Source organism: Oryza sativa, chromosome 1, assembly GCF_034140825.1.
Source record: "Oryza sativa Japonica Group chromosome 1, ASM3414082v1".
In the NCBI taxonomy this organism is placed as follows: Eukaryota; Viridiplantae; Streptophyta; class Magnoliopsida; order Poales; family Poaceae; genus Oryza; species Oryza sativa.
The window spans coordinates 17,919,071-18,049,173 of NC_089035.1; the positions used below are offsets into that span (position 1 = coordinate 17,919,071).

Consider the following 130,103-nt stretch of genomic DNA (forward strand, 5'->3'; position numbering starts at 1 on the left):
GTGATTAGTTGAAAAACTAAACATATAGTCAAGAACCGAGTAGTTTTATAGCGAAGCATGCATGGTACTTAGTACGATACCCAGCTGACTGCTGCTCAACTTGAACATATCAAGGACAAAAAATACAAGAAGGGCCGAGCGATAAACACTCAAAGGTCCAAAAATAGACATGTTTGATAGGAATCCGAGTAAAAATCTCATAGAATGACCCACCAAACATGATAGAAAATCATGGTAATTAATGAGTCTAATAGCCTAGGCTGTGACCCTTACCATAACCAAAATAAGCATATAACATGCTAAAAGAATGACTATTAATAAACCAGTCATCTCAAATCAACCCAATCAGCTTTTCCAGCCTAATAAAGCTTACAAAAAATGGTATAACACCTTTCTGTCGGGCACCTTTTTATGTGCATCATAATAATTCCAAAGAATTATTAAATCGCGTTAAAAAGGATTTTAACAGCATTAGGCCACACCATTGTGAACATAAATTACCAAAGCAAAAAGTGCCTAAGTCCCTAGGGATCACAACAGGCCACGCTGATTATAGTATTGGGCTGAAATACTATACAGGCCCAGGCCCATTAGTACTCCCGATACCCTAATAATACCGAAGTGAAAAACGTCTCTTCGTCTTCCCCGCCGAGACTCTCGCCATTTTCCCCATTTCCTGCTACAGTGCAAAACTGCGCCGGGCAAACTAGGGTTCATCAATCCGCTCAAATCCACCCTCAAAAACTTCACGAAATTTCTCCCCGCATCCATCGCTCCGATTCCCCATCCCTTTCCAGCCGTATCTCAAACTAAATCAAACCATCCAGTTCACATTCATGGCGGAAGAAAGAGAAAGCTTCGAGAGTCAGTGGGCGCCCTCCGATGTGACGGAAGACAATCTGAAGGAGATGGTGGCGCACGGCGTTCTTCCAGCAAAAGAGATCATCGGGTGGCGACCGGCATTTGGTGAGGCATTCCTGACCCCCGATACACACGAAATCATGGTATTTGCTCATTTCTTCTATGGCGGATTTTCTCTTCCAACCTCAAGATTTTTCCGGGGCATTCTGAATTTCTACGGGATTAGCTTGCATCATCTGAATCCAAACTCCATAGTGCATATTGCCAATTTTATTCATGCCTGCGAAGCTTTTCTGGGCATTAGGCCTCATTTCGCCTTGTTCCGCCGCATCTTCTTCCTCAAGCCCTAGCCAAATAAGATCAAACCATGCATCATTGGGGGTGCTGGTTTCCAACTCAGGGGAACACTAAGCCAAAAATACTTCTCCATGCCCTTCAAGACCTCAAATAAAGGCTAGCACGCAAACTGGTTTTATGTTCAAAACCCCAAGCCTGTTCTTCCCGAGTACTCCTGTCTTCCTCCAGTTTATCGGGATACTTGGAACTCACTGCCAATGGGAGACGAAGCTGCACAAGCAGTAGAACTGATGGAGAGGATGATAAAGCTGAAAGAACAGGGCCTTCAAGGAGAACAGATCACCCGGCACTTTATCCAATGTCGGTTAGCTCCAATCAAAGAAAGATCTCGCACAGCCTTCGAATTTGACGGCAAGCATGACCCAAACCGTGAAGATCCAGATTCTCTTGACTTCAAGGTCATGAAGGAAAGGATGTATAAGATCTTCTCAAACGCCATCGTTGTCAGCTACTCACACTTGCTGCCAGTCGTACCATTCAATGCATTCAATCCTCCTCCACCGGTACATATTCATACACTTCAACCTTTCTCAAAATATGATCTTGTTTTCTTGTTGAATCAGTTAACAATGAAGGATATTACACCCAGGAATTTGCTTTGATGAAGTCGGATCCCCCAATCGCTCAACGCCGATCTCCCCGTCACCAAACTGGGCAAGGGAGCGGAGGACCAAGAATTCGGTCTGAAACTCAACCAAGTGCTTCTGATCTAGTCGGCCAGTCCGATTATCGAAAGAGGAAGCTGGTTTTAAGTGACGACGAAGCCGATGATACCACCAGGAGGCCTGAAGACCGAGAGACAACCAAGAAACTACCAAAACAGGCTACTCCAAGGAAGAAAACATCCAATCGCCCTGTGCCAAAGATCAGGAAGTCTTCTAGGTGCAACTCATATAACGATCTCTCTTGTATTGATGCGCACCCATTGCGGCAATAATACTGATAATTAAATTTGCAGGAAACCATTTGATATGGATCCGTCTGGGAAAGACTCTGACCCGACTAACATGAACACAAGTTCGTCCAAAGAAACCGGGCCAACTGCTGGGGATCATCTGAGTGACAATCAGCCGGCAACCGATAATGTAGAATCCGGTGATCAACCCCCAACTGGAAACCAGTCGGCCGAAGCCGAAGCCGGAGTTAATCAGGAGCCCCCGACTGGAAACCAGTCGGACGCAAGGCCAAGCCAAGAGATTCCAGAAGTCGAAACCCAAGCAGACAGCCCGCGCGGACAAAACGCCAGCAATAACTAGAGATCTAGATCTCCTTTAAAGGCATCCAAATCCACTCGTCCTCGTCCAGAAATCATTACGGGTAAACACTTTATCTGAAACCATGTTGACCCAAATAACTCTGATCAATTGTCTAACCTTTGTCAGTGAATACATTAGGACCAATGATTGGTGATGAAGAAGAAATCCCCCGTATACGAGCAGCCGAAGATTCGTGCCCTCCCATTCTGGTCAAGTGGTGGGATGACAACTTGCAACCTCAAGGAATTGTAATAAACCGGCAAAAAGAAGACGAAGAGGTCTGCCTACTGAAAAAGGCACTCAACCAAGCGACTCGCATTGTAAATGTAAGTTCCTTGACGCCTGACCTCAGCCATCTTGTTTGCCATCTGGCGCGAGCGCTGATTAAACTGCTCCGCAGAGGATTCATCTTAGGAACGAGGCGAAAACTGCAACCCTAGAGAGACTAGTTCCTCATCTTGGAACCCTCGAAGCCACCAGGAGTCAACTGCACGAGGCCAGAGAACTTGCCAAGAAGAATGAACACGATCTGAGGGATCGGATTGCTGAGCTCCAGGAGTCCAATTTCGAACTGAGTGGCTAGGTTCGCGCAAACTCTGCCCAACTGATTTGTGCTATTATCTCTGTAATCTTGATTAACCGAAGTTAATGCAGTGCAAGCTGCCAAGATATCTCAACTAGAGAAGCAGATCCAAACTCTGGAAAATGACAAGGCTGAGCTGGCAAGACAGAGGGATTCGGTTTTAAAAGAGGTTGAAGGTACCAATAATCAATACTTCAAAAGCCATTATCTTCTATATGCTGATTCATTAATGTGAATCTGTTGATGGAGACCGCAAGATCAAGTCTCAAGCACAGTTTGATGTCTTAGTTGACAAGATCAACAAGCTTGAAGGAGCCAGGGATAAAGTCGCTAATGCCGCTACTCCACTCATCCAGGCCATGTTCTTCAATAACGCCGGTTCGAGTACACTTGATGCTACCGAAATCTTTGACAAGCTGAGAGTCGCTCCAGATACTTATTTCAAGAACATCAAAGAAGCTGGAAGTATGGGAGCAAGTCTGGCGTTGGCGATGACCAAATCCCTTTATCCAAGGGTTGATATGGATGCCATTGATGGCTTTGCAAACGGGACGAGCGAAGAAGCTGCTCTTGACCTCATCAGTGATGCGCAGAAAGCCGCTGACAAGATTGCTGCTGATGTAGTTGAGAGATTCCAAGATATCGACCTTCGGCTGACTGGGTCTGATAAGTCTGATGATGAAAAAACTGATACTTATTGATATAACAATGATTTTGATGATCAATGACGGTGGAGGCTCAATTTGTACAATACTGATGAATTTATGCTATGCTTGGTGTTCCATACTTAGCTTCTGATTTCTTAAAAGCCTTTGTCAAGTCTTATTGAGCCTAAAACCCGCAAAAGCTATTAAAAACCTTTAGTCCTCATTGGCTAAGTCGAAAGACCAAACATGGCAATGATAAATCAAGTAAGCAAATTGAATTGATAAAAATCACACTCCATTATTATCATAGTAGCCCCCTGACTGAAAACTTCAAGGAAAAACTTGAAGTTAGTAGTCAAAGAGGAAAGATACAAACGAAATGCCTAAGCATAAAATCGACGAAGGTGTTCAATATTCCAAGAATTGTTGATGAGAGTACCGTCTCCGCCCTTGAGTCGATAAGAACCCGGCCGAGTGACTTCAGCAATTATGAACGGTCCTTCCCATAAGGGAGATAATTTATGCCGATCCTGTGTTGTTTGAATTTTCCTCAGAACCAGGTCGCCGACTAAAAAGGCTCGCGATCGAACATTCCGATTATGATAACGGCGCAACCCTTGCAAATATCGAGTCGACTGAATTAAAGCTGCTTCTCGGGCTTTTTCTAGTCGATTGATGTCGTCTACTCGGCCCTCTTCATAGCCCTCCTCGTTGAAGTTCCAAAATCGTAGTGATTCAAATTCCACTTCACTCGGCAACATTGCTTCTGCGCCATAAACCAAAAAGAACGACGACTGGCCGGTAGCCCAACTAGGAGTAGTGCGTAAAGACCAAAGTACGGACGGCAGCTGATCTACCCACTTGCCAGCATAGGGACGTAGTCGGTCAAAAACTCATGCTTTGATCCCTTGGAGTATCATGCCGTTAGCGCGCTCGACTTGTCCGTTACTCATAGGGTGTGCCACGGAGGCGTAACAAATTTTAATGCCGAAGTCTTCACAAAAGTCTTTAAATGCTCCGCCAGTGAATTGAGTGCCATTATCAGTGATGATCCGATGAGGTACCCCAAACCGATGCACAATGTTGATGAAGAAATCTCTAGCTTTATCTGCTGTGATCGTGATGACCGGTTTAGCCTCAATCCACTTGGAGAATTTGTCGATAGCCACAAAGAGATGCGTGTAACCGCCGACTGCCCTTTTAAACGGGCCGACCATGTCAAGCCCCCAGACCGCAAACGGCCAGGACAACGGGATGGTTTGCAACTCTTGGGCTGGCAAATGAGTTTGTCTGGCAAAAAATTGACAACCTTCGCATGTCCGCACAATCTTGTCCGCATCGGACACAGCTATAGGCCAGAAAAAACCTTGCCGGTAAGCTTTGCCGACAATGGTCCGTGTAGCAGCATGATTACCACAAATACCAGAATGTATATCCTTCAACAACTGTCTCCCTTCTTCCAAAGACACACAGCGCTGCAGTATTCCTGATGGACTTTTCTTGTACAGCTCAGTCTCATGGATAATGTAAAGTCTGCTGCGCCTGGAAATCCGCTCGGCCTCATTTTTGTCTTGAGGGAGTTCTTGTTTGCTCAAAAATTTTATAAACGGTTCTCTCCAGTCAGCTTCGATCATGCTTACGCCTTGGGTATCCATGGCTTCGACTGTCTCTTTTCTGGGCATGGTCGGTTCGTAAAGATGTTCGACGAACACATCTGAAGGAGCTGCTTCCCGTTTTGAACCAAAATTGGCCAGTCTGTCGGCTGCCTCATTGTTATATCGGAGGACATGGGTGAGCTCGAGTCCATCGAATTTATTTTCCAACCTGCATACCTCTTGTCGATAAGCGGTCATATTATCATCTAGACATGACCACTCTTTCATGACTTGATTAACAACCAACTGAGAGTCTCCACGGACGATTAATCGGCGAATGCCTAAAGAGATTGCAATCCTTAATCCATGGAGTAGCGCCTCGTATTCCGCCACGTTATGGGACGCAGAAAAATGTATCCACAATACGTAGCTCAATCTTTCTCCAGTCGGGGAAATCAAGACGACCCCAGCCCCAGTGCCTGTAAGCCTCTTCGACCCATCAAAATGCATAGTCCAATATTCCATCTTTTCCTCTGGCATGTCTTCTTGGCACTCGGTCCACTCGGCAAGGAAATCAGCTAAAGCTTGTGACTTGATCGAAGTTCGTGGCTTGAACGATATGTCCAAAGACATCAACTCTAAGGCCCACTTCGCAATCCGTCCATTTGCTTCGCGATTGTGAAGTATATCTCCGAGTGGAAACGATGTGACCACCGTGACCGAGTTACTTTGAAAGTAGTGAGATAATTTCCTAACGGTAATTAAGACACCATATAATAACTTTTGAACCTGAGGATATCTTGTCTTGGAGTCGGCTAAAACTTCGCTAACAAAATAAATTGGACGTTGGACTTTTTGAATATGGCCTTCCTCTTCACGCTCGACAACCAGGACCGTACTCACAACCTGGGAGGTCGCCGACACATATAACAGTAGCGGCTCTTGTGGATGTGGCGAGGCCAAAACTGGTGGAGTGGTGAGAAGTTTCTTGAAGTCTTCAAAGGCTTTCTGTGCTTTGAGTCCCCACTGGAAATTGCCAGTCTTCTTCAGCAGCTTGAAGAAGGGCATCCCCCGCTCGCCGAGTCGTGAGACGAACCGGCTGAGCGCCGCCATGCAACCAATCAGCTTTTGGACGTCTTTTTGGGAGCTTGGCGGTTTCATGTTGAGGATGGCGTTGATTTTTTTCCGGGTTGGCCTGTATGCCTCTTTGAGATACCATAAATCTAAGCAACTTCCCTGACGGTACTCCGAAGATGCACTTTTCCGGGTTTAGTTTCATCTTGAAAGCACGAATGCTTGTAAAAGTTTCTTCTAAATCTGCAATCAGGTCATCCTTTTGCTTGGTCTTGACGACTACATCATCAACATAAGCTTCAACATTGCGACCGATCTGAGTTGAAAAACATCTTTGAATCATGCGTTGATAGGTTGCTCCTGCGTTCTTTAATCCAAAGGGCATGGTGATGTAGCAGTAGGCCCCAAAGGGCGTAATAAACGAGGTCTTCAAGCAGTCGGATTCTTTTAGTCGGATCTGATGATATCCCGAGTAATAGTCCAAGAAGCTGAGTAACTCGCAGCCGGCCGTTGAGTCAACCACCTGGTCAATGCGAGGTAACCCAAAAGGGTCTTTGGGACAAGATTTGTTGAGGTCGGTATAATCGACACACATGTGCCATTGCCCCGTCTTTTTTCGAACCAGGACTGGGTTAGCCAGCCAGTCGAGATGAAGGACTTCCTTAATGAAGCCTGTTGCTAACAGCTTGGTTAATTCCTCCTTGATCGCATCCTTCCTGTCCTGTGCAAAATGGCGGAGTCGTTGCTTGATGGGTTTGGCGTCTTCCTAACATGTAAAGAGTGCTCAATCACCTCTCTGGGGATACCAGGCATATCGGATGGTTTCCATGCAAAAATATCTTTATTATTCTGAAGAAAGGTGATGAGCGCGCTTTCCTATTTACAATTTAACTCAGCGCCTATTACAGTAGTCTTATCAGGATCGGAGGGATCTAAGGGAATCTTTTTCGTCTTAGCATCACGTTCTTCGGTCTTCGTCAGCTTGGTTGCAGGCACTTCTCCCTCGCTTGCCGTGGTCGCAGCCAGTCGGATCTCTTCGCGGGTGAGAGTAGTCTCGTGGGTTTGGGCCATCTCGCAACTTTCTTTGTCACATGTGACGGCCTGCTTGATGTCGCTCCGTAGTGATATGACTCCTCGAGGACCAGGCATCTTCATCATCATGTAGGTGTAGTGTGGGACGACCATAAATTTAGCTAAAGCCGGTCGTCCAAGTATAGCATGATATGCTGTCTCGAAATCAACAACTTCGAAACAAACATTTTCTGTGAGAAAATTCTCCCGAGTGCCGAAGGTAACTGGAAGAGTGATTTGGCTGAGTGGTGTAGCTGACAATCCTGGGATAACACCGTGGAAGGGTGCATTACTCGGCTTCAATTCCGTGCGAGGAATCTGCATATAGTCCAGGGTCTTAGCAAAAAGGATGTTGAGTGCGCTGCCACCATCGATGAGAGTCTGTCGGAGCTTGACATTGCGAACCACTGGGTCTAGTACTAGGGGGTACCGCCCCGGGTGGATCACTCGGTCGGGATGATCCGAGCGGTCAAACTTAATTGCTATTTCTAACTACCGAAGATATTGGGGCGTGTTAGGCTAAACCGCATTGATCTCCCATTATGTTAGCTTCTGTTTTCTCTTAGACTCATAAGCCAGGGGTCCACCGAAGATGTGATTAAGTTATTTGCGATGATCTTGAAAACCAGTCGGGGCATCGTCTTCATCATCTTTCTTCTTTGATGTGCCTTGATCTCCGTCTGAAGGTTTACGTGCGTTCTTGACGTATTGCTCCAAAGTGGTTGTAGACGAAGCAATCTTTGGCCATGTGGTTGGAGTTGGGATGATGCGGACATTGGGAGTTCATTATCTTGTCGAAGGTGTTGATGCGGGAACGTTGTCAGGAAGATGGAGAGGTGGTCGCCACAAGTTCTTCGGGCTTACGCTTGCGATCCTTGTGGTTGTTACTTCCACTCTCTCCTGCGGTCGGCGTATCCTTCTTTGGCTTTCAAGTGGTGCCCGACTGTTTGGACGCGGTAATAGCATCTTCGGCTTTGACATACTCGTTGGCTTTTTCGAACATCTGCTTAACCGACCTGGGAGGTTTACGTCCGAACTTGCCGACTAGGTCCTCGTGGCGAATGCCTTTAGTGAAGGCGGCGATGATGACGTCGTCGGTGATGTCGGAGATCTTGTTGCGTTGTTCGGAGAAGCGTTAGATGTAATCTCGAAGGGATTCTCCAGACTTCTAAACAACGTTGTAGAGATCAAACTGTGTGCCGGGGCGTTCAAAGGTGCCCTGGAAGTTGGCGATGAAGTGATCACGAAGTTCCGCCCATGATCCGATCATGCCAAGGGGTAGTCCGTGGAGCCAGGATCGGGCGGAATCCGCTAGGGCCACAGGTAGATAGTTTGCCATGGCCTTGCTGTCTCCTCCTGCTGCGTGGATTGCGAGTCCGTAGACGGTGAGCCAAGACTCCGGATTAGTGGTGCCGTCATACTTCTCGATTCCAGTCGGCTTAAAGCCGGCTGGCCAATCCACTCGACGCAGGTCATTAGTGAAGGCAGCTACTCCATCCACGTCGTCGTCGTAGAGATTTGGTGAATGGCGGTGACCTCGTGCTGCACGGCGCTGGTTGATCATGTCGCGAAGGTCGACAGGACGCTGGTGAAGTGGAGAGCGAGGCCGTTCGACTCGGCGCTCCCTGTGACGTTCGGGAGGCGAGTGAACAGATCGTTCGTCGTGACCCCTGCTCCTGCGGCTAGATCCTGTGCCGATGATGCTGAGGCTTGGCTGATGATAATCATGAGATCGGAGATGAGGGACTCGGCTACCAGTCGGAGTGCGGGTGCTTGCGGAGTTGGCTGGAACCGAGGCAGCGATCATGGTCTTCATCTGGTTCAAGATGTTGACAACATGATCAGCTTGGTTGAGTGCGTCTTCCTTGAGGAGGGTGTCGAGGAGAGTGATTGCTGCAACCGCGTTCTGCTGGGGGGTGTGAAAGACCGCTGTTCCATCGACGTCTTGTTGCCCAATGAGCTCTCTCGCTCGCCGCCCAGATTCCAAGGCGCGTTGTCGTCGATCTTCAGCCTCCTTTGCAATCTGTTCGTGATCTTGTTGCTCACGCTGTAGTCGTTCTCGCTCCTGTCGCTGTCGCTCTTCCTCCAGTCGGCGACGTTCAGCTTCTTGCCGTGCGCGATCTTGGTCCGCTTCTCGGGCTTGGCGCTGTTCCTCCGTTTCGTTGTCAGCCATGAATACGCCGAAGAAGAGGGGCGTGTAGTTATCCTCATAGCTGTCGTCGAAGTTGTCGAGGTCGCCGTGGTCGTAGTGGTAGCCGAAATCGTCGTAGTCGAGGATCTCGGTTGGTCGAGAACTGACGCCGGGGGAGCTGAGGTAGCCATCCAACTCTTCCGTCGAGACTGTCCCGAGAGGTTGGAGTATAACGCCAACCTCCCTGGATCTAGATTGGATCGGGGCCGAAGCCGGAGCTCGCCTAGATCTTCGAGTGGGAGATGTCTTGGCAGTGAAGACGGCGGCCAAATCATCAGGAAGTTTCATCAAGATTGAGGGATAGGACCCGTCGTCTTGATCTGGACGAGGCCGAGCGGATTGGATCTCGTCCAAGTGGTTTGAAGCCGACTCGGGAGAGATGATCTTAGAGTAGGCCGAGTTCGGAATACCGAATGGCACGGGGACCTGGTCTCTCCCCGACTGGTTTGAATCCGAGTCAAGGAGAGAGATCTTGCCGAAGTCGTTGGTGATGAAGTTGAGGCTGCCGAACCGGAACGCCTGCCCGAGAGGGAAGGCGAAGTCGTCGATGCCAGAAACAAAGCCCATCGCACTTAGTCGGCGAGAACTTGACGCTACCCCTACCTGGCACGCCAACTGTTGAAACAAGATTTCGGCAATAATAAAAGGGGTGGCTATCAAGCTAGGAAAGTGGATGGGTTTGGAGACAAGGGATTTTATACAGGTTCAGGCCTTCTTATTCAAGAAGTAATACCCTACTCCTGTCCGGGGATGATTCCGCCGAGTGTGTTATTGATTGTATAAACTGGAAAAAGAATCGCGCCCCAAGAGGCACACGGACCCTCCTTATATAGGGGAAGGAGTCCGCTTTACAAAATACAGTCCATATCCTAACAGAATATGGGATTATAGATAAAATACAATCGTAACCGACTAGGATCCCGGATATTTTCTTGACATACAAGTTAAAAACCAACCCGAGTTCTCATAAAGATATTCCATCTATATTTGGTGCCGTATATCCGACTAAAGTATAACTGTCATGCAGATATGGGGTATCCATAATCTCCACAATGAACATAAGTGCAAGAGACGAACTACATGCGAGCGCGAGAGTAATGTTCGGGATCATCAACCGTGGTGTTAAATTCTGTAACCGATGCGCTCGCTCATACGAAATCAATTCCCGTATTTATTATTGTCCGTTACAAAACGAGAGAGTATGTGCGAGCGCGAGAGTAATGTTCGGGATCATCAACCACGGTGTTTAATTCTGTAACCGACGCGCTCGCTCATACTAAATCAATTCCCATATTTATTATTGTTCGTTACAAAATGTCACGACCAGAAATAACCCAACGGGCGTTCCTTACGTGCGTGCATTATTCCTTGTCCCAGGAGGCAAGGTACACCAAAAGTTGATACAATTCAGAGTTTAACAAGCGGAAGCGTAATTAATTAATTTATTACATGGGCGGCGAAGACCCAGCACACAAAAAGACAAACGAAAAACAGCGGAAGACTAGGGCGACGACCACAGGCGCTTGACGGCAGGCACGAGCTAGACACCAAAGCCTTCATTATCCAGGGGCTCCTCTTCTGGGTTTGGGAAAAAATTGAGCAAGACTGAGTACAACCACCGTACTCAACAAGACACACTCACAAGTGCAGGATAAATCCAAGGGAGTACAAGGGGGTTATAATATAAAGGGTTAGGGTTTGCAGCAAACAGCATTAAAAGACACTTAGTTGCTCAAAGCTATTTTGTAAATACGATCCTAGAGCTATACAATATTATTAATCAAGGCCGTGAACCCACACGAACCTGCCTTAACCCAAGGCCTACGATGATTCAGACTGAACTGGCAACCCGACCCTGGGTCCCAGCTCGTCCCAAGCCAACCCAGGCCAACCATTCCACATTTTAGTTGTTAAGCAGGTTTTAAGAATTAAAAACACTAACTTGGGTACATTGCTCGGCTTGCCCATAACCGAGGGCGCGGCTATTCGAATAGATTATACTCTGATCAGATGTGTACATCTTTACCCACAAGACACATCTTCCTCACATGTAACCACGTTGATGTGACCATGGCTACCACGGATGCAACCATTGCTCACATCATGGATGAACAAGAAGATATCGAGATCAAGTACTCCAAGTGCTGGAATCCGATTCGGCCACCTACTACACTGCTGACTTCAAACGGCCACCGAATCTGCATACGACCTCCGTTTTCGGCCCGTGAGTACTTGATGGAAAGCTCTCGGAGCCCTCTTTTTAACGGATCCAGCCTCTTCTCTGAATTCTATCTCGTGTGGCCAGAATCACAGGAACAAGGTGTTGCATCACCTATAATGGGCCTATGGGCTTGTAACTTCATTTGGGACCCCGGCCCAGGTGGGGTCCATGTGGGGTGCGCCCCAAGCTGGTGGAGCACGACCCTAGGCACCCCTAGGTCGTCCTCCCACCCCTATATATAGCTAGTTACCCCTTCAGGGTTTCTCGGGTTTTGTTAGATTAAAGTTTAGCCATTGCTACTTGCTTGCAGCGCGCGTGTCGGCTAGACCGTCCGTCTGCTTGTTCTTTGGAACCCCAACTTATCATTTGTATTAAATTCCTATTTGCAATATCAGATTGCTTTTATCTTGTTCTTGCTTGTTTCTTCGATTTGCTTGCAGGAATAGGGTTGATCTGCACCGGCAAGATCAGCAACCCACGGAGAGGTGTATCGATCGCTAAGGCGCAACACAACGTCTCGTACGGTTGTAGTCGGATCGTCAACGTTTCTCCCAAATCGTAGATATCACAACTCACCGAAAGATCGGGCCAACAACAGCCTTGAGTGTCGAGAGGAACTCAGGGTTCATCACACGTGCCACATACCACCACGGTATACGGACGGAAGACGTGACATAGTTTCCAACCCATCCTAGCCATAGACAAGAGTACAGACCCAACCCCACCTACGGCCGGAACCTCCGGGACAGGTAGGCAGGACTGAGCCCCTAGCAGCAGGACACCGGCCCTGTGCCATGACATCTCGACTACCGAGCCGCAGCTCGTGTAGCCTTCATTTGCCCTAGAGATGTCCATCGACCCCCGACTTCGTCCATCTCCATCCGTGTACTTTTGTTTATAACCAGACTGAGCCACAAACTAAGCCTTACCCACTAAACATGTGGAAGTACGGTAGTGCTTTGCAACAGAGGCCCGAAGACCGGTCCTTATATGGCCGAGGTGCTACTATCAAAACCATGCACCCCGAGCCCAACCTAAATCCATTTTGAGGATTTTGAATAGAGGGGGAGGTGTGAATCCAATTCCACACTGATCCAACAATTCCATAGTGTCCAGGTGATGAGAATATCCCAAAGTCTAGAGTTGTAAAACCACCTAATGTTGCCTAATTAACCAGCGAAGCATCTACCTAAAATCATACTAGTGGTACCATGAGTAGAGTGTCCACTAGTTGGTGTTTTGTTTATTCTAGGGTGGACAAGGTAATAATAACAATAACAATAATAAGGTCATAACAAAGGTACATAGGCATGGCTAGATAAAACAGTGATAACGCGGGAATTTAAATAAAGCGATAATGCAATAATTTAAATCAAAATAATTTTATAAACTGGGATTCAATATGTTCAAGGATGATGTGACTTGCCTTGCTCTCTTTGCCAAACGTCGGCTTCAACTTCCACGAAGAGCGGATCTTCCGAAGCTGCAGCGTCTACACGACCAACGGAAAAGAAAAGGCTTTTACTCTAATAAACTCCATATAACAAGCAGGAACAAAGCGCAAAAATGGGTTCTTGACTTCTTAAGGAAAAATTAGAGACTTGAATGGTCCAATTCCGAGTTCAAATGGCCAAGTTATGGCCATTTGAAGTTTATATGCTCTTTAAATGAATATTTGCGAATTTCTCCATTTAAATTTTAATTTAAAAAGGGTTTATTTGCGTCAGCCGAGGGGGAGGGGCGCGCGGACTGGGTCCACGGGAGTGGGGCCCACGCGGCAGCCTCACGGTCCACGGTGGACCGGGTGCACCCGGGCTCGCACCGGCCGGCGCCGTGGGCCCCACACGTCAGCCGCACCCGAGGGCGCGGGCGGCTGACGGCCGGGCCCCACGCGGCGGCCACTCGGCGCGCCCGGAGGGCGGCCATGCCGGCGCAGTCGGCGGGAGGCGGCGCGCCCACGCCCCGATGGTCGCCGCCGGCGACCACCGGCGCGGCGGAGCGGCGGCCGAGAGAGGGGAGGGAAGGGGGAAAGGAGGCGACGGTCCACGGCTCACCCCGGGGCGACGGCGGCGACGGAGGAGGCGGCCGGAGCGGAGGGAGGCGGCAGCGCGGCTCGGGTCGACGGGGTCGACGGCGTTCCGGCGGTCGGCGACCGAAACGGGGAGGTGGACGAGGTTGGCGAGGATGCGGCGAACCCGAAGGAGGTGTCACCGAGGTGGGAGGCGGTCCGGGGCGACGACGGCGGCGGACCGGAGCTTGGCGGCGACGGCGGAGAGAGAGAGCGACGTCGCAAGCTCGAATCCGGCGAGGAGAAAGGGTGGCGAGAGGCGGAAACGGACGGAGGAGGTGCGGGGAGGGTTTAAATAGGGTTGGAAGGGGGAGAGGGCGGCCGGAGGGGAAGGAAACCGGCGCGGCGTTCTCGGGCTCCATCAATGGCGCCGGCGGGATTAGGGGAGGGTTTCCAAACGAATCCAAGGGAGAGAGGGAGGGAAATTTGGGGGGAAAGGGAGAGGGGATCACGGGAAGTGATTCTTCCCACTTTATTGCACGCGGGGACGGCGGGATGCGGCGGAATCCGCGGCGGCGGCAGCGCTAGGGCGCGGGGGAGGCGGCGGGAGCGGCGGGAGGAAGGGGATGACGGGTGGGCCCCACCCGTCAGCGAGGGTGGCGGGCGGGCCCGCCCGTTAGCGGCGCGCGCGGGGAGAGGCCGGATGGGCCGCGGGGAAGAGGAGAGAGGGGGAGGGAGATGGGCCGAGCCGGCCCAAGAGGGAGAGGGAGGGAAATGGGACTTTTTAGAGTTTTTCCTTTTACAAAATCATTTTAACTTTGTTTATTTCTTAATAATTATTATTTGTGCTCTGAAAATTCCACTAAAATTTATTTACGCATTTTAGGAAATATACAAAAATCCCCCAAGCCTTATTTGACTTTTAACTTTGCACCTTTTAATTGTTGGAGGCTTTCACACGGATTTTAATTATTCTAGGCATAATTTAGAGGATGTATTTTAGAGTCGTTTTGGGACGTGACACAAAACGAGAGAGAAAGCAGCCTTGTCTCACCCACGCCCACGCCACGGCCCGGCGCGCGCGTGTTGCTGTTCGCCCACCATCTCAACCGGTCAACAGAGACTCTCCACTAGCTCCATATTTAAGTTGAGACCTCTTCACTTAGATTTCCAAGGTGGTATTATTACCCATAGCACTTAATGTGGACCAATGGAATTTATTAGGATTTAATTGGGTCTAGCCCATTAATCTAACATACGCAACCCTAATGGGCTCCAACACGATACACGGCCCAAAGGCCAAAATACGGTGACACAGCACCGGAACAAAATTTGGAAGTCAACTTGTTCGGTCGATTCCCGATGACTCGGAAAGAATTTGGATATGGGATTGGAACCATTGGAAATGTTATCTTCTTAGCTTTCCATCCATATAAAGAACACCCCAATCCGAGCACGTATGTGACCTGGGCGCCCGTTTTAGTACAGATTGGTCATGGACTTTGAAACGTACTCGAAGTCAACTAGATTTGGACCTCCATCTTGACTTGGACGCCCTTGCTGGTCCTCCACGCCTCTAAGTCCCTCTCTAAATATCTCTTTGTCCTCTCCATTGTTCCTAATTGTAATATAATCATAATCATTAGATAGCAATCTATTCTCAAAATTATATAAAGAAGGACATAGGAGCGAGCTCTTGTGATTGCTCCTTGAATGACCGGTAGAGGATTGTTGTGTATATTCGAAGGAGTGATGTCCTGATCAGTTACCAACTAGGACTAAAGATCCTCCATCTTTAGTCCGTGTTAGTGTTACCAACCGGGACTAAAGATTATTTTTTTTAGTCCCGGTTGATAACACCAACCTAGACTAAAAATATTTCGAGGGACTTGGAGCATCTTTAGTACCAGTTCTTAATCTAACTGGGACAATTATGATTTTGGGTAGCACGGGAGTAGATCAGTTCTCCACTAGGGATATACGAGTCCATGCCGGAAGAAAAAATAAACAAGATCAGCACAATCTATACTAATATAAAAAAGGAGGAGTTGTGCCTAGAAATCCTACAGGTGAAATCATCCCCTCTTATCTCATCCGTCCATCTACCGTCTCATCTAATCTCATCCGTCCACTGTCCTTCTCGCAGTACGCATTCATCAGTGATTCTGCCGATTCCGCCCCAAGCGATGACTCCGCCGCAATGAATCCGCCCTGCGAATCCCCACCACCTCCTCGCTCCTCCTCGCTTCCTCGTGTGCGCCCATTAGAGAGCCGGGGTCGCTGTCGGCCGGGGCACAGCCTCCTCGCGTGCGCCCACCGGAGAGCTTGGGTCACGTCGGCCGACACCTTCTCTACCGCTCGCCATACCCTGCCACAGCTCCCTCCTCGCGCGCGCATGTGTCGTAGAGCCGAGGTCGTTTGAGCTGAGCCGTACGTAGAGCCGAGCTCCCTCCTCCCTGCCATGCACCAAAATGTAGATTTAGCTTTATTACAGGCTGTTTGGGAAACAACGACTTATTCTAAGTCCCTGTCACATAGGATGTTTGGACACTAATTTAGAGTATTAAACATAGACTAATTACAAAAACCCATTCCATAACCTTAGACTAATTCGTGAGACGAATCTTTTGAGCCTAATTACGTCATGATTTGACAATGTGATGCTACAGTAAACTTTTGATAATTATGGATTAATTAGGCTTAAAAAATTCGTCTCGCGGATTAGCTCTTATTTATGAAATTAGTTTTTTTATTAATTATTAGTCTATATTTAATACTCCAAATTAGTGTCCAAACAACCGATGCGATAGGGACTAAACAATTTTACCCCATCTAAACCGCCCCTAATTGGCTGTTCTGATGACCTTTCATCACGTTTTAGTTCTCCCATGGCTTTGTAGCATTAACAGTTTGAAACTAACTATATTTTAGTCCATTTCACTATATTGTTAACCAAAAATGCTATACATACAACCAAAGCATCCGACCCTTGTACGACTAAGACGTCCGCCGTCCGTGTCTACACATCCGCATAGATCACTAATTCAGTTGGGCCTTACAAAAGCCCAATTCAATAATCTGGCCGCACTTCCGCTCATCGTTTCATCTAGCCGATAATATTGCCTCAACGTGACTTTCCATCTCCTTCTATCCTAAACCCCACGATCTAATTCCTTTGTGTTCCATCTCTAATCAATTTCTTGAGTTCAATAAGATGTAATTTGGCCACACGGCCACGTTGTTTTATCTAGCCAATAGTATTCACTGATCACATCACACAAGGTATGTGAAAGCTGCTTCCCCGAAAAAAAAAGTATGTGAAAGCTGCTGATTTATTTATGCCTACTCCAAATTTTTATCTAAAAAATCATAGACATGAGACAAAATATCGTTGTGCGGCTAAAAGGACATGTTGTGTCCTTATAAGTTCAGGCTTGAAATAATATATGGGCTTTGATGTGGATTATGTTACGTGGGACAGTTGGAGCAGCAGCCCATCTGACCAAGTCAGTACTGCCTCACGCCGTGTAATTCGCCGTTGAGTCGTACGCCAGTCGAACGCGCTAGTCGGACGTATAGCAGCTGATGTGTCATGATAACTAAATTGCAGGTGCTAATTTTTGTTTGCATACATGGAGTCAGGTTTATATATATTTTAGAGAAAATCCCTTGTGTGCCCATGAAAACACACCTAATCCCTTCTATACCCCGTAATTTACCCAATCCCCTGTGTACCCCTGAAATTTCGTTGTGATCCCTCCCATGCCCCTCCCGTCAGGTTTCCGTTAGAGATGTTAATCAAACCATGTGTTGTATTGTCAGTATTTTTAGGAAATACCAAAATGCCCCTGCCAACCCTAACTAGTTTCGATCCCCTTTCCTTCTCTCGCATCTCTCCACGCGAGCGGCCTCTGTGCGCCGCCGGCCTGCAGTCCTGCACCGCCGTCCCACCACCCTCCGGCCGCTGAGCCGTCGTCCCGCCGCCCTCCCGCCACGCGAGCCGTCGTCCCGGCGTCCTCCGACCGTGTGCGCCGTCGACGCATCCTCCCGCCGCCCTCCGGCCACGCGCCGTCGTCCAGCCGCCGTCACGCCGCGCGGGGCGCCGGCCACCGCCCTCCCGCCGCACGGGCAGCCAGCCACGGCCCCTCCCGCTGCGCGGGCGTCGCTGGCCACAGCCCCTCCCGCCCCGCGTGCGTCGCCAGCCACCGCCCTCCCGCCGCGCGGGCTGCCGGCCACCGCCCTCCCACCGCGCAGGCGTCGCCCTACCGCCTGGGCTGCCGGCCACGGCCCCTCCCTCCGCGCGGGCAGTCGGCCACGGCCGCTTCCGCCCCGCGGGTGTCACCGGCCGCCGCCCTCCCGCCGCGCGGGCCGCCGGCCACCGCCCCTCCAGCCGCGCGGGCGTCGCCGGCCACCTCCCTCCCGTCGCGTGCGCCAAAGTCAGCCGCCCTCCCAGCTCCCATTCTCCCATCCCCAATATAGGTTAACACCGATTTCTTCTTGTTTTTGCATATAACCTAGGTCTACTTTCTTGCCATTGGAAATGCCCTTGGAAGGATAAGGGGTTTGATTAGAAAAAACTGATCTATAAGTTCCAAGATCTCACCATGCACATAAATGCATTACATCATTCTTTCTGCCTTATTAGTATGAGAACTCTACTAATATTTGTCCAGTGTACTAGTATTTGTCTAGTGGAGACTTTACAAAATTTTCCATATGCTTGATTGACTCAACAAAGCTTAATCATTATGCCCACACTTTGGTTGTATTTAATCATTATGCCCACACTTTGGTTTCATTATTACTTATGTTTTGACTAGCAAAGGTGATCAAAAAGTAAGGAAGTGAAAGCGGAGCAGTGGAGGCCACCATCCCTTCTCTGCACCACATCAACTTGGCATGGCAGATTCAATGCTTAGCACGGTTCCTTCATGGCTCCCCGTAGGGTAAGTGACTTAACTTTCCGTCGTTCATAATTTTGACGTAGTTGTATGCGTGGGGATCATTTTGGTTGATAGATACATACATTGATAGATACATACTATTGTGTTCATCCACAGGATGGACCCCTTAACTACATATTTGTTGGAAATCAAACTAGCCAGGGATCGAAAAAATGCTAGGGTGGAATATGATTGGTTTATTTTCAGTAAAGTGATAGACTCAAATGCGATGTGCTACAAAGACTTTATTGATGATATTGCGAAGTCATATCCATGGGGGCCAAATGAAACTGTCACAATTGGCTACGTGGATATGGTTCATAAAATTACTCATCATGTCACAACTGACCAGGATATGCTTACAATGTTTGAAAAGTTTGTTGATATCAAGGTGATTCCAATGATTATTCGCATACATGGTATTAATGAAAGTATTGATGAGTTAGACCACACTCTTGTTAAAGCAAGCGCATGTGTTCCCGATACTCCTTCTTTGGCAACCCCATCTCAAGTGGATTTCAGCCAACCTAGCAGCAGCACTCTTCCTTCTCATGTCATTGTGCCATCAGACACATACTTAGTAAACTCATTTCCTATGGCTGAGCATGTTGGTGTTGATGAGGAAGGCATATACTTAGATGAGGAGGAGGCTGTTGTTGGTCATGCTGATGAAACTAGAGATGAAGGGGCTGTCAATGAAGTATCCGAGGATGAATCTTGGGCTACATCTGAGGATGAATCTGAGGATGCATCTGAGGATGATGGTGTCAATGAATCCGAGGATGAGTCAATGGCATCAGATGGGATGCCTGAACATATTCCTATTGCAACTTATGACAAAAATGACCCACCAATGATCGTAGGCAGCGTATATCCAAACATTAATGAATTTAGATTGGCAATAGCACAACATGCAATAAAAAAGGAGTTTGAATATAACATCATCCGAAGTGAACCAGGGCAATTTACTGCAAGTTGTGCTGCTAAAGGCTGCAAATGGAGGATTCATGCATCCGTGGTTGCTGATGGTGTCACTATGATGGTATGTTTTTAATTTAAATCAGCATGCATTCTTTAAGTATATTGTCATATGCATGGAGCCCATACTTCTATGAGAAACATATGGCAGCCATACAAGAAGTTAAACCAGAAGCAGTAGCATACCTTAAGAAGTATCACAAAAGGCTATGGAGTAGGAGTCAGTTCTGTACAATTTGCAAGGTTGATTATGTGACAAATAACCTTGCAGAAAGCTTCAACAACTTGGTGAAAGATTGGAAAGCACTACATTTATATGACTTCTTGGAGAGGATTCGGCGGTGGTTGTTGGTGAAATGGGATAAGAGGCAAAGAATAGGAAAGAAATTCGAAGGCTGCATTCTACCTCATATTGTCAAGGAATTGAATGAAAAAAGTAGAGATTTAGACATGGTGGTCACAAGGAATGGAGACTTTGAGGCAGAAATTGAGGTCAAGGGAGGTAGTGGGTTTAGACATGTTGTGAATTTGGAGCACAAAACATGTACATGTAGGGAATTCCAGATCTCAGGGAAGCCTTGTATCCATGCTATAGCATTCATCACATCAATTAGAGGAAGGCTTGCAGATTATGTGGATGATTGCTTTAGTGTGCATCGATTCAGGGCAGCATATGAGAAATTGATCCCTTCATTACCTGACAAGGCACAATGGCCAAAAGCTGATCATGGGTTTTTCTTGGCACCACCCATTCTGAAGAAATCAGCTGGGAGACCAAGAACTATGAGGTACAAAGGATGGACTGAGAAAGGAAGCAAAAGGAGTAGGAGGCACAAATGCCCAATTTGCAAGAGTTATGGCCATCATTGGCACAATTGCAAAGAGGGTGATCCAGAGGAAGTAGCAGCAATGCTTGCTGAAAGGTACATATCATTGCAAGTCTTTTATTCATTTTAGTTGGTGGTTGCAATTTAGGCAGCTGTGTAAGTTGATAAATATATTTCATGACATTCCATCCTTGTAGTACTAAACATTATAATTAATGGATAAGATTAGAAAGTAATGCGGTGGTTCGATTTAATAACCTAAACACTTGTGTATATTTGTCTCACAAATTTCCATTCTATTTCTAACAAGCCTTATGACATATATTTTCTCTTGTTCATAGAGGGCCACCAAAGAAGAGAACGAAGAAAACTAATGAAGCAACCTCAGAGACTAGTATCATGGCTGCTCCAATAGTTACACCAATAATGGCATACCCTCCTAGGTTAGCCTATCTTCTTTATTTCATTCTACATTGGATTTAGATCAATTAGTTACATAACAATTTATTTTTCACAGTCAAAACTTTAATTTCACCGAGGACAATAGGACATTGAACAATAGCTCAGGTTCAAGTATATCAATTAGGTAAGTAATTAGATCAATTATGTCAATTTGCTGGTATTATGTTGTTCTATGCAATATATTCACAATTCTCTTTTTCAGATCAAGATCACTTACTGGCTCCAACCAACCTGAGCCATCTAACATGATTGTAGCCTTGCCATGTCTGGGGGAGGAAACACCTACAGTTGCACCAAAAATGACCAAGAGCAAGACAAAGGGAAAGTCATCATGTTCTAGTACTCCTGGTAGCCCAGCTATGAGCACAAGGAGCAAAAATAAGAGTCCTGCAATGGGCACTAGGAGCAAAAGAAAACTTATGGACTGAATCATATGGCTTGCTAATTAGGTTTTATTTTGGTACTGTCCATTTCTCTTGTGGAGGCTGATGGATTTTGTTGTTGTGATGCCCTGCAAAGTGGTCTAGTCATAGTTGACATATTTTGCTATTGTAAGGATTGCTTCCTCATGATGTAATGATGCACTGTTATGGACCTTATGCCATTATGCTCATGATATATTGCGTAGCTAATTTGGTTTGTTGGTTGCACCATTTTGTTTGAAATGGAAAGTTGGTTTGGTTCCTGCACTATTGGGTATGGAAATGAAATTGTGGGTGCGCATGATATGAACTGTTATGTATGGATGATGGAAAGATTATGTTCTGTGCATGATATTGTGTGTTCTGTATGAATATCTCTATTATTATATATGATGCTATTGATGCTCTTATTTTACCATAATCAATTTCTTGTACAGAGGAACCAATTTCTTCTATAGAGAAAACTGATGACTGTACAGACAGTCAGCTTTTCCTGATCTATTATTTTTCCAAACAAAAAGTTCATTATATTGCATTTTTTTCAGTGCCACAATAAATTTGTTATACGCTCATTATTTAGTCTCATAAAATACACATATTGTTCAGTTAACATTTTTTCAATTTTTTCAATCTAGCTGCCACTCCTACATCTACAAGGGGATTTTAGACATTTGGAACCACACATAACGTGAAAATGAAGGAAACCTAACGGGAGGGGCATGGAAGGGATCACAGCGAAATTTCAGGGGTACACAGGGGATTGGATAAAATTCGGGGGTATAGAAGGGATTAGGTGAGTTTTGGATAAAATTCGGGGGTATAGAAGGGATTAGGTGAGTTTTCATGGGCACACAGGGGATTTTCTCTATATTTTAGCATTGCATTTACATGGAATTAGAATGAGGAGTATTGGAAGAAGGAAGACGGCGGCGGAGCATGGGGCAGCGTCGAGGAAGACAACAGCAGGTACATTGATTTCTGCCCATGCTCCCCTACTGCTTGATAAAATGATTCAATTTACTGCTACTTACTCATTGGTACTTGTAATACTACCATGAAAGACCAAGAATTCTGATCGTTTTTATTTTCTGATACAGTTAATGATTTATACTAAATTTCATGTGTTCCTTTTGACACTGGATTGACACTATTTCTATGATCCTTGTGTGGCCTATGAGCACCTTTCCGTGGCTTTTTTAATAATTAGAATTGTATAAACCAAAATGAATGTTCTTTTTATCTATACTAATTCGAGTGTACCATTTAGTCAAAATGTTATCACTATAGTAATCTCTGGTTGCCGTTGTATTCACCATATTGTAGTATCGAAATTCTTAGTGGTCTCGAGGGGCATCATATTTGTGTAATGTGAACTCTTCCCAAGACAATGGAAACGGTATTTGTTGATTCCAGTTCGCACTCTGGTAGGTGTTCACACTAACTCGATCAAATGAAATGTACGCATTAGTACTACAACAAACTATTATTAGCTTTTCAATCTCTGGATGTTGCTAGGGCTGTATCCTAGACAGGTTCTGACTAAACCATTCAGGTTTTAGCCCTTGGCATCTTCCAAGCCATTTGCTTTCACATATTCAGAATTGACTGACATTCATTTATTGTTACAACTAATTTCGGTGATCAGCTTTCCTGGAAAATATTTGCTGAAAATATATGTATCAGTACCAAAATGTCACATCTTAATTGCTGAAAACATATGTACAATAACCAAATATATGTAACAGAATTGCATATTTTCAGATATTCACATATCTACTTTATTCTGTCAATAGCTGAAAATATGGGAAACATCGCCAAAATCTAATTGAGTTGTCACCAGCACATACATTATCCGTGTCAATTAGCAATACCATTCAATTTAAAGATTTGTACAGTACTTGATTAATGAAATCTTGAAGTTACTTGCTCATATGAGTCACTAAAGTTCTGCTATTTTGATCTCTTTGAGGTCTACCTCCATGAGATTTATGCTAACCATGGGCTATTGTATTCCTCTCTGAGTCTCTATAATGCAGTTCTACAAATAAGAATATGAGAAACTGATGACATATTTATGTGTAGTGTCCTGTTGTCCTATAGGGCATTCATATAGAGCTTTTGAATTTCTGTTAATGGAGGCAGAAACCAAAATGAGAAGATTGTAATATGAATTTCTTCCTTGCAATTTGTTTCTATGTAGTAGAATATGGAAGTAAGATTCACTTCAAACTTTTAAATAATTTAGTAAACTTTCTTGCAGGTAAACAAGCATTTTGATAGATTCTATAGCTGGTGAGGCATTTATTTTCGTAGTCTACATGATAATTTGATCATGCACATGAGTTGTGCCCTTGATATGAACACCTGATAGAGCCCGAGATAACCTGTGATGGCCATTGATCTGTGCCCCTTGGCCTATTGCAGTGGACAATATCGTTGGAAGCTCTACACCAAATCCATTTGCATGAACAGGTGATACACACCAAATCCCCTTGGCCTACCCAGTGACATGCACTGGAATCTTAGCAACTGTCTGATCGTTATTAATTCAATTCATCACTCGCATTCTATAACTCTGTAACATCATGACAACTTGGGCTTTGATGATTGGGGAGACCAATAGTTGTCTTAATAGAAGAAAAATCACCATCACCACTAAATCCATTTTCATTGCACTCAGGCGTGCACAAATGTATAGAGATATGGCTGCAAGTGAAGGGAGAGATCAATTTGTTGTAGTTTAGGCTTCAAGTACAACAAAGCACTGCCTTATAATCTATTTTGGTGTTCACATTTCAGGAATCATATAAAAGTATTTTAAATTATGTATAAAAAGATCAGATTGTATGACGGTAGCCACTGTGCTATTATTAAAGATGTCAATTCAAATATAATTTCTCTGGAATTTTTCCTATGCTAAATGAATTATCTGGAATTAGATCCAAAGTCTTGGAGCAAGAAACACAAGGTTTGCTTCTCCAGCAGTGCACTGCATCTTATATTGGCACTCTAGAAATACACTGTGCTGTTTTTTTTATAGACCTATACAAATTGTCATCCTACCATGGTCTATGAAACTCTATTTTTATCTGTATAATTTGTATGGAGTGCAGTGCATAGAAAATACCTTATTTATTGTTCTATTTTCATATGTATATATATTGCGAAAACGTGTCTTGCACGTGCACGATAACTAGTTCCGTATAAACAACTCAGCGCAGTTACCTTTATTTTTTGGCCCAAAACTACCTAGTTTGAATAGTGGAAGGCATAAGAATGCTTAAGCTCCATATGCAGCATGTCATGTAGTTTCTGTTTTGTTATTAATGTTACCGTTTACCGACGACTATAGTCACAAATGGATATTCATCTTGCCTGTACCAGCATATAGAGAATGTTCGATTGGTAGAAGTAATGAATTGTCTGCTTTGTTTACTCCAATAAAAGTGTCTTCCAATTCCAAAGAATCTATGCTGTCAGTGCTCGTCATGACAAGAACAAGGCACAAAGTCGATGCATGACTGCGGCATCAGAATGTAACATTATTACTATTATTATTTATTACTAAGAGGAGCCCACCTCTCTTGTCCAGATTTTGGCTTCCAATTTCGCTCTCCGTAAGGTCCAAGTTAGGCTATTTTCGTTTGCATTGTTTGTAGCGATGGCAAGCGATTGAGTCCAAGGATGTTTGCTTTCTTTGTTCCTTGTCCGTTGGAACGAGTGACAAACGAGGCTCTGTTGGCGGATCCGCCCTCGTGCTCGTGCGCGCAATCGTGTTAGTCCTATAAGAACGTACGGCGCGCCATTGAGCATATAATTAATCTAAACTGCTACTAATTCTTCTCCGTTAATCGCCGAAAGCAAGCAAAAGTTTTGAACGATATATCACTGCATCTGCATGGCGAACACTACATTATTGTACTACTCGAAATTGCTCGTGAGGTGCTCGGCCTACGAGAAAGATGGTAGCGGCGGCGGCCGGGTGAGGGTGAACGGCGCGGCTCACCGCGTGCCGCTCCAGGTCGGGGCTGCGCTGGAGACGAAAATCAACAGGTCGCTGGCCGGGCTGATGAGGCCGCCGGTGCTGTCACAGCCGCCGACGGAGGAGGAGGCCGAGGGCAGGAGGAGCCAGCGGCAGAACATCCCGAGTGAGAAGCAGACGGTGGACCCGTTCCGGCAGGCGGTGATCGTGGAGGGGGGCGTGCGGTACCGGCAGACGGTGGTGGTGCGGTCGTACGAGGTCGGGCCGGACAGGACGGCGACGCTCGAGACGGTGCTCAACCTCCTCCAGGAGACGGCGCTCAACCACGTGTGGATGTCGGGCCTCCTCGGCGACGGCTTCGGCGCCACGCACGCCATGATCACGAACAACCTCATCTGGGTCGTCTCCAGGATGCACGTCCAAGTCGACCACTACCCCATCTGGTATATTATATTAGTATTTGTGTTCGTCCATGGCGTCCTGTTCGTTCAGAGAGGCCGGGGCAAGAAAATTTATGCTCATCAGACAGAGGTTGGTTGCAGGGGAGAGGTGCTGGAGATCGACACGTGGGTAGGCTCGTCGGGGAAGAACGGCATGCGGCGCGACTGGCTCGTCCGCGGCCGCAGCTCCGGCGCCATCTTCGTCCGAGCAACCAGGTATGTCTTCTAGAGATCATCCGCCAGTCTTAATAATTAGTTATACTAGAAAATATGGGTGCCAGTTGGCGCGCCATTTCTAATAGTAGTCTGTTTAGGGTAATGTGAATATTTTAATGTGTTTTCATTTTTTCAGTTAGCCAATAACATTGTTTCGACTTAAAATATTCCTCAACTTTTTCATTGATTTTTATACCATTCAATTAGATTGACTTACGAATACTTGTTGATTTGACCGGTTGATCGTGAGTAGATAAACTTTTAGCGTTATTTTTTACATAACATCATAACAGATACATTTAAATATATTAAAAATGTAATAATACAACTTGGATGCTACAAAATTTGATTGTTTAAATTAGTGTTGATCAAAGCTCAGCACTTCAAAGTAAAAACCAACAAGTATTAAAGTCCAAAGTGTTTTGTGTTTTTACCCTTTTCTGATTTTTCTATTGGTGATCATTAGTTTGTGCACTGTTTCCTGGAATTTTTTTTGCTCTTTATTGAGTGGATTTTATAATAATTGGCTATAGCTTACTGGACGTAAAAGATAGGATTTATTCCATTATAAAAAACCCTTTCCTGATTTTTTTAGATGCCCTTGATTTTAGGTGAGCCACGCTTTCGCTAGATGCATGGCTTGAGAGTGTAATCATTTTATACTGAGTTTACTTTATTATTTAACCTAGGGATTGAAGATTTATTTGATAAGTTATAGCTGCCATGTAGTAAAGTTAGCTGGTGGTAAAAACCATCAGCTTAAGAAGGATATTATTACACGTGACTTTACTAAAATAATATGCTTTGTATTTACATACAAGCTCTTAGAATTATAATTTGTAGGATTAAAATATAAACTTTTTATCTCAACTTTTGCTTTGAATTTTGTTTTACTTTCAACTACTTATAATTTGACATATGGTTATTCAATTACATGGTAGATATGCGCTCGTAGAGCATTATGCGCACACACACCGCAATCATATATCCGTTCTGGTAAAAAAGATGGAGACCACATCAAATACCTAAACCCAATGATTCTTATTAAAAATGTACTCCCTCCGTTCCAAAAAAAGACAAACCCTGGGTTTCCGTGTCCAACGTTTGACCGTCCGTCTTATATGAAATTTTTTTATAATTAGTGTTTTCATTGTTGTTAGATGATAAAACATGATTAATACTTTATGCATGATTTGTCTTTTTAATTTTTTTCATAATTTTTTTTAAATAAGATGGATTGTCAAACGTTGGACACGGAAACCAGGGTTGTCTTTTTTTTGGGAGGGAGTACTCAAGTACCAGGGTTTGAACCTGTGAAGTGAATTCTTGCACTCATGGTCTCTCCAACGTCATACCACCTGTTCTTCTCCATTTTAACATTTGATTTTGCTATTTATTTATTTTTCAATTTCTAGAAACATAGGGCATTAACAGGGTTAAATTACTTTGCCTAAAAACATATTTTCGGTAAGCTCATGCAAAGTAATTTTCAGTAATTTTCCCCGCCTGTATAGCAACAACCACGAAGCATCGAACATAGGGCATTAACAGCATTAACAGGGTTACCGAGCAAAATTTACCGAAAATTTAAATATTTATTGGTATTTTCTTTGAACTTGGTTGATATACAGGCGGTTTTCGCACCTCGGTGGTAAGCGGTAACCCCGCAGTAAGGGAAACCATGCCCTGGGTATTAATTAACTCATTTTGTTTTGTTATACTTTACTAGTAGTAACTCAGTTAGTCAACTGCTTTTCTTATCCCTAGCGTCGTTTGTGCAGTACATGGGTGATGATGAATAAGGTCACCAGGAGGCTGTCGAAGATGCCGAAGGAGGTCAGGGACGAAATCTCGCCGTGGTTCATCGACAGGCACGCGATTGACGAGGTGGCCACCGACAAGATCATCAAGCTCGACACCAATGCCACATATGTCGATTCCGACTTGAAGGTTAATTATATTGGTTCTACTGCACAAACTAAGTTCCTTTATTAATTTTCTCGATAAAAAATATTTCTTTATTAATTTAATTGATTTGCCTTTCTATATTCCTAGGCTCCAGAGGCTCTGCAATTTTCTTCAGTTTGTCACAATCTCATATGAAGCAATTAATTTAACGCAGGATAGGATCACAATATCTTATTCTTATATATGCACATTATATTTGTAGCCGAAGCGCAGCGATTTGGATATGAACCATCATGTCAACAACGTCAAATATGTAAGGTGGATGCTTGAGGTAATATTCATCATTTTATAGCGGTTAAGTTTGTTGAGATAACTTAGTTGTATAATAACGTGTCAGTGTCACAGAGTGTACATTTTTTTAAGAACTGTCACAGTGTTTACAAGGTGGTTAAGTTATCTAGAAAATGCTGCATGGGTTATCTGTTCCTATGTACATATGCATATATGTTTGACCGGCCGTTTTATTTAAACTTTTCATAGGACATGAATAGTAGACTTACTTTTAAAAAAAGTTCATAATTTTTTTCAAATATAACGGACGGTCAAACATTGGACATGGAAACTCACAGTTGCGCTTAAAATGTGTTAGAGTGAGTATTTGCTAGGCTACTTCCTCATTTATTGTGAGCATGTTTCCTAAGCTTCTTGATCTCTTTTAACAGTGCTTATAAGAACTTTATACATAAGTCAAATAAATCCATTTTTTTAACTTTATTAAAGTTAATACTAAATTAATCACTGCTTTGGTTTCCGTGCCACTAACCAGCTTAGCTATTCTATACTATCGAATCTTAAAGTTCGCTCAGTTTTCTCCTTCAAAATATTTCTTTATTTGTTTCTCCTTTTATAAAAACATGTTTCAAATTTGTAAAACCATGTATGATACCATAACATTACCTTTTTAAAAGAATGTTGAAAATTTTATTATAGTTTGGATGACGTGTCAAACTTATTATTTAAATTAGTCGTATGTGTTTCAAATTAGATGCAAACAGTCATAAAAACATTTCAAGAAAAATGTTGAGGCAAAAGGAATAATCCTATGATCATCCCACAAAACTTTACTTAAAATATTACTGGTATAAAGAGATAAAATAGTAAAAAAAAAACTCCTCAGCCCCATCCCAAAATAAGTGCAATTACATGATTTAAATTTATCCCAAAATAAATGCATTCCTATGTACTAGTAATCACATCAACTAACTCTTATTTAAATATTTTTCCAGCTTACCCTCATCCGTCCTTTCACTTTCATTCACCTATCATTTAATAAGGGTCATAGATCATTTTATATTTCTCTTAAGTTGTATTTGACCTCTAGAATTGTTGTTATTTTGGAATGGAGGTAGTAGAAATATGTTAGGGAGTAAAATGAGCTACTCTCTATGTTTTATATTATAAAACTCTTTAACTTTTTTAAGTCAAACTTCTATAAGTTTAACCAAGTTTATAGAGAAATATAGCAACTCTTGTAACACTAAATTAGTTTCATTAAACCTAATATTGAATATATTTTGATGGTATGTTTATTTGGTATTGAAAAAGCTGCTATGTTTTTTATAAACTTGATCAAAGTTAGAAAGTTAGAGAAGTTTGAATAAGACAAAAAAATCAAAGTGTCTTATAATATGAAACAGATGGAGTAGTTTAGAAATGATAAAATTTTATAAAAGCAAAATTTAGTTGGTTTCAAACATGCCATCGGTAAAATAATATTACAAGGTACGGTACATATTTTATGGTGTAAGTAAGAAACGAATGGAGGTAGTACGTTGGTTTCTCTCCCATTTGGTCCGGTTGATCTTCATTCTCTTTAAAAAAATATTTATCTTTACTTGTTTCTCCTTTTATAAAACACGGTTTAAGTTCAAAATTTGTAGAACCATGTATGACAACATAATATATTTTTTATTATAGTTTGGATGCCGTTTCAATCTTGTTATTTAAATTAGACGTAGGTGCTTCAAATCTATGCAAATAGTGATAAATATTTTTTTTCAAGAATAGGTTGCGGCAAAAGGAATACTCCTATCATCATACTTCAAAACTTTACTTGAAATATCACTTCTATAAAGAGACAAATAGTAAAAAAATAGAAAGATCTTTAGGGAGTAAAGTGAGCTAGTTTAATAGAGATGATATAAATTTATAAAAGCAAAATTTAGATGGTTTCAAACATGCCATTGGTGAAAAAGAACGGTGTAGTACATGCCATTGATCCATTCCCAATTTCTATCGATTCCCACTTGTTTTATTAGGCATAACATAAAGATCGACATATTCTAAATGTCTTTTTATGGCGTGCAGACTCTGCCTGACCAATTCCTGCAGCAGCACCAGCTTAGTAGCATCATTCTGGAATACAGGAAGGAATGTGGGAGCTCAGATGTTGTGCAATCAATTTGCCAACCTGATGAAGACACGATTATGCCGGGAGAAAATGTTAGCATTGTGATGGGACCTTCACTTTCGCAAGAGATCATCAATGGCCACCATAGCTTAGCTGGTGCGCTCCAGCAGTGGCCAACGAAGTACACTCATCTTCTGCAACTAAAGGCAAATGACAAGTATGAGGAGATTGTGAGAGGTAGAACTACATGGAAGAAAAAGTCATATAGTATATCAAACGTCTTGAAGTTTTAAAGGAAAAAAAATCAAGCTTATTGATTATGTCTATTACAGATGGGTATATATGTATATGGTGTACTGCTCTAGCAGTTTCTCTGTGTTGGAGATATTGTGCTCGCCATACACATGTACATGTTGGGGGTCTCAAGACAAACATTATTCACAAATTTAGCCTTACATATCTCCAGAGTACCTTTATACAAAATTATCTTTCTTCTTCCAATATATGTGATTTCACTTTTCTAAAGCATTCCATAAGTGTCTCTCAGTAGCTGTACCAAACAGTAAGTATTTCATAAACATTTTCTTACTCCTTATGTTTTTCTCGGGGGAAAGAAATATATTAATTAAACGACGACTGGATTACAATCTCAGGACAGGCGTTCAGAAACACACTTGGGAGCCTGAGAGCCAAACAACACTTTGTTTCAGGCATAGGCTGAGTAGAGCAAGACCATGCGTTACAAAATTACTATGCCTTCCGATCTTCTGGATTTGGGCAACTGGAGCTTGCTGCAAGGCCGCCTTTGCCTCCTGGATGAAATGCCAAAATAAAAGACTCATCGGGTTTCACTGAGTGAGTTCCATTTTGCTTTTACATTTTTCTTTTGTCTTTTTGTCTTTTGAAGCACCCTAGGTACGAAAACAAGTGTGGGGTGATCTTGTGCTCACATGACGCATTCACATACAAGATTACCCATGTCTGTGCTACACCGTGACGCTTGCACATTCACAAGATGAGACGAAGCAACCATTGCACAAGGCTGCACGTCTTCACACTCACATATGAGCGTTGGTTTGCACGTTTATCCTTCATATCCTTAATTCCTTGAGTTGGATTAATTTTGCCTTATCTAAAATTAACTCAACAATTAAAATGAGTATTGACATGATCAACTAGAGTCTCCGAATTGCTTGTAAAAATGACTTGCATACCTTCTATTCCCTGCACACACCTTCTATGACTTACATACTCATGGGACCACGTGTTATCTAAGTTATTGATTAATGAGAGATGGCCTAATGATATGAAACTTGCACTTGATGTTGAACCCTTGGAATTTATAAAGGAAAATAAAATAACTTTGCATACTCCTCAATGTTGTTCCTTTCCTACCAAAGCCATATGTCAATCTTAATGACGAAACCTTATACATATGCTGCTTGCTATCATTTTGAGTTTTGCTAAATGGTTGTGACCCTTGTTAGATTATTTTCATATTCTCATGACCAAAGTCTTGTGCACTTAGCCACCAAAAATTTTGCTTTTTCTCCGCACTGTAGGATTAGCAACACATTCCATTCACTTTCATATGCTAAACTTCTACACCAGAAGTCGGCATCCACCAAATAAAGACTAAAAACATTGTATGGTCTCTCCTCTAATGATCCATGCCAAATGAGACATGAGCTAAAAAAAACTCTGCTCAAAAGAGAATGAAGCAAATTTTCTCAAGCATGATGAAAAAAAAAGTATAGTGATGTTCTCTGGAATAAAAGTGCAAGCAGGAGGATCATAAAAAAAATGAGTCACCATCCCATTTTCATTTTTTCCACTCTCCCATTTCCACCCATAAATATAGGTGACCAAGCTTGGTCATGGTTTTATGATTAGTTATCTTCTTACATCCTCTATTTGACTTTACAATATATCTGATGTAAGTATGTCTTTTCTTATTCCCTATCCTGATCTCCACATAAGCCTTATTAGAAATATAGGATGAGAAAATGCAACATCAATGCCTTGATGAGTGATTTGAGAGAAATTAATTGAGAAGTATAGTAAAAGTTATATTGTAACGAGCATCAAAGAAAACCCAAAGGTAATTCACCAGAAGGAGTAAATGTGACTTGATTCGAGGACCATTCCATTCTTCAATCACTCAAGATGACATGATAGACGCATCAAGGTTCACAGACAAAAGTTTGTCTTGGAATATTTAGTATGTTATATCATTAAGCAGAAAGTCATTACTATAATATATTCATGAGCTTTACTCAGGGACGAGTAAAGGATAAGTGTGGGGGTGTTGTTGACGGTCGTTAAGTGCAAACTTTAACCGTCAACTTATGCATAAAAGAGATCAAATATACTATCGAGACTTAGTGGTAGGAGTTTACTACTAACCACTTCCACTAGTGTATGATTGAGATGTCAACTAGAGGGGGGGTGAATATGCGATATTAAAAATAAATAGCACCTAATTAAAACTAACCTAAGTTGCTAGGCTTGGTGAAGGATAAGTCTAACAAAGCAACTAGGTTATGTTTTGCAATCCTGGGGTGATAAGGGCTCAAGTATGTCTCTATGAATGTAAATTGCACAAAAGTAAATGCAATAAGTGAATGAGACAAGAGACAAAGGAAATTTTACTTGAGGTTCGGAAACTCGCTGGTTTCTAATCCCCGTTGAGGCAAACCCAACTTCACCGCTCAAAACCACGAAGCCACCACAAGCCCCCTTCGCCAAGGGGTGGGCAAGGTTGGAGCCGGCCCACGAGAAGTGGACTATCAAGCCTCAATCACTAGGGTAGTTCTTCCTTCACTCCGAAGGTGGTGAACTCCAAATCACGCACAAACCGGCACTAGGCCTTCTGTACAATCTCCTTGGAGAGGTCACCAGGCAATACCTCCACAAGTCGTCTATGAGAGGGCAACCTCTAAGAGTAACAAGTAACAACCTAGCTTGAAGATGATCAAGTGCCACGCTAGCTCTACAATGAAGCAATGCACTTGTCTTGGCTCAATCAACTCTCAAACACACCAAATGGATGAACACAAGCTCAAGAGAGTGTATGCAAATTAAGCAAGTGCCATGAGAGTCCCCTTGCTACTGATGGGGGAGTATTTATACCCACATCCACAAAAACTGGCCATTGGGGTCGAAATCCCCAACCCCTGTTGCCTGCCGGTCAGACCACCATAGGGTGGTCGGTCAGACCGCCAATTGGTGTAACGGCTAGAAGCCGTTACGGTTCATTTATTGCATAGGCACAACTAGCACGGTTTGACCACCATAGGTCGGCCGGTCAGATTGGCCTCGGCTCTGGCAGCTCTAGATCGCCAAGCTAGGGGCATCCAACCGACTCAAAGGAGGCCCGGTCAAACCGAGCCTGGCCCGGTCTGACCAGCATGGGGCCTGCGGTCAGACTAGCCATGGTCAGGGGATGTATGAGTAAAAGTAGTTGAACCAAGTGACAATGCAAGAAATGTTAGTTCTCTTTCTTTGTCGAGATAATTGACGATCGAAATCGGTACTTAATGACGGTCAACATTAATACTCATCATTTTATTCATATTCTTTATATGCGGTTGGTTGGTCAAGTATTAGAGATCATTAACAGGATCATTGTAACTAACAATTTCATTGAGTTAAATAAAAGATATAGGTCCTTAGAAATGGAAAAGGTGCTAATGCTCAAGTCACATCATGACACCTAATGATCAAGATGAATAGTTTGCTTGGTCAAAGGATGAAAAAAGTTGAAATATGCAAGCAAAGATCAATTGATGAGAATTACTGTGAAGATATTGAAGAGGTGGGGTATGAAGTAGCTATCCATGGAAAGATATTGAAGGGCAAGAAATGATTGGTCGTCATAGGCCATGTGGTGGTGAAGGGCAAGCAATGGCTTGGCACCAAGGACCGAATCTGGAGGTAAAGGACAAGTGAAGGCTTTGTCGTGATGTATTGTGCGAGGCCATTTAAAGCTACAGGTAAACATCATCAATCTTTTAAAGAATACAAGGTGAAATGGTTTTGGTGTTAACATCCCTCAAGACAAAGAAAGAAAGAAATCATGAAGGTATTCCTGTTGGTATAGTTTTCTTTCTATTTGCGTTTGAGTATAGGATTGGCGTATTATTAAGTGGGATGCAATGTCGATGTGTTTGTTTATGTCTCAGTGCTCAAAGTTTCATATCCAAGTGCTACATTGAGAGAAAACCCAAACTTAACCAATCCTTTGAGTGGTTTTAGACATTGGTTTTAACTGGGTTGGGTACCCCTCTAGGTAAGCTTTTTATAGAGTCCAAGATCATAAACAATGAACTTCCGGGTGCAAGAAGCTATGGTTATTTCAAAGATTATAGAGGATTTGGATTTTTCCCTTTAATTACTAACAAATTATGGATTTCGAGCCCTGCTCTACACCCTCTACATAATCTTGTAGATAAAATATTATTTTAATATCCATAGAAACAATGATAATCCATGTTTTACACTGTTAGAGATATAATTGATTAGAGTTACTTTCAATCTTTTCCGTGTTTGGATAAGGATTGGTTTAGTTCCCAATTTTATTTTCTTAAAAATGTCACATCAAATCTTTAGACACATGCATAGAGCATTAAATATAGATAAAACAAAAACTAATTACATAGTTTGCATGAAAATCGCGAGACAAATCTTTTGAGCCTAATTAGTCCCTGATTAACCATAAGTGCTACAGTAACCCATATGTGCTAATGAAGCTTAATTAGGCTCAAAAGATTGTCTCGCGGTTTCCAGGTGAGTTATGAAATTAGTTTTTTCATTCATGTCCAAAACCCTCTTCCGATATCCAATTAAATATCCGATAAGATATCTAAAAATTTTCTTTTCTCCAACTAAACTGGGCACAAGTAGTCAGATAATAGCATAGCCGTCACAAAATTATGTAAACCCTAGCTGGCTGTCCGTCCTTCCCCCTCCACAGCGTCAGTGGCGGCTCACCGCAATTCTGTCCCCAATCCAGTGTCATTTGACTCATTTCCTCTTCCTGCCCTCGGGGAGTACGTGAGGACCTAAAAGTACCTCGCCCCCAAACCCTAGAACCCCACACCACACCCAATTCGCCCACCCAAACCCTAGTCCTCCCGATGCTGTGATCCGCCGCGCGTGCCCCATGGCTCTAGACGGCCCCGCGGAGCGACGGGACGAGGCCCAGGCCGCGATGGGTAATGGCAACGGCGTGGCCCCGCCGCCGTTGCGGCCGGCCGGCCGGCCCTCCGGGGCGCCGGCGTGCGCAGATCGGCGGCTGCGGTTGAACCCCAACATGGAGCACAAGCCGCAGGACTACAGCGACGTCCGCGGCGAGTACGCACCAGCTGTATACAGTGCACTTGAGAGGCACCTCCCACCCAGTGTCCTTGATGCCAACCGGGAAATCAAGCTGCAGCTCATGCGAGAGGTCCTCGGGCACTATTGGCCCCATGGTGAGCGCAACAAGGTGAGGTTGTGGATCTTGTTAGATAGAAATATATATGGGCCTTGCGTGTTTTTTTAAGTGTTTGCTGTGGCCCTTTTGTCGATAGAATTTTGTTTTGTTTTTTTTTTTTTACTACGGACTCTGAAATTAGAGATTCAGAATGGGCGATGGTGAAGAAAGTAACTGCTGAGTTGTATGCCCATTAGGTGGAATAATGTGGTTCTTGTGCCAGCAACTTCTGGCAGGCAGGTGTTGTGGCTGGAGAAGGGTACGAGGTGCAGCCACAAATGCTGGACTAAATCCAATAACCAAAAGATTTGTCTGTTCATTTTGCATAAGACAAGCTGTAGCCAGCCCAGACAATACCAGACAATTGCTGTGAAAAATTTGATCTGGATTTGGCATACCTGCTGTTAATATGTGCCAATGCCCCAATCTAGTACACCCTTTCTAGGTATAACTGGATGCATGTGATGATGGAAGATCCTATTTAAGAATGCATGCAATTTTGTAACTTATATTAGATGAACATAAGGGACTAATTAACCATGGGCAAGTTTGGTTTGATGCGAAATATTGCCCTACCCTTTATTTGGTAGCTTCAAACTCTTGCTAGCTATTTGGATTGGATCCCCCCCTCCCCCGAAAAAAAAAATCTTGCCAAATCAATATAATTGATACAACTTTACCCTACCAAAAATTTGGTAGTGCCAAAGCTTGCCCAAAGGTTTGGCATTACCAATGGTTTGGTAGAGTAGAGAACCAAACTCACCCTAAATACATACACAATTTGGGTTAGAGACAAAATATTGTGATAATCACTTCCTTTCTAAATAATTGTCTCTATGGGTTAATCACTAGGCTTTTCCTTACCTAATCGTCACTTGGTCCACCTTAAAGGTGTCATAATATCCTTCTGTTTGCCTTTATCTGCTAGTTATGCCATGGCACTTTCCTTGATCAACCTGTGCTTATGAAAAATGTTTGGTGGAAGCCTATCTCTTGCTTGATCTGCTTGATTGATACAACATTATGGATTGGCTGTTTCTAGGACATCCTAAAATTAGTCTTGTTCAATACTTATATTATGACGCCATCGATCCGAACTAATCTATCTTGAACTGCAATTTGGATCTATGCAGTACTGTACTAATTGAACTTCATTCTATAAAGGATTCTAAAAAATCATATTGTTTATCTGTAGCTTAAGAGTTCTTTTTCCTTGTAGCATGGCAAATTGCATGATATATCTTGGTTGTCTTGGAATTCGAAATTTGATTTTAGTTTTGGTGATTGAGAAAAAAAAAGAGTAAATTCGACTGGCAGTATATAAACTTTTAAGATTTGGTGCAAAACAAGGCCAAAATGACCACATGGGCAAATCTGGCTGACTTGACAAGGATTCCATCTAGCTGAGCAGTGGACCCTGGAGTTTTCAGGAGCCAAATCAAAGTCTTCATGCACATAAATACAATTAGGGTCCTTATTCATGAAAAGTGAAGTACAAATAGGTCAAATAGTCTTACATAACACAAACAAACGTTTAGTCATTTCGGGCTTTTTTTCATGGCATATAAATGCTTGATTACATCCCGAGAAAGATGATCATATATTCAGAGGAAGTGAAAAGGTGAAAGACCACCTGGTCATCTGGTGTTGCCTGTTGCCACCTTCAGTTGCTGGTTGCGTGCTACCCAGGGATGCTACGCTTGCAGGCCATGAGTTGCAGCCCTGTCAGGCATCGTCGCCAGTACTCCATGCTCAGGGGGTTGGGGCTCAGCTGTTCAGGGGCCATTCTGCAAGGGAGTGCTATTGGCTTTGCTAGACTCTAACTCACTGGCAGTTCCACTTCACACGCGCCTCCAACGGAAACCCTCAAGATGTTGAAAGGCTTTGTTGCATGTGCACTCCCGCATTGACGCAAGCACACGCATGGTCTTCCGGTGGGTGACTGCACCTAGGCTTCTTGGGCTTTGGTTTACTACATCCTTTTTCCTTTTTGCAAATTTGTTGGGTATGCCAGTGTCCACGTAGCATCCCATGGGTCCGCCCCTGTAGATGAGGTGTACTTCATTGGTTAGTTGTTCCTTGATATTGCTGTAGAAACGAAAGCATGCTATGTTATGGAGCTTCTTGTGTTGTTCCGGCTAACTTGTAATCGAAGAATGGGATTGAAGATAAGGATGTGAATCTTATCCCGTGTAAATAGATGGTACGTACCCGGATAAGGTGGGATCCGGATACCTCTCAATAGCCAGTTCCCTGTGTCTATATAAAGGGAACCGGGAACCCTAAAGCAGGTGATCACTACACGCTACTCCTAATGTCGTATTGCGAACCCCTACACAGATCTAATCCACATAAGTGGACTAAGGTATTACCTCTCCCTAAGGGCCTGAACCAGTATCCCTGTGTCACCATCCCTCCATGATCTTTTGCACCCCATAAATATTATTGCTAATCCGTAGAATTGACAAGGTGAGTCAACGTGGCTGAACCCATACCAGGATAGCTCACAACACAAACCATCACTTGGTTGTCATCCTTGTTAACACCAAGGCAACCAGATTTGCCTTCTTGGATTGTGTTTGTCTTGGTTCGCACCTATGAGTCTATCATATTTTGCTAGTTATTGCACTAATGTGTATCCTCCATTCAAGTTTGTTTACCACAAGTGCAATCATATTTGTTAAAATATAAAGTGTATTTGGTATGAAGCATATAATTTATGCAAATTTTGAGGTAATAGGAGCAAAGTTGCAGAAAGAAAAGATAGCCATTTAAATTCTGCTGATATTACTTGCATTTGCAAGACTAGAATGGATTGGTATCACGGGAAACGGATGCAAAAATTAAGCAATGCTTAACATCAATATATATTTTATTGTTTACAATAAACTTTGATGTTATGCCTAGTGGTAGGACTTTTTAGTATAAGTTTATGATGTTCAAAGAAGCTGTTACTGCATACCACAGAGATCAGGTCAAAATATTTGTGGCTGCTTCAGATATTTGTAATTGCATATTAATTTCATGTATTAAATTTAATTCGTCATGAGATGCTATACCTTAGTTTTGCAACGACGAGGGAGTTTGAGCTGGAACATGTCAAAAGAAAACACATGTAGTGGTTTAATTTTTCCTTAAGTAGTATGAGTGAACAAAGAAGGGTCACCTCGAATTATTTTTTGCATTTCCAGAGTTTCAACCTTCCCATTTTCTGCAGCTGTAAGATTAGTTCTGTTGAGATTGTCATATGAAGTGTTCTTTTATTGCAGGTTCAAAGGCACAGAGAATACAGACAGAGAATACTCAACCATTATAAGGTTAGCGTTTCAGCATAGCTGACATTATTCGAATTATCTCTAAATATTTTGAAATGGGGGAATATGCATGTTTTTTCTTGTGCATAACTATATTTGCACATAGAAATATGCAGTCCAGGAATTCAGGAATTATATCATATATTGTATGATTTGTTATTTCTTTTGAGCGTTAAGCAGGGTGTGATATGAGATGTTTATGGAACAATTGTATTGGTCCTGTACGACCAGCCATATGTGATTTCCCAGGTGATTGCATGAGCAAAATCTTTGTTCTTGAAGAGTGCAGCTGGTTCCTGGTACAAAAGGGCACAATTGGTTGGACAAGAGGTCCGTGAAGAGTGTAGGGTGGTAGGATACTGGAAGATCATAGATAAAAGAATTACAATCCAGGCATCCAGTATGCGCTAGTAATTCAATATTTACAACTGTTTGAATCAAGTATGCATGACTGTGACAGAGCACTACAGGTACCATGAATAATTTAGTTATGGAGAGCCTTCCGAGATTTGGTTATCCAATCAGCATTTCCTGTGTTGGTTGCCTTGTGTGCATGATCTTAGAAAGCTGCTTATGGAATATTTATCTTATTATGTCAAACGAATTTGGAATTAAATTTCTATGTTTACATGGCAAAATATAAAAAAATATACTTCTTTTATTAAATGAAGTATACTTCTTTTTTATTAAAAAATATACTTCTTTCTATGTCGATATGGCAAAATAAATTTCTATGGCATGAGCGGTAATGAATCCCCAGACAGGAGAATTAAATGAATTGTGAGCTGACGTGGGTTTCAGTCAACAATATGTGGGTTCCTTGATTTCACTAACAGCTAGAGCTCAAGCAAGTGGAAATATCAATGAAACTAAATGGCACCATGTGTTTGTTACAGTTCATTCATGTGTACACTACAGTTGTAGTGTATGGACTGGAAGTCATCAATCTTATTGAGAAATTGAAACTAAATCTATTTGTTTTTTGTGCTAGTAATAATAACTTATATTTTTTTTATTTTCCTGACAGCCACTTCATAAAGAGCTATACAAAATGCGCCCTTCATCGTTCTTTTTACCAACATTCCTTGAAGCTATTAGGACCAATACAGAAGAAAGCTTTAGAAGCATTATGACTGAGCCAGTTCCTGGTGTTTATTCATTTGCTATGTTACAGCCTAATTTTTGTGAGATGCTATTACAGGAGGTATGGTAGCATATAACATACAATTTTGATATTGCTATATCATGTTTTGTTACAAACTTACAATGATAAAACAATGTTTTACACCTTGTAGGTAGAGAACTTCGAAAAATGGGTCCACACAATGAAATTTAAGATAATGAGGCCAAATACAATGAACAAGTATGGTGCTGTCCTTGATGATTTTGGCCTGGAAGTTATGCTGAACCAATTCATGGAACAGTTCATAGCTCCAATGTCTACAGGTTATCTTATCGACTGCTATCCTTGTTAAATAGAGGCAGAATCACTAGCATTTTCAAAATATATTTCCTATATTGATTTTATGCTGTGTTAATCTTCAGTATTATATCCTGAGGTTGGTGGAGGAACATTAGATACACACCATGCTTTTGTTGTTGAGTATGGGAAAGACAGGGATGTTGAACTCGGTAAGTTACCATTATAAATTTATAATATTGTTTTATACTTAATAGCCTGTAAAATCATATGAAGTAAAAGAATTGTTCTTGATTGATCATGTCTGCATTCAGCTATTCCATGTAACTATGGATACTATTTGTATTGTTGTTCCTCCCTGTTGAGAAATCAATCACATATCAGTTTTTGAGCCAATGGTTTGGCCTTTCCTACTTAAAATGGCAATATGTTGAAACTAGTTTCAATGACTAGATGATAAATCAATATGACCAACTTTCACTGTCAGGAACTTGTGGAACTGCTATCAAAGGTAGAGGTCACATCTTCTCTATCTAGTCTGGAGTCTGGAATTTCTCTTCTCTCTCTGTCTACTATATTTTGGACAGAGGGAGTATCTTATTGTGCACTATGCGCTTAGATATATTTGTACTACTATCACCTAGGGGTGTTCATCGACAGGAAAGATTAGCTATCATGATGAAAAATGAATGCTATGCTGTCTCTTAATGAAGTAGAACAAAGACCGGGGCTGATAGAATGGCATGATAAAACCGTTTTCTTTCTCAGTTTTTTTTTTTGAGGAGGGGGGGGGGGCAGTAAGGATTCAAGGGACTAAGAAAGTTCTTAAGTTCAACTAACTTAGTGCCCGAAATTTCAGTGGATAACTTACATCTTTCCAAACCTTGCTTTAAACTACCTTACGAACAGCAGTTGAGAACTTGAAATCTGGGCAGCAGATGAGATTTAGTAATTCTGCTTTTTGGTGCCTACATGTTGTACCGTTTATTTTACAACTAATTGACATTGTAGTCATGTTAGGCCACTGAAATGATCATCAGTTAATTGTTTGGGGTGTTCTCGACTTCTTGTTATAAATGAGGCCAGAGGCATAATTTGCTTCAGAAAGGAGTGGCTAGTATCATGTTACCAGAAACTTTAAGGTCCTTGCCTATTAGTCTTAAATTCTTTTCAGAGCCAATCCACCTTCCCAGGTTGTTCCTGCATCGCACATCGCACACATTACTAGAATTTCTGGATGTTAAGATGGTTTCACGCTTTTATTTACTTCTTTTATCCAGGTAGTTAAATATGAAACATTAAAAGCATGTCAGAAAACTTCATTCTATTCGCGTGAAATTTTGATATGGTATATTTGTCACTGTTCTAAAACAATACCTACAAGGCCACACACAAGGAATGGGTGCGCAACCTTGTAATGCTTAAGCCGCATTAGAGTTCCATAAAGAAATGTTCTTTTGTAATTAACAGAGTTCCATAATTTCATTAATTTTCTTAGTTGCACTTTTTTTTAAGTATATCGATTTGCCTTAGTTCCTAATGATACTTTTGCCATTTTTCATTCTCAGTTTTTGTTCAAACATTTCTTTTCTGTTCTAAACCGTTTCTCAACATTATAGGTTTCCACGTTGACGATTCTGAGGTTACATTGAATGTTTGCCTTGGCAAGCAATTCTCTGGTGGTGAGTTATACTTTCGTGGCATCCGTTGTGAGAATCATGTGAATTCAGAGACACAGCATGAGGTAGATGAACTTTTATGTTTTAGTTGCATTTAATATCTATTTTTAAATTTCAAACCCACCTCTTTTCTTCTCTTCTGTGAGTGCATTTATGTGGTGTTGAAACTTATTTTGTTCAGATTTTTTTTTTGCATGAAACTTGTCATTTACTTGCAACATATTCTGGTTAATTTGTTCACGGAAGTTACACAATACATAATTGAAGATATATATTTTTTTACCCTTTTCAATTTCATTACTCATGTTGCAGGAAATGTTCGATTACTCTCATGTTCCTGGACGAGCTGTGCTCCATCGTGGTCGTCATAGGCATGGTGCCCGACCGACATCATCTGGGCTCAGAATCAATCTTCTTTTGTGGTGCAGAAGGTATACAAGTCTTACAGATCTTCCCATACAATTTTGATTGTCAAAGATTTCAGTGACCTTTTGTCTTGCTTGTTTAAAGCACATACTGGGCATGTATTATAGCTACCGTTTATGCGGACATTTGAGGTTTAGTTCAGTGAAATATTATGACCATATATATGTATGCATTTTTTTCCTTAACTTATCATGTTTTATTGGTGCTTGTTTCACGGAAAGTTGTGTTGGTATTGCGTAGTTCATGTCAAGGGTAAGAAACCTGAAACTACAAAATACACCTGATCAAAGGCCTCTCATGAGTGCTGTGGAATCAAGGTAGTTAGTGGAATCTTTACTGATTTAAGATTTTGCTGTTACAGCTTGCAAAAGTTACGGAGTCCTATTGTTTTGAAGGGATTAGCTATTTCCAACATGGTTGTAGTCTCAACGAAGACATTCCTCATAGTCAAATGTTGACAATAGTTCCTGGAAATCAATTTGTAGATTGATTACTGATAAGACAGCTCAAGCGAGTCTAGCCTGAGATATAAAACCACACTAGCCAATAAAAAAGGTAGCCAAACAAAACTAGGGAGTTTTCATCCAGGCGAACAAGTAGAAAGAGCTTACTTGGTAGTGGGGAGCTCTTTCTGCATTATCTGTTTTAGCAGCTCTTATTTCTATTGAGTGCTCAACTAGCTCTTAAACATTAAAAAGGATACTTATCCAGAAAGGTCAGTTGCCCCTTACTTTTACTGACAGAACATAACAACCACTGATGATTTTATTTTATTTTAGTATTTTTCACCAAATAATACTAAAGATAATGTTCTTCACCTAGCATAACTTCCTCATGAAACTTTTAACTTAATACTCCATCTGGTTGCAAAAACATGTTTCGGACATCTCTCAATTCAAACTTTGAAAATTTTAAACATCAATATCATTTTAATTATTTAAAAAGGATGCAGGCAAACCATATGTATATATTTTGTTGGGCTTTACAGATGTCTTAGTTGTAGAAGTTGTATTATGAAGATCATGTTGGTGTCCAACATGACATTTTTTTTATGGTAGAGGTAATTATTAGATTTGTAGTGTACGTAACTCTATAATAGATAGTGTAATGTTGATTTCTTTAGATTGTATCACCTGTGCACTATCATATAATGATGATGCTAAAAAGGTTCAGATTCGCACGCAAATCTGTTTTGTGGTTAATGATGAAGTGATGGAAATTTGGTAAACCATAATAGACATACGAGCATACGACTATATGAGCTGTTGTATTGTATCATTAGATCAAAATTCCAACTTATGGTATGCTTTGGTGAAGTATCAATATTTTATTTCTGTTCCTTTTTGTTTTATTAGAACCGTACTTGTTCTTTAGCAGTGATTTGAATAAAATTGCACACGGATGTTTTTTATTAGGACTAAGATTAGATAAGACATATGGGGTAGTTTGAATGGAGAAAGGTGGAGCAATGTTATGTTGTTTGAATAAGATGCAGCCAGGCGCAATAGTAAAATTTCAGGAACAAAACAAGATGCAAACATAGGAAAGGTTTAAGAGGTCAACATAAGTTGTTCCATGAAAAACTTCTCTTTAACAATGTATCATCTCCCTAGCTATGTATCTGTACGTATGCTACTTTCTGTGCAATTTAGGGAGGGATTTTAGAAAGATTTTGCTTCCATTGACAAATCCAAAAACTGAACATATATATGGAACTCCATAAGGTTGAGTTCAAATTTGATTTTTCTGTAAACAAGATAGACATACATTTTCTTCTGATGTATGAGATTCCACTGTCTGTCCATCATACTGAAAGAGCCTAGTGCTTACCACTCGGATAGCTTAAGGTTAGTAAATCAACGAAACATTAATGGAACTAGAAGTTTGAGACAACAAAGCATTAGTGCAAAATTACAAATATTTTGAGATAATGGTCATGATTACAGATTTAAGATGCTCTATTGCATATCTTAATTTGTAACAAGTTTGGTGCTAAATATGTAGATCTGTGATACTTCGTGTTGAATCTGTAGTTATGTCAAAATATATGTGGTTTTGCTAAATTTATCTTTATATTTATGTCATTCAAATGCAATCCCAAAGGTTATTCTTTCTCTTGACATCCGCAAAGAGAACTTGTTACTGGTTACTGGCTACTGGCTACTGGCTACTGAAAAGATTATCTTTCTTGTGGCTACTGGCTACTAGCAAGCTAACTTGCAGCTAAAATTAATAGTTCCTGTGCACAGCTCTGTGTTCAGGGAGATGAAGAAATATCAGAAGGACTTTTCGGGCTGGTGTGGTGAATGTAAACGTGAGAAGAAGGAGAGGCAGATTCATGCTGTTAAAGCAACTAAGCTGGTAAATTATCATTTCTCCAAAACCTGTACAGTACATGTCGCTGTTAACTCCATGTTCAATTCTTAGATGTCTTTTGTTTTGTTTTCTGGTTTTTTGTTTGATCAGGCGTTTCTTAGGGGTGCTGGAGGGGCAACGATTTAAATTATATTTGCTTTATGTATTTATACAATCTTGTATTATATTATACTTTACTGTCATTTGGGAAGCAGCTAGTGTGATCTTCAGTTTTTCTGGTCACAATCATTAGTGGTCACAGGTGTATGTAAATTGAACTTGTGATCAAATCAAGCTGAAACTTAGTGGAGGATCGCATGTTAGTGTGAAAGGAGTGCTAGCAGAATAGCAACTCCCCCCTTCAATATCGTCTAAGCCTGATATTGTACAGATAAGTGCATCTGCATAGAATGTTCTAATCTGTCATCAAATTTGGGTGATGCAACCTTTTATGCACCTGTTGCCTTGTTGCTTCATTTAGAGCAAGTCTAACTATAAGCTTATATGTGAATAAGAGAGAACAAGAAAAATGAAGTGTTAGGTCTCGAGATATGCTACAAGCTAAATGCATTAGTTACATAAGTGAGAGAAAGAGGAAAATTAGAGACAACTTTATTAGAGACAACTTTATAGCTATCTAGATTCATTAATATCAATATGAATGTGGAAAATGCTAAAATGACTTACATTGTGAAACTCAATATGAATGTAGGAAATGTTAGAATGACTTACATTGTGAAACGGAGAAAGTATATGTTAGCTTTAATACTACTTAGTTAGCTCTAATATTAAACAAACTTGCTCTTAGTGATGTTCTCACAGAAACGAGAGATTCGCTTAATTGTATTTTTTCCGAGGAGGCATTTGTGGTAAATTGTGTTTGCCTCTTTACGCTCCCTTCTGTACCAATGCTTTTCTAGAAATTTTCTATTCTTGCTTTTGTATTTTAACATAATAGAAAAAATGTATTCATTCCTATTTTCTAACATTTTCATATTTGTTCTGACTATTTGCTTGCTCGAGAATTGTATACAGATACTCTTGAATCAAACGACATGCCTAATTGAGCTCCAGATTGTTTAAATAGAGTAATTAGAGGTTATCGTTTGCACAAGATAGTGTCTGTTGGGTGAAACGCACGAGCAACTATGGATTTTTGCAACAAATACGGAGATAGAGAAAAAAGAGATGTCCATTCACGTGGGCCTCACTACTTTTAGTTTTTTTTTACTAGTGCGCCCCACTGTTCCCAAACCGTTGCCAAAATTGCTGGTGGGGGTCGTGTGCTCGATACCTGATTTTAAAGTCTAAGGGTGTATTTTATATAGAGTGAAAAGTTGAGGGGGTTAAATGAACTTATCACTACTAGAAATGTCTTCTTTTATGCCAGTTTAACTTGGGAACATATCCTATGCGCATAAGCTTCCCGTGCACACTAAGGGCCTGTTTGGCACAACTCTAGCTTTAGCTCCACCCCTCCTGGAGCTGGAGTTTAGCCAAACAGTTTCAGCTCCACCAAAACTGATAGTAGAGCTGGGTGGAGCTCTCTCACAAAATGAACTAGAGTTATGGAGCTGGATATAGGTAGCTCCACAACTCCACTCCAGACCCAACTTCTGAAGCTAAATTTAGGAGTTGAAACTATAACAAACAGACCCTAACTAGCAAATGCCATAAAAAATTCTACACAAAATTGAACATTTACTCCTATTAGTATTACACATATCTAAAAGTCTTATATTTAAATTCATTATATTTTAGCCGTAACAAAAAAGTAAAAAATCTGACAGTTTTAAGGGTAAAAGTCTGTCAGAATTTTGTCTTTTTTATTATGGCTAAAATATAATGAATTTGAAGATAAAATTTCACATGTAATTGTAATACTATTCGAAATATGTATACAATTTTTTGTAGAATTTTTCGTGACATTTGCTAGTTGGTGTGTACGGAGTGTGCATGGGAAGTTTGTGTGTAAAGGATATGTTCCTGTATAATTTAAACAAACACTTGGTGAGCTAATTTGGGTGATTACCGGATTTGATTGACAAAACATAACTAACTGGAGAGGGCTTAACATCAACTGTCATGGTTAGTAACGTCAAAAGGACACAAACAGCTAGTTTCTTTCAAACATGCCTATTTTGAACAAAGAATTTGTGGAAGAATTCTATAGGGATTTTGAACAAGAACAGGTTGCCACGGATTCGATATGTTTTGTGAAACACGATAAGCGCACGGGTCAAGCCTGAAATAGATTTAACTCGTGATGGTTTGAATGAGTGAAATAAAAGCAGGTTTTAGTAAAATAAGTTTAATTCAATTTTTCCAAAAAACAAAACCAGTTCTAGCTTATTACTCTCTCTGTCCTAAATTATAAAGCCTGTATTTTTTAATACACGGTATTCAATGACATATTTTGATTATTAATTTATTTCATATTATATTATTAATAACTGTAAAAATAATATCACATAAAAATATTTTAAAATACGAATCTACTAATATAACATACGTAATATTGATATTATTGTAATTAAGCGTTAAAAGTTGTACGGAAGGAGTATCGTGTTATTTTAGATCTCACTTTTTGGCTGGGTGGTTTAAGTGCGCGCATAGCATAATGAAACCAGCTTTTGTAGAAACTCTGGTGTCTTTGTGATAAAAACGCGATTTCCAGTTTAGAGCAAATTTGCTTTCCTATCCAGAAGATTGGTACAATAATCAAATAATAATTTATCTAAAACAAGATTAAGTGAACTATAATTAACAGCACGTGAGATCTAAACAACCCCGTCGAGAATCATAAAACTATAAAAGCATTTACAATTTTTTGCAGCCTCATAATGTTTTTCGACTATATCATTCATAAGACAGCATGGGTTTAAATTAATTTGATCTTTTATTAATTCATTCATAAGATAGCAAAGCAAGTTTGAATTACCATATGGTTACCATGTACTGGCAACATGAAATTATACTTACTACCTACGTCCGTTTTAAGCATAGCCATGAGTTTATGTGTCTAACTTTGATCATTCGTTTTATTTAATTTTTTTTATGATTAGTATTTTTATTGTTATTAGAAGAGAAAATATGAATAGTATTTTATGCGTGACTTATGTTTTTTAATGTTTTCAAAAAAAAATAAATATGACGAACAATCAAAGTTGAACATAGAAACTCATGGTTGTGTTTAAAATGGGACGAATGGAGTATTTAGTTACTGCCCTTCATATGGTTGTGTTTAAAATGGGACGAATGGAGTATTTAGTTACTGCCCTTCATGTGCAACTGAATTTACCAGTAAAGGTTATTTTACTAGTACTGTTTAGAACATGATGACAATTAGTTCATTTGAAGACTTATTTACCTTAATTTGAGGATCATTTGTTGGAACTACGCGTGGCTCTGTTTATTACTCTATTTCGCATTATAAAACGCGTTGGGCTCTCATCTCGTTTAGATTTATTAACATCCAATATAAATTAGATAGATATATGAAATATGAATCTATTCAAAACCTAAAATGTCTTATACTGTGAAACACAACAACGAAACAAAGGAAGTAGATTTTCTTCATGTTTTATCTTTAGGCGTGTAATGCTAACATTTTACCTTTTCTTTTTAATTTAAACAATGCAGATAAATGGGGCGTACCCAGTGAACTCTCTCTTTCCTAGTCAGTGAGCTTATGTGTTCTCCCCTTCTTTCATTCATGTCATGATTCTGTGTAAATGGATTTCAGCTTGTAGCAGAATTTTACAGGTATTTCACTCAAACAAGTTTACACGCAACGCTAGTACTTGGAATTTGTTTTTCTTTAATGGTAGCTAGGATAGTAATCCGTTTGTAATACTCCCTCTGTACCATATTTCTAGCTATGAATATGGATTCATAGCTAAAAGTTGTTGTATTTTAGGACAGAATAGTAATATTCAGAAATTGCAAAAACCGCACAAGGTATGAATGTTTCTTATATTGTTTAATCTTTAGTAGGTATGCAGGCTCTCTGTGGAGTGAATATGTTGGATATATTTGAATTCCCTTCCATGTTCTAATTGCACTTTGGTTTTTCTTTGTTTGGCAGGTGTTCAATCTCACTACTGCTCACTAAACTGCATGGAAAATGATTAAGCCACCAACTAAATTACATTCTCTATAGTCTAACAATGGGAAGAACTATTAGCTTTTGTTCGTGGGTTTACCATGGATATATATATTTGGATGAGTTTTGGCTGCACAAATGGCAACATTCTACCTGATTGTTATTGTTTATTGTGAAATAAAAGATAAATAAGCAATAAAGATAGTGATTTATTGTTTTTCAATGGGCCTTGAAAACTGTGAGGGTCTCACAGTGGGGCAGCCATTTCAGCCTTGACCATTCTGTCTACTTTGGGCCTTTTTGGCAAATGGGTTAGACAAATGATTTTCCTAGCCATCCATTATCCATCCTCATTTCATTGTAAACCTTTACCCATTTTCCTATCCCGATCTTACTCTTCTTATCCCATATCTAAACAAACCCTTCAAGTCAAGGGTTCCTTAAGCATGACACATAGGGCATGAACGCTTTCCCCTTAGCTTGTCGGCCCATGTGCTTTCTCCCCCCACACGCATAGCAATTTTATTAAAAGATTTCTTAATTTTCATTAAATCTTATAGAAAGAGATATAATTTCTTCTTTTTTTAGGGATTTTAGGGAAAATGAGGCTCTTGTCATTTTTTATTCTATTACTGAACATAATGGGAAGACAGGGTTGGTTATTCTTCGTCTACGAATATCCAAATTTTAACTCCTAATACTCCATAGATAGTTCGAATTGAATAGCAGCAATAATCAATTTTAGCACGAATTGTTTGGAGGGGAAGTCTACCTTTTTTGATGCATTCGGCACGCGCAATTTCTTTTCCCGCGAGACGGCCTGCAATTTTTACTTTTACTCCCTTTATATCCATTTTTTTAGTTAATTCAATGCCTTTTTTCATTGCCTTTCGGAATGAAACTCTATTTTTTTAATTGGAAAGCTATATATTCTACAAGAATGATAGGTTGTCTATAAGATTCTTTCACTTTTTCGATCCCAATATTAAGTCTCTGGTTTACAGAATTAACTTCAAATTTTAGAACAATTTATTGGCACACAACAGATTTCTTGAATAGTAATGGTATTTTTTTTAAATCAACATATTTGTAATGGCATAGATCCAATTAACCCTTGATTCTAACAGGGTCTACCCCTAGTCGGTAGGGGTGGTCATTCGGTCTAAATGAAAATTTCGGTCTCGGTCTTCGGTCTTTCAGTCTTTTCGGTCTTTGAAAAGTAAAGACCGAATTTCAGCACAAAAAATGTTAGGACCGACAAATTCGGTCAAGGTCTTTTCGGTCTCGGTCTCGGTCTTGATCGAAATTCAACAACATTTTCATATATGCAAAGAAATAATAGAAATTTTCAACAAAAAAATCACAAAAAAATTCGTAAGCACTTATGAGTAAAAACTCTTATTAGGTTGCATGCATAGAAGAAGTAGGGATGTGAAAATAAGAGTTTAATCCTATTAAACATAGTGGATTGTAGATTGCATTTAGACTTTTTTTTTTGGATAATTCGGTCTTTTTGATTCGGTTAACCGAGGAGACTAACCGAATTGATCGAACAAAATTCGGTCTATCACTACCGAGGACCGAATTGATGACCGAATTTCTCGGTCTCGGTCTCGGTCTTTTCGGTTCGGTCTTTTTCTGCCCACCTCTACTAGTCGGTTTGGTTTTGTGTAACATCCCGGGTTTTATCTATAGTCTTAGTTGTCCTAATGACTTGGTCACACTAGCTGATAGCGGTGTTGATCGAACCATGATGCTAACTAGGACTTATTAATGTATTGAATTGTAGTTTCTGTTTTGGATTTCTTGGCTTATTTATGTTGGTATTTCTTATGTTCACAGATAAATCCGCAAATTCACGGATACCACTATAGTACTTCCCCTTAGAGTATTCCAATGGTATCGAACAAAATTCAATCCAAGGACAACAACTGATGATAGATTGGGTAGAGATAATTCCTCTATCTTTTAATTAGCTACTTAAATTAAAGGTAAAACTCTATCGAATGCTTCGGGCACCGGTCCTCCCCTGGTCTGCCAGGCTGAGTCCGGTCTTGAGCTCTATGATGTACCCAAACATTGAGGGATACAAGGGATGGACAAGGCTGTCACCACTTGCATTCTACCTCACTTTCCGTGGAGCACACAACAAACAAAGAAAATTTCTAACCTAGACACCACACCTATGTTATTAATTACTACTCTAACCTTGCGCAATAACTTCCTTCTTTATCTAAAGTCCTAGTACTAGAACATAGTTTCACACTAAGCGATGAACCAACATCGATGAGAATATATCTCACTTAAATAAACTAACTAAAGAACATAAAGAAACTCGAATACTTACCTTATAGAAGGAAGCATCCGCTGAAATACAATTGAGAGAAGAAGGCCAACAGTACCGGCTTTCTCCAGAACTCCATTTGAAGAATGCCGACTTTCTCCGGAATTCAATTTGAAGAATGCCGACAGTCCGGCACTCCTCCATAAAATTCTCGGAGGTACTCCAACAGCCAACATACTAAAGTAATGTCTAAAAGTGAGTTGCACTCTATTTTGTTGTGCAAGTTGAAGTGTGTATGAACTCCTTTTATAGTGTGCCAATGACAATCGGAACTATTGGAAGGGCGGTTATTGTGAACAACGGAATTTTGCATCAAGATCGAAGAATAATAAAACCTAGATTTATCAAATATATAATTTCCAGATGTAGGTCAATTTACTTAAATATTTAATTGAAACTTATTATTACTCGCAAAGTAGATAAACTAATATTGGCTATGATAGTTTAAATCGTAATCATTAGCAATCTAAATTTATTAATCACAATCTAGATAGATCGGACCTAACTAAGACATTGTAGGGAAAGTAATGAAGGCAGCAGCTTGACCTATTCTGACAAAATCTATGTATTAGCCGATACAGTAGATTAAATTATGATAAGCAAATAACTTATCAGCTAAAACTCCGATAAAACTATATTGAATACCTATCAGTTTGAGTAAATATAGTTAATATGTTATAACCTAGAAGATTGGACTCAACCAAGATGGTTCTAGATTAATAACAAGTTTAGTATATTTAAACGGGTCGATCGATACTTTTGATAGTGTTTGATATAAAAACCCTGACTATGATTGCAAAAACGATCAAACAAAGAGTCGAACCTTAACTAGTATGCCGGACTTAACTGAGAAAGTACTAATTCCGCTGTTACAAGCAAAGTTGACAAAAACTTACTTTCTTGCCAGAGATTGAAACCGATGCAGCCTAAACTCGAAACAAGAACTCGTCGAAAGTAAAACTAGGGTTGGTGATGCATCGAAATTTGTATATTGAACTGTTGTTTTACAAAGACCCTGGGTGTACATATTTATACCAATAGGCTATAGAAAGTCCGACTCCACTACAATCGGATCGACTCAGGACTGTACCTCTAAGCAAGGAAAATACTATTACAACTCCGACTCAAACACGACTCTGATCGGTTAACCTAAAAGATAAATCTTCTAAGTCTGATTCTAACACGACTCCATCAGCCCAGAAATCTATCTATAAAAATAGAAACTTAAAAACCTTCCTTATCACGGAAGTAATTTACAAAAACCCAGATAAACTTGCCAACCAAATCAACTAAAATCATGGCGTGAATTCCATCTTTGACTCGGCCTTAACTAACAATAATTGCCAAATTTTGCCGTTTACATCTGCGAATTGTTAGTATAAAGAGTGAATTGCACTTTATGGCAGGTTTTATTACCCAAGTTGCAAATTGGAGCAGCAATCAGCAGATCTTTTCACCTTTGACTAGGTTTTATTACCAAACTTGGCATTTTTAATCAGTGGCCCATACGTCAGCATCAAATAGTGTTCTTCCTCTCCTCTCCTCCCTAATCACGGCCAGCTACTTGTGGTTGATGAGGAAGCCGAGATGAGAGCGGACTCAACGGATGAAGGAGATGAGAAGGATATACGCACAAAAAAAATGTTCAAGAATGCAGGCCTCCACTAGTATGCCGCTGTCCATGTATTGCTGCTCGAGCTCGATTTCCGTTGGTGCCGTATGCGCTCTGCTTGACCTACACATTCTGCCATGCCCTGCGTATCGTGGAGCATTGGAGCAAGCATAGTTGATGCTTTGGTGAACTGGACCGGTGAATGCCCCCAATTTGTGGAGGCTATAGCGAGCGCCTACTGCTCATCGCCAAGGAGCATCTCCTCTGAGCCATGCCCTCTACCTGACGTGAAGCTCGAGGATCTCCCATTTTCCCAGTTCCCAAAATCAACGTAAGAAGCGAGCACCTAGCTAGCAGATCATTGATTGGTAGTAGTTGAATCCTGCATTCCTGCTCATGCTGATATGATGCACTGAGGATTTGAGGAGCCGCATGCTGCTGCCTTCATGAGCTCACCAAGTTTCCTATATGGTAGAGAAGAAAGTGATGAGAGAGCTGGAGAGGGAAGTGGTACAAAGTGACTCATTTTACAAACTTATCTAGTCCAAAGTGAAAATATTTTCTTCTCCCTAGTCCAAGATGCAACCTTGGTAAACATAAGTGGCCCATTGTGCAATTAACTCTAGTATAAATTATGACTTAGGCTATGAAAAGTGTAAGAACAAAGCAAGAAAAGAAGATAAAACTCATAAATTGTTATTGTTTTATTTCATCAACTATGTTTAGTATTTTGTCAATAATTTGCACAAGGCCCCCGAATTCGATGGGACAACCCTGTAGTAAATATTGAGGTTTCAACTATTGAAACATAAAAAAGGGTTGTAAGATCAAAAGTTAAAAATATAAAAAATAGTCAAATCCCAATTAAAACATTCTTGTAACACTCATTTAACATTAAATTTTAATTATTGAAACATAAAATTAACAGTACCATTCCCCACCTCTTGCCATAGATTCCATGCTTGGAAAGGATGTGGGAGAGTGTTTGCAGGCTACCTCAGTTTTGCCACTCCTGAGCACCCACCAGAGTCCAATTCCCTCCAACCTATAAAAATTTCTTGGAAGCAGCTATTTTTTTTTAATAATAAAAGCTTTTATACAAGGAGAAATTGCAAATATACCACTACTTTCACCCTCTAACTCAAAATAGCCATTAAAAACACGAACTGTAAATTTGCCACTGGTTTTGGTTTAGGTTGATGCAGTTTGCCACTATCGTTTGATTTAGTGCAAATAAGCAGATGAAGATAATTCATAAAAAAGAAAAAAACATGATAAGACCGTTTTGCCCTTAGCCAGTGTTAATCCTCACTGCCCATCTCTTTCGATCAGTGCTCTTCACTCCACCGTGAAGAATCAGCTCCTCTCTCTCTAATCCCAAATCCCCTCGTCACTTTCCCCTCATCAAGAGCAAATCAACCAAAAAATGGGTCACACTGGAATAGGAGATGACAATGGAGGAGCTCAGCCGTGGGGCAGTAGCGGCGGTGGCTGGGGATGGCAGCGGTAGGGGTAGCAACAGCATCATGCGGCTGGGGCAGTGGCGGCGGTGGCTGGGGAACAGCGGCGGCAAGGGGGTGGCAGCAGCATCAGGCTGCAGGGGCGGCGGCGGCAAGGGAGTAGCAGCTGCCGACGGCGACCAGCAGCAGCAGCAACACGCGCCAGGAGCTGCAAGGAAACAGCAGGAGCACCATGGAACGGTAGATACTCCACCGATCTACTAGAACATTCATCAATTTTCTTCTTATGTTGTAGGAATCAATGGTCCGGCTTCTTGACAATTATGGTTAGAGTTGAATCTCATTTGGCCACATCATTTTTGGAGGACAAACCAATATGTAAGCTTTTTATGGCAAATATGATGTCAATCTTGCAATTTCGGGGTAGGGGTATCCTTGTCCTAATTTTTCTGAAAACCAACCTTCTAACGGTGTTAGTCTAATCTGTCAATCCAGTGGCAAATATGATAGGTTCTAACCGTTTTTGATGGCAAATATGCAATTACATCTTCTATAATGGTAAATTCACAATACCGGTTCAAACCAGTGGCAAATATGCAATTGGCCCTTTATACAACCCAGTCAACTACAACAAGATCATACAACAGTTTTGAGAACACTCCTAGCCTTTGCACAACTAGGATGCACATAACCAAAACATACACCAACCAATTTCGAAGAAAACAAGTACAAGAAGCATTAAGGACCATCAATTCTAGAACTAGATCGTCACCCATGTCCCTAGGTAAAACACACCCTTATCACATGCTCCAAGCGTAGACACGCCACAATAACCATATCCTGTGATGACCTGCATAGGCGAAGGAATAACTTTTTTGTAGAAACCATATGACGTGTTTAATTGCCTCCTTAATGTGACGAAAACAAAAAATTTGATTGCCTTGCCAATTACGTTTAGATATATTGTTCTTAGTTAACACAACTCCACAACAAAGATACCGAAGGAAAATCTTTACCTTCAGAGGCACTTTTAGTTTCCAGATGCGTCTATTTATACCTGGGATGTCATTATGGAGTAGTGCAAGGGAATGATACTTCACAATGAACTGTCTATAAGAAGTCAAGTTCTATCGAAACTCATCTTGCTCATGAATTAGATGAATATCGGTAATACGGTAATAAGTTAGTCCATGCTACTAATTTGATCTAATTAGATCCCTTCTTCAAGAAAAAAAATGGAATATCCATTCGATATGACATCTGCAACAGTCGCCTATTTATGCCTAGCATTATTTGTAGGGACACTGATACTATTTTCATAGAATTATATTTTCCAACCATTTATCTTCCTGTAACCTAATTTAAGAGCCATCCTTAATTACGAAGGATTCAAAATGAAAAGACATCCCTTTCCACCTTCACTAGGCTAACCAAAAAATGTGAGTCCCCTGCTTTTCATTGAACTTGCAAGCGGGTTGTGAACATAAATACCTATTCCATATTAATTAGCCATTACCAAACACCTTATGCACTAAGAAACCTGAATAGCTACTCCCTTAGTAGGCTATGTTTTTAATATCCAGATCATGAATTCCTAAACCCTCTTAGTCAATAGGCCCGCACAATATGTCCCATTTGACAAGAAGATATTTCTTTTTATGACCGTCACTTCGCCAATAAGACATAGATCGAAAATAGTCAGGCTTTTTTTAATCCAGACAAGAGAACGTACTGGTTATGAAGTCCCATAAAGCCTTTTATCCATAGGCATGGGCTTGCTCTACACAATCTGATACAACCTAAAAGGAAATGCATTGTAGGAAGGGTGAATAGCTAATTTAATCCCTCAAGTTTCACCGAAGGCTCAATTTGGTCCTTCAGGTTTCATTTTGTCCACATAGTTCCTCTAAATATTTGTTTTGGCCTAAAATCATCCTTGGGCCCACTTAATATGCCATATGGCTATTTTTAGTCAACAATTATGTTAGAAAATGTCCCTTTTGCCCTTAATTGTATACAGCTATAGACTAGAAAAAAAAAACCAAAATGAACAAACAACATTACATATGTACTTCCCATTATTTCAACATGTGCACATGAAAATTAAGCCTAATGGCTATTGTATACACTTGGAAGTACATAATTTATTTTATCTATAAAAAGAATTCATTGCATACAATTTTTTTCATATATATGTGAATGGGGGGCATAAGTGTCATTTATCAGGAAAGTTGTTGGTTATGTGTGTTCAAGGATAACACTACAATAATCTATTTAATCTATGATGAAAAAAATTCGCCATGGATCACTGAAAATTCGTCACATAAATTTGTCTGTGACGATTCTACTTATCGTCATCTATTGAGCGTCACAGATTAAATCTGCCGACGTTTTCTCCGAAATCGTCACGGATCAGCACAATCTATGACATTTTTAACTGTCATAAAACGCTTTTGGGCTCATGTAGTTCAGCCCAGGCCCAACTTTTGTGACAAAATTAAACGTCACAGATGGTTGCCACGTGGCGGCCAACATGGCAGGTGACGTGGTCATTAACACGTGTGATGACGTGTCACTGATGACGTGGTAGATAACGTCAGCAAATATTTTTAAACGACCTATTATTTTTTTAATGGCCCATTATTTTTTTTACAGGCCATTAAATTTTTACATTGGTCCATTAATTATTTCATAGTGGCCCATTATTTTTTTAGAACTGGCCCATTTTGTTAACCAACTATTAGATCAAAGCCCACTAAACAGGCCCATTAAATTTGAGCCCACCAAATTCAATCCAATTTCTCATACCATGTCACATTCAAACCTAATAACAGATACCATAGTGGTTTATCCTAGGTGAGCTTATTACAATTTTGTAAAACATTAGATTCCCCATGGAGGGTAGATATCAACCATCCCCATCCTCTAATGTGTGAATTCACCACGGGGGATCGGTGATCGGGTCCCCATTGCCATCTCTAGGTCCACATGGTTTTACAGAAAAAGGCAGCAAAAAGTTTGCTTCACATGATTTTTACAGTAAACTAGCCAAGTTCTCGATCTGGGTTGAACATAAAATAATATAAATCCCTACTTAGATGGTGTTTGAATCTTCTGAAGATGAAGATGAAGATTAAGTGTTTCACGCAAAACGAGATGGTAATAACGTGTGATTATTTGAGTTATACTTATTACAAACTTGAAAAATGGATTAATATAATATTTTAGAACAACTTTCATATAGAAAGTTTTCGCACGAAACACACCCTTTAGTAATTTGAAAAGCGTGTCATGAATATCCAAAACTATATGCTCTCTTTACAGAGGATTCAAATGGGGCCTTAGTGTCTCGATCTCATAGAACTACAAAAATTAGTGAATTTTTTTTATTTTTAAATTTTTTATTAAAATATTTACAAAACTAATTTTGTGTTTGAAAATTTTACAAAACTAGTCGCCCGCTGCCCTTGGGGCCCTCCCAAAGGGCCATTTTTGTGACGTGGCGCACGACAGTTAGCTCATTCCTAACGGCTAGCTATAGGGGGCCTGCCATTTTGCAGGCGGCCCCCTTGCCGTCCTTAGGGAGGGCGGTTTTACACTGTTCGGGGGCCGCCTGCAACAGGGCGACGAGGGCGGCCCCCTTGCCGCCCTTAGGGAGGGCGGTTTTACACTGTTCGGGGGGCCGCCTGCTAAAGGGCGGCGAGGACGGCCTGGAATTTTGCAGGCGGCCCCCTTGCTGCCCTTAGGGAGGGCGATTTTTCACTGTGCTAGGGGACAAGGGCAGCCCCAGGTGTTTAGCTCTGTTTATTTAGAAAATTTAGTAAATCATCACTTAAAAAACTGTGAAACAAGAAAAACATTATTACAATTGAATGGTACGTTGTTTTCGCAGTTTGGAGCCCAACAAGGGGTATTTTTACATCAAAATAATTAATTGTTACTTTATAAACTACGTAAATCATCGTTTCGAAATAGGAGGAATAGTTTCAAATTATTCATTACATAAATCTAACTATTTTGCACTTAAAATTTTACAAAATAGGTGTTTTACATAGACCTAATTTTGTAGCACTTAAAATTAGGTAAAGTATAGTTTTGAAACGAACAAAGTACGTACATTTTTATAAAATTTCAATAATTTAATTTTTCATATAGATTGGAGGGCAATGAGGGGGTTTGTTACCTATAAATTGTAAGTTACGTATAATTCTTACGTATGTTGAATCATGTACACAATTGAAGGTGAAAGTTATAAAAATATAAGCAGATATTTATAAATTATAAGGATACAACGTATCGTGGCGTCAAAGAAACTTTGGAAATCGGAACGATAGAGCCCATTAATTTGTAATTCGTGACGCATATAACAACACACCATAATAATGAAACATTATAATGACAAGATAGCATGGATAAAAGATACAAATTTGTCGGTCCTGACAAATCGAGCCTGAGCTTATCTACCGACCCCTTCTGCGCTGTTCAACATGTATTGCATTTTGATGCTCCTTCTCCCGTTGGTATTCTACCTATGTTTCAGACTCAGTTATCTTTTGGCCATCATATGTTGGATTGACATTGTCGATCCATAAAGTGAATGTGCACCTCCTTGGATTGCCCTAAGAAATAAACATAGTTAGTCAGATATGATAGTAATAATAAGCAGATGCTAGTTAAATTTGGAATTTGTTATACGTACAACGAAATCGTCGTCTACATTGGGGCAGACAAAGTATCTCCTACCAATTGTTTGTTCTGCAAACGAGGTAGCCACCTGGCAGCGATCTCTACAACCACACTTTGGACACTCTGACCATTTAGGTAAACATAATGGATTGTTCCTCCAGTCTAAGCTTGCAATTTGTACCTGACATTCGTCAATGAGACCGCACCAATGTTTCACTGCCTAAACTCTCTCATCAATGAGATCGCCCAATGCTTCACTGCCTCCTTCATATCCTCCTTATGAGCATATGTAGCACCCTCAATTACCTTGTTATCCTTGTATTCCCAGGGTACATGATGCTCCTCTGAGATAACAAGTCCCGAGAAGTCCTCGTTTGTCCAATCAGTGGGCATTACATCACCTTCCTCGTCGGATGATGCATCACCCTCCGCTTGCTCGTTATCCGAATCTTCCCTCTCCATTTCATCAACGATTGTATTGTTTCTCTCCCCCTCATCCGCCACGCCCATGGCCTGCTCCACCCCTGTGTCATTCCCTCATCTTCCCCTGATGGTTCAACAAAATCCCCCTCATGGCTTGGACCCTCGACATCTTCAGTTTCCATTGCAATATTTCTATCATTTTCATGCACCGACACAAAAATAACCAGGGCCATGACCTTTCAAAAGCCATCTCCAGATACCGTTTCCAAGCAACAGTGCTATGCATCGGGATGAGTTCCTAAAAATAACCTTCCGTTGCACGACTCACTACAACCGATACTGACATTGTGTAGACTTCTGAGTCTATTCTAAATCCTCGCATCAACCAATTATAAATTGACTGAAATGATCTCTCGGCAAGCCTATCGATGCCCTTCGATGTCATTACAAAATCTGACAGATCAACACCATCAGGACCAAATCTAAGGTTGCCTTCACCGTGAACTATCTGAAACATGACCTTACTTGACATTATCCCTGATGAAAAAATAGCTATGTTAACTAAGTTCATATCATACTAACTAGATCTAACCCCCCCCCCCCCCATTCATCAATACATATTACGCTCTAAGTTAAAGATACTACAAATAAGTTGTCTGTTCTATGTATCAAATTCAAAAATAGGGTGTGTGCTACAGATCTACTAAAGTATATGGTAAAAAAACTAAAATGCAACAACAAAATGGAAACACATTTCAAATGAATGTATTACCTGTGATGAAGTCAGCAAACCAGCAGGGCTTCGCCGCTCCCCTTCTCCTCCCCCTCACCCCTCCCTCATTCTCTTTTTTTTTTGGATTTTGAGTGAATATAATGAAAATTCTCAGAGGGGGAAGAGGTTTTATACTCGGGAGGGGAAAAATCGCCCTCCCTAAGGGCGGCAAGGGGGGCGCCTGCAAAAAAACTAGGCCGGCGGCTCCCGAACAGTGTAAAACCGCGCTCCGTAAGGACGGCAAGGGGGCCGCCTGCAAAATGGCAGGCCCCCTATAACCGGCCGTAAGGACTTAGCTAACGGCCGTGTGCCACGCCACAAAAATCGCCCTCTCCAAGGGCGGCGGGCGACTAGTTTTGTAAAATTTTCAAACACAAAATTAGTTTTATAAATATTTTAATAAAAAAATTCAAAATAAAAAAAATCAAAATTAGTTCTGTTCCACACCATGCAGTTATGCCAAGATTACAAACATGCAATGCAACACATTGTATCTTGAAATTAGGTACATCAGTTCTGCAGGCAAATTGTCCTTTTCATTCAGGCCTTGTTTAGTTCGCGAAATAAAATTTTTTAGGTGTTACATCGAACGTTTGACCGGATGTCTGAAGGGGTTTTTGGACACGAATGAAAAAACTAATTTCATAACTTGCCTGAAAACCGCGAGACGAATCTTTTGAGCCTAATTAATCCGTCATTAGTACATGAGGGTTACTGTAACACTTATGGCTAATTATGGACTAATTAGGCTCAAAAGATTCGTCTCGCAATTTCTCCTCTAACCATGCAATTAGTTTTTCATTTTATCTATATTTAATGCTCCATATATGTGTTCAATGATTCGATGCGATGTTTTTTGGAAAAAAATTTTGGGACTAAACAGGGCCTAAGGCCTAAGTACTCCAGCTAATGCAGTTGTTTGTAAAGAGTCTAATCAGCAGAGAGATCAGTTCATCCCCCCAACGATCCGACCGTCCATCTCCCCTCCCACGGATCGACGGGCCCACCACCCTCCCCTTCCCCCAACCGTTTAAATACGCCACCCCACCGGCCTCGTCTCCATCGCGCACTCGCATTCGACGACCCAAGAAAAGGAAAAAAAAAGAAAAACAATCCTCCACGCCTTCGAGCGCAGCAGGAACCAGCTTAGCTAGACTAGCCATGGACGCCGCCGGAGCCGGAGCGGGTGGGAAGCTGAAGAAGGGAGCCGCCGGGAGGAAGGCCGGTGGGCCGAGGAAGAAGGCGGTGTCGCGCTCCGTCAAGGCCGGGCTCCAGTTCCCCGTCGGCCGTATCGGCCGCTACCTCAAGAAGGGCCGCTACGCGCAGCGCATCGGCACCGGCGCCCCCGTCTACCTCGCCGCCGTCCTCGAGTACCTCGCCGCCGAGGTAATAACGCTCGCCCACGCCCACGCCCCCACTTTGTCGTCAACTTCATCTGCAGTGCAGGTTTCGATCTGTGTGCTGATCTGGTGGTGCCCTCTCTGTTCGATTGCTTAGGTGCTGGAGCTCGCCGGGAACGCGGCCAGGGACAACAAGAAGAACAGGATCATCCCGCGCCACGTGCTGCTGGCGATCAGGAACGACGAGGAGCTCGGCAAGCTGCTGGCCGGCGTGACCATCGCGCACGGAGGCGTGCTGCCCAACATCAACCCGGTGCTGCTGCCCAAGAAGACGGCGGAGAAGGCCGCCGCCGCCGGCAAGGAGGCCAAGTCGCCCAAGAAGGCGGCCGGCAAGTCCCCCAAGAAGGCCTAGACGTCGGCGCCTCGCTTTGCTTGTTTAGCTGGAGTAGATTGGACGGGATGTGTGTCTGTTAGTAGTCTGCTGATGCTGTTGATCTAATCTATAGTGGTGTCGTTGAACCTTGTGTCTGTTCAAGAAGATAAATCTAAGATATGTTAAATTTTTCTTCAGAGATGTTTCCATTCTTGCTCCTTATGCTTTGGCTGTGGAGATCTGAATTTTCTCAATTGTCAGATCCGATCTTATAAGATCGTTCGAATTTGGTTGCTTGGGTTGGGCGGGTAACTTAAAATCACCCAAATTTGTTGGTGGTGTGTTGGGCTTAGTGCCGCCTCAAAAATTTGGTGTTTGGAATGAAAATCACCGAATGCCTAAGTATGGGTATCTCAGCATCTGTGATTTTGCTGGATGTTGAAGTGATTGGTTGGAATTTGCATTTTGGGAGGCAATCTGGCGCTTTGGTTTGAATTAGTGGAGGGGGAATGGCGGGAAACCGGGTACGAAATGAAAATTTGTCTTGGGATTTCCTATGGCATTGGGCGGGCTAAATCCATGGAAGTTTGGAGCTACTTGGCCCCTCAATTGTGTCTTGAGCTGTATATTTTTGGGCCAACAGGCAAATAAACTTGGTCCTCAATTCCGCTATGGACTTATTTTGGGTCAAGATCCACGTCCTTATGAATAGACCTTCTCTGTATTTATGTTACTACCTCCATTTTTGTATTGAACACGGGTAAAATTAAATGTGATGATTGTGATTTGTTGAGAATAGAAAATAGGTGAGGATACTAAGAGGTGGAAGGTTGTGATTGGTTGAAAAAAAGTTATTATATTTAAGGATAAACGTACACCTAAGTTGTTATATTTTGAAACGAATGAAATACTAATATATTTGAAAGATCCATCTTTGTAATAGGGTCTTGTTTGTGTACCCTCCTTTTTAAGCAAGGACATTTATTTTTTAGAAAACATAGTACAACATAGGCGCTTAAAATATGCAAACTCACTCTACGAATACGCACATACACATCCTAACTCTATGAACAGTCATCATGAGTACATCATCTATCGTTAAAAGAATAATTAGTTGTAAATTTGAGTACATTTGTTGAATTTGAATTAGTTCCACCACAATGTTACACTCATTCCGTCAAGGGTATTTAATTTTGATCAACTATATAACCTTTGTACCTATTTCCATATCTCACAGAGCACGCTTAATTTTTCATGTAGTGAACTAATGATGGATTATAATGTTATATCTGCTAGTACAATTTAATTTTGAAGAAATGGTTGTCTGCTCCTGTAAAACAATAAACTTCCGGTACATCCTCAGGCCAAGGCAACCCAGTAGCACAAGATTTTTTTAATTTTTGTTGGTCTTTTTATTTTATTAAAATATTTTTTAAAAAAATCATAGCACAATTGGAATCGTCCCCATATTTGGACTGGAGGAATTTTATACAAGGAATTAAACTAATTACTGCAAAATTCCTACATAGAAAGGAACCCTTTACCTATCCTAGGTTAATCAGCGCATTCTAATTGATTTAATTGAACTAAAGTGAGATAATCCAACTTTAGCCATGCCCATGGAACTATAACCTCTTAGGTAATGTGTTCACAGGTCCGCATGTCAATGATCACGTTACTCTGACGTAGGGCACAAAGCCATCCAAAACCAGTTCATCGGATATACATAACGGCTTTAATACTTTTCAGATCAAATTCAAACAATATCGCTTTATAGATGACACAGAAGAAAACGGTGGAAGCACTAGCTAGTGGAGCAGGGGCGGGTATATGGGTCATCCAGCATTCTACGCATATATAACCTTCCAGCTCGGGTTCATAAATTCAACTTAACCTTCCAACAACAATTTTCCTGTTTGAAAGCTTTCTTTGTCTTTAAAAAACAAACAATGTTGTTCGCAAACCAATACTTGGCTCAACAGAAGTCACAAAAGTACGCATTCAGGCCGGGAGAAGTGCTCATAGGTCTTGTTGGAACTAAGCCAGATTAGCCATGTAGTCATGTACGAGTACGCTTTAAGGCAGGAAAACTGCTCCAGTTCAGCAACGATGGTGATAGACTATGCCCTATGCAGTTTTATTCTTTTGCAATTTCCACAAAAATTAGTCTTCCACGTATGATCTGCCAAAGAAAAGATTTATTGAAAGTTTAGTCTTACAATAAAACAGACCAATCAGGGGAAATAAGAAGGCTGGTTTAGTATAAATCTATGCTGAATACGAATCATTTCCACATGAAGAAAGATCTGAATGAATACTCACACGTCACAATCCCAAAATAAAAACAACATTCTACAGTGACAAAATGGTGGAGGGCCAACATGCTAGCAAGATGATATCTAATCTCAAAGTTTATGGCCAATCTAGAAGATATTTTCTTTGGGATTAACAGAATAAAAAGAACTATATAAGCAACACAATGTTCCTCACAGAAGGAAATAAACCCCACAGTTTGGTCCACATGGTTTTACAGAAAAAGGCAGCAAAAAGTTTGCTTCACATGATTTTTACAGTAAACTAGCCAAGTTCTCAATCTGGGTTGAACGTAAAATACTATAAATCTCTACTTAGTGTCTCAATCTCATAGAACTACAAAAATTAGTTCTGTTCCACACCATGCAGTTATGCCAAGATTACAAACATGCAACACATTATATCTTGAAATTAGGTACATCAGTTCTGCAGGCAAATTGTCCTTTTCATTCAGTACTCCAGGTAAGTGCCTCAGCTAATGTAGTTGTTTGTAAAGAGTCTAATCAGCGGAGAGATCAGTTCTGCAGTCAACTTGTCCTTTTCATTCAGTTGTCCAGGTAAGTGCCTCATCTAATTTAGTTGTTTGTATCAGTGGATTTTTTTTATCCCCTTAGTATCTGAAGTAGATCAGAGATAACATCACAAATGAGGCCCACTCAATCTACGAGGGTAGGTGTTATCATGAATCACAATAAACCACTCTAGGCTTCAAGTAATTAAGCTAGAAATGTGTGTGTGGTGTGCATGTACCTTCAATTCCAATTGAAAACCAGGTAGAAAGTACTATATACAGATTTTCAGAACTCTTCTCAGATAAAGAAGAATCAAAACTAACATCAGAAAGGTAAATTGCGGGTCATAGGCAAGATAGGGGATGAGCAGAGCAAATACCCGTCCATCCATTGCCTTAACAGCTTTCTCTGCGTCTGCTTGAGAAGAATATTTAACAAAACCAAATCCCTTTGGCCTTCCAGTTTGGTTGTCTCTCACCAATCGAGCTACGCTTGATAAGGTAGATAAAGCAGAGTGAAACTTGAATGCCAATTAAGAGCAACAACAAGGATTTAAATTGCCCTGTGCTGAAAATCATGTGACTACTGACTGGTACCTTCCTCAACAGCGCCAAATGGTGAGAAGACATTTTTAAGTTCTTCCTCTGTTGTGTAAAATGATAGCCCTACAAAATCCCAAAATGAGTGAATGAATGTTTAAGCTGTACAAGCAATCAACATCAAAACATGATAGAATGAGTGGACAATCCACTAAGAACATAACTTACATGGCTTTAGCTTGCATAGATAGCAGAATATCTACAGGCAATTTATGTGTTCTACTCATGGTCCAATGTGAACAGGTGAGCATCTCACAAGCTCAACAGATTAGGGACTTCTAAGTACCGCTATCACCAAGAGAATAAATAAGCATCTATCAAACACTATGAGCTCTATAACAATAGCTAGCTATGTTTCTATAGGCTGTAATTCCCTAACTCGCTAGAAAGCATCCTCTGATCGATCCTTTGTTGCAATCAAAAGGAATCATATTCTGAAAGCACCAAGCCTCAACAACTTCTGGCATGCCATATCTATCATATTCAGAAAAAAAGAAGGGCTAAAGGACACACCATTTAGTGCTCATTTCATCCACCATATCATATTCAGAAAAAAAGAAGGGCTAAAGGACACACCATTTAGTGCTCATTTCATCCACCACACCCCCCAGAATCACACCAGATCATCACTCATGAAGTTCTGACGGACAGATCATGACAAGCGAAACTGTGAAGCAGCAGGACATCACATCACAGGCTCACACAGATCCAAACATTTTGCAGCAAACCACAAGATTACGTAGGCGGCGAAAAATTAATTACTTACTGCTCACAAATATCTCCGTGCTGAAAGGCTTGGCTCCAACCATCCGAGAGGCCAAGCCAGCCAGCCGCCCACCTCGCAGCATCATCTCCAGAAGTACAGAGCCCCCCGCCTCAAACCCTAGATCCCCAAATTGCAATCGCATAAGAGAGAAAAAAACACGAGATGCGAATCAGCCACCGACAGTAAATAACACTCCACGTCTATTACATCAAATCCAAGCTGTCCATTATGATCAAGCACAATTTACAAAGCAAACACAAGCTTGCAACTACTGCCACCTAGCAAACGAGAGGGGAAAGGGAAGGAGAGAAGCATATGGCGGCGAAACCCTAGAGAGATAAGGCTAGTTGCTGGTGAACTTGGTGACGGCCTTGGTGCCCTCGGAGACGGCGTGCTTGGCGAGCTCGCCGGGGAGGACGAGGCGGACGGAGGTCTAGATCTCGCGGGAGGTGGCGATGGGCTTCTTGTTGTAGCGGGCGAGGTGGGCGGCCTCCTGCGCGAGCTTCTCGAAGATGTCGTTGATGAAGGAGTTCATGATCGACATGGCCTTGGAGGAGATGCCGATGTCCGGGTGCACCTGCTTCAGGACCTTGAAGATGTAGATCTCGACGCTCTTCTTCGCCTTCTTCCTCCCCTTCTTGTCGCCGGCGCCGCCCTCCTTGGACGACGCCTTCGACTCCGACAGCCGCTTCTCCGCCTTGGGCTTCTTCTCCACCGGCTTCTTCTCTGCCTTGGGCGCCATCGGAGCTGCCTCTCGAGGGATCGGCGCAAATGGAGATTGAGGTGGGATTCGTGAGGAGGAAGACTTTTTCCCTTCGCGTGGAGTTGAGGCAAAGGGAAAGAAGACCTCAATTATATATAGGCGCGTGGTGGAACCCCATTGGTCGACATGGGTTCATGGATATATCTGTCCGGTGCTAGCATATGAATCTTTTACTAGAAAACCTGTCGAACTCCATACACATTTATCTTCTATTAGGAGTCATTCAAAAATGTTTAATACGACAGGTTTTGTATTTCTCACATTGACTAGAGCAGATATAATTGAACTCCATAGCTCCCATACAAGTAAGATATATTTCAGCACAGGACGGTCGAAAGAGTTTATTGATGGCGTGCATTATTTTTTGAGAGTGGCCGATGCTAACAAGCATAAGGGTTTTATCTGTTGTCCATGCAATAAGTGCAAAAACCAGAAGGAGTATTCTGCATTAAGAAGTTTTCATTTCCACTTGTTTGAGTCGGGGTTCATGCCTAGCTATAAGTGTTGGGCATTGCACGAAGAGCTAGGGGTTCAAATGGAAGAAGATGAAGTGGATTTTATCACGGCTGTTCAAGAACAACTGATGGGATTCATCAACGAACAAATCCTTGATCCCGAGGGTGAATTCTACTACGACGGATCGACAATTCATACCGTCGGTCCTTCTTCTTCTGAGATAACACCGGCGTCGAAGTCGTAGCTAGCGAGCATATGATAGAAACATTATATTTAGGGTCCGAAGGAATTGTAAATATATGTATATATTTATATATGTACACATTTAGTTTAGTGTAAATATATATTTTGGTAATATATGCACATAAATTGTTAAGTGCTTTAATTTATATGTGTGTAATACATATATGTATTTATACATACAAATATATATCCCCTAGAATAACTATTCTACACCCCCCCTCTCCCATGGGCCAATCCCACAGACAGAAATGGTAAAGGTTTCTTCAGGAGAAGAATCTGTTCCTCTTTCCTTCCACGGCAGATCACACACACGAAAGAACAAACCCATCAAGCAACACCAGCCCACCCCCCAAAGATCCTAGCACAAGAACCCTAATCCGCGCACGGAACAGCATGAAACGGGCACCGATCAGGATGAAACCGGGCGGGGGAAGAAGGATTCAGGAGGCGAATTGGGGGGGGGGGGGGGGGTGGGGACAAACCTGGCCGATCTGGGAACCGGAGATCAATCGGAACTGGGGTCTCGGCTGCGGCGCCTCCTCCTCTTGTTGTTGCTGCTTTTCCCCCCTTCTCTCTCGTGTTTGTTCTTTTCTCCGTGTCTTTGACGGAGCTATGGGCTAAAATAAATAAAATTTAAAAAGAAAAACAAAATCGACAAATACTCTCTCTGTCCCATAGTGTAAGGGAGTAGTATACAAGAAGGGGGCGGCGTTGCGTGTGCGTGCCTGACGGGGATAGGGCCGACAACGTTGTTGGCGTACGTGAGGCGGCGGCAGCTCGGTAGGCGTGGGCGGAATGGCGGCGGCGACGGCGCGGCGGTCGACCGCGTAGGTGGTGGTGTAACACCCCAGGTAACCACGTACCTAGAGTGCCACACAAAAATACACTCAAAACCACTAACTCACAAGTTTTTTAGAAATTTCGGCAGGCAAATATAAGATAACTCAAAGACAACATAACCCACACAATCCCAAACCATCCTAGCTCCATAAATTCCGTGTGAAAATAAGGACCAGAACTTTAAATGACCTTTACAAGTTCTGTGCAAAACTTATGCTAAGCATAATCACAGTCCAAAACTAAATTTGAATAGTGTGCAATAATAATGTGTAGACCAAGGGTGCTACTCCCATCCCATGCCGATCAATATTATTAGGTACCTAAAAACCAATTTAAACACAAGAGTAAAGAATACTCAGCAAGTACAATATAGAACTAGTAAAACATACACAGATTTATTGCAATATGAAACCAATATAAAATGTTGGATTTACTTTATTCTAAAACAAAGAAGTCAAAAGATAGTACTTCCCTCCCGGGCAGGTATGAACATCCTCTTAGCATTACCGGTAAGCCTAGCAAGCGTGATCAACGCTTCTCAAGGATCATGAATAAAGATACAAATTGCACTCCCATGCCTACACATGGTTCTTGAATAATGTAAACAGAAACATCCGAAATAATAAAACACGAATAACATCGTGAATTTGAATATGGATTGAAACATGAATAAGTAGCATAACATCAGAGCCATACGATCAATAATATCAAGCAATTGAATAATAATTATGCAAGTAAAACCCAAAAAAAAACAACTAAGTTCATCCATCAAATAAGTCCGTCTTGTACTTGCCTTAAGTCCTTCGATACTCCGACTCAACTCCTCCAACGTTGGAACCCTCCACACCTGTGGAGCAAAACTACGCATAAACCACTATATCCAACTAATGATAGTTACAAGGGATATCTACTAAAATCAATAACCTAGAACATATAAACTTTTTATCGATTTGTATTAAATAATCTATAGTAGTTCCCTTACTGTTTTATGTGTAACTCGCAAACCGTCTAACGGAATCTAGCAAATAATACAACTTCGGACATCTAGGCAAAATTGTCTACATCTTTCATATTGGGCACAAAATCAGATTCACCCTCTATTGGTCTCAGATTAAGAAAAACTAATTACTGTCCCTATTTTCAGACCGGGCAGCCGCACTGTTTTTTCTGTTTCTCCTAAACCGTTTATCGGAATCGAGCGAAACCAGTGGCGTTAAAAACATATCGACATTGACTACAAACTTTATTTAGAACAACTAACCTGAATCCCGACGGTTTAATACCAGATGCGAAAATACTATTGTCAGCCCATAAACAACATCTAAAAACACCCGACCGGCAAACCGATCGATTCCCACGTGAAAATTTGAGCTACCATGGATCAAGAGGAGTTACCCTTACAAAGGAGAAAAACAAATTTGAGGTAAATTTGCGGAATCCCAGAAAATCCCCAATTTTTGCTTATCTTTCCCCTTTTCTTCTATTCCCCTCCTCTTCATGTGCCCCTGAACCTTCTCCTCCCTGACCACACAACGGCAGACCTAGCAGCAACACCAGCAGCAGCCAGCTTTGGATCACGGCAGCAGCGCCAACCATCAGATCGGCAACAACAGGGAAACGATAGAAGGAGGAGCAGCCGCAGGAACTCACCGGGAAGAAGCAAAACGGAAAGGAACCACCGGTTGCGATGGATGGCGACGGCTGCGACCCCCGGCTATGGCCGTGGTGGCGGCGCAAAGATAGCGGCGGCGGCAAGAACGCAGGCGTGTGGCGGCTAGGGCTGCTGCTGTAGCGCTCTCTTTTTTTTCCTTTTTTTTTTCTCTTTTTTTTATAAAAGAGACTAAAAAGAGATCTAACGGCGCACTTCGTTTCAAACCCCGCTATTTCGTTCGGACTCCGATTACTATAAACTTATATCTATTTTGCATTACTCGACGAGCTCTGCGCATCCATGGTTTCTGATCGCCTATTCAAACAACGGTTTAAAAATTGAACTTTTACGTGTTTGTTCAAATATTCCCCGAAATATATTAATTCAAAATCCAGGGCATTACATTCTTCTCCCTTCAATCGAATTCGCCATCGAATTCGTCCAACCATACTCTAGAACACAGGGTATTATAGGTGGGGACTAGGGAATGGGGACGGCTCATGCACGGTAGGAAAGGTAGGAGCAGTATTTCTGGCGCCGTTTCGGATTGTGGGAATGAAACGAGAAGGTTATATAAAGGATTAATTTGATCCATTGCCATTGTAATTATTGTATTTTAGATAAATGTCATTACAATTTATCTATTCATAATTACATCATCAAAATTTTACAAAATTAGAGCCGTGCCCCTATCGTCATGTTTTCTATTTTCTTTTCCATCTGCACGTGGGACCCACGCATCATATTCTTCTTCTTCCTTCATCTTCCCCTTTTCTTTTTTTCCCATATCTCTCCATCACCTTTCAGCCTCCCACCCAATCCATCACGTCCTCTCCTCGCCATATATGCCACGAGCTGCACATGGCCACCCCGGATTCCCTCCCCACTGCCCTTCTCCTCCCCACCTGTCACACCCAGAAATTCACGAACCAGAATTTCTAAGCTGAATATGTATTAAATCCCTGTCCAGGACCAGCCAGGGTACACAAACGACAATTGTTGACATACAGATCTACGTCTTACAAAAATACAAAAGATTACAAATGCAGCGGAAAAGATAAAACGAGCTAGACTTGGACGCTTGACTTCAGCAGTGGGGCGACTCCACTCCACATGCAATCCTTGATGGCAGCGATGAAACCAACCTCTCTAAGATAGCTCCAACTTGGAAGAACTTCAACTCTGGTGTGGGAGAAAAGAGAGCAAGACTGAGTACTACCCACTGTACTTAGCAAGTCATACCGGAAAAGGAGGTATGATGCAGGATATAACCAAAGGAGGCTAAAGGTTCATTTGCATAAAGCTAGCATTTAAAAGCAATAGTTGAAAACAGTAAAACAATTGCAGTAGATTAAGCAATATTAACCAATCACTGTCCTACGCTACACCACGTTGCAATAGGCCCAACCAACCACCTGAACTACACCAGTTCATTAAGCTAATCTAGGGGTGAGACTAATCATGGTGAATCTGGTTGATCGCCCATAACCGCGGGCACGACTATTCGAATAGTTTTACTCTTGTCAGAGGTGTACAACTGTACCCACAAGACACGATTCCACACATGTCACCATGCCCCGAAGTATCACCATGATACTACAAAGGGGGAAATCGTGCAAGACCCTCCGCATAACCCTCCCCTAACCATCCACACCACGCTAAGGTTTCACCCCCACCCCTCAAAAGGCAGTGAGCAATCCCCTCGTGCACCGCGGTGAATCCGGCAGCTGGACAACCGGATATCCCGGCCGACCCAACTACATCACGCCCACCCTCGCCACCGATGCCTAGGAAAGGGTCGAGCTATACTTCAGATCAAGCAGTTACCCACTCCGCTTGTGGTAAACACGGTAAGTGTAACATCCCGGCCTAGGGCTTAATAGGATTAATAGAATACTCATATCAACAAGTTGCAACTTCTTTTCCGGAATCCAATCTCCAAAGAACTCCAGGGTTAAGCGTGCTTGGCCTAAGCGTGCTTGGCCTGGAGCAATTTGGGATGGGTGACCGACCGGGAAATTCTTCCCGGGTGCACACGAGTGAGGACAAAGTGTGCAGAAAAGATATGTGTTGGTCTGTGAGGGCAGTCTATGACCTATCAAAGCTATCAGATGTAAGCGGGCCCGGCCTGGGGGAAGGCGGGACGTTACAAAATGGTATCAGAGCCGACTCTCGCGGTTTCACGGGCGCGTGTGTCGCAGTTGCGCAGGCATGGTGCGCATGGCTGGTGTAGACCGGGAGTGGTTACACAGCATGGCACATGCGCTGGCACTGGACACATGGACGTGGCCAAGAGAGGACGTTCCTGGCCTAGGGTTGATCGACTGGGGTGTCGATCTCTCTTAAGGGGGTGAGGGTGTAACATCCCGGCCTAGGGCTTAATAGGATTAATAGAATACTCATATCAACAAGTTGCAACTTCTTTTCCGGAATCCAATCTCCAAAGAACTCCAGGGTTAAGCGTGCTTGGCCTGGAGCAATTTGGGATGGGTGACCAACCGGGAAATTCTTCCCGGGTGCACACGAGTGAGGACATCTTCCCGGGTGCACATGAGTGAGGACAAAGTGTGCAGAAAAGATATGTGTTGGTCTGTGAGGGCAGTCTATGACCTCTGAAAGCTATCAGATGTAAGCGGGCCTGGCCTGGGGGAAGGCGGGACGTTACATCCCGGGTGCACACGAGTGAGGACATCTTCCCGGGTGCACACGAGTGAGGACAAAGTGTGCAGAAAAGATATGTGTAAGTCTCCTAGGGTTTCCCGTGAACCGGTCCTTAACTGCCATGGGTGCGACCAGCAAAACCATGCACCCACAGCACACCATTTAGTGTATTTTAATTAACTAACACCATTTGTGGTGGTACCAATCTAAAGCTATGCTAATAGACAAAGTCTATGTAATAATGTGATCTCCATTTGTGTACTAGTTGAGCTAGGCATGACTAAACATTTTCCTAAACCAACATCTAGTCATTTTTGATACCCAAGTTATCAATGGCATAAGGTAAACAATAAATGGCTGAGTAATAGGACCCATCACACGTGACATTGTAAAAGAATACAACATTTAATAGAAATGCAGGATATTTGTAAATTGGGTACAATATGATCAATTGTTATACATGACTTGCCTTACTCTCGTACTTATGAGACCACAGCAACGTCTTCGAGAAACCGTGGATCGACGAAACGGCCGAAATCTACGCGACAAACAAAGCACCCAAGCAAAACATGCTATAAGACTACTGAAACAGGAAACAAAACCATTTTTAATAGATTCTAGGGATTTTTATGAATTTACTAAGACTTGAATGGACTTAAACGGAGCTCGGATGAATTACTTATGAATTTGAATTTTAGAAGATAATATGTGCTTTTACAAATAAAGAAAAATCCTTATTCGATTTATTGCACAATATTGCCCCAGGACCGACGTCAGCGGCGGGGGGGGGGGGAGGGAGACAGGTGGGCCCCACGGGTCGGCGGCACAAGGCGGCCGGTCAACCGTGGACTAGGACCACGCAGGTGGTCCACTGCCTGTCCACGGGACCGACAGTCCAGATCGGCCGGGAGCCGATCGGACGGCGCGGCGGCGACTAGGAATGGCTCGGCTCGGCACAAAGCCGGCCGGCCGGCCATGGGGAGCGGCGGCGGCGAGTGGTCGCAGGCGACGGTAAGTGGCGGCGCGGGAGGCAGCAGCGACCGGCGCGGAAGCGGCGGCACACGGCCGATGCGGCGGTGCAACGAAAGGCGGCGGCGCACGCGGGAAGGGGAAGAAAAGGAGAGGGGGGAGTCCTCACCGGCGACACGGCGGCCGGATCGGGAGGCGAAGGCGGCAACAACGACCCGGCGAGCGGAGGGGCGGACGGGCGGCGGCGACACCTAGAGGAGGGGAGGAGAGAAGTTAGGGCGGAGAGGACAACCACGGTGGCTTACATTGCCGGCCGAAAAGGGGCAAAAATGGTGGGCTCATCGGCGAGGCGAGGGAATCGAAGCTCCGGCGTCGTTCGGCGGCAAGCAAGTGGTGGCCGAGGTACGGGTGGACTCGGTGAGCGCGACGGTGGCGATGGCGCGGTGCGGCGGCGGCGGAGCTCGGGTGTGGCATGGGGAGAGCGGCAGAGTGCACGGGCGAGCACGGCGAGAGTAGAAAATGGTTGAGGGGGCTCGGGGGAGCGATTTATAGGTGCGGGAGGGGGCGGACGTGGCCGGGAAACCTCCCTATTTCGCCAGCGACGTGGGGGATTGGGGAGGAAGAGAGAGAGGGGATTCAAAAATGAATCCTGCCTCTATGCGAGCTTGCACGCGTGCGGAAGAGGTGGAGGAGGTGGGCGGCGACGTGGGGAGGCGCGGAGTGGGGTGGAGGAAGCGGGCGTCGTGGGGTGGCGCGAAGTGGGCGCGGCGGTTGCCGGCCTAGGCGCGGGCGGCTGGAGGTTAGGGACGACCGATAGGTGGGCCCCACCTGTCGGCGACCCTAGGGAGGAAGGGAGGGGCCCGGGCCGGCCCAAAAAGAAGGAGGCCGAGCGTGGCCGGGCGAGATGGACCAGGCCGATGGCCCAAGAAAGAAAAAGAAGGAAAAAGAAAAGGAGGGAAAATGGAAAATGAATTCATGGGATTAAAATATTGCGGTTAATGAATTTTAATTGGTTAAAATTATTTATAGGGCTCTGAAAATTTAACTAAAAATCCTGTTAATTAATTGTGACATGTGGAACCCAAGAAAAATCTCACAATGCCATTTCCAATTATTGAATGCATTTATTAATTAGGGATTTAGCTCTAGCTTAATTAAAACAATTTCTTCGGACGATTTAACTTGGAGGCGTGACACCACCCACCCCCCTCGTTGTGGGCACCCCACCACCACCACGTCGGCATCTACACCTGGACGAGCAGCTCCCCATCCCCACGTTGCACCTGCGACTGCAACACGATGCGCTCCAGCATGCTCTGCAGCCGCTCCTTCACCGTTGGCTCCACGCCTACCTCCTGCGGCGCCTCCTTGATGGTAGCCCAAGTCAATATATACTGTGGTAGTGTGGTTAACTAGCAAATGTCTTGCTAGTTACCATCAAGGTTGAGCCACGTGAAATACCGTTGGCTCCATAGCTCCTGTTGAGACATGTTTTCTAAGCAGATGAGGGAGGCGGAACATTAGGAGTTTTTCTGAATGACTCCACACTTTGTAGCAAGACATCGCGCTAGGGTTACCATCAAGGTCAGGTATTGAAAACTTTAGTATTTGAAAATGTTGTTTGAAGTTGTCATAATTTGAATTTTAAATTTAAATTATTGAAACAGAGTCATATAGTAAAATGACCAAACCAAAAGTTGTATATATTGATGAGTTGTACAACTTTGTTGTTGATGACTTTGTCAGTTGAAATCATTTAATATTTGAAAATGTTATTTGAAGTTGTCATAATTTGAAATTCAAATTTTATATAGGTCAATCAAACTCACATGAAGAAATAATCAAAATAAAATAGTTAGATATCAATAAGTTATACAACTTTTTTTTTGACAAACTTTTCATATAAGTTCATTTAGTATAATAAAATTCGATTCGAAGTTTTAATATTTTGAAATTAATTGAAAGGAGGGAGGCAAAATGGACTTATCAGTGAGGGAGGTGCAAAAGGGCTGGCCCGTAACAGGCCTCGTTTCATTCCATCTCTGTTTAACCTTTTTTTCTTTTTATTTTGTTGTACCATTGTGAAGTAACACAAAAAAATCGTATTAAATGAACTTATGTGAAAAGGTTGTCAAAAACAAAGTTGTATAACTTATTGAGATCTACCAATTTTATTTTGGTTATTTCTCCATATATAATATTTGAATTTCAAATTATGACAACTTCAAACAACATTTTCAAATACTAAATGATTTCAACTGAAAAAGTCATCAACAACAAAGTTGTATAAATCATCAATATGTACATCTTTTGTTTTGATCATTTTGCTATATGACTCTGTTTCAATAATTTGAATTTCAATTTCAAATTTTGACAACTTCAAACAATATTTTCAAATCATAAATGATTTCAACTGAAAAAGTCATCAACAACAAAATTGTATAAATTATCAATATCTACAACTTTTGTTTTGGTCATTTTGCTATATGACTCTGTTTCAATAATTTGAATTTGAATTTCAAATTATGACTACTTCAAACAACATTTTCAAATACTAAATGATTTCAACTGAAAAATTTATCAACATCAATGATCATTTCTTCATCCGATAAAGTGATAGTAGTATTTTTCACAAAATTTACGTATTTAATATTATATTTGTAAATCGCAACGAAATTTCTATAACGCCACAGATTTTGAGTCGGTTTATGATGAAATTGATAAACTGTTACGGTATTACGGGCCTTGTATCTATAGTTGCATATCCGTGATGATCTCTGATCACAAAAATTTCGTCACAGATTAAATAGATTCTTGTAGTGTAAGTTTGAATTAAAATAAAAACTTGAAGTAGTAATATGGGTACATTGAAACATTAAGGATTAAACTGATCCTTGCATGAAACTTGAAGGACCACTTTAGCTATTCACCCTTGTACGAATATCGATGCTCATGCGATTTGTATAGGGAATGATTGAGGAAGAGCAAGTATCTTGAACATTAATGTTACGACATCTATGTGAATAAGGGATAAAACTAAGTGATGTCAATATGTGGATAAATGGGCTCATGGCGGGGGCCACCATTGGTGTAGTGTCAAAGCCTACGAACACATGATTATCTGTAATGTATTTTCCTAATCCACCAGTCACTTCTTGATGGCTAGATTACAACAAGATATATTGTGTAGCATTTTATAACCTTATCTTAATCCACTTCCTCCTCCCATCGAACCACCACTGCCAGTACTCGCTCCCAACGCGTGCATTGGTCACCCCTCTCCACCGCCTCCAGCTGCTTTCCCTTCCTTCAATAGCTCTGGCAAATTCTGCATCCTTTCCCCCGCCACCCTCATCCATTCTTGTGGCTCCAATGGTACTGCCTATGCCTCACTGCCAGTGTTGAGATTATGGGCATATAATGATTTAATTTATTCCATAAATAAGTCATGACATTACAGATGAAAACTAGCATGAACGCATCATTAGATCTACACATGTAAACTACGCAGAATAACATGAACAGATCAAATATGCGCAACATATTGAACACGTACCGAGGTGACGAAAAGACCGGCTGCTTGGTCGAAACTTTTCGCAGGTGTCTACGAAGGCACGAAACACGCGAGCGAAGAGGAAGGCGAGCCGTCGCGAACGAACAGGGAGCAGTCGCGCGAAGCGCTTCCCAAAAACCTTATTGCCGCCTTCTCCCGGTGCAGGACGTCAAAGGCAGAGGTTCCGGAGACCTGCTCTCCCGATCGCTGGTGCACGCCGGCGAGCGGGATGGAGTAGTCTACGAGCGACGGCGCAGTACAGAGTAGGAGGCAAACCCTAGATTGATTTTCGCATATATTGCGTGAAGACGGCGGGTCGGTTTATATAGAGAAAGGTCGCTTGATCAGGGCGCCCGCACGATCTCTACTGCGCGTAACCGAACCGGATAAGTCGCGCGTAACTTATCCGGACTCCACGCCGTTTGCACGCATCGGATTTTTCGGAACGTTTCCAAAACAAAAACGAATCCGAATTTGCAGCAAAACAAAACTGCAAAAAGAGGCTGCATCTGCGCAAGGGTGAGGAGCCAATTTTTCGGACCATTCGACGCGTACGTCGTGCACGCGCGCCGCCTGCCCTGCCCAGGCCAGGCCAGGCCAGGCCAGGCGAGGCGAGGCGAGCGAGCGCGCGCGTGTGTTTCCCCTCTTCTCTCCACCACACATGCTTCAAGTGGCTAGGAGGGCATCCTCCCTTTTAAGGAGGTCCCCCTCTCCTAGAATAAGCAAGGTGGTACTAAACTCCACATGCATGCCATCCCATGAGGTGGGCTTTTGTGATTTTCCAAAGAATTAATCTTCGAGTGGGCTAAGACCCATTCATTAATTCCAACAATCCCCCACCAAATCTCAAAATCCCACTGAGATTTGCCTTTTCCAATGTACTGTTTATATACCAGCGGTTCGATGGAGACCAATTAAGGTTGAACATCCACCTAGAACTCCAAGCTACACTTACTCACAACTTGAACAATGGACTACGCCTTGAATTGCAAGTCTTGTGCAAGCAAGTTTCACTCAAAGTCTTATCTGGTACTAGACCGTCTGTAGACTACCCCTCGGGTGGAGCGTATAAGTCATACTCCTAGGTCTTTAGTAAGCTTCCTAGAAGATTCACCCAAAATCTTCATGGACTGCGACCAACAGTCAAGCTCACAAAGGTGAGTTCCTTCAAGAATGCTCTGCAGGACAACATCTTTGCTAATTAAAGCCAACAGAACTCATTAAGGCATAGCCAACCTGCCTTGCAGCTCACGAGAGTATATGCATCTTCACTTAGAGAGGGTATATATATTGGTACTCTCCTCTAGTTTATTAATGGTTTGTTCTTCCCAGGATCTAATTCACGGGATCTCCGATCACATAGACTGGGTTACCACCATAGTATAACTCACATGGGTCTCAAACCCATCTCCTTCGATGCATTGTCTATCACATTTCGTGATAGTCCCTTCGTGAAGGGATCTGCCAGGTTTCTCGCTGTTTGGATGTAATCCAACGTTATAACTCCGGAGTTTCTTAATTTCCTGACAGACTTCAATCGTCTTTTCACATGTCTAGACGATTTCATATTATCCTTAGAATTATTCACTTTGACAATTACCGTTTGATTGTCACAGTTCATAAGGATAGCCGGCACCGGTTTTTCAACAACAGGCAGATCCATTAATAGATCACGCAACCATTCTGCCTCAACAGTAGCAGTATCCAGTGCCGTTAGCTCTGCTTCCATGGTTGACCTCGTCAAAATTGTCTGTTTGCAAGACCTCCATGAAACAGCACCACCACCCAGTGTGAAAACATATCCACTAGTGGCTTTGATCTCATCCACATCAGAGATCCAGTTAGAATCACTATAACCCTCCAGTACCGCAGGATACCCAGTATAGTGAAGCCCCAATTCCACAGTACCTTTCAGATAGCGCATTACTCGCTCAAGCGCACGCCAGTGATCATCTCCCGGATTAGAGGTAAATCGGCTCAACTTGCTCACAGCAAAGGAGATATCAGGCCTAGTTGCACTAGCCAGGTACATCAACGAGCCAATGATTTGGGAGTATTCCAGTTGATTCCTAGCAATTCTCTTGTTCTTGCGAAGCGACAAGCTAGGATCATAAGGTGTTGGAGAAGGCTTACTATCAATGTAGCCAAAGCGATTCAAGATCTTCTCCACATAATGAGACTGCAAGAGTGTAATCCCATTCTCACCTCTAATTAGCTTAATGTTTAAAATAACATCAGCTACTCCCAAATCTTTCATATCAAAATTTTGAGACAAGAATGATTTAACCTCATTTATCACCTCAATGTTTGTCCCAAATATCAGTATGTCGTCAACATACAAGCACAAAATAACTCCCTCACCCCCACCATGGCGATAGTACACACATTTATCTGCCTCATTGACTGCAAAGCCTGCAGATGTCAATGTTTTGTCAAATTTCTCATGCCATTGCTTAGGAGCTTGTTTCAGACCATACAAAGACTTCAACAATTTGCACACTTTGCCTTCTTGACCTTCAAGTACAAACCCATCAGGTTGATCCATATAGATCTCCTCATCCAGCTCTCCATTAAGAAAAGCTGTCTTAACGTCCATTTGATGAACGAGAAGACCATGTGAGGCTGCTAGGGAAAGTAGCACACGAATTGTGGTCAATCTAGCAACAGGTGAGTAAGTGTCAAAGAAATCTTCGCCTTCTTTCTGAGTATAGCCCTTAGCAACAAGCCGAGCCTTGTACTTTTCAATAGTACCGTCAGGCCTAAGCTTCTTCTTGAACACCCACTTGCACCCCACAGGTTTACACCCATAGGGTCGCTCTGTCACCTCCCAAGTCCCGTTAGCGATAATGGAATCCATTTCACTACGGACAGCCTCCTTCCAGTAGTCTGCATCAGGAGATGCATATGCTTCTGAAATTGACTTAGGAGTGTCATCCACGAGGTACACAGTGAAATCATCACCAAAAGACTTAGCCGTCCTTTGTCTCTTACTCCTTCGAGGAGCTTCACTGACATCCTCCTCAGAGACAAGTTCATGTGTATGTTCAGTTTGTTCTGGTGGTGTGATTGAACTGGGAATTATTTCAGAGGGTTGGTTCGAACCACTATGTGTATCCTTCATTGGGAAAAAGCTCTCAAAGAAGGTAGCATCACGAGACTCCATAATTGTACCAACATGCATGTCCGGTACCTCGGATTTAACTATTAAAAATCTATAGGCAATGCTATGATGAGCATATCCCAGAAAAACACAGTCCACAGTCTTAGGTCCAAGTTTGCGCTTCTTCGTTATTGGTACATTGACTTTCGCCAAGCACCCCCATGTGCGCAAATAAGAAAGTGATGGTTTTCTACCAATCCATATCTCATATGGTGTTTTGTCCTTATTTCTGTTAGGAACTCTGTTTAACACATGATTTGAGGTCAACAATGCCTCCCCCCACCATGCCTTAGGCAGTCCCGCGGTGTCCAACATGGCATTCACCAAGTCAGTCAGTGTGCGGTTCTTCCTTTCAGCAATCCCATTAGACTCGGGAGAATAGGGAGGCGTCCTCTCATGTATGATGCCATGTTCCTCACAGAATAAGTCAAACTCGTTCGAGAAAAACTCTCCACCACGATCAGACCTAAGCCTTTTTATCTTTCTGTCAAGTTGATTTTCAACCTCTGCCTTATAAATTTTAAAATAGTCTAGAGCCTCGTCTTTCGTTTTCAACAAGTACACATAGCAAAATCTAGTAGCATCATCAATCAATGTCATAAAATATCGTTTTCCACCCTTCGTCAACACCCCATTCATTTCACAAAGATCTGAATGTAGGAGTTCTAGTGGTGCCAAGTTTCTCTCCTCGGCAGCCTTGTGAGGCTTGCGAGGTTGCTTCGATTGCACACAACTATGGCACTTAGAACCTTTGACAATGGAAAACTTAGGAATTAAACACATGCTGGAAAGCCGAGACATCAAGCCAAAATTAATATGACATAAACGTGAATGCCAAACATTAGCCTCATCATCCACACTGCCACAAATATGGTTCACAGACTTATTGCAGAAATCAGAAAGGGAAAAGCGGAACAGGCCTCCGCACTCATAACCTTTACCAATAAAATATCCATGTTTAGACACGACTACTTTATTAGACTCAAAAACCAACTTAAATCCGTCTCTAGTCAGACGGGAGCCACTAACAAGATTCCTGTCGATAGAAGGGACATGCTGCACGTTCTTCAGCTGCACGATCTTTCCCGAAGTAAACTTCAGATCTACCGTGCCAACACCATGAACAGAAGCATGTGACCCATTCCCCATTAGGACGGTGGAACCCCGTGCGACCTGATAAGAAGAAAACAATGAGATGTCAGCACAAACATGTACATTGGCCCCAGTATCAACCCACCAATTAGTAGATTGATTAACTGAAAAAACAGTAGGTAAATTACCATACCCGCTTCCATCTCCAGTGTTGCCAATGGTCACATTAGCAGACTTAGAAGTCTGCCCTGCAGGTGCCTTCATCCCCTTGCGTTGTGGACACTTCCTAGCCAGATGACCAACTTGGCCACACACAAAGCAAGTCCTCTCATCCTGATTAGGATTGTTGTTGTTCTTCTTCTGCTTCTTGAAGTTGGTGGTCTGCTGAGCTTTGTATTTCCCCTTGCTCTTGTTCTGGGCCTTGTGCACAACATTGGCACTGGACTGCCCACCATCGCCCTTAGACGCGGCATCTTTTTCCCGAGCTTTCTCCTCAACATCAAGAGACGCAATCAACCCCTCAACGGAGTATTCCTGTCTCTTGTGTTTGAGTGCAGTACCGAAACTCCTCCAAGATGGAGGTAGTTTTGCAATAATGCACCCGGCCACAAATTTGTCGGGTAAGACACACTTAAGGAGTTCGAGTTCCTTAGCCATGGTTTGTATCTCATGAGCCTGTTCGACTACAGAACGGTTGTCAGCCATTTTGTAGTCATGAAACTGCTCCATGATATACAGATCATTGCTAGCATCAGTAGCACCGAATTTAGTATTCAGTGCATCCCACAACTCCTTAGCGTCGGTCATATGCATATACACCTCGACCAGACGATCGCCAAGAACGCTAAGAATGCATCCCACAAAGAGAGTAGTGGCTTCCTCGAATTGCTTCTGCTGTTCAGCAGTAAGAACTCCTTCAGGTTTGCCAGTACTCACCCAGAAGCATTTCATAGCTGTCAGCCACAGAGTGACCCTGATCTGCCATCTCTTAAAATGCACACCGGTGAATTTATCCGGCCTCAGTGCATCGACAAAACCAGCCATAGTAAAATCACAGTGCCTATAATAAGGTTTTTGGATTGTTGAGATTATGGGCATATAATGATTTAATTTATTCCATAAATAAGTCATGACATTACAGATGAAAACTAGCATGAACGCATCATTAGATCTACACATGTAAACTACGCAGAATAACATGAACAGATCAAATATGCGCAACATATTGAACACGTACCGAGGTGACGAAAAGACCGGCTGCTTGGTCGAAACTTTTCGCAGGTGTCTACGAAGGCACGAAACACGCGAGCGAAGAGGAAGGCGAGCCGTCGCGAACGAACAGGGAGCAGTCGCGCGAAGCGCTTCCCAAAAACCTTATTGCCGCCTTCTCCCGGTGCAGGACGTCAAAGGCAGAGGTTCCGGAGACCTGCTCTCCCGATCGCTGGTGCACGCCGGCGAGCGGGATGGAGTAGTCTACGAGCGACGGCGCAGTACAGAGTAGGAGGCAAACCCTAGATTGATTTTCGCATATATTGCGTGAAGACGGCGGGTCGGTTTATATAGAGAAAGGTCGCTTGATCAGGGCGCCCGCACGATCTCTACTGCGCGTAACCGAACCGGATAAGTCGCGCGTAACTTATCCGGACTCCACGCCGTTTGCACGCATCGGATTTTTCGGAACGTTTCCAAAACAAAAACGAATCCGAATTTGCAGCAAAACAAAACTGCAAAAAGAGGCTGCATCTGCGCAAGGGTGAGGAGCCAATTTTTCGGACCATTCGACGCGTACGTCGTGCACGCGCGCCGCCTGCCCTGCCCAGGCCAGGCCAGGCCAGGCCAGGCGAGGCGAGGCGAGCGAGCGCGCGCGTGTGTTTCCCCTCTTCTCTCCACCACACATGCTTCAAGTGGCTAGGAGGGCATCCTCCCTTTTAAGGAGGTCCCCCTCTCCTAGAATAAGCAAGGTGGTACTAAACTCCACATGCATGCCATCCCATGAGGTGGGCTTTTGTGATTTTCCAAAGAATTAATCTTCGAGTGGGCTAAGACCCATTCATTAATTCCAACAATCCCCCACCAAATCTCAAAATCCCACTGAGATTTGCCTTTTCCAATGTACTGTTTATATACCAGCGGTTCGATGGAGACCAATTAAGGTTGAACATCCACCTAGAACTCCAAGCTACACTTACTCACAACTTGAACAATGGACTACGCCTTGAATTGCAAGTCTTGTGCAAGCAAGTTTCACTCAAAGTCTTATCTGGTACTAGACCGTCTGTAGACTACCCCTCGGGTGGAGCGTATAAGTCATACTCCTAGGTCTTTAGTAAGCTTCCTAGAAGATTCACCCAAAATCTTCATGGACTGCGACCAACAGTCAAGCTCACAAAGGTGAGTTCCTTCAAGAATGCTCTGCAGGACAACATCTTTGCTAATTAAAGCCAACAGAACTCATTAAGGCATAGCCAACCTGCCTTGCAGCTCACGAGAGTATATGCATCTTCACTTAGAGAGGGTATATATATTGGTACTCTCCTCTAGTTTATTAATGGTTTGTTCTTCCCAGGATCTAATTCACGGGATCTCCGATCACATAGACTGGGTTACCACCATAGTATAACTCACATGGGTCTCAAACCCATCTCCTTCGATGCATTGTCTATCACATTTCGTGATAGTCCCTTCGTGAAGGGATCTGCCAGGTTTCTCGCTGTTTGGATGTAATCCAACGTTATAACTCCGGAGTTTCTTAATTTCCTGACAGACTTCAATCGTCTTTTCACATGTCTAGACGATTTCATATTATCCTTAGAATTATTCACTTTGACAATTACCGTTTGATTGTCACAGTTCATAAGGATAGCCGGCACCGGTTTTTCAACAACAGGCAGATCCATTAATAGATCACGCAACCATTCTGCCTCAACAGTAGCAGTATCCAGTGCCGTTAGCTCTGCTTCCATGGTTGACCTCGTCAAAATTGTCTGTTTGCAAGACCTCCATGAAACAGCACCACCACCCAGTGTGAAAACATATCCACTAGTGGCTTTGATCTCATCCACATCAGAGATCCAGTTAGAATCACTATAACCCTCCAGTACCGCAGGATACCCAGTATAGTGAAGCCCCAATTCCACAGTACCTTTCAGATAGCGCATTACTCGCTCAAGCGCACGCCAGTGATCATCTCCCGGATTAGAGGTAAATCGGCTCAACTTGCTCACAGCAAAGGAGATATCAGGCCTAGTTGCACTAGCCAGGTACATCAACGAGCCAATGATTTGGGAGTATTCCAGTTGATTCCTAGCAATTCTCTTGTTCTTGCGAAGCGACAAGCTAGGATCATAAGGTGTTGGAGAAGGCTTACTATCAATGTAGCCAAAGCGATTCAAGATCTTCTCCACATAATGAGACTGCAAGAGTGTAATCCCATTCTCACCTCTAATTAGCTTAATGTTTAAAATAACATCAGCTACTCCCAAATCTTTCATATCAAAATTTTGAGACAAGAATGATTTAACCTCATTTATCACCTCAATGTTTGTCCCAAATATCAGTATGTCGTCAACATACAAGCACAAAATAACTCCCTCACCCCCACCATGGCGATAGTACACACATTTATCTGCCTCATTGACTGCAAAGCCTGCAGATGTCAATGTTTTGTCAAATTTCTCATGCCATTGCTTAGGAGCTTGTTTCAGACCATACAAAGACTTCAACAATTTGCACACTTTGCCTTCTTGACCTTCAAGTACAAACCCATCAGGTTGATCCATATAGATCTCCTCATCCAGCTCTCCATTAAGAAAAGCTGTCTTAACGTCCATTTGATGAACGAGAAGACCATGTGAGGCTGCTAGGGAAAGTAGCACACGAATTGTGGTCAATCTAGCAACAGGTGAGTAAGTGTCAAAGAAATCTTCGCCTTCTTTCTGAGTATAGCCCTTAGCAACAAGCCGAGCCTTGTACTTTTCAATAGTACCGTCAGGCCTAAGCTTCTTCTTGAACACCCACTTGCACCCCACAGGTTTACACCCATAGGGTCGCTCTGTCACCTCCCAAGTCCCGTTAGCGATAATGGAATCCATTTCACTACGGACAGCCTCCTTCCAGTAGTCTGCATCAGGAGATGCATATGCTTCTGAAATTGACTTAGGAGTGTCATCCACGAGGTACACAGTGAAATCATCACCAAAAGACTTAGCCGTCCTTTGTCTCTTACTCCTTCGAGGAGCTTCACTGACATCCTCCTCAGAGACAAGTTCATGTGTATGTTCAGTTTGTTCTGGTGGTGTGATTGAACTGGGAATTATTTCAGAGGGTTGGTTCGAACCACTATGTGTATCCTTCATTGGGAAAAAGCTCTCAAAGAAGGTAGCATCACGAGACTCCATAATTGTACCAACATGCATGTCCGGTACCTCGGATTTAACTATTAAAAATCTATAGGCAATGCTATGATGAGCATATCCCAGAAAAACACAGTCCACAGTCTTAGGTCCAAGTTTGCGCTTCTTCGTTATTGGTACATTGACTTTCGCCAAGCACCCCCATGTGCGCAAATAAGAAAGTGATGGTTTTCTACCAATCCATATCTCATATGGTGTTTTGTCCTTATTTCTGTTAGGAACTCTGTTTAACACATGATTTGAGGTCAACAATGCCTCCCCCCACCATGCCTTAGGCAGTCCCGCGGTGTCCAACATGGCATTCACCAAGTCAGTCAGTGTGCGGTTCTTCCTTTCAGCAATCCCATTAGACTCGGGAGAATAGGGAGGCGTCCTCTCATGTATGATGCCATGTTCCTCACAGAATAAGTCAAACTCGTTCGAGAAAAACTCTCCACCACGATCAGACCTAAGCCTTTTTATCTTTCTGTCAAGTTGATTTTCAACCTCTGCCTTATAAATTTTAAAATAGTCTAGAGCCTCGTCTTTCGTTTTCAACAAGTACACATAGCAAAATCTAGTAGCATCATCAATCAATGTCATAAAATATCGTTTTCCACCCTTCGTCAACACCCCATTCATTTCACAAAGATCTGAATGTAGGAGTTCTAGTGGTGCCAAGTTTCTCTCCTCGGCAGCCTTGTGAGGCTTGCGAGGTTGCTTCGATTGCACACAACTATGGCACTTAGAACCTTTGACAATGGAAAACTTAGGAATTAAACACATGCTGGAAAGCCGAGACATCAAGCCAAAATTAATATGACATAAACGTGAATGCCAAACATTAGCCTCATCATCCACACTGCCACAAATATGGTTCACAGACTTATTGCAGAAATCAGAAAGGGAAAAGCGGAACAGGCCTCCGCACTCATAACCTTTACCAATAAAATATCCATGTTTAGACACGACTACTTTATTAGACTCAAAAACCAACTTAAATCCGTCTCTAGTCAGACGGGAGCCACTAACAAGATTCCTGTCGATAGAAGGGACATGCTGCACGTTCTTCAGCTGCACGATCTTTCCCGAAGTAAACTTCAGATCTACCGTGCCAACACCATGAACAGAAGCATGTGACCCATTCCCCATTAGGACGGTGGAACCCCGTGCGACCTGATAAGAAGAAAACAATGAGATGTCAGCACAAACATGTACATTGGCCCCAGTATCAACCCACCAATTAGTAGATTGATTAACTGAAAAAACAGTAGGTAAATTACCATACCCGCTTCCATCTCCAGTGTTGCCAATGGTCACATTAGCAGACTTAGAAGTCTGCCCTGCAGGTGCCTTCATCCCCTTGCGTTGTGGACACTTCCTAGCCAGATGACCAACTTGGCCACACACAAAGCAAGTCCTCTCATCCTGATTAGGATTGTTGTTGTTCTTCTTCTGCTTCTTGAAGTTGGTGGTCTGCTGAGCTTTGTATTTCCCCTTGCTCTTGTTCTGGGCCTTGTGCACAACATTGGCACTGGACTGCCCACCATCGCCCTTAGACGCGGCATCTTTTTCCCGAGCTTTCTCCTCAACATCAAGAGACGCAATCAACCCCTCAACGGAGTATTCCTGTCTCTTGTGTTTGAGTGCAGTACCGAAACTCCTCCAAGATGGAGGTAGTTTTGCAATAATGCACCCGGCCACAAATTTGTCGGGTAAGACACACTTAAGGAGTTCGAGTTCCTTAGCCATGGTTTGTATCTCATGAGCCTGTTCGACTACAGAACGGTTGTCAGCCATTTTGTAGTCATGAAACTGCTCCATGATATACAGATCATTGCTAGCATCAGTAGCACCGAATTTAGTATTCAGTGCATCCCACAACTCCTTAGCGTCGGTCATATGCATATACACCTCGACCAGACGATCGCCAAGAACGCTAAGAATGCATCCCACAAAGAGAGTAGTGGCTTCCTCGAATTGCTTCTGCTGTTCAGCAGTAAGAACTCCTTCAGGTTTGCCAGTACTCACCCAGAAGCATTTCATAGCTGTCAGCCACAGAGTGACCCTGATCTGCCATCTCTTAAAATGCACACCGGTGAATTTATCCGGCCTCAGTGCATCGACAAAACCAGCCATAGTAAAATCACAGTGCCTATAATAAGGTTTTTGGATTGTTGAGATTATGGGCATATAATGATTTAATTTATTCCATAAATAAGTCATGACATTACAGATGAAAACTAGCATGAACGCATCATTAGATCTACACATGTAAACTACGCAGAATAACATGAACAGATCAAATATGCGCAACATATTGAACACGTACCGAGGTGACGAAAAGACCGGCTGCTTGGTCGAAACTTTTCGCAGGTGTCTACGAAGGCACGAAACACGCGAGCGAAGAGGAAGGCGAGCCGTCGCGAACGAACAGGGAGCAGTCGCGCGAAGCGCTTCCCAAAAACCTTATTGCCGCCTTCTCCCGGTGCAGGACGTCAAAGGCAGAGGTTCCGGAGACCTGCTCTCCCGATCGCTGGTGCACGCCGGCGAGCGGGATGGAGTAGTCTACGAGCGACGGCGCAGTACAGAGTAGGAGGCAAACCCTAGATTGATTTTCGCATATATTGCGTGAAGACGGCGGGTCGGTTTATATAGAGAAAGGTCGCTTGATCAGGGCGCCCGCACGATCTCTACTGCGCGTAACCGAACCGGATAAGTCGCGCGTAACTTATCCGGACTCCACGCCGTTTGCACGCATCGGATTTTTCGGAACGTTTCCAAAACAAAAACGAATCCGAATTTGCAGCAAAACAAAACTGCAAAAAGAGGCTGCATCTGCGCAAGGGTGAGGAGCCAATTTTTCGGACCATTCGACGCGTACGTCGTGCACGCGCGCCGCCTGCCCTGCCCAGGCCAGGCCAGGCCAGGCGAGGCGAGCGAGCGCGCGCGTGTGTTTCCCCTCTTCTCTCCACCACACATGCTTCAAGTGGCTAGGAGGGCATCCTCCCTTTTAAGGAGGTCCCCCTCTCCTAGAATAAGCAAGGTGGTACTAAACTCCACATGCATGCCATCCCATGAGGTGGGCTTTTGTGATTTTCCAAAGAATTAATCTTCGAGTGGGCTAAGACCCATTCATTAATTCCAACAGCCAGTTCATCTGTACCACCCAAAGCCGGTCCTCTGCCACTCCGGCCATATATCCTCACCACCTTCTACCTTTCTCCCATCATCACCCAACCTCAAAATGGTAATCCATCAATGCTCACTTGAGTTCAATGGTGCCCACCATCAAGACCGGGACTCTCTGCCGTTGTCGCAATTGATGGTGAATTTTCCCATAACTTCTCCCTTGGATGTCAATACAATAACCAATGATCATATGACTAGATTTGGACAAATTTCAGGCACTTGCTGGAGATGGATTCTAATCTCCCGGGCGGATAACCACCCGTTTTTTTGCATGTCAACTGAATGATTATGAAAAAAATTCAAAAAAAAAAGATAGATTAATATGTAATATATCGCATCACAAACATACAAGTTTAAATTCAACTTATACAAGTTATAACAAAAATAATAAATACTCTAACTACAATATTCATAGTCAAATTTGTGATTTTTCTTCAGAAAATCAAATTTGAATTTGCGTGTTTGTGGAGTAATATATTATATATTAATCTATCTTGTCATCTTTTTTAAAAAAATCATAATCAATTAATTGACATATAAGAAATGGATGGAGATCCACCGAGTGTTTAATTAAAAGAGTTTCCCGTCACCTGACCGATAGAAAAGCTGATATATGAGTGATATCAGTGATCATCAGAGTGTAAGATCCCCTCATCCAGCCACAATATCCGTTTCCTACATTATTGAGCATTGTGCCGCACTGTAACAATTCATCTAGAGAGTATTTGGCACACATGACGGACCAATTGACTACCTCAACATGTAGCAATTTGCGTGGTTAGACTTGGTCAAAACCAACGGGGCATGGGTACAGAAAAAAGGATATTACCAATGGTCCCGATCAGACCCCTTAACTTAGCTGTCTATAGCTAGCTAGTCTCTTTCCAAGACTTTCTTCTTCTTTTTTCTTTTTTTTTTGAGGGGCTTTCCAAGACTTTCTGCATTGCCTAGAGTATGTACTTTCTCTTGTTCTTTAATTTGCTCTTCTTTTCAAAATATGATGGAGAACACTAGCACATAGTTTAGTCCGCCAGTGCTTGACTACTCCACAAATGTCTTCAAATGGTGCCACCATCTGCTAGTCCAAATTCCCTGTGGACCTTGGTATTTCCGTCTTAGTGAATTTGACGCTTTTGATGTTCTTGCTCAATCGTACTACGTACATATTCCATGCCCTGCTTATCCTACCCGGCCGGAGTGGAATTATCTACTGGAAATCACTAGAGGTACAATGTTGGAGTTGTTTCTTAATCATGGATAGACGATGACTCGATCCACTTGACTACAAGGATTTTAAATCCTGCTGCTCACAATTTCGTACACATAAGTGTGCTTTTAGTAGCACGATGAAGGATTTACCGCAAGTTTCCGTCCCCTTGAGTAGGTGTTGATAAAAGCACACTCATGAATGTAAGCATGTTAGTATAGTGTACGTCGCCATGTAAGGAAGGAAAATAATGGAAGTTATCTACAAATTAAATTATTGTCTCTTCTTTAGTCATCTACTCCCTCAATCCTATAATATAATGTATTTTGACTTTTTTCTTGCACTGTTTGGCCATTCGTTTTATTAAAAAAATTTAGAATTATTATTTATTTTATTTGTGATTTACTTTATTATCCAAAGTACTTTAAGCACAATTTTTCGTTTTTTATATTTGCACAAATTATTTGAATAAGACGAGTGTGTTACCGACCAAATTTGGTAAAACCATAGATCGGATTCAAAACCGCATTAACAGAGTGGTCAAACAGTGCAAGCAAAAGGTTAAAATTTCTTATATTATGGGATGGAGGGGATGGAGGGAGTAGTTACAATATGTTGAAAGCAACTAACGATGACAACAAAAAGATAGATTAGTATGTGTGTGTATATATGATATATCGTCAACCTTATCATATATACGAAATGAACACCCCCGTACGTCCTAATTGTGACGACTAGACGTACATGCATGATCATGGCCGATCAACATTGCCACTGTCGTTGCACCACCGCCACAGAAGGGTTGGAAAACATGGAAGACGTCGACTTGGAGGAGCAGTTGGCGCCACCGCCGCCGTCGCCGCTGCCGTCGTCGGCAGAGCCGCTCCATGGGCTGTGTAGGAAGCCAGGAGCAGGCAGTCACCGGGCGCTCGTCGCCACGCCGGTGCGCGCCCTATGGATGGTGGTTCTCATGGTCGGCCTCCTCTTCACCGTGCACCTGCTGGTGCACGACGTCAGGACGTTCGTGCTCCTCGTCGCCGAGTCGTTCTGCATCTTCTTCGTCATGTCCGGCGTGGCGGCGTGCGAGAGAAGGCAGCACGACGCCTCTGGGGGTGCCTGCCGCGGGTTTAGCACGGTGGCAGAGGTGGCGCTGTGGTCGTTCGCCATGGCGCTCACGGTGACGATGACGTTCTGGGTGGCGGCTGGCATGTCTCTGCCGGCTGTGGCAGCACTCTACTTGCTTTCGCTGCTAGTTGTCTCCGCGTGCTTCGCTGTTCTTCTTGGCGCTTGATTGGTTAGGTTGATCCTTGTGCATGGCACCTGCTCAATTTGATCTGGGAGGGATCGACTTTCATCAATATTTTGAGTTCATTCTAGTTTTCCATCCCTGTGCTTTGCTTTTGACGCGATAGAGTGGAGATGGATTCTAATAGCTCGAGTGGATGTCCATCCGTTTATTGCATGTCAACTACTTAATTACGAAAAATTTTCAAAAAAATTGACAACATAGATTAATATGTAGTATATCACTCTACAAACATGTAAGTTCAAATTCAGCTTCTACAAGTTGTAACAAAAATAACAAATTTAATTGTAAATATACATATAGTAATTTGAGTTTTGTTTATTATTTTTGTTACAATTTGTAGAAGTTAAATTTTAACTTGCATGTTTGTGTATTAATATATTACATATTGATCTATCTTGTTCTTCTTTTTTTCAATTTTTTTCATACCATTTAAATGACATGCAATAAATGGGTAGACGTTCACTCGAGCTGTTAAACAGTTTCCCGCGATAAAGTTAATTAAATGCATGAACAAGTTATATACTGGGAGCCGGTGGTCTGGTTAGATGTGGTAGCGCTATGAACGAAGCATATAATAGTCGGCAGGGTTAGGTCGGGGTGAGAGGTCGACTCGTTAAGATAGGAGGTGGTAGATCCAGCAGTACGTGGCTCTAAAGATGGGAAGGCAATGCACTGTGGGGTGTCTAGCCGGGAAAGAAGAAAGAGCATATCAGAGAATGTGAAGTGAAGGAAGGAAAGGGCATAGAAGCCTGATAAGCCTCGTCGACGTCAAAGAGGCACTGGAGGAGGGACGACCCTAGTGGTGAGGGAATTGTGAATAGAGGGGTGACAATTTCCACGTTGGGGCCATGTCCCCAAAGGATATCCGCCCCAATGCGGCCAGGACAGGCGGAGGTTTCTACCCACGGGTGAGTGGGGACAGGGCAGCATTTCACCTGTGGCCATTGGGAAATCCTATGAGGCCACAAAATTTAAATCACATGAAAATGACCCATTACAAACAAGCCAATTAGAGCCAATATAACGAAGGGCTAGACTAACCTTGTCTCAATCCATCCATCCAGCCACCACTGTTGTGGCCCCAAACTACGCAGCATCAGGTGTCAGCGTTCCCTCCCCATCTCGCTTAAGCTTCTTTGTCTTGCAACTCATTTTCGAGCATATGTCACACCACGTCGGCATGCCGGCAAGCCGCTAGGTGCCAGAATGGTGTTCCGCCGACCGCATGTCTCCATTTTGTAGCTCGCCGCTGGCTGTTCCCACCTCCCCACGCTCTCTCTCCTCTCCCTCCGGCTGCCGGAAGCTACCGCTCGCTCGGGGGTGCAGGGACCCAGAAGGGACGGGGCAGAGATTGATTTCGCTCCATTCTTCACTTCAAGACCAGGGCCAGGGGCATTCTTATCCAACCCGCCTCCACCCCCGCCCTATTGCCATCCCTAATCGGGAAGGAATGAAGCGTCGACAGCGGCGTAAGAATTCTTTCCATAAAAAGATCTACTATGTTCCTATTGAGCGTTAAGAGGTAACGCTTTATATAAAACGGACGGCTGATTCTATAGCACTGGACATTCACGAGTTCAGATATGCAACATGAAAAATTTTGAACTTCAATAGTATTGAAAACTTATTTCGTTCCTCTATTTAGTGTTCCGTCAATAACATAGCATTTCGACAATAACGCCGTTACCCTTCCCAGCTTACCCATCTTTCTTCTTCCTCTCCTCTCTCTTCCAAGTGCACATGCAACAGCTAGCTTCTTCCAATAATAATCTTAATCCTTCAGTAGCACTAACTTCAAGAATTTCTAGAGACAGGAAAACCCAGAAACAAAACTTAGATGTTTGGGGCTGTCCCAAGCAGGGCGTAAATAAGTAAAATGTGTTGATGTAGACTTGGAGCAAATTGTACACTGCAGGGTTAAGATATTTGTTTCATTTCTATTAAGAAATGGAATCCAGCTTTGCCCTTTAATTTGATTTCAAAAAACTGCATGGTTATTAGACTATGCCAATTGATTTCTTTCTCATAGTGCTCAAATAAATAGAAAAGCAAATCCTGCAGAATCTAATAATATAAATCATCACTCTTTGCTAGAGCAGCGTGCGCATGCTTCCAAAGCAAATGGGCCTATCGCTATTGAAGTTGATATTTTCCATTTCAACCACAAACGTGAGAAATTTGATTATGGATTTCTTCTTTGGTGTTAAGGCAAACCATCACCCATTGGCAGAGCAACGAGGGTATCCATCAAAATCCAAGATATTGCTCCAAAAGTTCAGCTGCAATGATATAATGAATTTGTAGAACGCATGCACCAAATGAAACTAAATTCATGTAGTCATTCTTAAATTTAACAAGTCGAGTGACCGTGAACACTAAATTCATGTAGTCATTCTTAAATTTAACAAGTCGAGTGACCGTGAACACTTCCTTGATCCGATGGAGTCACCTGCTAAAGCTCTTCTTATTATGCTATTGAAGTGTTTAGGTGGAAGGATGGTGTCGGAGGGATGAGCCCCGGTAGATGTGGGGAACCATGACCCGGTAGATGCTCTAGGGCATCTTGGTGTGCTCGCAGCTGTTCAGGGAACACATAATTATAGATGTTCGGGCCTTCTACTGGATAATAGTTCTAGTCATGCGGTCTTACTATTTCATCAAGTAAACAAGCTCTCGAGCAATACATAGATTTTGATGAGATATGAGAGTCAACTTTTTCTACAGAGTTCTAGCTACGCCTTTATACCCTACCACCTCTCTTTTGTACTCTCTGCTAAAAGATATTTTAAACTGTTTACAATCATGAGCATCATTTATGTCTTTCAAGCCATGTGCCTATGTAGCGGCTGAAGCAACTATCTATGAGACGTCACATTATGCCCACTTGCATAGTCATTGTGATTTCTAAAGCGATAGTAAAAACCTAACATTGGAGATATGATAATCATGCCACAACATGGCAATGCAAAAGCTTGATAGAATCCATAATTAATGCGATGGATAGGCTCAGTAGCCGGTGCACCACATCTGTGGAGACGTGGGACCCATAGGACACGACCCCATTTTTAGACTGGTGGGAGCACCACCATAGCCCTTCCCAGGATGTCGAGGGTTCCTATGGCAAGCCACGTGGAATGAAGGTTCTTTTCCCTCCTTGAAGTAGAACACCCGTCTAGCTCCGAGGAGGGGTGAAGGTGACCTACCTGATCCAACTAGCCATGCTCAAAACACAGCATACGTGGTTGTTCATAGATAGACCAAACTTCGAGAGGCTCATCTCTCACAGAGCCCAATGTTAGTTCTCAAGTAGCCAGCCAACTGGTCCCGCACACCCACGAACATGCCACCACTACTAGAAAAATCATTTGTTGCCACAAAAAAAATCGTGGCATCAATACTAAAATTGTGGCAATAGATGCATGTTGCCACAATTATAAAATCGTTGCTAGCCGTGGTAATAAACAGCGTGGTAATAGGTTATTGCAATGATTTTGATTTTGTGGTAATAAATTTAGATGTTGCCACGGAATGGATGTGGCAAAAAGTCATATTGCAACACTTCACATCGTTGTACTAAAAATTATTGCCACCACTCCATATATAGCATTAGTTTTACGTACCAAATTCAAAGTTCAAATATTAGTCTATCATCCTATCTATTTATCTACTTTTTTTTATTTTGTGTCTTGGCTAGGATTTGAACCCAAGACCTATCCTTCACGCGCACTCTCCTTTACCAACTCACATACGCATCAATTCTGTTGGAAAATGCATATTGTTCCATTTAAGCCTAGCTAACTGAGATTTGAATCATAGATTTGAATATCTAAAAGATTTCAAATGAAAAAGTTATCACCTATAAAATTGTAGATCTCGTCGAGACCTATAATTTCCATATAAAATTTGTCTCAATCCGTGTCAAAATGAAAAAATTAAGTTAAATTATGAGATGACAATTTTTTTATTGCAACGAATTTGTTGATCGTGGCAACAAAAAATAGTGAAATGTACCATGTACTATATAAATTGCCACAAAATTAAAAATTGTAGCGATAGAACATGTTTTTTACAACAGTACGATTTTTTGTGGCAATATCTCATTTTCTATTGCAACAAAAGTACTAAATAAAACAACGATTGTAGATCGTTGCAATAAAAAATAATTATTTGCCACCGAAAAATTATCATTGCAATAGTATAATATATTGCTACGAATTATTTTTTGTTGTAATAATTTGGTGGCAATAGCTCAATTATCTTGTAGTGCACGTCGTCATATCCAAGTAGCTCTTGTCCCCCGCCATGGTTCTCGAGTGTTTCGACCTAGTGGTGGAGACAAGGGGACACGACTAGTGGCCCTCCAAAAGTTTTTTAACACATATAATCACCTCACTAATTAGGTAATTAACCAAAGTAAGTAGCGTATTAGGCCCTTTCCGTATCTAAATCTTAGTTCCGCCTCTGTTTCAGCCTTATCGTGGTTCCGTGGTTTGTGCAACAAGGAGGCACGTGGACCCTCTCACAAGGCTATGGGTTAATGCCCTTCCTAGGAAAGCGCTGGCCCACTGTCAGCACAATGTAATGCCCTTCCTTTGAAACGAAGTGATCTGGCCAAGTAGGGACCACCTTGGCTAACAGGCTGACAGTAGCCCCTAGGACCACATCAAGGCGAGGAGTTACTGTGAGTGCATGCTATCCGGTCAAGGTGTCGCATCCTCCGCACCACGTGCCATTGTTACCACTTTTTCAGAGGGATTTGTGGATTCCTACCAACAAATACCTAAGACAGATTTCTTCTTCCTTCCGTTCCCCATAGGCAAAACCCTAAATTCACAAGCTCCCTAAAACCTAAGTCTCGAATCAATTCGGCCGATCTTCCTACCTCTTGATGCCGTGGCTGCAAGGTTGAGGAGTTACGCAACATAGCACCCCCCTCCCCTCTTGCCGAGTCCAGCTCCGCAACAACTACCACGTGCATCCCCAGCCCAAAGAGGTCATCATCTTCTCATTGTTCCTTCTAGTGGGGCTTGTTTCCCCGTTTTTGAATTCTTGCTGGCGATCCTAGTTTACTACAAGATCCAGCTTCTCCACCTGACATCAAACTCCACTGTCATCCTCATGACATTCATATACTTGTTTGAGATGTTTGTGGGAGTGGCATAGAGCATGGCTACGTTTTAACAGTTCTTCATCCTATGGTGGCTACCGAACTCGTCGTTGATTGGGTGTTGCTACTTCCAGCTCCGAGACAATACCATTGACTGGTACATCTCTGCGCCAATCAACTCCAAGTGGGAGAACTTGCATCAAAATTGGTTGCACCTAATTTGGTGAAGTGCCCTGGTGCTTCAAGTTGTTGACCTTGCACGCTATCACCCAAGATTCGTGGAAGGACCTCCAGTCGTTGACACACTCCAGAGCATCGGATTGATCGGACCCATGGTCCTAGGAAACGCACTTCGTCGTTGGCTCAGTATCTTGCGCAAGACAAAATACTTGGCAGCATACACCGCACCCACGTCGACAACAGTGACAACATCCCCCCTTCTCATGTTTTTGTAAATTGGGATGGGCTATTGACACCGATGTCCGTCGACACCGTCACACTATCACCTAGGTTGCGCCCCTTGTGAGCTTGTGAGCAGGTCACCATCATCAGGGTAAGTTTTATTGTTAAAAACCTATTGACCTTCATGGTCTTTTTGATCACTAACTGAAAATTTCATGTGCAAGGGCGTCCAATTCTAGATGCCTTTGGGCCAGCCCATCGGGTCCACTACATGTCGATTTCTATCCTGGAGGCCTTCACTGGTCCCGCCACCTCTTCCCCTACTACTGGGCACTTAACGACCGTCAACAACACCCCCACACTTATCCTTTACTCGTTCCTAAGTAAAGCTAATAGAACTTAGTAGAGCAAAGACTTCCTGTAATGATGCAAACATACAAAGTATTCCAAGCCATACTTGTACCTGTGAACTTTTGAAGTTTCTACCGTATCATCTTGGGTGGTTGAAGAATAGAACAACCTTGATTCAATTTGTCTTTACTTCCTCTACTTGAATTACCTTGGGGTTTTCGTCTTGCTCATAAAAATATAACTTTACCTTTACTCCTCAATTGACTCTCTCATAACACTCATTGTATTTAATCCTCACCAAGGAATTGATGTTGTCTTTTGTTATCCTACATTTCTTTATGTAGAGCTCAGGGTAGAGAATAAGAATGGCATATTTGCATCAAACATTTTGTAAAGTCAAAAAGTAGATTCAAGAAGAATACTAATCATACAACCATGATCAAGCTTCTGCACATGTGTGTGGAAAGGAATATGTATGTGCAAGGATGGGAAAAATGGAATGATGACTCATTTTTGTATGATTCTCCTCCCTATACTTTATTTAGAGAACCTAGCTATTTTATATATCTTTTTTTTTTATCATGCTCGAGAATATTTTGTCTCCTTCTCATATGAGCATTTGATTTTCTAACAAGAGTCTCAACCATTTGACCAAACTCAAAATGATATAAGCAGCATATGTATAAAGTTTATAATGAAGATTGACATATGGCTTTGGTAGGAATAAAACATTAATTAGGAGAAGGTAAAATTATATCTTTTTTTTATAAAATTCCAAAGGGTTCAATCAGAAGAAAGCAAGGGTCATTTTAACAGGTGACCTCTCATTTACCAATCACTTAGATGGCATGTGTTCCTAATGATATATGTTCACAAGCACAAGGTATCATGCGAGGAATAAAAGAGTATGCAAGACATTTGCAGGCAAGTTATATACTCTAGCTAGAATATCTAAGCTCATTTTAAAAGTTGAGTTTAATTTTCAGATGTGTCCATGATAGGAATTATCAAACTCAAAAGTTAGGGAGATGAGAGGATAAACATGCAAACACACTCGTGGGGGTTTGCACCGGGAGATTGTGGTCTTGCGAGATGCATGGCATCCTTGGAAACCCGTCTCCAAGAAAGTTTGGTGGAGGCAGTCGTCCTTGGTCTGACCAACGATGGGCAAGAGGCCTGGCTGCCATCCCAGGCTGCCAACATCAGGAATGAGCCTCTACTCAGGGTATCCTTTGAGGATATTTCCAACATGCCTAGGTCGCTCTCGATGCACTTGGAGCACAACCTGGTTTCTCGCAAGATGATACGGATGAGAAGTATGCCATGTCGTTCGGGAGGGTGACCGAGGCTTTAGAGAGGATTCCGGCCACCATGGACTAAAATAAGGAGTGTCGCTTTGTGACTGAGGCTGCGATGGAATACATTTTCGCTGGTTACTTTAGCCGCAACTTGGACTTCAACTTCTAGCTAGTGGAGGAGGGTATCCAGGTAGGGAGCCAGGTGGTACATTTCTATGCTCAGGCGATAGTCAAAGATCTCAACATTGGGCCAACCTCCACCCTACCATGCATGCACCACACCGCTAGAGTAGAAGATCCAAGAGTGACAAGTGGTTAAGCCCTTCAATAGATCATAATCAACATTTAAGACCTATCTCCTTTCATGGTAATGTCTTTGTACAAGGATTTTACAATAGGATACATGTATAAAACTCCCACTCCCACTCCCCCTCCAATCTCTCATGTCAAACCCCACCTCCGCCCCCCTCTCGGTGCAGGGCACCTTTCGTGCAGTTTCATCCCCATCTCTCCTCCTCACCAGATGATGTGGTGTGTTGGCTACGACGAGCAGGACAGCTCTGACATGAAGGGAGGCGGCTGAGGTGGCTTCAAGTCTAGGCAGCTTTGACGGCCTTGGCTGCGATGACAAGTGGTCATGACGGCTTCGATGTTGCCGGCTATGGCGGTCGGCTATAGGGGAAAGTGCCCAGTACAGCTATGGCGACCTCAGATGTGGCCTTGAGTGGTTGGGACAACTTCGGTTGTGTGGCTACGCTGATCCGGATCTTGTTGCGTGGCAATGTGGATGGCATTGGTGTTCCCTCCGATGTATCGACCCGGTTGGCCATTATCGTCGCAGCCATGCTTCTATGTAAGTAGCGACATGGGTGACGCCTGTGGGCACCACATACCTTCCTGGAGGCGATGTTGGGATGCCCAATCTCTCATTTGTGTCATGGGTAGACTCTCCGGGTGAAAACCTTGTTTTGGATGTCCAGAATAGTGATGGATTCATTATGTCACAACTTCTTGAAGACATCGTATTGGAGGTTCTCTGATGGTGGGATATTCCAGTGGCGTTGTCCCCATCGGACGGGTTCGATGGCAAAGGTGCTAGTAAGATCTGGTGAATGAGAAATCTACGGCTCAGATACTATCTGATGTTTTATTCCACTTTGGTTCAACATTGGTTAGTCGATGGTAATATAGGAGTGAAATTCAACCGACAAAGGATTGGTTGCTGGTTTTCGGATAGTCTGCTTTTCTGGTTTGAGGAAGACAAGAAATACGTATAACTTGTAATCCGTTGGTAGAGACAACGGTTATGCATACCCTAACCAACTATAGATATAGAATTATGTCTTTAAGGTGGTATTCTTGGTAGTTTTCTACTACCTCCGTTTCAGGTTATAAGACTTTCTACCATTGCCCACATTCATATAAATGTTAATGAATCTAGGCACACATATATGTCTAAATTCATTAACATATATATGAATATTGGTAATGTTAGAAAGTCTTATAATATGAAACAGAGGAAGTAGTTTATAATCAAGCTATAATTTTGTAATTCGCAATTATTCGACCTGCAAACACATAATAATTGATTGCAACTTCTACGAAGTAAAGGCCAGAATGAATTCCATTATGTTAAAAAACATATTTGCAAAACAGGGCATCTGACCATTGTTCCATGCATTTTGCCATATACCTATAGTAAAGTTCGTCACACATTTGAATCTATGGCGTGGAAGAGAATTTTATTTGATGAGCAATTAACGAAAGGACAACACCTATGACTAGAAAAGTTTTGCTATATGCCTAATTGTACTGAACATACGGTTGCTAGCTAGAATGTTTCTAAATGATTTCGAGGCTTTGAGCTATATACATCTTCAAATGAATTGAAGTCCCAATTTCAGTATATGCTAAATACTTGATGCATGTCCAGAGAAGAATCACATGGACGGTGTTACCTTTTCTATTCATAAATGTACACCTAAATCTTCCTGCTTCTCTTGTATTTGTATGTGTTGAACTTCAATCTCACCAGAAACTGAATTGGTGGGGAATGGATCTGAAAGGTTAACTTTTCTGAAAGCCAAGTAGATCAGAGCAGCAATATAGGCTGCCATGAAAGGGAAAACAAGGCTGCTAATTATTGCATTAACAACCCTTGGAAGGTCGCTATGAACAAGCCAAGCGACAAAGCTAGTACAGAAGAAATAAATATTGATTCCAATAATCACCAATGACAGTATCCACGCGATTCGGATAATCTACATAAAAGAGTAAAATTCCCAAGAGTTAAGAAGAATGAGTTCAATTTGATGACAAATGTATGCCATTTTAAGACAACACAGGGAATAATGAAAACTATGGTGTTATTGAGGAAGTAAAAGTTATTCTATGCAATAATGCAAATTATGTTGAAGATTTCCGATTATCTAGTAATTAAATGGAAATAATTCTTCAAGTAACTGTGATTCATTTGAAGTAAAACCATTGTCTAAAAATATGGATGCAGAATATAATAACACAACAAGAAACGTTACTACCTTGAAATTACTCTCACTCTAGAATTTGAACCATAATTATATACTCCAATGTTTACTGAAACACCATGCTATGAGGTAATTTTACAAATTGAAAGCTCTAACATAGTAACATGCATTCGTGATCAGCCTACAGTTCTAGTTGAGATTTCAAATCTCATATATTCACTCTTACAATGGGATATATGTAACGCCCATGTTCCAACATGCACATGAACCTAGACTTGATACACCAGAACTCTACACATGGATAGCCATATAGTAGTTCTTAGACTATCATAACAAAGTAATTAAATTATATGTTGCTACATTTGGTCCCTAGTTGATATAGTGTTTCATTCTAAGAGTATAACTATGAAAGAATTACCCATAAATCATTTTGATATGAATGAAAGACATAGATTTGCAAATATATTTCAACCATAGAGTATCAGACAGGGAAGAACCAACAATCACCACTGTCTACCAACTCCATTTTATGCAAATAAAGATATACCTGGCTGGAACTAGAATCTAACATTATTTTTTCTTTCTGTTGCCATCTATACACTAGCTCGTATTTGCACCCCTTTTCTAAAAAGCATTGGCATGTTATTAAGTGGAAAAATATATTATATATATATGAGAGATGCTAATTATTATTTATCCAATGATTTTATGGTTTACATGTTGGCACATAAAAATAGCAGCAGGGACATCAATTTATCAATAAGAGAAGCTGGGGAAATATTGTGTGTCAAACTCAATGCAAAGTGGACACTGAGGAAATGGGGGTATGTGCACAAAAGAAAAATGTTCATGAAAAGGGGACTATCATGCTTATAGCTTCTATTTACAACTGTTTAGAAAAGAGGAAAAGAGTCTGCTAATTAGTGTTTTTTCCCAGCACAAACTACTTTAGAGTTGTATAGTTACCAGTGGTAAGTAAGGCGTATAAGTTATTTACATATGTACAGCAATAGCTGGTCACAAAAGTGAAATGAATTGTGTAAGTGGCAGTGGGGAGGTTGAAGAAATTTGGTTGGTCAAGGCCAACCCACTGCACTGTATTCCTTTCCATGAGTGCTTATTTGCCCTTGGCACATTCACATGTTGAGCTTGGACCCACATGTAACTGAGAGAATGAGGGACGTGCATATCAACTTTTAGGGGCAAATAAGGTTCTAACATTTTGGTTTTTTATTGTTCCATCTGTAACTTTTAGATGCCCTGGTAAGAGTGTATCATACAATAATTTGTAGTGTACGATCCTACATACATCTAGCACAAAAATATCTTTTTTCTTAATTTACAATTATCCGCTAACATACATAAGGGCATTTAGATTTCTCGTAAAAGATATTTTTCATGTTATATATATATCATAAATTCTCTAGGACATAATTATACATACAAACTAAATGAAAGTTATGTAATGGAAATGGACTATGATCGTGTCCAAAATGACTAGTATAACCAAACAGATAGAGTATGTCATAAACAAATTGAATAGTAAAAACTGTTTTAGCAAGCTTACAGATGTTGCATTCTTGTATGGTCCTATATTTGTGCAGCTGCTACTGAATTTAATGAGTGGAATTAGAGCAAACGGCAGCACAAATGATAGTACAATCTGCATCACAAAAAATCACATTACAGAACATATCATAATTATTACACTCGTTTAATCTATGGATTTTAAAGTTCCTATTAGTGAAATATAATATGTTTTATTCAACATTGTTTGAATTTTTGTGTCATTGTGCCTATACCTAGCTTATGTTAGTTGATAAGAAGAGATTATCAAGAGAAATTACCGCAGCTATGTTGATAATTCGATGCACTCGTAAAGTACCACCAATGCTGCAAATTATCAAACTAGGTAATAAGGTGAAACAAGGAGCAACAAGATATATGATGCACTTTCTCATTCCGGAGAAGCCCTGTAACAACATTTGGTAAATCTTGCATGAAGAAATTTAGGGAGGAAAAAAATACAGAAAATCCCCATTTGGATACTGATATGAAACTAGAGCTTGGCCAGATTTCTATCTATTACCAGTTGTAACTAAATATTTTAACACAGAAGTTACATTTCAATTTTTCTAAGCAAAGTTACATTTCAAATTCAGTAGGCATGCAATTAGCTCGAAATATTATTTGGTAATATTGAGATGATACATCTTCTGAAGGTATGTACTACTAGGTTTATCCTTGAGGCCCTAATCTAATCTACTCCAGTAATTAGGTAAATGTACCTGCATGATGTATTGGCCAGCATAACTCGTAGCCACCATGCAGCTCTGTCCAGAAACTAATAAGGCCACACCATACACAGTTGAACTTGATTTTCCCAAAATATTCTGCATCACAAACATATCAAAGATAGAGAATGAGGAAGAACTAGTAAAATGGTACACTTTACTAGTTTAGGTTTCCGTTTATATAATTTTGTGGCCTGGTGTTTCCTTTTAGTTGTGAAACATGTATACAGTAAGATTACTGCATGTATTGCTACACGTTCAGTATTGCTATTTAGCTCCACAATACTAAAATACTGTCAGAAGTCAGAACCCCCTAAGGCTTATAGTTTTCAAATGTAAGGTCAATGACATCCTAAAAGTGTTCTATTGAATACAAACCTTGAGTAGTACATAAGTTGAATTCAATGTTAGACTGCTGCACGTGCTTGTGTCGGCAAATGAGAGATTGTTGGCACATATAGTACCAGATATTGATACAATAGCGACATTTACAAGTAGTGCAATGAACAGAGCTAATGCATTCTCAAGCAAGAAGAATGTAGAAGCATCCTGCAAGAAAGTGAATTCAAATTATATTACGAAGAAATAATGACTGTTTGAACAGAAATATAAAGAGCTAGAAAAAGGGAAAAAAAAACCTCCTTTTGAGGATTGTCATAGACTTTCTATAGAATACTGAAATACTGAAATTATTAGGTAGAGTTCATTGTACTTAAAAATAGAGTTTTTCATGTTATATATGCTTATTCATTCATGGTTGAAATTCCTCAATAATAACATGAAAGTAAACGAAAACTTTTGTTCAAATATGCTATGTCTCATACGAAAATGAATAATCTAGAGGTACTGGTATAGAATTATAGCCCATATACTAAGGGGCACTGGACAGACAAAATCAACATCAGTTTAGAGAAAAAAGTAAAAAGAAGTAGCCTATTCCAGAGGTTAAAAATTAATTTTAATTTTAACATAAAAAATATCCTTTTACCTTGCGTCCTTTGGAAGTATATGGCATTTTTCTCGTTAGCACCAAAGAAGAATGTAGGAAGAGATTATGCCTAATGTTATAAAAGAACAGAGCAAGTTAGTGAAATATACCTTTTGCTTTACATCTGACGGGGTAGCCACAATAATACCTTTTAAAGAGTGTGAAAGACCTTTCAAAGGTTTTTTTTTTATATAACAGATATATAACTTTTAAATTAGTAAAACCTGAATTATAATCGTTAACTAATTGAAAAAAAAATGAAAATAATGATGTACAACTAAAAAGTAGTGGCAATGAAAAAGAAAATTCATTTGAATTTTCAGAGACAAAAGTATAATCATAGTTCTAAGATAATCATTAAAATCATTTAATGTGGGAGTGATACTTACGGAACAACAAGAGAACCAAACATAGCAACCGCATCTGAAGTAGAATAATCCCCTTTGGGCCTTGGGATAAAAAGCCCCTCAATTACCCCACCAGCAGGAGGATTAACTTTGCCAAGTTCCATAAAAAAGCAAGTAGCCATCACCAACATAAGAACTGATATAGTGAACTCCATTTTCCGAGCCTACAAATTAAAAGGATGATATGCATGTCAATCTGCTGGCTGATACAATCTAAAACATATTTTACCTTTCATAATGTTAATAAGGTGGAAATAATGTACAAAAACTATATACCAAAAAAAAAAAATGTGTGATCTCTCTCTCATCGAAATTCCCATTCATTCAACTATCTGAAATGAATGCCAGTATTATTTATCTCAGATAGTATATAGTTATTTCGGACAGTAGAATGAATGGGAATATTTTGTATATATTTTTTAGCGGAAATTATTTTAAGTACAATTTTGCATATTCCATTAGTGAATGTCCACTTCTCACACATACCATTTATTTTTGTGAGATCAGGTTTATGCCACTTCTATCAAGCCACATTTTGCTTATGCCATGGAGGTTCTGGCTGATTCAGTCAAAAACCATTGTCTGTCAACTGACTATTTTGCCACTGTCTTCTGCAGTGTATTTTCTCCCTCGTCTTCTTTCACATTCTCTACGCTCACATCAGCTTTCTCTACCTCCACCTCCACCACCAGTCAACGCTGACAAGTTCCTCCATATTTGGATGCTTCACAGCACAATGGCGTTATCCTCCATTTTCTCCATCCTTCAAGGAAAAGGTCCTGGCTAATGCAGGTGGAGAGGGAGGAAGCAGAAGATTCACGGAGGGCAGTGATAGTGCAGGCTGATGAATGTGGGGAAATGTGGCTTGATGGAAGAGTAGAATCAACAAGAAGTCACAAGAATTAGTGACAAATATGAAAAGTGGACATTCACCGTTGACAAAATTTTCCTTTACTTTTTTCCTGAAAATATCATATTTAGTGAGCTCCTTAATTGTGTTTTTTTATTGAGTAAATTACACTAGCGGTCCTTAAACTTGTAACGAGGTTTCACTTAGGTTCACGAACTTGCAAAACGAGCATCGAGATCTCTAAACTTAGTTTAATGTATCATCCCGGTCTAAAGCCTCGTTTGACCGTGGTCTTGCCTACGTGGCATGCCACGTGGACGATGACATGTATTTTTTTTTATTTTTTCTCCCTTCTTCCTTCTTTTTTTCTCCCTTCTGCCGCTGACAGCCTGTCAGGGCCTCACTACTCTCCCCTCCTCTCTATCCTCTCTCTTCGGCCAATTAAGTGAGACCAGTGTTGTGGATAACGGTTGGTACGGCTGTATATTCGGACGTCAAAATGGTGGCGCTGACCTCTCCGTCACGTTTTAGCAAAACGGTGTACATTAGTCATTTCAGGATGTATAATCACCATCATTAGCGACTAATCGGCCGTATCCGACTAATCGGCCGAATAAACGGGCCTAATCACGTGACAAGGCAAGCCCAGCCAGGCCACGATAACTATACTGGCCCATTAGTTATGTAACCTAGCACTATATAGCTAACAGAACGTCGTTTGCAATCCCAAAATCCTCGCAGCTCATTCCTACCGCTACAACCTGCAAGTCTATGGTTAGTTCTTTTCATCTAAACCTCTTTCAAATCCAATCTACCATATTTTTATGTCGAGTTAATGTCATGTTATCCTTATTTTTATTTAAGAATAGTAGGTATATATGTAGTTATATGCATTTATCTGTCAAAAATAATAAGCTATTATGATTTATGAGTTATGTACATATATTTGTCCAAAACATTAAATTTCCGTCAAATTCCGATTACTCATCCGTACTCCGATTAATCGTTTAGCGGTACCCTCTCCGTCCGACATCCGTATTCCGTCATCCACAACACTGAGTGGGACGGGCGGCCGGCGACCGAAGCGGGTGACAGGCGGGTCGAAGCGGGGCAGCCGGCCGGCAAGGTTAGCTAGGGGGCGGGTAGGCCGGCGGCGGCAATGGCTTCATCTCCGCCACCGAGCTCGCGCGCTCCATGGCCAACACCTCCCCTGGCACGCACGGCCGCAGTCGGCGACCCCTCCCCGGGCGTGGTCGGCGACACCTCCCCCCGCGTGCCCGTGCTGCTCCTATCCTCTCCGGCCGCCGCCCGTGTACGCACACCGCTCCTCTCCTCCCGTCGGCCGGCGCCCGCGCACACGCGCCGCTCCTCTCCTCCCGCCGGCCGGCTCCCGCGCGCTGCTCCTTTCTCGTCGGCCACCCCGCCCGTCGCCGCTTCGGTCGCCGGCGAAAGTGAGGGAAAAGTAAGGTAAGAGAGGCCCTGCCAGTACCTGTCAGTGGCAGAAGGGAGAAATTTTTTTTAAAAAATCCATGTCATCGTCCACATGGCATGCCACGTAGGCAAGACCACAGTCAAACGATGCTTTGGACTAGGATGATACATTAAACCAAGTTTAGAGATCTCGATGCTCGTTTTGCAAGTTCGTGGACCTAAGTGAAACCTCGTTACAAGTTTAAGGACCGCTAGTGTAATTTACTCTTTTTTATTTTATAAGCAGAGAAAAATTCTTACCCCATATCCTTGTAACCCGAGAATTAGGAAAGTGCATGCCCCACATGCTAGGACACCGGCCCAGAAAGGGATGTGGAGTAGCATGTTGTAGGCTAAAGCAGTTCCTAAAACTGCACAAAGACCACAGAAAGCACCATGAACCTTGAAGAATTTAAATACAGAAGATAAAACTGTAAAGTTCTGTAAGATTTATAAAGGAGAACTGTAGTGTATAGTGCAGATCTTGTAAGCCTATGTCAAGAAATAGATTATAAAAAATGTGATCAAGATAGATAAGTTAACTGGCACACAAGAAAATAACTCCCACCAGTTACATAAACATGTTATCTTGGACATTGACATGGTCTCCATAGTGCAACATTAGATGGTAATTTCTAATACAATATATTTATTATAAACCAGCAATATAATACTATAAGGAACTTTCCACAACAAATCTATTTAGAAAGAAATATGACAATTTAAAGTTTTGAAAGTTTGACTTAGCACATGTCCAAATTGATTTATGTGACCAGTGGGAGTATTTGATTAAGAAATAAAGCAAGATAAACACATGGAAACCCTATACCGTGAGAGTAACATTCTCATAAACCACACTATTGGTGTTTCTATCTTCAAAATATAATTAGAGTTATATGCAATAATCATCAATATTTTAGATAATGGAATATTTTATTATCCCGGCCACTGCACCCAGAGATGGACAAAGCCATGATCACTTATTTACAAGTTTTCCATGCCAAGAAGAATAAACCAAACATAAAGCAACATGCTACAGATGTTGATGAAACACAAAATTTCAGTTCGCTTACAACCTATTGCTCAACCACCAGCCGTAGTTATTGAATAGCTCTATTAAATTTATAATTCAATAAAACAAACTCTGCACAAGGAAGTTCATTCAAAATATTAACCTAATTTATGGATTACCCCCATGGTTTATACATGGACAACAAATATGCTGTAAAAGAGGATACTATTTTTCCAAGTAACAAGTAAAAATAGTATTTCAACTTTTATAGAAAGCAAAGACAAACAACAAATACTGATACATACCTCCTGGTATAGTGGCAGCAATAACACCAAGCTCTGCTAGTAACCATAGGCAGTACTTGACATACTTTGGATATTCACCCATGCACAACTCAGCGAGGTGCCTTCCTACAATATATTTATATGGTAAGTTTCATAGAACATGTATTTTTGTCACCAGCTTGATAATATGGGTAGTTAGTTTCACCTGTAATGATACCCAAATTTGCTGCCAATGATTGTACAGTCAACACAAATATGAACCCAAATAGGAGTACCCATAGCAACTGAAAATTTTAAAAATGAATGAAGGAGAAGTGAGATGGCAAATCTACAATCAATTGACAAAAATGTATAACATAATATTCCACAGAAATTTTGAGAGCTTTATACCGAATATCTGTGGCTGGATCCAGCTACCAAATCAGTCTGCACTGTTCCAATTTTCAAAGTGAAGTAGTTCAATATATTAGTACTAGAAAAAGAAAACGGTGGTATATGAGCATGTCCTGCCTAGGAATTCTAGTGGTATCCATCCATGTTCCTTGATCCTATTGTTGAATTTACCAAAGCCATTTATGACTTAAAAATGTCTTTTTCTCACCATGCATGGATGGATGGACACAAACTGGTGAGCAGAGACAGGCATAGTTCTAGTCCAAGGAAGATTGAAGGACAAAGGGGACTTACAGTTACTAGGATCAAGGTATGCGATGGAGATAACAAATCCAGGACCAACATGTGCAAGAAATCTCTTCCAAGTGGGTGCCTGCTCTCACAGATATAAATTACTAAATGGACTCAAAAAGTTCTGAAAAAAAAAGTTGCATGTTGCAGTATTTACAACTTAAATATTTTTTCCCTGGTGGAATAAAGTTCAATTGTCTTGTAATAGATGGTTTTACACTGTTTTAAACATTAGTTTTTCCCTAACCAGTTAATCTTTTATGTAGGTAATGCATATATCAGAGAACTACAAGTGAAATATTTTTCTAAAATTTGGAAGACATCTAATTTTAAAAATTCAAGAATTGTTTGATCCTTGAGCTAGATTGCCACATTAGAGCCATGTTAATCAAAGCAACTCTAAATTTGGGCCAAAGTTGAAAACTGAATGAAATACAAGTTCAAGGGTATATACTTCATGGTTTTGAAGTTTACGATCGATAATTGTTTAACTCTATGAAAGATCATGATAATAAAATGGTTTTTTTCTTTTCTTTCTTTTTTCTCGAAAACGTAGGAGAATTGTGTTTCATTTCATTAAGGGGAAGAAAAAACAAAGTAGAAAATATTTACAAAGTAGGAGGACCCGAGCCCTCCCACCGAGACCCACGCACCCAAGACCACACCGAGGAGCGCTAACTGCCTAGGTTAGCCATCCCACTGAGGAGCTTTTGAAGTGCCAAAGCTCCTGCGGAACACCAAAGATTACTCTTGTTTTCTACCACTTGCAAGACCGAGACACCCTCGCAATTTTTGTTGAACCCATGTTATAGTAGGGGTGAACTGTACTTTTGCGGCACTAAATAGAGAAAAGAACATGTCACTGACAAATGACGGTATAAAAGGAAAGAAAAGCCATTGTCTGATATTATATTGTGAAATTCATGTTCGTCGATGGTATTTTGTAGAACACAACATTTGTTGATAGCATATTGTAGAATAAGTCATAATACAAAGTCAGCTACACCAACGTGAAAGGAATGACACTAAAATCTCAACTCGGCAATACGCGAGTGAGTTGAATTGGCTTACTCCTAAATTTTTTTTTGGGGAATACGGCTTACTCCTAAATTGAAGCCCAAGAGAAACATGCCTAACCGATGTCGGTTGATAATCATTATTGCAAGAAAACATCCTTGCCAACTACTCGAAGAATAATCAAACCATGGCAAAACTAAGTAATATACCACAAAAAGGGTCTATTATTTTGTAACCAGACGAAGAGATGATACGATCTACGGTCGAGCCAACAGATTTCCTATACAAAATATTCTAGCAAAGCCAAAAGTCCTCATTGTTATCAGAAATTTTGATTAGTGCCTGTTTCTATCCCCGTTTGAGGAAAAGTCTGTGCTAATTTTACAAAGCAGAGTACATAGAGATCATCAACCGTACATATTCATTTCAGAAATCAATCAAACGGATATTCCTCAGATGTCTGAATTGGCTGAGGCAATCGTGCTACACATGGTTTGCTTCCTACTTGTGCGGACAGCAGGAGAGAAGAAGAAATTGACAGCAGGCAGCCTAGCAGAGGAGGAAGAAAGGAAGAAGAACAAACTAACCTGGACATCGCCGTGCAGACCGCCGTGTTGCCGCGACGGCGAAGCCCCTGCGGCTGCGGCGACCTCAATCTCAATCTCGTCCCCGCCACCGCCGCTGCCGCCACCGACGGCCGCGACCCTCCCGCTACCGTTCACCCTCCCGTGCTGCTGCTGCTGCTGCTCGTGCTCCCTCCCGATCTTCGCCCCCTCCTCCATTGCTCTGTCTCAGTAGCGCAACTAGTGGTGGTGGTGGTTGACCATTAACCTGAACCTGGCGAGGCCAGCACCAGCTCCGGTTGCCGCAAGAAAAGCAGCAGCTGCCTGCATGCAATACGGGTCAACTCCGCGATCCCTCTGCATATCTGTACTTCTCCCAACGTACACTCGGTGTATTCGAGATGCGACGCAAGCATCGAGGACGAAAGTCGTCGGCTTGGGGGCAGGAACAGCACTCACCTAACCCATTCCCTCTCTCAAAACCCCCTCCAACCCAAACAAATGCCCATTGTTTAATGCCCGCCGATGGCCTCTCGCTTCCGACGTACAGCTCCCCTTGTACGGCATGATGCGGAATTGCGGATTACTGGTGCAATCGACGGTACGGATCGAGGTGGTGCGTCAATTGGACATTTGGATTGCGGAGGAGGCTGACAGCGACCGGATCCGCGGGGTCCATTGGGGGCGCCGGTGGGTGCGCGGTGTGCGTCTCTCACAGCTGGACAAGGCCGCGACAGCCGGCCGGGCGACGTACGGCAGGCAGTCCGGATCAGCTTCTTGCTCTGCTGTGGATAGAATATAGATAGGGATCGCGACAACCAGTTGAGGACAAATTGTAAACGCCAAAAATTTACAAATGCCGTCGATGTCTTCGGTCTCTCTAGAAACTCGACAAGAAAGCGGCGACGCTGGCCGCAGGCTCCGCAAGAAGGCGGTGTCGGCGCCGACGAACCTCACGAGGAGGCGATGAAGATTTGGGGATTTTGGGACGATGGGTGCGCTGATTGGTTAGGAGCGATGACGGAGGGGATCGGGGTGATGCGGCTATGAGGCGTAGACGGATGGATCGATGAACCCGTGGACATCGTCCCGGACGGTGCATGAAGGGTGAGGTCCTGTAGTACTGTAGCAGGCTTTCTGGGCTGAGAATCGTCGAAGCTGAGAATCGTCGATTCACTGTTGGTAGTGGGTCACAAAAACTAAAGATTTAATATGATCTCGGTGCCCTATATTGATAATAGTTGAAAACAATCTGAATCATTATCTGAAGCGTTCAGATTTTTTTTTCTACCACCATCCCACTTAACTGTAGTAGAAATATTTAGGGGCATAATTGTTAAAAAAAGTTACGGAGGGGTAAAATCATCCTTTAAAGTTGACTAAACTTAGCACTTCCCCTCAATCAGCCGTCGCATCCGCCACCGATGCCGAGCATCCGGTGTCTAGTGTCTCCTCCCCACCAACGCCTCCACCACCAAAAAATTGCTTATCGTACCCATTCATGTTAGGACGCTTGATCAAGGCGCATGCCCGATCTCCACTTCGTGTAACCAAACCGGTTAAGTCATGTATAACTTATCTGGACTCCACGCCATTTCACGCACCGGATATTCGAAGTGTTTACAAAAAACAAAACAGAATTTACTGCAGCAAAACAAAACTGCAAAAAGGAGACCACATCTACGTAAGGGTAAGGAACCAATTTTGACAAACCATCTGACACCGTACGTTGTGCACGCGCACCGCCTCGCTAGGACAGGCCAGGCGAGCGAGTGCGCGCGTGTGTTCCCCTTGTTCTCTCCACCTCACATGCCTCAAGTAGCTAGAAGAGTATCCTTCCTTATAAGGAGATCTTCCTCTCCTAGAATGAGCAAGGTGGTACTAAACTCCCCATGCATGCCATCCTATGAGGTGGGCTTTTCTGATTTTCCAATGAATTAATCTTCGAATGGGCTAAGGCCCATCTATTAATTCCAACAACCCCCCACCAAATCTAAAAAACCCACTGAAATTTGCCTTTTTCAATGTATTGTTTATATACCAGCGGTTCGATGGAGACCAATTAAGGTTGAATATCCACCTAAAACTCCAAGCTACACTTACTCACAACTTGAACAATGGATTACGCCTTGAAGCAAGGCTTATACAAGCAAGTTTCACTCAGAGTCTTATCTGGTACTAGACCGTCAGTCATAGTACAAAAAACCGGACCGGACCGGCGGTTGAACCAGGAATAAACCAGAGCCGACCACCTTGACGGCTCAGTTCTGCTAAAAGACCGCCCCTGCAATCGAACAAGTAAAAAACCGTGAACCGGCCGGTTTTTGCTTGAACCGGTGAACCGGTGGCAGGTTTTAAAGTATCGAACCGGTTTTTATTTTTCCTATGGCAGTATGACATGATTAATTTATTATGTTACCATACCACATTTATTTTTTTATGTTGTGACCATGTAATAATAGATATATTGGTTTATTTATGCATATTTTCACCAATTTGTGATGGTTCTATATTAAAAATAATGAAAATCAAATATAATAGTAATAAATAAAACCAGTGATTCAACCGGTGACCGGTGAACCGACAGCCCAAGCGGGTTGTCCTCCGGTCCATTTTTTGTTACTATGATGTCAGAAGAATACCCCTTGGGTGGAGCGTATAAGTCATATTCTCTGGTCTCTTAGTAAGCTTACTAGAAGATTCACCCAAAATCTCCATCGACTGCGACCAACAGTCAATCTCACAAAGGTGCATTCTTTCAAGAAAGCTCTGCAGGATAGCATCTTCGTTAATTAAAGCCAACAAAACTCATCACGACATAGCCAACCTGTCTTGCAGCTCATGAGAGTACATGCATCTTCACTTAGTTAACTAATAGTCTGTTTACAAAACCTCCATGAAATAGCACCACTACCTAGTGTTAAAACATATCCACTAGGTGCCAAGTTTCTCTTCTCGGCAACCTTGTGAGGCTTGCAAGGTTGCTTTGATTGCACACAATAATGACACTTAGAACCTTTGACAATGGAGAACTTAGAAATTTATCACATACCGAAAAGCCGAGACATCAAGCCAAATTTAATATGACATGAACGTAAGTGCCGAACATTAGCCTCATCATCCACACTGCCACAAATATGGTTCACAGACTTATTGCAGAAATCAGAAAGGGAAAATCGGAACAGGCCTCCGCACTCATAGCCTTTTCCAATAAAATATCCAAGTTTAGACACGACTACTTTATTAGACTCAAATACCAACTTAAATCCGTCTCTACATAGACGGGAGCCACTAACGACATTCCTGTCGATAGTAGGAACATGTTGTACGTTTTTCAGCTGCACGATCTTTCCCGAAGTAAACTTCGGATCTACCATGCTAACACCATGAACAAAAGCATGTGACCCATTCCCCATTAGGACGGCAGAATCCCGTGCGACCTGATAAGAAGAAAACAATGAGATGTCAGTAAAAACATGTACATTAGCCCTTGTATGAACCCACCAGTTAGTAGACTAATTAACTAAAAAATAGTAGGTAAAATACCATACCGGCTTCCATCTCCAGTGTTGCCAATGGTCACATTGGCAGACTTTGAAGTCTGCCCTGCAGGTGGCATCATCCCCTTGCGTTGTGGACACGTCTTGGCCAGATGACCAGACAAGCTACACACAAAGCATGTTCTCTCATCCTGGTTTGGATTGCTATTGTTATTCATCTGCTGCTTGAAGTTGGTGGTCTGTGAGGTTTGTATTTCTTTTTATTCTTGTTTTGGGCCTTGTGCACAACATTGACACTAGACTGCCCATCATCGCCCTTAGACGCGGCTATTTTTTTCCCAAGCTTTCTCCTCAACATCAAGAGATGCTATCAACCCCTCAACGGAGTATTCTTGTCTCTTGTGTTTGAGTGCAGTACCAAAACTTCTCCAAGATGGAGGTAGTTTCGCAATAATTTACCCGGCCACAAATTTGTCAGGTAAGACACACTTAAGGAGTTCAAGTTCCTTAACCATGGTCTATATTTCATGAGCCTGCTCAACTACATAACGGTTGTCAACCATCCTATAGTCATAAAACTGCTCCATGACGTACAGATCACTGCTAGCATCAGTAGCACCGAATTTGTTATTCAATGCATTATCCCACAACTCCTTAGCGTCGGTCATGTGCATATATACCCCGACCAGACGACACTAAGAACGCTAAGAATGCATCCTACAAAGAGAGTAGTGGCCTCCTCGAATTCTTTCTGCTTTTGAGTAGTGAGAACTCATTCAGGTTTGCCATTACTAACCCAGAAGCATTTCATAGCCATCAGCCACAAAGTGCCCCTTGATCAGCCCTCTCTTAAAGTACACACCGGTGAATTTGTCCGACCTAGTACATCGGCAAAACCAGCTATAGTAAAACCACGGTTCCTATAATAAAGTTTTTGGATTGTTGAATATATAAGCACATAATGATTTAATTTATTCTATAAATAAATCATGACATTGTAGATGTAAACTAGCATAATCGCATCATACGATCTACACGTGTAAACTAGACGGTAAACCATGAATAGATTGAATATGCGAAACATGCTAAATGCGTATCGAGGGTTTTGGAAAATCGGTTGCCCAGCAAGAAGGACTCACGGTACCATGCGTTGATGACGGCGCGCAGCACGTGAACGAAGAGGAAAACGAGCCGTTGTGGACGAACAGGAAGCAGTCGTGCGAAGCGCTTCCCAAAATCCTTATTGTCACCTTCTCCCAGTGCAAGACGTCGAAGGCTATAGTTCCGAAGACCTGCTCTCCTGATCGCCGGTGCATGTCGGCGAGTGGGATGGAGTAGTCTACGAGCAACGGCGCGATGCAGAGGAGGAGGCAAACCCTAGATTGATTTTGCGTGCGTTGCATGGAGGCGGGGACTCAACTTATATAGAGATATCATGTCACTTGATCAGGGCGCCTGCACGCTCTCCACTCCGCGTAACTGAACCGGATAAGTCGCACGTAACTTATCTAGACTCCACGCCGTTTCAAGCACCGGATTATTCGGAGTGTTTCCCAAAAAAAAACAAAAAACAATTTCATGCATCAAAATAAAACTGCAAAAGAAGACCACATCTGCGCAAGAGTAAGGAACCAATTTTGACGAACTATTCGACGTGTAGTCGTGCATGCACCTCGCCTCGTGTATTCCTCTTGTTACCTCCACCTCACATGCCTCACGTGGCTAGGAGAGCATCCTCCCATAAGGTGGCTTTTGTGATTTTCCAAAGAATTAATTTTTGAATAGGCTAAGGCCCATCTATTAATTCCAACAGCCTCATGATGTGTTGTTTTGTGCACCTTCTATCCTCACCGGTAGTATGGCTCTATCATTGATGGTGACATCTTCTTACATAGATCTGTCAATCGAGGTCAGTTTGAGCATGTAGCAGCCTTGCAGGCAATTGAGCTTATTAACCTGTGTTTTAACTGAAATTTTATCTTTTCAGGTTGTATGGGAAGATACCAGGGCAAAAGTAAATCTGCATCCCATCTTGTAGTTCTATGGCTTTTCTGGGAGAGGTTAAATAACATGTACTTGTAATAGTACGGTTTGTGTTAAGTATTTGCCAGTTTATTGGTCCGTTGCCTTCTGCTCATCGCTGTTAAGTATTTACTGGATATTGCATGTATTCGAATTGGATAAAACCGCGTTATTTTCTCCCAGAAGAACTTGCGAGCTGCAAATCTACAACTAAAGCAGATATAGAGATAGGCCTGTTATAGAGGCGGGCCCAAGGTATTCAAAATAGGAAAAAATCCAATTTGACTCCCTTAAATATACGTCGAATCTTATTCATATCCTTAAACCACAAAACCAAATATGATGACTTCTTAAACTATTAAAACCGTCTAAAACGACTCCCTCGGCTGTTTTAAGAGTGGTTTTCGCTGACGTGGTGTACATGTGGCCGCCTAGTCATCAAATAAATTAAAAAAAGTTAAGCTGGCCCACATGTCATCCCCTCCCTTTAATAACCTCTCTCTCTCCCTCCTTTCTTCTTCTCGGCCCCTTCCGCCTCGGCACTGGCGACGGCGGCGTCCGGCGGCAAGTGTACGGTGTCGAGGGCCCGACAGCGAGGGCGTCGCTTGCGGCTGCTGGGCCCGACGACGAGGGCGTTGACTGCACAGTGAGATCGACGAGATCCTCGACCTAGCGGAGGCCCAGCCTTTCCCCACGGCGTTTCTGGCCGCTGCCCGCCTCGACAGTGCCCTCCGTGTCGCCATGTCGCGCATGACCTGCACCTCGCCGTCGACAAGCTCACGGTCGGTGCTTCCGCCAACGCCCTGTGGACACGCCTTAGATTGTCTCCAACAGAGAAGGCAAAACGCAAAACAGCCTCCAACAGACAAAGCAAACAGAGGAGGCATTTTGCATATGAGGAGAGAGGGAACGCAAAATTGCCGTCTCTCTCCAAGACGCAATCGTCCACACGATGTGGCGGTGAGCTCGAAGATTCGCATCGGGGCGCGGCGGCCAGCGGACGATGACATCGAGGCGAGCCCGCGGCCGGCGTTTCCAGGCATGTCTACGACGGGGCGAGGAGGCCGACGACGAATCCTTGTCGGGGCGCGGCGGCGCAGCGTGGTGAGCCCGCGGGCGGTGCTTGCACGACGGATCCACGTCGGCGAGGCAGCAAGGTATCCACGTCAGCGAGGTGGCGAGGCGAGGAGGATCTGTGTTGACGCGGCAACGAGGCGAGGCGAATCCGCGTCGGTGCGAGGCGCGGCGGATGCCCGTCGAGTGCCCCTGGCGATTTGGTCGGCTTCTTGGACGGCGACTTCTTGGAAGACCTCCGCTGCTCCACAGCGTCGAAGTCCCGCGGGAAGAACTCGATGGAGCCGAGGCGGCGGCGGTAGAGCAGCCAGGCCGCCGCCGCTCCCTACCGCCGTCCCCACCACCGTCCACCGCTCCCGACCGCCGCCGCCGCCGCTCCCCACCACCGCTCCGAGCAAGGTGAAAAAAGAGACCCGGGAGGGAGAAAGAGAGATAAGGGGGAGAGAGAGAGGGAGAGAGGGAGGAGGAAGAAGGGAAGGAGAGGGAGGATGACATGTGGGGCCCACATGTCGGTGGGTCCCACTTTTTTTTTTTTGTGTGTGTGGATGATATGTTGGTCCTACAAATTTTTGTTTTTTTGTTTTTACTCTAATTCCACATGAGCTACATGTCGACGACACGTGGGACGAAGACCGGGTCAACACCGTCACATAGGCGCCACATCAGCCAAAACCGCTTGCAAAACCACCTAGGGAGTCAAATTGCATCAGTTTCAATAGTTCGGGGAGCCATCTTATCCGGTTTTCTGGTTAAGGGGTACGAATTAGATTCGGCCAATATTTAAGGGAGTCAAAGTGGACTTTTTCCTTCGAAATATGAAGGGATAAAAAAATACAATATCAAGCCTAATAAATGATATGTATGTATAGTTTCGCATAGTTCTAAACTATATAATATATAATGGCTATAAGTATATTTTCATAAATTTATAGAACTGGTCATGAAATGAATTGTATGTATTTTAACATATAGCCGAATGGGCTGAGTTGTGGCCCAAACTCAGTGTGGGCTGAGAGGAAAGGGGAGGGGAGTGGGGTATTTTTTTCATTTTTAGATTTTTTTTAATATTTACAGAAATAATCTATCGGCCAAAAAAAATTGCAAAAATAGACCCTGCCGTCCAGAGGTGGGCGGCAAGCTGACGTGGCAGACGGCGGGTCGACCGCGCCGTCTGCCGCCATCGGCCAAAATTGTAATTAGCCCCTTGCCGCCCATACAGAGGGCGGCAAGGGGCTAATTGCAATTTTGGCCGCCCATAAAGAGGTTGCGCTCGTACTTTGTGCATTTGGGCCCCTTGCCGCCCCAGTAGAGGGCGGCAAGGGACCCAGATGCAAAAAGTACCGCCAAACGATTTTTCTATGTTATGTTAATAATAAATAAAGAATTATTTATTGGTAAAACTTGTTAATATTGTTATAAAAATGTATTGAAGTTGGTTGTTTCGCAATTTCATATGTTAAGTAAGGTATTATTTTGTAACTTATTCGACGTATTAGTACTCGGATAATTAATATAGGCCTATCGCAGTCTCGGTCGTAGAAACATTATATGGACTTAAACAAGGAGAATTATGTAACATGAAGAAATAGTAGTACAATTTGAACATGATACAACTATTTCCATTGCGGTTACATAGATGATATTAGATTCGAACTAGGAGGGAGGTAGTGCAATAGTTGAACACAACGACGATGTAGTAATGGGACAAGGAAGCATGACAGTAGAAATTTCAATATGCCAAGTTGTCCGATAATAGCTAACCCCTACGTGAGGATCCCTCTCCTCTCTCAAACCGCGCTTTAGTAACACTGTATTGCTCTGATAGTTCAAGCTGCACAACACGGCTAGGTGGAGTTAGAACCCTTATGGTGTCTATCCATTCTCTGTATTGACATCTTCTTGGTGGTTCCTGGGAGGAAAGAATAGATGTAAAGCAAGCAAAGTTAGTAAATGTTGTGAGAAAATAAGGATTCATGTAATCAAAATATTCTTACCATGAAATCGTCGTCAAGAATATTTGGACAAACAAAGAACCTTCGACCCAATGTTGTAGGCTTTATGGAACGAAGAACCTGACAACGATCACCACACCTACATCTTGGACGGGCTTCCCATGGAGGGAGTGCCGTAGTTAGCACCCGCCAGTCGCTCTGTTGTTCACGACATTGTCGTTCATAAGCCGTTTTCTCTGTAAGTATTGCTCAGTACTTTCGGATGCGAAATACCAGCGACCTTCTTGTAAACAAGTGGTTAGGTCGAGAACGGGATTATCTGTATCGACCCACTCGATGTATGCGCAAGCCGTAGTGCGGGTTTGCCGAATAGAGTAGTGTTACGAAGAATAAAACGATTGCCCGTACGGAATGAATAAGCATATGCAGATAATAAAATACCTCACGGTCATAGTTAGGGCACCTAAAAAAGCGCCTTCCTCGAATATCAGGATTCCTCGAAGCCATTAGTTGGCATCGATCACCGCATAGGCAGAGAGGACGCTGGCACCAAGGTGGTAGTAGGTATACACAAGGATCGCTACGCCAGTTCGAATCCTCAACACCCCGGCGTCTAGCCATTGACGAAAGCCGGTAGGATTTGTAATGAAGCAAGTAGGGAAGAGAGTACTGAATGTGACTGAGTTCTGAAAGATTGTGAGGCCTCACTCGTTAAGGCGACTTATATAGGCGCAAAAAATGAGTGATATCCCTGACATGTGAACGTGGAGGGGCATGGTTGGTACGCCTGATTGGGGCTGAAAGTTACATGCCTGATCGGCGCCGAAAGTTACATTGGTTGTATGCGGCAAATGGCAGGCAAATACTCGTATCGCACGCGAATAAAGGAGGCTACATCGGCGTGGCAGAAAGTAGTCGTGCATGCGCCGAAAGGTATCGTGCACATATAACAACAACGTATTCATTACACAAGCATACAGTACTGGAAAGTGAAGCAAATAAACAAAGAGAAGAATGCTCTACTGGCCCTACCCCGCGCCGCGACCACGCTTGGTCCTCCGGGCCTGTGCTCGCACGTGGTCCTAGGAGTAGGTGAAACGATCCGGTGGCACAGCACGGGTAGCACGAGTGTCTGGCGGCGGAGTGGCCTGCGCCTGGTCCTGCGTCTGCACCGGCGGTGCGCCTCCCAGCTGTGAGGGGCCGATGACGTCCTCCGTCGAGCCTGAAGCGAAGTCAAAGTCAGTGATGTCGAAGAGCAAGGTGGAAGGCACCAAGTGGTCCGACGAGGTCCCAGCATGGTCCAGTGGTGGACCCTGACTCGACGTGCCGGCTACCTGTGACGAAGTCCCGGTGTACTGCCAGAACTGCACTGAGTGCGAGGTCGACGCAGCTGCCTGAGACGCTGACCATGCAGCCTGGGAGAAGTGGGCGGCCTGCGTCATAGCGAATTGGGCGAAACCTACACATCGACTAAGACGCTGACCATCGCATTTGCTGCAACACTTCACCCTGCCAGCCTCCGACTCATCCATATTGTTGTGGATGCGACGAGTCTTCCTCCTTACAGCCTTGCCTCGGAGCTTCGATGGGTCAGGAATATTGAGTACTTCATCGTTAGTCTATGTGAACTCCCCAGCTATGCCGAACCCATAAATCTCGCCGCTCCATGTATGATATATTGCTTGCTTACTGAAGTACTGTGACACATATACTGCATCTGGTATGCCACACTCCGCTGCGGCAGCAATGACATGGGTGCATGGCCTGTGGAGCAGCTTCGGCTTTGCACAAAAGCAATGACATGTGCCGTCAGCTTTGAGAACACATTCCTGCTTCACTCTCTTGCGGTAGATACCCCTGCATGCCTTATCTTGACATAGTATCTCAAACCTGTGTTGTTGGGTACCTTGCACTAGAGCTCGATGTTTCATGGCCTTTTTACGCAACTCCTCTAGCTTTTTCTGCATGAAAGTTCCAAACAAAATGCTGTTGTTCGGCATAGAGGGAAGAACTGCCTGGAACCGATCCCTAAAATACCTGCATGTCCCATGTAAAATGAACTTCACTATGCCAACTAGTGGCAGTCCACGGACACCGCGCATCACCCAGTTGTAAACTTCTACCAAATTTGTTGTCATTATTCCATATCTAGCACCACCTGTGTCATACGCCTTGGCCCATTTCTCTTTTGGTTCATGCAGAATCCACTGAGAAAATTTCTGAATCTCCAATCTAGTTCTTCTAACCAATGTTGGACTATCCGTTGGGAGAGGTCCAAGAGCTTGAGGAGGGTCAGTAACGGCAGTCAATGGAGCCACTGCACGCTGATCACTGCATTTGGCTGTCAACTCATCTAATCTATTCCAAAGCTCATTGAATTTTTTTCTCCTGGTTCTGATTGCATAGCCTCTTAAACATGTTCATGAGCTCCTTATTCTTGAATTGCTTGAAGAAATTAGCTCCCATATGACACATGTACCACCTACTCTGTACATCTTCCCACACACCAGGGTATCCTCATTCCATACTCCCAAACTGCAACTCTTCTATCGCTCGCAGAATGCTAGCGTGCCTATCATGTATCAGGCACACATTTGGCCTCATACCAACAACTTTTGTTTTAACCAATTTCAGGAACCAGTACCAGCTGTCGGTATTCTCACTCTCAACAAAAGCAAATGCCAAGGGCAATACCTGATTGTTCCCATCTACCCCTATTGCTGTTAGTATCTGGCCCCGATACTTTCCTGTCAAGAATGTCCCATCAATGCAGAGAACAGGACGACAGTTCACGAATGCCATCTTGCATGCATGTAGAGCTAAGAACGCCCTTTGCAGCACACTCTTGCCAGGATGTTCAATCGAGGGGAATTTCTTCACTGCGTAAGAGCTCCCAGGGTTTCTTTCCTCGATAACACCAAGCAGGCGTGGCAAATTGTCATACGAGGCTTCGTAAGTTCCAAATCTCATCTCTATTATTTTCTGTTTGGCCCTCCAGGCCTTGGCATAGCTAACAGTATACTTGTATGTCTCTTCGATGTGTCGGATTATTGACCTTGGTTCATATGTGAGATTATCGATGACATGCGCATACATCTCAGATGCAACAAATGCACATGTAATGTTCCTGTGGTATTTCTGAACACCAGGTAGAAAACATGTATGCTTGGTAACGACTGACACTGTCCAATAATCCTTCCATTTCCCCTTATACGCGTGCACTCTCCAGGGACAACCATCTTTTTCCTTAACACACCGAACTTCATATTGCGACCGGTTGGACTTGGCAACCCAAAACTCTCTATGAAGTGACATTGCAAAATGTTTTACCGCCTCCTTCATATCTTCTGCTCTACTATAAATCGCTCCCTGAAAAACCTCATTTTCTTTGTACTCCCATCTCACACTATCCTCTTTAGAGACAACCAGCCAAGAAAAATCCTCACTAGCCCATTCTGCTGGATTAATATCCGTCTCATCATCTGACGAATCACCTTCCTCTACACGCTCGTTGTCAGAATCCTCCCTCTCCATTTCATCCACAATGGCACCGACAGTCTCCCCCTCGTCGGCCACTCCACCTGGTTGAATGCCCACTGGAGCTACTACGCCCCCGTCCTCTCGTGCGTTGACCTCCTCCACAGAAGTCTCATTTACTTCAGCACTTGGTCCCTCGCCATCATCCATGTTCATCTGCACACCTGGATCCTTCGGGTGAACAAACGGAACCATAGCTAGAGGCCACCCGCGTTACAATGCATTTTCCACATACCATCTCCATACTTGAGAATTTTGAACTGGCATTAGTTCCCAATAAAAACCCTCAGTTGCCCGACTTACTATAACATTGATTGTTATGTCACTTGTCTGTGGATCAACTCTCAAGCCTCTCATTAACCATCCTTTTATAGAAGGTACACTCCTCTCAACAGGTCTATCAATTCCCCTTTCTGATACAATAAAATCTGACAGATCTACCCCAGTTGGCCTGTAACGGACGTTTCCTGGGCCATGGTAAACTTGGAATATTTGTTTGTTCGACATATCTGTCAACGAAATAACTAGATCATATTACTCTTTCATGCAATAAACATCTACAACGTAATATCTTCTTGTGTATGCCAATGCAACGGTAAAGTATTGATTCCAAACTAGCAGATCTACGTAGTTACCGATATCTACAATACGCACTTCTAGATTAGTAAAACTAAAACCCTAAAAATATAATGCATTTATTCAAACAAAATTTTAAAAAATACACACTATTTAACTCAATAGTCACATATAGGATCTATGAATATTACCTGAAATCGGCGTCTGAATCCGGCAGGGCTTCGCCCCTTCTTCTCTTCTCCTCCCCTTTCTTCTTTTTCTTTTCACTGGATTTGAGGGGGGAGGAATGAGGGCTGGGGGCTGGGCGGCAGGCCTTTTATAGGCAGCGAGGCCTGCCGCCCGGCCAGAGGGCGGCAAGGGGCTGCCTGCAAAATGGCCGGCCCCGACTGGCTTTTTTTTATTGGGGCCCCTTGCCGCCCCAACAGAGGGCAGCAAGGGTTTTCCTGCAAAAAAACCTCCCTCCGTCACCGCCCGTCTCTCCCCCGTTTGCCACGTCAGCTTGCCGCCCCAGAGGTGGGCGACAGGGTCTATTTTTGTAATTTTTTTGGTCGATAGATTATTTCTGTAAATATTTAAAAAAAATCTAAAAATGAAAAAAATTCGGGGAGTGGGAAATTTAGGCCTAATGCAGAAGGGACGATGAAATAGGACCCAAGATGAGTAATTTAAGGCTTCTTCTTTATTTTTTTAATACATATGCGAAGCATAGAGTATATATACTTTTTTTTCAAAAAAATCTTGAGTATACATCTTAATACCCTTGAATCACTACTGGGCCCGCCCATTGGTGCAGTCGAAGCAACGACTGCAATTTTAGCAGCTGCAGTGATTGTCAAACTGAAGATTGAATTCGATGTTGTTCTAAAGAATGGGCGTGTAAATATGAGCACTCCACGTACAGTTAAAAATATATTGCATGTAAATATATTCCGGGAGAAACGACCATTTTCACGTGCAGGACAATCACAGTCAGCCACAGGGCATGTTCAGAACTATTTCATTTTGCAAGCCGAAACGTGGAAATGAACAAGCATATCGCTTACAGATCATACCATTTATCTTACAATTATCATTAAGAGTTATGAGATCACTAATTCAATGAGAAAACAATTAAAAGAGGATCTGAATTAATTTTCCTACTTCAGTAAACTATAAAATCCTTAATTTTCCAACTTTACAATTTCATTAAGCATGGCCAGCACAAATCTCTATGGTTGATGAGATCTTATGATATTGGGATTTCGATCCAAACTATGAAGTGCCATAATAAGGCTGAGTTCTTTTCCCAACTTTTCCAACTCACCTCTCTTGTTTTCCACACGCACACTTTTCAAACCGCTAAACAGTGCGATTATTATAAAAAAATTCTATACGAAAGTTGCTTAAAAAATCATATTAATCTATTTTTCTAAAAAAAAGCTAATACTTAGGTCTTGTTTGGTTCATGGGACTAATCCATTAGTCCATCTATTTTAGTCCCAAAGAATCCAAACATGGGTGACTAAAAGGGACTAAAAGTGCATATTGAGACTAAAATCCATTAGTCCTCTTAGAGCATCCCCAGGAGCTAGACATATTTCATCCTCCAAATACCCATATGGATAGTCATCTAAAAAAGATTCCTCATTCATATCCCTTCCCACTCCAACAGATCATCCATATCCCACCCTCCTATATTTTAATATCTTCCAACTAAACTTACTTTTACTTTTGTATTTTTAAGGGACATATTTTGAACTACTAAATTTTAACGGTGTTATTTATCGCGATAATATTTCAAAATGAGTATATTTAACGGATATATTTTTAATAGATAATTTTTTAATTTATATATTTGAATTGAGTGAAGCATTTTTTGGATATATTCGCAGCAACATCAATAAAATGAACACAACAAAAATATATCAACATTTGTACTCTATTCCTATTTCCTTTTCTCTACTCAGGCAGCACAGTCATGAACATACTGCTACTACTCTTTCTGTAGAGGAAGCATGTGGCTAGCAGGCGCGGTGGCGGGTGAGCTGGCGAGGGGCGGCGGCGGGTGTGTGGCCGAGGGTTGGCAGCGGCCGGGCGGGCGAAGGGCAGCTGGCGAGGGGCGGCCGCGGGCGTGCGGCGGAGGGTCGGCGGCGGTGGGTGTGTGGCTGAGGGTCGGCGGCGGCCAGGCGGATGGGCGAGGGGCGGCGGCGGACAACCGGACGAGGGCGCGGATGGGCGGGGAGGAGGCAGACGGCGGGAGGAGAAGCTCGAGGGCACTGCTGCGGGTGTTCGACGGTGGGAGGAGAACCTGGGCGCGGGTGGCTGACGACGGGAGCTCGTGCTATCGCGAAACCTCCAGATCTGGTACGCCTATTCCTCCCCACCTTCACTGCTCTATGGCTCCAGCAGCCAGTGTACCACGGCGTCGCCTGCTCGTTCCGGAGGAGGGCAGGAGCTCGCGACGGATACGGTGGATGGGATATGGCGTGAGGAGAGAGAAACGCCAAATCTCTCTAATATGGAGCACACGCTATTTTTAGATGACTAGATGGAAGATCTGCTGGAGCATCAATTTCCTTAGGACGGAGTACGGGATGGAGTTGCTGCTGGTCATGCTCTTAGAGTTATTTATAGGAACTAAAGTGGCAACCTCTCTTCTCTCTCCCTTGGTCTATGTACCTTTAGTTCCTGGATCCAAACAGTAGGGGACTAAAGTTTTTAGTCAAGAGAGTAATTTTAGTCTAGAGACTAAATGATCTAAACATGACCTTAATTAATCATATGCTAATGGACTGCTCCGTTTTATGTGCGCAGAAGATTTGTTTCCAACCAGTAGGAACGAACACAGCCTAAGGTATCATCAGTCTGTTACACATATTTTTAGGAGCAACCCAACCTGTTTATCATCAGTAATTTGCCACAATGTGCTGTAAAAAGTGGGACTGTTTAAGCAGAGTTCCAGCATGTGGGCTGAAGGTATGTGTCTGAAACTGCACATAAAATTCATATATAAGGGGATAATGAAAATGTCACATAAGATTCATAAACTCAAAGGTTGCTAATAATTTAAAACAAGATCTCGATAAATCATACTCCCTTCATCCTAAAATATAAGCATTTTTAGTATAGCGACAAGTCAAACGTTTTTAACTTTGACTATTAATAGCAAAAAAAAATAAAAACATCAATCATATAAAATTGATGTTACTAGATTTATCATTAAACAAACTATCATAATATGCAACCCTTTTTATTTAAAACATCTTACTTTTATAGATATTGTTGATCAAAGTAGTATCTCGGAGACTGTTCAGAATCCAAAAATGCTTATATCTTGGGACGGAGGGAGTAGCATAACTGTACAAGCGAAAATATTCAGCACAACTGTAAAATCCTAAGTTCACTGGTTGAGTTCAATATTTTCGATGCCAATTTTTTTTTTGACAAAGGGCATATAGCCGTGCTTTACTGAAAGTTTAGGGCCCCTTTTGAATCATAGGATTGAAAAAATAGAGGAATAGGAAAAACACAGGATTTTGATAGGAATGCAAATGTAAAACAGAGAATTGCAAAACACAGGAAAAACACAGAAATGACCGTTTGATTGGACTGCCGGAAAAACGCAGGAATCAGATGAGAGAGATAGACTCAAGGAAGTTTTCCAAGAGGTTAGAGTGGATGTTAAATTTCCTATGATTTTCCTCTAGAATCGTAGAAATAGGAAAGTTTCCTACGTTTTTCCTTTTTTCATTCATACGAATCAAAGGCATAAATAGTGTAGGATTTCAATTTCTTTGTTTTTCCACTATTTTTCCTCCAATCCAAAGGGGCCTTAAGGTTTGAGATACAGCAGTTCACAACTGGGTTTGCCAGCTAAACAAACAAAGCCCAGAAACACAAAAAGGCCTTATCCTGCAAAGAGAAGTACTACAAAACCAAAAAAGGGGCAGAAACGGCAAGCACCCGACAGCTACAGAAGCTAAAGCACAAGATTCTCACACAACTTCAGCTTCCCACGTTCATGTTTTGGTTTAACAAATTGTTTAGTGTGCCCCAATATCAATACGATCTAAAATTACACAATTATCGAACTTCAATACAAAGAGAAGTGGCATACAATTAACAAAACAATATGCAGATTTACACTAGCACTAATACTTTTCACACGCAAAACCGGTTGAAGGTGAAGCCACAATTTTTACCTGAACTTCACGGAATCGGCGACAGCGCAATAAGACATCATCGAATCAGGGTTCAGCAACGGCGGGGATGACCCTGGTGGGGGCAAGATGGGGCAGGCATGACGAGGACAAACAGCGCGGGACACTGTGCCGACAAAGCCTCCGGATACGATTTTGCTAAACGTTAGATGGCCATAAGGCTCAAGGCTCGGCACGGCCATCTGGCCCGACCCAAACATGGCATGGCATGACTGGTGACGGGTTCGTGCCGGCCCAGCCCGACAGTTGAGCCATGCCTGTGCAGATGACTTGGCACGGTGGCGGGCCGGCCCAGCATGGCACACGGTCCAATGAGTAGCAAGAAAAATAGTAGAGGGACCCAAAATAAACTTAGTTGCCATATAAACTTATCGCCTAAAGAGAAGAGGGATGCAAAATAAACTTATACCAACCATATAAGACTTGGAAAAAGTACACCGAAGGTCCCTGAACTTGTCATCGAGGTAAAAAACGTCCTCAAACCGCAAAACCAAATATTCGGCGTTCCTTAACTAATCAAAACCGGTCACAATAGGTCCTTCGGTGGTTTTGAACCCAGTTTTATCCGACGTAGTGGTTGAGTCAGCGTGGGATCCACGTGGGCGCCACATGTCAGGATGCCACCTCATTTCTCTCTTTCCCCTCTTCTCTCGCAGGCCGATTAGCAACGGGCGGGGCTGAGCGGCGCCCGACAGAGGTGGCGTGCGAGCGCGCGGCGGCTGGCGGAGCAGAGCGACAGCGGGCGAGTGCGTGACGGAGGGCGAAGCCGCCGTACTTCCCCACTGCAGCTGCCGTCATCGGGAGGAGGAGCCGCCCTCGACCACGCGAGGACGCAGCCGAGACTAATCGACAAGACAATGATGGACGCTCCGCCGAGCAAGCGCACTTGCATCACCGCCGGCAGCAGCGGCGGCAACGACGATGAGGCCGATGCCGATCGGCTAAGCTAGCTACCACTGTCGGCGGCGGCGAAAACAAGATGGCGGTGCAGTGGGACAAGCTCGAGTCCATCGCCTACCCGCTGCTGCTCACCCACCGCACCAGGACACTCGAGAGGTTCTGGATGTCCGTCAACGTCGCCCGCGGGATGGACATGGGATGCCCTCCGCCACGTCGTCCGGTGGGTGCACTGCGGTGTCCAGTGCTTCTCCGCGCCGGTGGAGGTGGAGGTGGTGGCCTAGCTCACTGCTTTGTCGGCGCCCGGCGGCTCGTCGACCTAGACCTCCCCGCTGCCTCCACCGGTGACTGCTACTACTACCGCCTCCGGAGGCTGCACCTCACCGGCGTCTCGCTCGGAGGCCGCTTCGTCGAGCAAGTCCGGTTGCGACTTCCGGTCTGGAGGACCTGCGGCTCAGCCATTGCGCCACGAGCTTCGCCGATATCGCGTCGCGGACGTTGACGAGGCTGGTCATCCACGGCAATGCCGGCCGCGGCAGCGGAAGCAGTGGGGAGCTAGCGTCACGGCTCCCCGACTCTCCTCCCTGTGCCTCCTCTCTCACTGGCCTCCACCGTGCCTCCGTCGTAGGCCTCGGAGCCACCGTGCTTTCCTGCTGCAGCCGCCGCCCGCCACCGCCCGCGGCCATCGCAGCTCCGCCCTCCTCCTCTCCCGCGATAGAGAAGACTGAGAGAGAGGAAGGGAGTGAAGAGAGGAAAGAGAGATGAGGTGGCATCCTGACATGTGGGGCCCACGTGGGTCCCACACTGACTCAGCCGCCACGTCGAACAAAACCAGGGTCAAAACAGTCGAAGGACCTATTGTGACTAGTTTTGATTAGTTAAGTGATGCCGGATATCTGGTTTTGCAGTTTGAGGACATTTTTGTAACTCTATGATAAGTTCAGGGACCTTCGGTGTACTTTTTCCTATAAGACATAGCCCAAAGAGATGAGGGAGGCGAAATAGACTTATTCTATGGAGAAGCATAATGGGCTATCATGCTTTCGGGCTAACCCGGCACGACCCGAGTCTTATTGGGCCGTGCCTAGGCCGTTGGTTCAGCTTGTGGGCGGGCACGGCCCGGCCCGACGTGTAGGTCGAGCCGTGCCGGCCCGATTGACCTCGATTCGGGCCCAGTCGTGTTTGGGCTGTGCTAGGCCGGATGGCCCATTTGGCCATC

At 42.7% G+C, this 130,103-nt stretch overlaps 8 protein-coding genes and 3 long non-coding RNA genes across 32 annotated transcripts; 5 read left to right on the forward strand and 6 right to left on the reverse strand.

Annotated features, from left to right (window-relative positions):
• Nucleotides 1-18,763: 18,763 nt before the first annotated feature.
• LOC107280859 (uncharacterized) lies at nucleotides 18,764-21,502 on the forward strand. The gene is made up of 5 exons (XM_015782468.1): nucleotides 18,764-18,810; nucleotides 18,925-19,849; nucleotides 20,340-20,365; nucleotides 20,451-20,708; nucleotides 21,277-21,502. The coding sequence occupies exons 1-5, from the start codon at nucleotides 18,764-18,766 to the stop codon at nucleotides 21,500-21,502; spliced, it is 1,482 nt and encodes a 493-aa protein (XP_015637954.1).
• Nucleotides 21,503-25,394: 3,892 nt separating this feature from the next.
• LOC107276197 (palmitoyl-acyl carrier protein thioesterase, chloroplastic) lies at nucleotides 25,395-30,745 on the forward strand. The gene is made up of 5 exons (XM_015790667.2): nucleotides 25,395-25,921; nucleotides 26,021-26,134; nucleotides 27,916-28,084; nucleotides 28,305-28,373; nucleotides 30,410-30,745. The coding sequence occupies exons 1-5, from the start codon at nucleotides 25,395-25,397 to the stop codon at nucleotides 30,743-30,745; spliced, it is 1,215 nt and encodes a 404-aa protein (XP_015646153.1).
• A 4,764-nt stretch (nucleotides 30,746-35,509) lies between these two features.
• LOC4324480 (2-oxoglutarate and iron-dependent oxygenase domain-containing protein CP2) lies at nucleotides 35,510-45,578 on the forward strand. Its single transcript, XM_015766821.3, has 9 exons — nucleotides 35,510-35,940; nucleotides 39,198-39,245; nucleotides 40,270-40,446; nucleotides 40,538-40,688; nucleotides 40,788-40,874; nucleotides 42,282-42,406; nucleotides 42,654-42,772; nucleotides 45,017-45,128; nucleotides 45,234-45,578. Exons 1-9 carry the CDS (start codon nucleotides 35,617-35,619, stop codon nucleotides 45,267-45,269), a joined length of 1,179 nt encoding a protein of 392 aa, XP_015622307.1. The 5' UTR covers nucleotides 35,510-35,616; the 3' UTR covers nucleotides 45,270-45,578.
• Nucleotides 45,579-48,754: 3,176 nt separating this feature from the next.
• Nucleotides 48,755-49,450, forward strand: LOC136357069 (uncharacterized). Its single transcript, XR_010742122.1, has 2 exons — nucleotides 48,755-48,887; nucleotides 49,210-49,450. It is a non-coding gene; the product is annotated as an uncharacterized lncRNA (long non-coding RNA).
• Nucleotides 49,451-61,588: 12,138 nt separating this feature from the next.
• On the forward strand, nucleotides 61,589-62,433 carry LOC4324481 (probable histone H2A.5). Its single transcript, NM_001428114.1, has 2 exons — nucleotides 61,589-61,910; nucleotides 62,022-62,433. Exons 1-2 carry the CDS (start codon nucleotides 61,686-61,688, stop codon nucleotides 62,274-62,276), a joined length of 480 nt encoding a protein of 159 aa, NP_001415043.1. The 5' UTR covers nucleotides 61,589-61,685; the 3' UTR covers nucleotides 62,277-62,433.
• A 1,521-nt stretch (nucleotides 62,434-63,954) lies between these two features.
• Nucleotides 63,955-70,528, reverse strand: LOC9269210 (glycine-rich RNA-binding protein 4, mitochondrial). Of its 19 annotated transcripts, none has more exons than XM_066307246.1 (9): nucleotides 70,380-70,528; nucleotides 70,131-70,270; nucleotides 69,523-69,576; nucleotides 68,615-68,752; nucleotides 68,372-68,506; nucleotides 66,428-66,544; nucleotides 65,659-65,727; nucleotides 65,442-65,548; nucleotides 64,069-64,419 (listed from the first exon to the last, which is right to left on the reverse strand). In XM_066307246.1, the coding sequence occupies exons 6-9, from the start codon at nucleotides 66,510-66,512 to the stop codon at nucleotides 64,375-64,377; spliced, it is 306 nt and encodes a 101-aa protein (XP_066163343.1). In that variant the 5' UTR covers nucleotides 66,513-66,544; nucleotides 68,372-68,506; nucleotides 68,615-68,752; nucleotides 69,523-69,576; nucleotides 70,131-70,270; nucleotides 70,380-70,528; the 3' UTR covers nucleotides 64,069-64,374. The 19 variants fall into 19 exon arrangements, 18 of the variants coding, with proteins under 18 accessions (NP_001415042.1, XP_025881706.1, XP_066163343.1 ...); XM_066307239.1 differs by having other exon boundaries at nucleotides 70,125-70,270; XM_066307231.1 differs by having other exon boundaries at nucleotides 70,131-70,296.
• Nucleotides 66,588-68,043, reverse strand: LOC136356920 (histone H2B.1-like). The gene has a single exon (XM_066311498.1). It carries the CDS (start codon nucleotides 67,167-67,169, stop codon nucleotides 66,861-66,863), a length of 309 nt encoding a protein of 102 aa, XP_066167595.1. The 5' UTR covers nucleotides 67,170-68,043; the 3' UTR covers nucleotides 66,588-66,860.
• A 10,997-nt stretch (nucleotides 70,529-81,525) lies between the features above and the next one.
• Nucleotides 81,526-82,875, reverse strand: LOC136355916 (uncharacterized). Its single transcript, XR_010740495.1, has 2 exons — nucleotides 82,009-82,875; nucleotides 81,526-81,896 (listed from the first exon to the last, which is right to left on the reverse strand). It is a non-coding gene; the product is annotated as an uncharacterized lncRNA (long non-coding RNA).
• A 4,156-nt stretch (nucleotides 82,876-87,031) lies between these two features.
• On the reverse strand, nucleotides 87,032-88,361 carry LOC136356108 (uncharacterized). Its single transcript, XR_010740807.1, has 2 exons — nucleotides 87,495-88,361; nucleotides 87,032-87,382 (listed from the first exon to the last, which is right to left on the reverse strand). It is a non-coding gene; the product is annotated as an uncharacterized lncRNA (long non-coding RNA).
• Nucleotides 88,362-100,663: 12,302 nt separating this feature from the next.
• LOC4324486 (metal transporter Nramp4-like) lies at nucleotides 100,664-112,146 on the reverse strand. 4 transcript variants are annotated; one of them, NM_001406115.1, is made up of 13 exons: nucleotides 111,152-111,654; nucleotides 109,551-109,629; nucleotides 109,254-109,294; nucleotides 109,069-109,147; nucleotides 108,885-108,989; nucleotides 107,829-107,938; nucleotides 105,230-105,411; nucleotides 104,841-104,910; nucleotides 104,231-104,401; nucleotides 103,847-103,951; nucleotides 103,406-103,531; nucleotides 103,126-103,221; nucleotides 100,664-101,333 (listed from the first exon to the last, which is right to left on the reverse strand). In NM_001406115.1, the coding sequence occupies exons 1-13, from the start codon at nucleotides 111,344-111,346 to the stop codon at nucleotides 101,040-101,042; spliced, it is 1,653 nt and encodes a 550-aa protein (NP_001393044.1). In that variant the 5' UTR covers nucleotides 111,347-111,654; the 3' UTR covers nucleotides 100,664-101,039. The 4 variants fall into 4 exon arrangements, with proteins under 4 accessions (NP_001393044.1, XP_066164408.1, XP_025881715.1 ...); XM_066308311.1 differs by having other exon boundaries at nucleotides 100,796-101,333; nucleotides 108,885-108,985; nucleotides 111,152-112,146; XM_066308293.1 differs by lacking the exon at nucleotides 100,664-101,333 and adding an exon at nucleotides 102,386-102,723 and having other exon boundaries at nucleotides 111,152-112,146.
• Nucleotides 112,147-117,067: 4,921 nt separating this feature from the next.
• Nucleotides 117,068-118,337, reverse strand: LOC107280564 (uncharacterized). The gene has a single exon (XM_015778992.3). The coding sequence runs from the start codon at nucleotides 117,690-117,692 to the stop codon at nucleotides 117,081-117,083; it is 612 nt and encodes a 203-aa protein (XP_015634478.1). The 5' UTR covers nucleotides 117,693-118,337; the 3' UTR covers nucleotides 117,068-117,080.
• Between the last annotated feature and the right edge of the window lie 11,766 nt (nucleotides 118,338-130,103).

Bases quoted from the DNA above. Each gene is read 5' to 3' on its own strand.
- LOC4324480 (XM_015766821.3), top strand. From the start codon at position 35,617: ATGGCTCTAGACGGCCCCGCGGAGCGACGGGACGAGGCCCAGGCCGCG. The intron at 39,246-40,269 runs GTTAGCGTTTCA...TTTTCCTGACAG, and splicing joins GAATACTCAACCATTATAAG to CCACTTCATAAAGAGCTATA. The intron at 45,129-45,233 runs GTAAATTATCAT...TTGTTTGATCAG, and splicing joins CTGTTAAAGCAACTAAGCTG to GCGTTTCTTAGGGGTGCTGG.
- LOC107280859 (XM_015782468.1), top strand. From the start codon at position 18,764: ATGGCAGATTCAATGCTTAGCACGGTTCCTTCATGGCTCCCCGTAGG. The intron at 18,811-18,924 runs GTAAGTGACTTA...GTTCATCCACAG, and splicing joins CCTTCATGGCTCCCCGTAGG to GATGGACCCCTTAACTACAT. The intron at 19,850-20,339 runs GTATGTTTTTAA...ATGTACATGTAG, and splicing joins CTGATGGTGTCACTATGATG to GGAATTCCAGATCTCAGGGA.
- LOC107276197 (XM_015790667.2), top strand. From the start codon at position 25,395: ATGGCGAACACTACATTATTGTACTACTCGAAATTGCTCGTGAGGTGC. The intron at 26,135-27,915 runs GTATGTCTTCTA...TCGTTTGTGCAG, and splicing joins ATCTTCGTCCGAGCAACCAG to TACATGGGTGATGATGAATA. The intron at 28,085-28,304 runs GTTAATTATATT...TTATATTTGTAG, and splicing joins ATGTCGATTCCGACTTGAAG to CCGAAGCGCAGCGATTTGGA.
- LOC107280564 (XM_015778992.3), bottom strand. From the start codon at position 117,692: ATGCCTGGAAACGCCGGCCGCGGGCTCGCCTCGATGTCATCGTCCGCT.
- LOC4324481 (NM_001428114.1), top strand. From the start codon at position 61,686: ATGGACGCCGCCGGAGCCGGAGCGGGTGGGAAGCTGAAGAAGGGAGCC. The intron at 61,911-62,021 runs GTAATAACGCTC...TCGATTGCTTAG, and splicing joins TCGAGTACCTCGCCGCCGAG to GTGCTGGAGCTCGCCGGGAA.
- LOC136356920 (XM_066311498.1), bottom strand. From the start codon at position 67,169: ATGGCGCCCAAGGCAGAGAAGAAGCCGGTGGAGAAGAAGCCCAAGGCG.
- LOC9269210 (NM_001428113.1), bottom strand. From the start codon at position 66,512: ATGATGCTGCGAGGTGGGCGGCTGGCTGGCTTGGCCTCTCGGATGGTT. The intron at 65,549-65,658 runs GTACCAGTCAGT...TATCAAGCGTAG, and splicing joins ATTTGGCGCTGTTGAGGAAG to CTCGATTGGTGAGAGACAAC. The intron at 64,420-65,441 runs GTATTTGCTCTG...TTTCTTTGGCAG, and splicing joins TTAAGGCAATGGATGGACGG to ATCATACGTGGAAGACTAAT.
- LOC4324486 (NM_001406115.1), bottom strand. From the start codon at position 111,346: ATGGAGGAGGGGGCGAAGATCGGGAGGGAGCACGAGCAGCAGCAGCAG. The intron at 109,148-109,253 runs GTATAAAGCTCT...TAAAATTTTCAG, and splicing joins GATCCAGCCACAGATATTCG to TTGCTATGGGTACTCCTATT. The intron at 105,412-107,828 runs GTAAGAATTTTT...TTTAATTTGTAG, and splicing joins TCGGGTTACAAGGATATGGG to GCTCGGAAAATGGAGTTCAC.